General features: G+C 42.9%; 3 protein-coding genes, 2 long non-coding RNA genes and 1 other non-coding gene across 46 annotated transcripts; 3 read left to right on the forward strand and 3 right to left on the reverse strand.

The window, feature by feature from the left end:
* Nucleotides 1–5,497: 5,497 nt before the first annotated feature.
* On the reverse strand, nt 5,498–88,248 carry ZNF182 (zinc finger protein 182). Of its 34 annotated transcripts, none has more exons than XM_077988641.1 (9): nt 88,174–88,248; nt 72,162–72,269; nt 69,731–69,757; nt 35,900–36,094; nt 34,964–35,022; nt 19,215–19,349; nt 13,917–14,043; nt 13,580–13,669; nt 5,498–8,445 (listed from the first exon to the last, which is right to left on the reverse strand). In XM_077988641.1, exons 6-9 carry the CDS (start codon nt 19,284–19,286, stop codon nt 6,815–6,817), a joined length of 1,920 nt encoding a protein of 639 aa, XP_077844767.1. In that variant the 5' UTR covers nt 19,287–19,349; nt 34,964–35,022; nt 35,900–36,094; nt 69,731–69,757; nt 72,162–72,269; nt 88,174–88,248; the 3' UTR covers nt 5,498–6,814. The 34 variants fall into 34 exon arrangements, with proteins under 34 accessions (XP_077844767.1, XP_077844773.1, XP_077844775.1 ...); XM_077988647.1 differs by lacking the exon at nt 19,215–19,349 and adding an exon at nt 67,741–67,862; XM_077988649.1 differs by lacking the exon at nt 19,215–19,349.
* LOC144338591 (uncharacterized) lies at nt 28,132–29,960 on the reverse strand. The gene is made up of 2 exons (XR_013412836.1): nt 29,123–29,960; nt 28,132–28,324 (listed from the first exon to the last, which is right to left on the reverse strand). It is a non-coding gene; the product is annotated as an uncharacterized LOC144338591 (long non-coding RNA).
* SPACA5 (sperm acrosome associated 5) lies at nt 36,403–41,991 on the forward strand. Of its 3 annotated transcripts, none has more exons than XM_015127305.3 (5): nt 36,526–36,617; nt 39,997–40,255; nt 40,664–40,822; nt 41,622–41,700; nt 41,805–41,991. In XM_015127305.3, the coding sequence occupies exons 2-5, from the start codon at nt 40,111–40,113 to the stop codon at nt 41,899–41,901; spliced, it is 480 nt and encodes a 159-aa protein (XP_014982791.1). In that variant the 5' UTR covers nt 36,526–36,617; nt 39,997–40,110; the 3' UTR covers nt 41,902–41,991. The 3 variants fall into 3 exon arrangements, with proteins under 3 accessions (XP_077844799.1, XP_014982791.1, XP_028698005.1); XM_028842172.2 differs by having other exon boundaries at nt 40,025–40,255; XM_077988673.1 differs by lacking the exon at nt 39,997–40,255 and having other exon boundaries at nt 36,403–36,617.
* A 177-nt stretch (nt 88,249–88,425) lies between the features above and the next one.
* On the reverse strand, nt 88,426–102,133 carry ZNF630 (zinc finger protein 630). 6 transcript variants are annotated; one of them, XM_015127308.3, is made up of 5 exons: nt 101,740–102,133; nt 97,624–97,812; nt 91,690–91,816; nt 91,321–91,416; nt 88,426–91,084 (listed from the first exon to the last, which is right to left on the reverse strand). In XM_015127308.3, exons 2-5 carry the CDS (start codon nt 97,636–97,638, stop codon nt 89,424–89,426), a joined length of 1,899 nt encoding a protein of 632 aa, XP_014982794.1. In that variant the 5' UTR covers nt 97,639–97,812; nt 101,740–102,133; the 3' UTR covers nt 88,426–89,423. The 6 variants fall into 6 exon arrangements, with proteins under 6 accessions (XP_014982794.1, XP_028697783.1, XP_014982793.1 ...); XM_028841950.2 differs by having other exon boundaries at nt 101,532–101,943; XM_015127307.3 differs by lacking the exon at nt 101,740–102,133 and adding an exon at nt 101,330–101,436.
* On the forward strand, nt 101,704–107,254 carry LOC144338592 (uncharacterized). Its single transcript, XR_013412837.1, has 2 exons — nt 101,704–102,831; nt 106,057–107,254. It is a non-coding gene; the product is annotated as an uncharacterized LOC144338592 (long non-coding RNA).
* Nucleotides 107,255–110,478: 3,224 nt separating this feature from the next.
* Nucleotides 110,479–110,582, forward strand: LOC114675253 (small nucleolar RNA U13). Its single transcript, XR_003726338.1, has one exon. It is a non-coding gene; the product is annotated as a small nucleolar RNA U13 (small nucleolar RNA).
* The last annotated feature ends 22,911 nt before the right edge of the window (nt 110,583–133,493 follow it).

Here is a 133,493-nt window from a genome sequence, read left to right on the forward strand (position 1 = left end):
AAGAAGCATGGCTGGGGAAGCCTCAGGAAACTTACAATCATGGCAGAGGGTGAAGAGGAAAGAGGCACATCTTATATGGCTGGAGCAGGAGGAATAGAGAACAGGCAGAGGTGCTACACACTTTTAAACAACCAGATCTCACGAGACTTCACTCACTATCACAAGAACAGCAAGGGGAAAATCCACTCCCATGATCCAATCAGCTCCCACCAGGTCCCTCCTCCAACACTGGGGATCACAATTTGACATGAGATTTGGGTGGGGACATAAATCCAAACCATATCGGGTGTCTTTGTTTTCTAGTTGTTTGTTGCTGATGCAAAGAAAAACAATTTCTATAGTTTGAGCTTATATTTAGCAACTTTGCTAAATTCACTTATTAATTCTAACAATTTATCTATAGATACTTTGGATTTTTCTATGTACACATCATCTGCAGAAATTGAAAGTCTTATTTATTCACTTCCAGTCATTACTCCTTTTCTTTTTCTTGCGTTAATGCACTGCCTCCGACCTCCAGTACAATGTTGATTAGAAGTGAGCATACCAGGTGTCCTTGTCTCATTCCCAATCTCAGGAGGAAATATTTTCCATGTTACCATTAAGTTTTGCCATGCTTCTTTTAAACACACCCTTCATCAGGCTAAGGAAGTTCTCTTCTATTTCTAGTTTGCTAAGAATTTATACTGTGTTGAATTTTCTCAAATCCCTTTCTCTTTAGAGAAATTAGTAATAGATCATATAATTTATTATGAATATATGAATTCATATATTCATATACATTCAACACAATATCATCAAAATAATAGGTTATATGATCTCTAAGAAAGAACATATAACCTATTATTAATTACATTGACTTTTTAAATTTATTGGCATATTTTCCATAATTCCCTATCCTTTTAATGTTTGTAGAATCTGTAGTGATGGATATTTATCATGGACATTTGAAAATTTGTATTTTATTTGTTGATCAGTCTAGAGTTTCTTGCATATATTAATCTTTTCAGAGAACTAGCTTTGATTTTTGCTATTGTTTGTCCTCTAGAGGTCATGAAAACAAATGTGAAGGAGGAAATTCACAAGAAGTGCCAAGCATATATAGTAAGCTAGACACTTATGAGACATGAAGAAAATGCATAGGATGTGTAAAGTATAGATAAGTAAACAAGTAGCTTTTAGACAGGCAAAATTCGTAAGATGTGTTATAGTTACCAAGCAAGCAACTTGTAAGACGTACTAAAGATAAATGGAATACATAGAATATGATAGAACAAATGAGTATATTACTTATAGATAGAAAGGGACAGGAACACCAACTCATAAGGTATCCTACCACCTTGGTTATATTATACTTAAATTAACCACCAACTGGTGACACTCAGTACTGTTCCATTGAACACAGATAAAACCCATCACTGTTCAGGCTAATTGGTAAGCTATAAGCTGAGGTAAGCAAGGTATGTCATTGACCTTGAGCACCTTCAGTCTGATTGGGGCCCTTTTTCAAACCTCAACTCTGGTCCTTGTAACCAATAAGGCTGATGGAACAGAGACAGACAGAGGCAGAGGCAGGGTCTATGAACATTCCATAACACAGGACTCAGGAAATGTAATCCTTCACCCTGTTTATACCCTAAGTCTGTTAACTTACTCCATCTCTTTGCTTCTTCATGTGTATATATACACACATATCTGTCCTATACGTATATATACACATATATATGTATACATGTCCACATATATGTATACATATATGTGGATATGTGTATATATGGATATTTATATATGTATACATATTTGCATTTTTCAAAAAAATTGATTTAATAAGCCATGTGACTCAACAATTTTATTTTATTTTTTTTTAAGGCAGTCTCACTGTGTCACCCAGGCTGGGGGCAATCTCGGCTCACTGCAACCTCCACCTCCTGGGTTCAAGCAATTCTCCTGCCTCAGCCTCCCAAGTAGCTGGGACTACAGGCATGTGCCACCACGCCTAGCTAACTTTCGTATTTTTAGTAGAGACGGGGTTTCACCATGTTGGCCAGGCTGGTCTTGAACTCCTGACTTCAAGCAATCCACCTGCCTTGGCCTCCCAAAGTGCCAGGATTACAGGCGTGAGCCACCATGCCCGGCCTGACTCAAGCATTTTAATTTGGTCTGTGAGCCTTTCTATTCTGAGACTTCTAGGGTAGCTTGCCTGGTCACATATTGAACACTATCACTATATCAAGGGAATTTCTCACATTAACAGAGCCCAAAGGATAAAGTGGGAAGGGATCATAATTCACAGCTTGGAGTTTACCTAAAGAAACAGGACAATAATATGAAATAATTGGCTAAAATATTGGGGGCCCAGTATTGATCTGGGTGGTTATAGGGCCAATCAAGGGTCACGGGGCTGATCTTAGGAAACCAGGATAGTTTCGGGAGCCCTAAGAATAAGGTGAAGAAGGACCATAATTAATTTTATTTTATTTTATTTTTTTTTTTTTTTTTTCTTCTCACAGTTTTTAACCAGTGTTTTATTTATTTATTTTATTTATTTATTTATTTATTTATTTATTTATTTTTTAATTTATTTATTATTATTATACTTTAAGTTGTAGGGTACATGTGCATAACGTGCAGGTTTGTTACATATGTATACTTGTGCCATGTTGCTGTGCTGCACCCATCAACTCGTCATTTACATCAGGTATAACTCCCAATGCAATCCCTCCCCCCTCCCCCCTCACCATGATAGGCCCCGGTGTGTGATGTTCCCCTTCCTGAGTCCGAGTGATCTCATTGTTCAGTTCCCACCTATGAGTGAGAACATGCGGTGTTTGGTTTTCTGTTCTTGTGATAGTTTGCTAAGAATGATGGATTCCAGCTGCATCCATGTCCCTACAAAGGACTCAAACTCATCCTTTTTTATGGCTGCATAGTATTCCATGGTGTATATGTGCCACATTTTCTTAATCCAATCTGTCACTGATGGACATTTGGGTTGATTCCAAGTCTTTGCTATTGTGAATAGTGCTGCAATAAACATACGTGTGCATGTGTCTTTATAGCAGCATAATTTGTAATCCTTTGGGTATATACCCAGTAATGGGATGGCTGGGTCATATGGTACATCTAGTTCTAGATCCTTGAGGAATCGCCATACTGTTTTCCATAATGGTTGAACTAGTTTACAATCCCACCAACAGTGTAAAAGTGTTCCTATTTCTCCACATCCTCTCCAGCACCTGTTGTTTCCTGACTTTTTAATGATTGCCATTCTAACTGGTGTGAGATGGTATCTCATGATGGGGGAGATATCAGGGACACCTCTTGCAGTGGGTCCTCTCCCCCTCTGAGTATATATAAGTAACAATGGCAAGGAAATTGTATTAGTCTGTTCTCACACTGCTAAAATACCTGAGACTGGGTAATTTATAAAGAAAAAAGGTTAAGTTGGCTTACTGTCCTGCAGGCTGTACAGGAAGCATGGAAGCATCTGCTTCCAGGGAGGCCCGAGGGAGCTTTTACTCATGGCAGAAGGCAAAGAGGGAGCAGGCATCTTACATGGCAGGAGCAGGAGGAAGAAAGGAAGAAGGTGCTATACACGTTTACACAATCAGATCTCATCAGAAGTCACTAACTATATGGTACTAAGGCGGGATGGTGCTAAACCATACATGAGAACTCCACCCCCAACATCCAATCACCTTCCATCAGACCCCTCCTCCAACATAGGATTACAATTCGACATGAGATTTGGATGGGGACACAGATCCAAACGACATCAGGGATGGAACACAGAAGTGACATTCATTGAGCACTGTGTCCAGAACACAGGCTGATCCCATCCCATACACCTGTGGTCACTGCAGGGTCTTCAGCGCAGCTCCTCGTTGTGCAGAAACCCCAGGGATCACCTCCCACCTCCACCCAACTCCCCATCGCCAACAACGCAAGGTCATGCATCCCTAAGACCCCAAGACCCTATAACCTCTGACACCATAGATCCCCATCACTCACCCCAGAGTGCCTCCCATTCCAGCAGTCTTCCCACCTTGACTGCCCGGGGTTCTTCCCCTCTTCACTCATTAGTGTCATGCCATGCTTTGCCACTTTCCTGCACTGCTCTTCACCCAACACCATTAACCACTGTCATTTACACTGTGCCTCATATCACTCCCAATTTCCTCCACTCTCCACTCACTCACTGCCACTCTACTCCCTCCTTCTCTCCCCAACACTACTCATGTTTACTTACACTCAACTGTTTCTTCTCCAGTAACTCACACCACTGGATATTTCCCCCATTTCACCCTACTTTTCCCTGTTCACCACCCTTCTGCCCCTCTTTACTCCATTCACTTCCCACTTTGCCCTTCGTTACCCTCCTCTCTCTTCCTCCAATCCCAATCCTTTTATTCACATGCTGATGTTCATCTCCATCCATCCCCGTCTTTGCTTCACTCACCTCCATTCACCCACATGTGGCCCATCAGCTTGCCATTTGTGTTCCAGGAAGCAGGAGTCCAAGATCTACCGGAAATGGTGAGATATGACCCTCACTCCCACCCCACTACAGGATGACCTTCAATGGACCTGAAACCCTAGGAAGATTCTCTATAAGTAGAAAGGCAAAATAGCTTTATTTCCAGTGCCCTTGGGCATCTTTCAAGGAGACTGTACCAGGAGCAAGCCAGTCTGCCCCACATTTCCTCTCCCTGGAAAGGCACTGAATGTGACATGTTTACTTTACATAGTTCATAAAGTGAGCCCACGGCTTGTTTCCTTGCAGTATTACTCAGGGAAAAAAGAAGGCCTGGAAGGGCACAGGCAGGGTCTCAGGTCTAACTCACCCACCCGTTTTGATAAATCCAAACATTGCCCATCCCTAGTTTTTCATAGCTTAAGTTGTCCAGTTCCAGCAAAGAGATGGCCCCAGTGAAAAGCCACAGAACCATGAGGGCCACAAATACAGTAATTCACAAGCAGGACCGCTTGTTCTGAAGCAAACGTCCTGTTATGTGGTCTTTGGCTATGTCCATTCAGACCATCACTCTCAATCTGTCTCTCACCTTAGAAAATATGTATCACCAGCACTAGTGCCACCTTAGAGGAGCAAGTTATTCAACCTCTCTATGGATTAGTGTTTTGCAGCACTTGTAAAAACCGTTTGTATGAATGATGTAATAAAAATCATTTCGTTAAGATATGGAAAGTCCTCGGTGGGCTTTAGTACAGGATCTTTTCACAGATGTCACTGTACATACTAAATATGTTCCAGTCTCAATCATTTTAGTGGTCCCAGCTGACCTGAGAATCACTTGATTTGGCAATCTCAGGAAAATAATGCCTATGTGCCTCTGGAATTGATTGAATAACTGTTGTTCTATCTGCTTGGTTATTCAATTGATTCACTAAAAAATAAACTCTACATTGAGCATATCTATATTAAATATTATAAAATCCTGTACCTAGACTGTGACTTTACTATAACAGTAGAACAAAATAGCTTTTAAAATGTTTTATTTTTGAAAAGGTAGTACATCCACATAGTACATAGTACATCCACATTTTCAAAAGCTATGAAAGGATACAGTTGTCTCCCTCTCAATTCCATCCCCACAGCCACCACTGCTCCTTCCCCTTCCAGCGTAATCAGGGTTACCAGGTTCTCGTGTCTCTTTCCAGAGATAACTTATGAATTCACAATTATGTACTTACCATTTTTCTCCTTTTTATATACAAATGGCAGCATATTATACTCACTGTCCTTAACCTTGTTTTTCCTACCTAATAACATAAACTGAAGGTTATCCCACATCACTACATAAATGGTATCCTGGTTCTCCTTATTTATTCATTGTTGTCTACCCAGGAGTAGGCTGTATGAATATACCACAATTTAGGGAACCAGAACCCTGATACGGTATCATTTAGACAGCTTCCAATCTTTTGTTTTCACAAACAGTGCATTAATGAATACTTCTGTATGTTCATCATTTTGTACATGTGTGAGTATGTACATTCCTAGAAGTGGAATTGCTGGCCCCAAAACCAAATGCATTTGTGGTTTTGATTACTTTTGAATCATTCCTCTTTGAATGAGAAGAGTTTTTCCTGGACTTGCTATTTGCTGGAGGTTCATGTGGGAAAAGAAACCAGGGCCACATTCCAAGCAGATCAGTTTTTTTTGACAACTGAGATTTTTTCCCCCCACATTAGTTCTTTCTGACTTTACTTCTCCCAAGTCAGTAAACGGGCAGCTGTGGGGCTCTTCACAAGGAAAAGTCCCTTCTCTTCCCCCAGCACCCCCATAACTGTTTCTCCCATCAGTAGACTACTTTCTACAAATATGGCTTGTCTGAGTGACTCCTTCTCGAGGCCCCAGCCTGTTTCTCCTCGGACCCCAAATGGTCTAGGAAACATCCTACCTCCTACCTGCCCACGCACTATTACCACTGTTATATTTATGGTTCCACGCCTCGGTGTATATCCCGAACCTCAGCTAAGAGTCCTTACCAGTGCTGTCTCGCATCTGCAGCCTTGAGCACGCTCGCTCTGAAATCTCCTGCACCAGTGCTTCATTTCCTCTGCCTGTGGCAGCCCTCTTATCAGGGTTGCAGCTGTCTTCTAATTTTGTCAGATACAGAGATTACACTTCTGCTTTTTCTCCCGTAGCTTTTGGGTTATGACCGAGATGAAAAGAAGAAAGGCTGAGTTTACTCCCATATTTAAACCAGAAGTCGGAATATACTTTTCAAATGTGAATTAAATTGACACAACTTTCCTTCAATGTCCATAATATATACTGTTGATTAGCTCTCTAATGTGCCATGAACTTTGACTTCCGAGTGTGGCCTCTTCCATGGGCTTTCTTTCCTGTATGGGTTCGTTGATGTACAATAAGGTTTGATTTTTGGGTAAAGGCTTTCCCACATTCCGTACATTTATAGGGTTTCTCTCCAGTATGAGTTCTTTGATGCACAGTGAATGTTGACTTTTCTCGGAAGGCTTTGCCACACTCAGCGCATGCATAGGGTTTCTCTCCTGTGTGCGTTCTCTGATGTATTATGAGCTGTGACTTCTGGCTAAAAGCTTTCCAACACACAGGACATTCATAGGGTTTCTCTCCTGTATGGATTCTCTGATGTATAATGAGCTTTGACTTTTCTCTGAAGGCTTTGCCACATTCATTACATTTATAGGGTTTTTCTTCTGTATGAGTTCTTTGATGGATAATGAGATACGATTTCTGTGAAAATGCTTTTTCACATTCATTGCACTCATAAGGTTTCTCTCCTGTATGACCTCTCTGATGTAGCATGAGGTAGGACTTCTGAGAGAAGGCTTTCTCACATTCATTACATTCAAAGGGTTTCTCTCCTGAATGAGTTCTCTGATGTACACCAAGGTTTGACTTTTGCGTGAAGGTTTTCCCACACACATCACATTCATAGGGTTTCTCTCCTGTATGAGTTCTTTGATGCACAATGAGGGTTGACTTCTCATTGAAAGACTTCCCACATTCAGTACATTTATGAGGTTTCTCTCCCGTATGAGTTCTCTGGTGTATAATGAGAGTTGACTTATCACTGAAAGTTTTCTTACACTCATTACATTCATGGGGTTTCTTTCCTGTATGGGTACTATGATGTATAATTAGATCAAGCTTCTGTATGAAAGATTCTCCACATTTAGTGCATTCATAGGTTTTCTCTCCAGTGTGGGTTTTCTGATGGACAATGAGATTGGACTTCTGAGTGAAGGCTTTTCCACATTCATTACATTCATAAGGTTTCTCTCCTGTGTGAGTCCTGTAATGTATGATGACAGTTGACTTTTCTCTGAAAGCTTTTCCACATTCAGGACACTCAAAGGGTCTCTCTCCTGTATGAGTTCGCAAGTGTATAATGAGCTGAGATTTTTGGCTAAAGGCTTTTCCACATTCGGTACATCCAAAAGGTTTCTCTCCTGTATGAGTTCTCCAATGTACAATGAGGTGTGACTTCTTGCTGAAGGTTTTCCTACATGCAGTACATTCAAAGGGTTTCTCTCCATTTTTAATTCTCTGATGTAGACTAAGGCCTTTCTTTCGCCTAAGACCTTTCCCACACTCTTTATAGCCATAGGGCTTCACTCCAGGATTTGTTTTCTCATACTCAGTATGGAAGAATAATTTTGCACATCCATTATCATATTTATTTTCTGCAGAACGTCTACTAAATAAGTCTAAATTATCTACCATATTATTTCCAAATGATTCGTGTTTATCGGGTCTTTGTATTGAAGCAACAAGGTTTGTACTCAAATGAAGTATGTTTCCAAACTCATGACAGTCACGACCGCTCTTGGTGGTAATTGTTTTCTTGTCAGAAAATCCAACTTGCATCAGCAGACGTTTCTCTTGGTCATCCTGATGTTGCCTCTCAATCTGTTCATCAACTTGACAGACTTCTAGAAAGAAGTACAATAAACCACCTTTATGCTTTGACATTATGGAACGGACCTTCTTTAGAATTATTCTGCCATATGAAAGCTGACACTATCATCTCATTTTATCAGAGTTCCTGGAGACAGTTTTTACTAAACTCCCACCTGCTGGTCTTTTTGTTACCAAGAACAATCTTACCCTGACACCTCAGTCTTTCTTACCTGTATTTATACATCACACCTGACTTCCATTAACTCTGGGAAACTTATACCCTTAATCTTCAGTTATCATATAAACTTTTTTTTTTTTTTTTTTTTTTTAAGACAGGATCTCAGGTCTGTTGCCAGGCTGGAGTTTAGGGGCAAAATCACAGCTCACTGCAGCCTTGACCACCTGAGCTCAAGCAGTCCTCCCACCTCAGCCTCCTGAGTAGCTGGGACTGCAAGCACGAGCCACCACATCTGGCTAATTTTTGTATTTTTTGTAGAGACAAGGTCTCACTATGTTGCCCAGGCTGGTCTCAAACTCTTGGTCTCAAGCAATCCTCCCGCCTCAGCCTCCCAAAGTGCTGGGATTACAGGCACGAGCCACCACACCTGGCCAGTATTATATGAAGTCTTAACTGTACCTGACTTACAGAATTTCTGTCTAGGTGGAAATGCAACAGCATGATTCTCAGACTCATGTCTTACAATAGTAACACCAAATCCGCATTCTCAATGAATGAAAGAAAAATATAGAATGATTAGCTTGACAAAAACAAAAAGCTAAAAATATTTGCACAATCTGGGTTCACCTGTGTATCCATCAAAGCTTCCATTCACAGTTCTTCAACACCACCTTCTCTGCTCCTGTCTATACTATTTCCACTAAAACCTCTGCCTATTCTGTACTCCAAACCCTTCTTTATGTTCCATCACCCACATAGCCCTGTGTTCTGTATTTTGCTATATTCAGAATCTAGATAACTTTCAAGAGGCAGGTCAGTCTTTTCTAAAAAGCTTACTCTGATCTTCCTATATAACTTAAATTTTTTTATTAACTTCTAAAGTAGTCAGTCATCTGTATCACTCATTTAAACAGTTAAAATTGCAAAGCCTTGCCCTTAATTTCATTTCATCAATTGCAAGCAGCACATTATTTCACATTTTAACATCTCTGAATTCAGATGCACCTTACAATCAATGTCATAGGTTAATTGGTGGCAATTTTTCTTTCTTAGTGGTATGTCTTTAAATCTATGGCAAGTACTTTTTGTACATATGGTGAGTTTTTAATCTTTTTTTACAGTTTACTTTTCTTCTTACTTTTCCCCAAATTTTTATATGAAAATTTTCAAGCATAGAAAAAGTTGAAAGAGTACAATAACTACTCATATTACCACTTAGATTCAATAGTGTTAATGTTTTGCTCCAGTGATACTGAATTTTAACATGGATTGTGCAGCTGTGATTTTTCTTCCTGTGGCTTCCTTTCTTTGGCTAGCTAAGCATTAGTTCTTAGCCAGAGATGAACACAAAATCATATGAAGAACTTTTTACAAAATGCTCTCCATGGGACCCAAGCTCCACCAAAGATCTGCTGAATCTGAACCTTCTTAGGTGGTAAGAAGCAGTATGGCCCATGTGGTTAGGGTCCTGGGCTCTCTAGCCCAGGAGAAAATCCTGGCTCAACCTTTCACTTGGTCTGTGACCTCAGGCAAGTGATCTAAACTATTTGTATCTTACTTCCCCACCCATAAAGGAATTATAACAGTGCCCACCCAAATGGATGTTGACAGAATTAAATTACTTACAACAGGGCTTGCAGGGTACACAGGAAGTGCTTTAAATTGTTTACCACCACTGTTACTATTACAACTACTACTATTATGATTTTTAAGAATCACTACATTACTGTAAAAAGAAAGAGTATCTTTATATATTTAACATGTTATAGAATATTAAGTGAAAAATGGTGAATAAAACTGTGCATACACTGTTACCTGAGGCAGGAAACAAAGGGAAAAACTGGGTGATGCTGGAGGTTATTTTGAGCCATAGGACAGGGAAGCTGAAGGGTTTTTAAAGTGTGGTGTGTGGTGTATGTGTGTGTGTTTGTGTGCTATGATATGGTATTAGTTTCATCACTTTGCTTCTTTTACAGCAAGGAATGAGATGAGATCATTTGCTAAAAGAGGGAAAAACAACTTGGAGTGGAGGTTTGAAGGAAGCAAGAAAGGTGTTAGAAGACATGGAATCAAACCTAAGTGTCCATCAAGGAATATCAATGGATAAAGAAAATGTCATCTGTTTACACAGTGGAATACTGTTCAGCCATAAGAAGGAATTAAATATTGTTATTTGCAGCTACATGGATAAGCCTGGAGGACATTATGTTAAGTGAAATAAGCGAGGCACAGAAAGACAAACACTGCATGATCTCACTCATATATGGGAGCTAAAGGAGTTGATCTCATAGAAGTAGAGAGCAGAATAGTGACCAGACACTGGGAGGTGAAGAGGGGAAGAGAGGATAGGGAAAGGTTGGTAAATGGGTGCAAAGATACAGTTAGATAGGAGGAATAAGTTTCAGTGTTACATTGCACAGCAGGGTGTCTATAGTTAACAATAATATAGTGTATCTTTCAAAATAGCTAAAAGAAAAGATTTTGAATGTTCTCACCATAAAGAAACAAATGTTTGATGTGATGAATATACTAACTACCAAAATTTCATCATGACACACTGTATATATGTATCAAAACATCACACCATACTCCATAAATATGTACAATTATATGTCAACTAAAAGTAAAACTTTTAAAAATGTTTAAAACACTGTGCATAGTAGGAAATGAATAAATATACATTCCTACAGGCTCATGTTGTAAAAAATGATGGAAGAATAAACCTTTAAATTTTAATAAAGATTACCTATGAGGAAGGAAGGAAGGGAATGGAATGGAAAGGGAAAGAAGCTGGACTTTTCTGAATATACCTTGTTTTCTGTATTGATTTTGGAACCAAGTAAATCTTTTGTAACTATTTTATATAATCATAAAGCAAAACTGAACATAAAAGATTCCTTAATAATAGTAAATATTCTTTCTGCTGCATTTGCTAATGACCATGCTGAAAAGTCTTGATTCTCAATGGCACCAAAATGATTCCCTCAATTCATTCAACTCGCTATACACAAGCAACAGTCTCAAGAAGAATACTAACAATACTACTGTCAGATGTAAGATTAATAAATTAAAAACATTTAAGCCCAAAATTTGATTTGGAAATATTAATTTGAACACATGAGATATGTTTTCTGTAAAACATTTATACATAATAGTTCCTAGCTCTGTCAATGAAAAGGCCTCGAAACAATTCTCTAACCTCTAAATCATGGGCTTAAAACATTATTTTCCACTAAAAAGAGCCAGGGTCCCTTGGAGAAATCACCAATTCTAGGTCAGAGGCAGGAAATATACAAACGGAGCCTGGGACATGTTGTAACACCAGAAAGCAAGGAAGCTACCAAAGACTCAGGATCCAATTTGAAGGAGATTCCACCGGCCAAAGATGGGACAGTGTAATGTATAATACGGAAAATAAGACAATGGATTAAAACATAGAAATGTATACACCCATAAGTCCATAAATGATTCACAAAAAAGATATAACTTATTGGTCACCTTTGGATGATGCTACAAAATCAATTCATTATTTTGAAAACTAGTAAATAAATGGAAAAGCTCAATCACTGAGCCTGTCTTTTCTGTATGATATGTAACTCATGGTAGCCAAATAATAGATGAGAAGCAATTTCTCTTTATAGAATTATTCCAGTGGCGCCAGGTGCGGTGGCTCACGCCTGTAATCCCAGCATTTTGGGAGGCCAAGGCAGGCGGATCACAACATCAGGAGATTGAGACCATCCTGGCTAACACAGTGAAACCCCATCTCTACAAAAATTTAGCTTGGCGTGGTGACACACACCTGTAGTCCCAGCTACTCGGGAGGCTGATGCAGGAGAATTGCTTGAACCTGGGAGGCAGAGGCTGCAGTGAGCCAAGATTGCACCACTGCACTGCAGCCTGGGTGACAGAGCAAGACTCCGTCTCTAAAAAAAAAAAAAAAAAAAAGTTAAACATATAGTTCCTTTTATACCACCATATGGTATAATTCCAATCCTATGTATCTACCCAAAAGAAAGAAAAACATGTATCACCACAAAAATGTGTACATCAACGTACACAGCACCATCATCCATAATAACCAAAAAGTAGAAACAAGCAAAATGTCCATCAACTGATGAATGGACAAACAAAATGTGTTCTATCCTAACAATGGAATTTTATTCCTCCATAAAAAGGAATGAAGTACTGATACATGGTAGAATGTGGATGAACCTTGAAAACACACCAAGTGAAAGAAACCAGACATAAAAGGCCACATTTTGTCTGACTCCATTTAAATAAAATGTCCAGAATAGGCAAAACCATAGAGACAAAATAGATCAGTGGTTGCCAGGGAGTGAGGGGAAGAGGGAAGAGAGAGTGACTGCTAGGGAGTAGGGGCTTCTTTTCAGTGTGATGAACATGTTCTAGAATTAGGTAGTGGTGATGGTTGCACAACTCTGTGAATACACTAAAAACTACTGAATTGTATACTTTAAAAGGGTGAATTTTATGGTATGTGAATTTTATCTCAATAAAGCTACTTTTAAAAAATAGATAACCAAGATGTTTTAGGAGAGCAAATCTGACAAATATCTAAACTGAACGAGAAGACTGGACTCAGGTTGTTCAATCTGAAATTAGCACATTAGAGTCCAGGCCTGTGACTAACGTGGGCCTGGCTTCAGATAAGTCAGTGACAGGTGACAGTCGTGGAAGTGGCAGGGCCAGGAGGTTGTGGCATTTAAAAGACACTTCCATATGGGACAAAAGGAACTGTGCAGAAACTTGCAGGTAAGCACCAACTTACGGAGAGTGGCCTGGTGTATGGGGGACAGCGGGAGTGTCAGTTTTGTGTCTGAGGTGTTCATGTTCCTGTCCTCCAACAGTGCCAAGGGCCAGAACCTTTTCCTAAGATATTCCTGAAAGCCCTGTCAGAGGGCCTCACCTCTGACTAACAGGGTGGAACTTCATGTCCCCAGAGCCTGGGTCAAAATTCCACTTACCTGGAAAGTTCCAAAATGGGATTTTTCCTTCTGCCGGGTATTCTTCTACCTCCAACTTGAGGATGAGGTTTGGTTTGGTAACCTGCTGCCCTGTTGATGAGAAATGACAGTGATACCTCCTTGGCTTTCAGAGCCTCTGAGACAGAAGAAGTTACATATTAGGGGCAGCACAAGGAATCTATTGCTTGACATAATGGTAAAGTCAAACCATTTAACCTGCATTTTGAGCTTACAAACACTTTTTCAGGAGAGAAAAGGGGAAAACCAAGAAAGGAAATGCCTTCCATTGGATGCAATAATCATAAATAGCAAAATTACCTAAGGAAGCCATTCTTACCCACAAAGACCAAGTTGCTGTAGGTCTCCAGCATCACGTCTCTGTACAGGGTCCTCTGTGGCGGGTTAAGGTACTGCCACTCCTCCTGGGTGAAATCCACAGCCACATCTTCAAATGTCACTAGCCCCTGTAATGGTACATTCCTTTTATTTTAAAATGCTGACCACTAGGTGATGAGGATAAAATGCAGGGGAACTTCTGATTGGGTTCCTGGTTCATCATGACGACTCAATACTGGATGTCTATTTCATATCAAGTTAGTGATCTACTTTGTGGGAGAATCACAAATCAAGGTAAAAAAAAAAAAAAAAAGTAAGTAAGAGAATATTTGAGACAATGCCATATCAGCACAAGGATAGACAAACAGTCCAGTGGAACTAAAAAGGGAATCCAAACATGTATAGACACCTGATTTATGACAAAGTTGGCACAGTAAAGCAGTAGGGAGAAGATGACCTTTTTAATAGATGTGAATGGGTTATTAGATATCTATATGGAGAAAACGAAATTTAACCCCTCTAGCCATACATAAAAATCAGCTACAGGTAAATTGTAAATCTAATGTGAGAGGAAAGTGTCTATAAAATAATATGGGAAAATGTTTTCATAAGCTTTGGAGTAGGGAAATAATTCTATAACAAAACATGAAAAGCACCCCTCATAAAGGAAAAGACAAGTGTTACAAGATCAAAAGTACTACAATGAAAAGGCAAGCCACAGATAGGGAAATTACTGGCAATCTTCATGAGGGAGAAAGGTATCGTATCTAGAATATATAAAATAGCCCCTTCAAATCAATAAGAAAATCACACACAAAAGAATGGATAAGAGAAGTGAACAGGTACTTCAAATCATACACAAAAGAATGGATAAGAGAAGTGAACAGGTACTTCACTAAAAAGCAAAACCAAATGATCTATGAACATAAGATAATGTACTCAACCCCATTCGCAATCAGGTAAGTGAAAAATTAAGCCACATTGAGACAGCACTATACACCCACAAGAAAGGTTATAATTAAACAGACTAAAATCACATAATATTGTGTTGAAATGAGAACTCTTACACACTATTAGCAGGAATATAAACTGGTATAATCGCTTTGGTAACAGTTTGGCATTATTTACAAAGGTTAATGGTTTGCATACACCATGACCCAGCAATTCTACTCCTAGGAAAATCAGGCACATGTGCTCTAGAAAATAAATATAGGGATGTTCATAGCAGCACTATTTCTAACACTAGATCACAGATAAAATCCAAATGTCCATCAACAGTAGAATGGGTAAATTGTGGCACAATCATTCAATGGAATGCTGTGTAGTAATGAAAATGAATGAACTGCATGCTGTGAAGCAGGTTCACTGTGCACTCAAAAAAGAAGAAATTCTTTTTAACCTTGGGTTGGACAAGTATTTCTTAGATGTGACACCAAAATTCAAAAGACACTTGTTAAGAGATTAAAAAGACACAGAATGGAAGAAAATATCTGCAAATCAAATATCTGGCAAATAACTTGTATTGAGAATATATATTTAAAAAAACTTTCAAAATTAAAACAACTGGGCAAAAGAGATACTTCACCATGGAAGATAAACAGATGGCAAATAAGCACATAAAAAGATGCTCAACATCATTAGGCATGAGGGAACTGTAAATTAAAACCACAATGAGATACTATTACACACTTATTAGAATGGGGAAAAAACTGACAATACTAAGTGTTGGTGAGGATGTAGAGCAACTGCACCTCTCCTATCATAGGCAGGAATGCAAAATGGCACACGGCTACTTTGGAAAATGATTTTCCAGTTGTTTATGAAGTTAAGCATATACTACCATACAACCCTGTAATCCCACTCCCATGTTTATTTACCTCAGTGAAATGCAAACTTAGGTAAACCCAAAACCCTGTACATGAACATTTATATAGCAGCTACATTTTTAATTATCAAAACCTAGAAACATATCAAAGGCTTTCCAACTAGTGAATGGATAAACAACCTGGAATCCTCCATACAATATAATACCACTTGGCAATAAAAATGAGAGAACTAATGATTTATGCAACAACATGGATGAACCTCAAATGTATTATGCTAAGTGAAAGAAGCCAGACTCAAAAGGCTGCATACTGCATGATTACATTTATATATTACATTTATGGGAAATAAAAACTACAAAGACTGAAAATATATCTATATTTTCCTTGTCAACAATACTACTTCCCTGGTCAGCAATACTGTGCATACTGTCACATCTCAATGTGTTGGGAGGGTGACATGAAGGTGAACAACAGAAGCTTCATGGCTGGGACCCTCTGAGACCTCACCCTATGCATCTCTCCCTTTGTTCTACTTGTATCCTTTTGCTATAATAAAACTGTAATCATAAGTATTTACTTTCCTGAGTTCTATGAGTCATTTTACCAAATTATTAAACCTGAGTGTATACTGAGAACTCTTAAGTTGAATCAAGGTGTGGAAGTGGAAGTGGCACCATTCACCATCACCCCTAGTGACCCACTAGCAAAAGTTTTGCTTCCTGTTCCTGCAACATTATGTTCTGCCGGCCTAGAGATCTTAGTTCCAGAGGGAGGAATGCTGCCACCAGGAGACACAACAATGATTCCCTGAAACTGGAAGTTAAGATTGCCACCTGGCCACTTTGGGCTCCTCCTACCTGTAAGTCAACAGGCTACAAAGGGTGTTGGCTGGGGTGACTGACCCACACCATCAAGATGAAATCAGTCTAATACTCCACAATGAAGGTAAAGAAGAGTATGTGTGGAATACAGGAGATCCCTTAGGGCATCTCTTAGTATTACCATGCCCTGTGATTAAGGTCAATGGGAAACTACACCAACCCATTCCAGGCAGGACTACAAATGGCCCAGACTCTTCAGGAAAGAAGGTTTGGGTCATTCTACTGGGTAAAACACCACAACCCACTGAGGTGTTTGCTGAAGGCAAGGGGAATACAGAATGGATAGAAGAAGGCAGTTATCAATATCAGCTATGACCACATGAGCAGCTGCAGAAAGGAGGACTGTAATTGTCATGAGGATTTCCTCCTTATTTTGTTAAAAATATGTCTGTGCATGTTTACACCTGTATTAAGAAAATATCTTCATTTTATTTCCTTTTTTATCATGTGACATAAGATTTATTGACTTCATATCAGCACTTAATTGTTGTTAAATTTATGTAACAGCATTTAGGCTAAGAATTAGTGTGCTTCCAGTTGTGACAGGGATAGCTGTATCGTGTTAGAAGTAATTATGACCTTATTATTGTCTTTACTTGAAGATTTATGTGTGATTTCAGGAGATGTGTACAGTTTTAAGTTGCCAAGGGGTAGACTTATAATGGTTAATATTGAATGTCAACTTGATCGGATTGAAGGATGCAAAGTATTGTTCCTGGGTGTGTCTGTGAGGGTGTTGCCAGAGGAGATTAACATTTGAGTCAATGGAATGGGAAAGGCAGACCCACCCTCAGTCTGGGTGGGCACCAGGGCAGCCAGAATAAAGGGCAAAAGAAGGTGGGAGGAGCTGGCTTGCTGAGTCTTCCGGCCTTCATCTTTCTCCCATGCTAGATGCTTCCTGCCCTCAAACATCAGACTCCAAGTTCTTCAGCTTTTGGACTCTTAGACTTAGACCAGTAGTTTGCCAGGGTCTTTGGCCACAGACTGAAGGCTGCACTGTCGGCTTCCCTATTTTTGAGGTTTTGGAACTCAGACTGGCTCCTTGCTCCTCAGCTTGCAGAAAACCTACTGTGGGACTTCATCTTGTGATCGTGTGAGTCAATACTCCTTAATAAAACCCCCCTCATATATTCATCTATCCTATTAGTTCTGTCCCTCGAGAGAACCTTGACTAATACAGAAGTCATTGCAACATAATATACATAATGATTATAAAATAAAACAATATGTCAGTTTAGACCAAACATACCAGCCAAATCAATCAATGTGATTAGGCCTTAAGAAGGCTTATTAAAAAAAGATCTCCAGATTGACTCACAAGCAAGATCCGGCTGTATGTTGTATACAAGAAATACAACTAAAACAAAGTGATTCAAGAAGGCTAAAAGTAAAGGGATAGGCAATGGTCAACCAGACAAATAAATGGAAACAATAAGAAAGCAGAGGTTGAGATCCTGACATTATCCTTAGTCTAAAGATAAAAGGCATACAAACAAATTGTGTATTATATTCAGCAGGTTGGTTTTCCACAGTGATGTGGGTGCAGCAATTCTGACTCTACTTTATGTATACTGTAGACTGAACAAATGAGTGAATTATTGATGCTAGGAACCAGTGCTCTCACTGTTAAAGAAGGGAGATGCAAATATGCAATGAGGGATGACTAAGATTCCCAGGATGCTATATGAACTCAAAATATGTATGTATGTGTGTGTGGTGTATGTGTGTACACATACAGATGTAGACATATAGATGTAGATATATATGTCCATACACACATCTCTGTTCACTGAAAGGGCCTAGAAGTAACGATGCCCCAGCAGTAATGAGCACAGCTAGCACCCAGATTTTGGTTTCTAAATATAATTATCCATTAACAGGAACCAGAGCTCCTTGGAGAAATGGCTGATTCCAGGGCTAGGGCAAGTAAAGTTAAAGATGAAGGCTGGAACATCTTGTGCCAGAAAATAAGAAAACGCTCAGAGCTCAGAAATGGACCAAACCTACCAAAGCCTTAAAATTCCACTTTTAGGACTGATATAGTTTGGCTATCTCTCCCTTCAAATCTTATGTTAAAATGTGATCCCGGTTGGATGTGGTGACTCATGCCTGTAATCTCAGCACTTTGGGAGGCCAAGGTGGGTGGATGATTTGAGGTCAGGAGTTTGAGACCAGCCTGGCCAACATGGTGAAACCTCATCTCTACTAAAAATACAAAAATTAGCTGGCAGTGGTGGTGTATACCTGTAATCCCAGCTACTCGGGAGGCTGAGGCATGAGAATTGCTTGAACTCAGGAAGTGGAGGTTGCAGTGAGAGCTGAGATCACGCCACTGCACTCCAGCCTGGGCAACAGAGTGAGAGACTGTCTCAAAAAAAAAAAAAAAAAAAAAAAAATTTGATCCCCAGTGTTAAAGGGAGGGCACGGTGGGAGGTGCTTGGGTAATGGGGATGGATCCCTCATGAATGGCTTGGTGCCATTCCTTTGGTGATGAGTGACTTTTCACTCTATTTGTTCAGACAAGATCCGGTTGTTAAGGAGTCTGGTGCCTCCCTCCCCGACTCACGCTCCCACTCTTGCCATGTGACATACCTGTTCCCTCTTTGCCTTCTGCCATGAGTAGAAGCTTCCTGAGGCCTCACCAGATGCAGATGCTGGTATCATGCTTCTTGTACAGCTTGCAGAACTGTGAGCCAAATAAACCTCTTTTCTTTATAATTTTTTTTTCTAAAGAAAATGTTCAAAAAATTATAGGGATGTGTCAAAAGGACACAAAAGCCAGCTTAAAGGGACTCCCACAGGCCAACTCAGGGACAACTGAGCATAGAAATAATGACAGTAATATTCATTGAATAAAATAAAAACCCATAAAAATAAAAATTTTCTATTCCTGATTATAAATAAAGGAGATAAAGAAGGTTTGCCTCATAGTAAAATGACAATAAATACAGAAGAAATAATAAGAGTTAGAAAATTGTCATTTGGTACCCATCACAATAACTGATTCAGGCAAGATTCATCAATGGATATTAATACTAATAGGTGAAAAGTTTGATGAAAAATGGGACAATTATGTAGCCTCAAAGTATCATCCACACATTAGTTATTAATTACAAAGGAAAAATAGTAATGTTACAGCAGAAAAACGTGGCTAGTGTCAGAAACAAGTGATCAGTAAGTTAATATCATCAAAAAAGAGACAAATTGGGCTGGGTGTGGTGGCCTCACACCTGTAATCCCAGCACTTTGGGAGACCAAGATGGGCAGATCACTTGAGGCCAGGAGTTCAAGACCAGCCTGGCCAACATAGTGAAACCCCACCTCTACTAAAATTACAAAAATTAGCCAGGCGCAGTGGCGCACACCTGTAATCCCAGTTACTTGAGAGGCTAAGGCGCAAGAATCTCTTGAACCCGGGAGGCGGAGGTCACAGTGAGCCGAGATGGCGCCACTGCACTGCAGCCTAGGCAACAGAGTGAGACTCTCAAAAAAAAAAATAAATAAAATAAGACAAATTGACATCATTTGCCCCTGATGTGATACAACAAGGACACATCAGTTACACTGTTTTCCTGCCAGAAATGCACGAACTCAATCAAACCATGAGGAAACATCAGACAAATCCAAAGTGAGGGACGTTCTGCAATATGGATGGCCTATGTGCTTTAAAAATGTCACAGACATAAAAAACGAGGAAATGCTAAGGAAGTCTTCCAGATTAAAATATAAAGAATATATACTGCATAATAGTATTATATCAATGTTAACTTTCTGAGTGTGTTCAGTGTAATTTAATGATATAGGAGAATGTCCTTGCTCTTAGGAAATTGAGGAGTCCAGCTCCTGGCTAAAACTCTATGTGTGAAAAAGGTCTGACCAATGACAATTACAAAGACTTCAGCTGTCAGGCTTTGTAGGAGAAATCTGTCCCCACATCAGACTTGGAATATATAGCCAAGACATTATAGTCTCTAAAGAGACTTACAGTCCAGGACTCAGGCCCCTCTGGCCAGCCCCACTCTTACAAATATCTGTATTCCTAGGCCAGGCACCTTCATTGGAGAATGATGATCATTATTTCAAATTTCTAGGTTTGTTTATGCCACTCCTGCTGATTATTGAGCCAGAGTAGCGTTCATCAGGAGGTCAGGTCAATTAGTCCACAACAAAATCCGAATCATAGCTGACAAATTCTCAGGCATTAAAAAAAACAGCTACTGACAAAATAATAAAAATTAATCACCAACGTCTACAAATATATTTTTGTTGATATCTACAATATCCATAAAAATACAAATCAGGTACCCTTCCCTAAATCATCTGGGCAACAGCCTTCCTCCAAAAATCTGGGTCTGGTTACTCAATAACAGGGTCTCAAAATAAGAGACTGATGGGCTTCTCACTAAAAAATTAATGGACAGGTACTAGGTTGTACAGGGCTCAACATACAGCCCCACTAGGGTCTGCACAGTGATGACTAACATAAAGACTATCTGAAGTGGCTAGCAGGAGTAAACTGTCATTATGCTATTGCGTCTGCCATTAACTATCAAACTGTCACCCCCAAAATAAATGCATACATATGTGTGTATGCAGACACACACATACGCATATGTATACAGAAATAAAGTAAAAATAAATGTGGGAAAAGGTCAAAAACTGGTGAATCTAGATAAAAGCTATACAATTATTCATTGAACCATTCTCGCAACTTCTCTACAGGAAATGGCTAGCACATGTGGAAATTTGGTCAAGCTCATTAATAAATAAATGAAAGTGAGCAATCATCCATCAATTATATGATTGGCAAGGTATAAAAACACTGATAATACATGCTTGTGGGGAAAATATTCAGAAACAAGCATTCTGTTGCACTCTTAGTGACAGCATGACCTTGTTAGGCCTTTTTAGAAGATAATTTGGCAAGTCCTCTTAAAAATTAAAACAATTTCTTTATTTCAGAAATTCCAGTTATAGGAATCTATCCTACAGAAATGTCTCCACAAGAATACAGACATACACATTCATTCCCTTCCTAACTCTCTTTGTTAAAACAAAAATGGAAGCAACCCAAAATTCTATCAATAAGGGAACAAAAGAAAAATGATGGTTTACGCTTGAATTATAATTGTTATGGGTTGAATTATGTCCCCCCAAAATCTGTATGTTGAAATCCTAACTCCCAATGTGACTATATGTAGAGGGAGAGCCTTTAAGGAGGTAATTAAGGTTAAATAAGGCCATAAGGGTAGGTTCCTCATCCAAGAGGACTGGTGTCCTTATAAGAAGAGAAAAAGACACCAGAGCTCCCTCTCTCTCTCCCTGCACCCAAAGAAGAAAGGCCACGTGAGGCCACAGCGAGAAGACAGCCCTCAGCAAGTCAGGAAGAGCAGCCTCACCAGAAGCCAACCCTACTGGTGCCTTGATCCTGGACTTCCAGCCTCCACAGCTGTAAGAACACACTCTCTGTCCCCACTCACTGGCTAAGCATGTATGTCGTGGACAGCTCTCTGCATCCCATTGTCCCTGCGAGGTGTGCTGCCCTCTTCCATCTGGACCTGTAAGGAATGTGCTGCCTCTGTGACTTCCTGTGTTCTTTTGAGTTGCCTCCTCTGCATCTCACTTGCCCCACACACCCAAACCTAACTTCTCTCCCAGTCAGGGCTCTCCTAGAGAGTGGCTATCTTGGTAGGAATAAGCTGTACCCAGGTCAGACAAGAGCCACAAGGGTGTCTGCCAGAATAAACAGGTTTCCTGGGAGAGGAACACCTGGTCATGGGTCAGACACAGGCACTAAGCCGCTCACCAGGATAAAGAAGAATTCTCTGAAAGGCACATGTGTCAACACGCACAACCACATTCCCTGGAGCCCCACCAGGATGGGGTTAGAATTTAAAGCCAAGCATATTATTAGAAGGTTAGAACTTTCAGGCCAACCCCCAGATCTCTAGGGAGGGGACAGGGGCTACAGACTGAGTTAATCACTAATGCCCAGTGATTTAATCAATCATGCCCATGTTATGGAACTGCCATAGAAACCCCTCAATGGCAGGGTTAGGGAGCTTCTGGTTTAGCGAACACACTGTGTTGGGAGGGCGGCACACCCAGAGAGGGCATGGAAGGAAACTCTGTACTCTTCCATCCCTTGCTCTATAGAACTCTTCCATTTGATTGTTCCTGAGTTGTATCCATCATAATAAACTAATAATCATAAGTGCTTTCCTGAGTTCTGTGAGTTGTTCTAACAAATAACTGAACCTGAAGGGTACATGGGAATCTCTGAATTTGTAGTCAACCAGGCAGAAACGCAGGTAGCCTGGGCACCCCACTCATGGCTGGCATCTGAAATGGAGGTAGTCTTGCGGGAATAAGCCCTTAACTTGGACGTTCTGCACTAATTCTGGTACTTATGTAGGAATTTGAGGAGGACACAATTCAGCCCAATAACAATTTACAAAGATTTGTAGCAGCCAACACAAAAATGCTCCCATGATTACAAGTTCTTCTGACACAAAATCTCAGCAAAGAAACAGAAGTTATGAAACAGAGAACAAAATGGAGATTATAGAACCAAAAAATACAAGCAAATAAAAACTCACTGAATGAGATCAATAGTTTAGTGGTGATGACAAAGGACAGAATCAGTGAACCTGAGAAAAGATCAATAGAATTTACTCAATCTGAAAAACAAGTGAAAAAAAACTGAAAAAAAAAAATGAAAAGAATCTCAGGGACACATGGGACTATAACAGAAGATCAAACTTCATATCATTGCCATTCCAGAAGGAGATGAGGAGAAACAGAAGGCGGTTACAAGAGTATTTGAAGAAATAATACCTGAAAACGTCCCAAATTTGGCAAAAGACATAAACCTGCAGATTCAAGAAGCTGACCAAATCCATAATTCATGCCAAGACATGACAAAATTAAGCTTCTGAAAACTACAGAAACAGAAAAAATTTTGAAAGCAACCAGAGAAAAACAATGCATTACTTATAGGTAAAAAATCAAAACAAAAAATAACAACAAAAAAAAACATTTGAATGACAGCACATTTCTCATCAGAAACCATGGAGGCTAGAAACAAGTGGCATATTTTTCAAGTGCTAACAAAAAGGGACTGTCTACCACCAATTCTATATCTGGCAAAGTTATCCTTCAGGAATGAAGGGGAAATTAAGACATTCTCAGGTGAAGGAAAACTAAAAGAATTTGTCTCTGGCAGACCTACTCTTAAGAAAATGCCTAAAGGAAGTTCTTCTAACACAAGGGAAGTGATAAAAGAATGAATCTCAAAGCATCAAGAAAGAACCAGGAACAACAGAGCAGAAAAATGACCAATTCTATATAAATACATAGGGAGGAGAAAGGGAATCAGAGGAAGGGGTGGAAAGAAAGAGAGACAAACTTCCCTAGGGACTTTTAGCAAACTGTGAAGATGAGTCCCCTCCTCTCCAGAGGGTGATTTAACCAATCATACTTTTTATGTGTGTAAGATGGAGTCTTGCTCTGTTGCCCAGGCTGGAATGCAGTGGTGCGATCTCTGCGCACTGCAACCTCCGCCTCCCGGGTTCAAGCAATTCTCCTGCCTCAGCCTTCTGAGTAGCTGGGATTACAGGCACCCGCCATCACACCTAGCTAATTTTTGTATTCTTAGTAGAGACAAGGTTTCGCCATGTTGGCCAGGCTGGTCTTGAACTCCTGACCTCAGGTGATCCACCTGCCTCGGCCTCCCAAAGTGCTGGGATTACAGGCGTGAGCCACCGTGCCTGGCCAATTGTGCCTTTTTATATTCACATCTTTTTTAGATTCCTGAGTAGTTTTTGTGCAACCGTTCCATCTGCAATGAGAGAGTTCCATTTCTTTTGTAAGACCAGCAGAAGAGGCCGGGCGCAGTGGCTCACGCCTGTAATCCTGGCACTTTGGGAGGCTGAGGCGGGCGGATCATGAGGTCAAGAGATCAAGACCATCCTGGCCAACATGGTGAAACCCCTTCTCTACTAAAAGTAAAAAAAAAATTAGCTGGGTGTGGTGGCACGCGCCTGTAGTCCCAGCTACTCGGGAGGCTGAGGAAGGAGAACTGCCTGAACCCGGGAGGTGGAGGTTGCAGTGAGCCAAGATCATGCCACTGCACTCCAGCCTGGCAACAGAGCAAGACTCCATCTCAAAAAAAAAAAAAAAAAAAAAAAGACCAGCAAAGGAGAAAAAAATCCCACAATGAAACAACAATAAAAAGATATGTGAGTGCACAGCCAACCTTCCCATTGCTTGCAGAATCTGCCTGGCAGTTCAGCAGCATGGCAACTATGGTTTGTCAAAGGCCCACAGTGATGGTGGTAAAACGCAGCTGAGATGGCAGACAGGTTTGGGGCAGTGCCTTCTGGCTAGTGCGAGGCAACTGGAGCACACAAGTACATACCCAAGATCTTGGTCCTGTGGGCAGTGCAGTATGGCACAAGCAAGATGGAGGAAGCACATTCTACCCTGTCTTTCCCAATGAATACAAGTATAGAACTTGGACAAAGGCCAGGCGTGGTGGCTCACACCTGTATTCTCAGCACTTTGGATGGCCGAGGTGGGCAGATCACCTGAGGTCAGGAGTTGGAGACCAGCCTGCCCAACATGGTGAAACCCTGTCTCTACTGAAAATACAAAAATTAGCCAGGTGTGGTGGTGGACACCTGTAATCCCAGCTAACTGGGAGGCTGAGGTAGGAGAATCACTTGAACCTGGGAGGCTGAGGTTGCAGTGAGCTGAGACTGTGCCACTGCACTCCAGCCTGGGCGACAGAGCAAGACTCCGTCTCAAAACAAAACAAAACAGAACAAAAACTTGGACAGAACACATGAACTAGCAGTTTCATGACTCTGAAAATTTAAAAAAAAAAAAAAAAAAAAAGGAGCAAGTAGATTATGGGAAAACATCAGAATTTAAAGTACCACTAAATGGACTGTGAGTTTGCCACTTATTCTCTGGTATCTCCCGGCCCAGGATCAAGGCATTATCAAACCAAGAAGAGAGCACTGAGATGCAGAGAGAGAGAGAACTCAAGAAGCAGCCCTCTGGATCTGGCTTGAAGAGTGGTAAAAAGAACCAGGCACAGTTGGGGAAGTGTGTAGCATAGCACAGTAAGTAGAGTCTCAGTTTTCTGTCAGGAGGATGGACAAGGAGGGCCACAGGGAACCAAAAAGTACACAGGAAATCATGGAGAGGAGGAGTTCACCCCATACAATCATTTATCCACTCCCGGGCTCACCCTCAAGCTGTGCATGGATGGATCTAATCCTAAACAGAAAAGCGAACACTTTGAGAACTGAACTAAGGGACAAACCACTGCCCGCCTCTGTCCCAGAATGGCCACAGGGTCACACACAGACAGGACAGGTCTGAATGGCACTGCATAGGTTTGAAAACTGAACTGACACTGAAACCACAAACCACAGAAGGCTGATTAGAACGTGCAGCTGGAACTCAACCAGGCTGACTGACTATCACAAACAAAAACATCAACTTTCTCCTCAGGATTTAAACATAACCCCAACTTATAACAGCATCTTCAAAATGTCCAGGACACGATACAAAATTACATGGTACACAAAGAACCAAACAAATCTCAACTTGCATGACAGAAAACAATCAATAGACACCATCACTGAGATTACACAGATGTTGGAATTATTTGAGAAAGTATTTAAAATAGCTATTATAAAAACACCCCAAGAAGAAAGGGCAAACACTCCAGGAACCAAAAAAAAAAATAGAAAGTTTCACCAAAGAAACAGAAGATATAAAGAAGAACCAGGCGGGTGCGGTGGTTCACACCCGCAATCCCAGCACTTTGGGTGGCTGAAGTGGGAGGATCATGAGGTCAGGAGTTCAAGACCAGCCTGGGCAATATGGTGAAACCCCGTCTCTACTAAAAATATAAAAATTAGCCAGGCACGGTGGCAGGCGCCTGTAGTCTCAGCTACTTGGGAGGCTGAGGCAGAAGAATCACTTGGACCCAGGAGGCAGAGGTTGCAGTGAGCCGAGATCGTACCACTGCACTCCAGCCTGGGCAACAGAGCGAGACTCTGTCTCAAAAATAAAATAAAAAAAAGAACTAAATGAAAATTTTGAAACTGAAAAAGATAATAACTGAAATAAACTCTCAATTGATGGACTCAACACAACAGAGATAACAGAGAAAAGAGCAAGTAAGCTTCAAGGTAAACCAATAAAGATTACCTAATCCCAAAAATAGAAAAAACACTGCAGAAACATGAACAGATTCTGAGACCTGTGGGACAATACCAAAAGGTCCAAAATTCACGCCATCAGAGTTCCAAAAGGAGAGGAGAAAGAGGATAGTACAGAAAAATATCTGGAAGAAATAATTCCTGAACACTTTCCCAAATTTGGCAAAAGACAAAAATCTGTATGTTCAAGAGGCTCAGCAAGTTCAAAACAGGATAACCCCAAAGAAATCCACACTCAGACACATCATCACCAAACTGCTGAAAACTAAGGACAAGTGAAAAACAACATATCATTTACAGGAGAACAACTATTTAAATGACTGTGGATTTCTCATGAGAAACCAGGGCATGCAGAAGAAGTGGAACAGCATTGTGAAAGTTCCAAAAGAAAACAACAGTCCACTGAAAAATCTACAGGCAGTAAACATCTCCTTCAGAAATGAAGGTGAAATGAAGACATTCTCAAGGAAGGAAAACCAAGACTATGTTGCCAGCAGACTTGCTCTGAAACAACTGCCAAAGGCAGTTCTTCATAACAGGCAAATGATATCAGAAGGAAACTTAGGTTATGAACAATGAAGGAAGAACATCAAAGTGGTAAAAATCTGGATAAATAGAATAGATTATCCTTGAGTTCTTTAAAATACATTTGACAGTTGGAAGAGAAATAACATTTTATGGTAGAACTTTCAGTATATATGAAAGTAATATTAATACATAAGACAACAAAAACATAAAGGGGAGAGGGAAAAGGGGCTTATAAGATGGTAAGGTTCACACACTCCACTTAAAGAGGTAAAATATTGATTCTAAGCATGTTGTGTAAACTTAAATATACACAGTAATTTGCAGGGCAACCACCAAAAAAAAATATGTAACTCTGTAAACAGATATAGTAAAAAACACAACAGACAAATAAAAATGCAATCTAAGAAAATGTTCAAATAACCCAAAAGAAGGCAGAAAATGAGAAACAGAGGAACAAAAAAGGGAGAAAAACCAGAAAACAAGTAATAAAGTGGTAAATACCTAAATCCAAGAGCATCAATAATTACATTAAATGTCAATGGACTGAATGTACCAATTAAAAGGAAGAAATTTTTAAAATGGATTAAAAAAATATTACCCAACTGTTATGGACTGAATTGTACTCCCACCTACAAATTCATACATTGAAGCCCCAACCTGCAATGTGACTGTATTTAGAGACTGAGCCTTTATAAAGGTAATTAAGGTTAAATGAGGTCATAAGGGTGGGGGCCAAACCCAGCAGAACTGGTATACATATAAGAGAAATGGACATCAGAGCTTGCTGTGTGTGTGTGAGCAGAGGAAAGGCCATATGAGGACACAGCAACAAGGTGGCCAGCTGCAAGCCAGAAAGAGTGCCTGAGGCTAAAACCAAATCAGTCAGTACCTTAATCTGGGACTTCCCAGCTTCTGGAACTGTGAGAAAATTGACTTCTGTTGTTTTTTTTTTTTTTTTTTTTTTTTTTTTGGAATGATGAATTCATTTTATTCTCCCTCTTTAGTATAGCATTGACAACAAGGAGAGTAAAAAGAGGTTAACCTCAGTGAAAGAACGTTAGAGGAAGCCACCATTTTTATTGACATCTGGGACAGACGTGTCTCAAACTCAGACTTCTGATTATAAATCCATTTCCTTTTTCATATGTTGCTCTTCAGATTCTGCCCAATGCACCCTTTATAAACTGTTCCAGATTTGATCACTTCATGCCTGCATTTCTATGTAGCTTCCTTTTTATTTCCTGCCTCTTGTCTTTCTTTTTTTTATTTATTTATTTATTTATTTATTTATTTATTTATTTATTTATTACAATAGCAAAGACTTGGAATCAACCCAAATGTCCATCAGTGACAGATTGGATTAAGAAAATGTGGCACATATACACCATGGAATACTATGCAGCCATAAAAAAGGATGAGTTTGAGTCCTTTGTAGGGACTTGGATGCAGCTGGAATCCATCATTCTTAGCAAACTATCACAAGAACAGAAAACCAAACACCGCATGTTCTCACTCATAGGTGGGAACTGAACAATGAGATCACTCGGACTCAGGAAGGGGAACATCACACACCGGGGCCTATCATGGGGAGGGGGGAGGGGGGAGGGATTGCATTGGGAGTTATACCTGATGTAAATGACGAGTTGATGGGTGCAGCACAGCAACATGGCACAAGTATACATATGTAACAAACCTGCACGTTATGCACATGTACCCTACAACTTAAAGTATGACTTCTGTTGTTTAACCCACCCAATCTGTGGTACTTTGTTATGGCAGCCCGAGCAGACTAATATACCTAGCTACATGCTGTCTAAAAGAATATCCTGGTGGGGCGCGGTGGCTCACGCCTGTAATCCCAGCACTTTAGGAGGTCGAGGTAGGCGGATCACCTGAGCTCAGGAGTTCGAGACCAGCCTGGGAGACATGGCAAAACCTCATCTCTACAAAAAATTAGCCAATTGTGGTGGTGTGTGCCTGTGGTCCCAGCTACTTGGGAGGTTGAGGTGGGAGGATCACTTAAGCCCGGGAGGTCAAGGCTGCAGTGAGCCGAGATCATGCCACTGCATTCCAGCCTGGGTGAGAGGGAGACCCTGCTAAAACACACACACACACACACAACATACTTCAAATATAATAATACAGGTAGGATAAGAGAAAGAATGGGAAAAAGTATACCACTGAAATACTACCAAAGGAAAACTGGAGTGACCATATTTAATAACAGCCAAAGTAGACTTCAGAGCCAAAACTCATCCAGGATAATGAATGACATAAGGATAAAAAAACTCACCAGCCAAGCACAGTGGCTCACACCTGTAATCCCAGCACTTTGGGAGGCTGAGGCGGGTGGATCACCTGAGGTCAGGCGTTCAAGACCAGCCTGGCCAACATGGCAAAACCCCGTCTCTACTAAAATACAAAAATTAACTGGGCGTGGTGGCGGGCGCATGTAATCCCAGCTACTTAGGAGGCTGAGGCAGGAGAATCACTTGAAACCAGGAGGGGGAAGTTGCCATGAATCGAGATCGCACCACTGCACTCTAGCCTGGGTGACAGAGCAAGACTCCATCTCAAAAAAAAAAAAAAAAAATTAATTAATTCACCAAAAAGACATAACACTCCTAAAAGTGTATGCATCTAACAACAGAGCTTCAAAATATATGAAGGGATACTGATACAACTGACAGGAGAAACAGGCAAATCTGCAATAATAACTGTATACTCAATACTTTTTTCTCAGTAACTGATAGAACCAGTAGACAGAAAATCAGCAAGAATATAGAACTAAACACCATCAACCAACTGTATGCAATTGAGATATACAAAACACTCCTGTAAAACAAACAAAACACTCCTGTAAAACACTCCTGTAAAACAACAGCTGGGACTACAGGCACGTGCCACCACGCCTGGCTAATTTTGTATATACATTCTTTTCAAGTGCACATGGAACATTCACCAAGAAAGACCATGAGTCAGAAAACCAAATTTAACAAGTGTAAAAGACCTGAAATCATACAAAGTATAATATGTTCTCAGACCATAATGAATTTTTTATAGTAATAGATAACAGGAAAATCTCTAGGTACTTGAAAATTAAACATCATTCTTCTAAATAATATATTGGTCAAAAAGGAAGTCTCAAAGAAAATTAGAAAATACTTCAAACTGAACAAAAATGAAAATACAACATATGAAAATTTGTGGGATGCAGCTAAAGAAGTGCTTAGAGGAGGCCGGATGTGGTGGCTCACACCTGTGATCCCAGCACTTTGGGAAGCCGAGGCAGGTGGATCACCTGAGATCAGGAGTTTGGGACCAGCCTGCCCAACATGGCGAAACCCTGTCTCCACTAAAAATACAAAAAAATTAGCTGGGCGTGGTGGTGGGCGCCTGTAGTCCCAACTACTCAGGAGGCTGAGGCAGGAGAATCTCTTGAACCCCGGAGGCAGAGGTTGCAGTGAGCCGAGATCGCACCACTACACTCCTGCCTAAGTGACAGAGCAAGACTCCATCTCAAAAAAAAAAAAAAAAAAAAAAAAAAAATCACCATATGATCCAGTAATGTCACTCCTGGGTATATATCCAAAGGACCTGAAATTAGTATGTCAAGGAGATATCTACAATCCCATGTTTACTGCAGCATTATTCGCAACAGCCAAGTTATGGAATCAACCTCAGTTTCCATCAGTGGATGAACAGATAAAGAAAATGTGGCATATATACACAATGGAATATCATTCAGCCTTTAAAAAGAAGGAAATTCAGGCCAGGAGCAGTGGCTCACGCCTGTAGTCCCAGCACATAGGGAGGCCAAGGCAGGCAGATCACCTGAGGTCAGGAGTTCAAGACCAGTTTGGTCAACATGGTGAAACCCCATCTCTACTAAAAATAGAAAAATTAACCGGGCATGGTGGCAGGTGCCTGTAATCCCAGCTACTCAGGAGGCTGGGGCAGGAGAATCACTTGAACCTGGGAGGCGGAAGTTGCAGTGAGCCAAGCAGCCTGGGCGACAAAGCAAGACTCCATCTCAAAAAAAGAAAAAAGAAGGAAATTCTGCCGTTTGCAACAATGGATGAACCTGGGGAACATTATCCTAAGTAAAATAAGCCAGGCACAGAAAGATAAATACTGCATGTGCTCACTCATATGTAGAAGCTTAAAAAGTTCTCATAGAAGTAGAGTTGTTCTCATAGAAGAACAGTGGTTACTAGAGGCAGGGAAGGGTTGGGGGGTGGGTAGCCAAAGGTTGGTTAACAGATACATAAGTAGAGCTGGATAGGAGGAATAAGTTCTAGCATTCTACAGCACTGTAGGGTGACCATAATTAACAACAATTTAGTGTATATTTTCAAATAGCCAGAAGAGAGGCTTTTCAATGTTCTCAATACTAAGAAATAAATGTTTGATATGGATATGCTAATTATCTTGATTTGATCATTACACATTGTAGACATTTACCAAAACATCCCAGTATACCCCATAAATACGTATAATTATTATGTGTCAATTTAAAATAATAAGGCCGGGCACAGTGGCTCACGCCTGTAATCCCAGCACTTTGGGAGGCCGAGGCAGGCGATCACCTGAGGTCAGCGGTTTGAGACCAGCCTGCCCAACATGGTGAAACCCCATCTCTACTAAAAATACAAAAATTAGCCAGGCATGGTGGTGCATGCCTGTAGTCCCAGCTACTCAGGAGGAAGGCAGGGGAATTGCTTGAACCTGGGAGCCGGAGGTTGCAGTGAGCCGAGATCACACCACTGCACTCCAGCCTGGGCGACAGAGCAAGACTCCATCTCAAAAAAAAATTTAAGGCCGGGAGCAGTGGCTCATGCCTGTAATCCCAGCACTTTGGGAGGCTGAGGCGGGTGGATCACAAGGTCAGGAGATGGAGACCATCTGGGCTAACACGGTGAAACCCCGTCTCTACTAAAAATACAAAAAATGAGCCGGGCGTGGTGGTGGGCGCCTATAGTCCCAGCTACTCGGAAGGCTGAGGCAGGAGAATGGTGTGAACCCAGGAGGCGGAGCTTGCAGCGAGCTGAGATCGCACCACTGCACTCCAGCCTGGGTGACAGAGCGAGACTCCGTCTCAAAAAAATAAAATAAAATAAAATAAAAATTAAATAAAAAAATAATAAAAGCAAAAAAAAATTATTAACAATTGGGGTTAGAACAATTGGAAATCCATATGCAAAATGAACCCTGACCTAATCCTCACACCTTACACAAAAATTAATGCAAAAGGGCCAGGCGCAGTGGCTCATGCCTGTAATCCCACCACTTTGGGAGGCCAAGGTGGGTGGATCACCTGAGGTCAGGAGTTCGAGACCAGCCTGGCCAACATGGTGAAACCCCAACTCTACTAAGAATATAAAAATTAGCCAGGTGTGGTGGTGCATGCCTGTAGTCCCAGCTACTCGGGAGGCTGAGGCAAGTGATTCTTATCACTTGAACCCAGGAGGTGGAGGTTGCAGTGAGCCGAGATGGCGCCGCTGCACTCTAGCCTGGGCAATACAGTGAGACTCCATCTCAAAAAAAAAAAAAAAAATTAATGCAAAAGGAATCATCTATCTAAATGTAAAATCTAAAACTATAAAATTATAGAATAGGAGAAAATCTTCATGACCTAGTGTTAGGCAAAGTTCTTAGACATGACACCAAGGGCATGATCCATAAATAAATGATTCATAAATTGGAAATTTTCCAAATTAAAAAGTTTTGCTCTGCAAACAACAATGTACGAGAAGAAAAGGACAAGCAATACACTTGGAGAAAGCATTTGCGAACCGTGTATCTGACAAAGGACCTGTATAAAGGATATATAAAGAACTCTCAAAACTCAACAGCAAGAAAATCCAGTTGAAAAATGGGCACAAACTTTTGAACAGACATTCATCAAGAGGATAGACCAAAAGTAAATAAGCATATATAAAGATGCTTAACATCTTTAACCATTAAGGAAATGCAAATTAAAATCATTATGAGATAAACGACTACATAAAAGATACTGACAATACCAAGTACTGACAAAAATATGAAACAATTGGAACTCATACATTGCTGGGAGAAATGAAAAATGGTTCAACCGCTCTAGAAAATAATTTGGCAGATTCCTAAAAAGTTAAACATACACTTACCATATGACCCAGTAATCCAATATTTACTCCGCAGAAATGAAAACCTATGTTCACACAAAGCCCTGTGCATGATTGTTTAAAGTAGCTCTACTCAATTGCCAAAAACTGGAAATAACCCAAATGTCAACAGGAGAATGGATAAATACACTGAGGAACATTTATACCATGGACTACTATTCAGCAATAACAAAGAAACAACTACTGACACACACAACTTTGATGAATCTCCAGGGAATTGTGCTGAGTGGAAACAAACACAAAAAAATCCCAAAAGGTCACATACCATACGATCCACTTCTATTACATTCTTGAAACGACAAAATTCCCAAAACGGAAAACAGATTTGTAGCTGCCAAGAGTTTAGGAATGGGTATGGTGGAGGAAGGGTAGTGGCTATGGCCGTAAGGGACAACTTGAGGGATTCTTGCGATGATGGGGCTTGACCATATCAGTGTCAACATCCTGACTTTGATATTGTACTATGGTTTTTGCAGGATGTTATCATTGGGGGAATCTAGGAAAAGAGTACACAGGATTTCTCTGTATTATTCTTTCAATTGCATGTAAATCAATCATCTCAGAAAGAAAAGGTTACATAATACATGACACCCCACTTATATGACATTCTTGAAAAGACAAAACTATAGTGACACAGAACAGACCTGCCACTGCCTGAGGTTACAGGTTGGGGAAGATATGACTATTAACAGAGTAGCATGAAGGAGTTTTTTGGGGTGATGAAACTATTATCTGTCCTATAGATTAGTTACACCAATCTAACAGAAAAATCAATTTCACTGTATGTTAATTTAAAAAATAAAAATGTTTAAAGTGAAAGAAAAAATATGGTGGGTTGCAGGTATCTGAAAAATTTTTGTCTCTTGGACAGAAGATAATTCAAAGTCCAACTAAGAAAACTGCTTCAGGAAAATCATTGGAAAGACAAGCAGGTTCCCTAAGAGATTTCATTCCCAAGTTACATTTTGATGTGGTATCTCCAGTTCACTGAGGAAAGCTATAGGATATATCTGCAGGAAAGCATTTGTCACCAGGCTGTGGTTGAGGGCAACTGCACTATCCACATGAAGACCCAGCAAAGAAATACCTTTAAACACAATTCCAGGCAACCTTGACTTCCCATGAAGGCTGTGTGCTCTCTCCTGATGAGTAAGGTGAGCCAAGGTACTGCTTATGTTTCCTTTGGCTACCAGAAGGCTCAAAGAGAAACTGACAACCCAACATCAATATCTGTTACACCCTGAGTCCTGCACACCTCTACATTCTAACTTGGCCTTGATCTGTTGTCTCTTATTTTGTCTAATCCTAATCCTTATTTACAAATACTTTCCTATTTTATGGCAGGGATTTCCACATATTTTGCTACATCCACAGTAAAATAGAGGAATGAAGAAACAGACAACATACTTACCTGGGGTTTGGCCATTTCCTGCTCTTCTTGGGAAAAAGCAGATATGTGTAACGGCTGAGCTGGAACAAGTGGAGAAGAGTAGAGCAGATGAGGAGACCCCATCAGACTTTCAGTGCCCAGAATTAGCTGCCTAGCAATCCCCTCACATCAGCTGGCCATCAGACTGCTCTCTGGAACCAGAGTCTGGGCAACCATGTGATTTTAACAATCTATGTATTATTCACTCTTCATGCGAACATTGAACACAAAAGGTTTTATACACACATATCTTAAATTGTGTACTGACCTATAAAGTGTATTTCTAGGTATTTTCCTTAAGGAAATAATTTATCATAATGTATCATAATTTCTCTGTACGTACCCATGTCTCAGCATTGATTTTAATAATGCCAAACTTAAACGATCCTCTATGACACATAAGGGATTAATAATAACAAAATATAAAAGATAAAATGCTACAAAGCTGTTAAAAGCGTTATATGGAATTGTACAGTATCTATGCACTTTGTGGTACATATATCTCAACTAAACGTTTTTTAAAGGTGTACAAAAAAATCTTAAGCTGAATTACATTAAACTTTTATATGAAAACAAAGTAGGTTTTAAAACTGTGGGAATCCATTTTAAAGCTATATGTTAAATGTTTAAAAGGCATACCCCTATACACACCAAAAATGTCTAAAAATGGACATTTAAATGCGTGGGGGAAGAATTAGTTCCTTTTGATTTTCTTTTCCTCTATTTCTGAATTAATCTATACTTCAAATGTTATTTATTAAATGCCAAAAAAACCACACTCTAAAACTATTGTCCCAATTACATTTTACCCCCATCTCCCTCAGACCCCGCACCTACCCCTCCTCCCAGGTCCCCAACTCTGGGCGAGGCCCGGGGTCAGGTGAGACCTCGCAGGTGCCTCTCCTTCCTTCTGCTCACCTCACCGGGGCCGCCTTGCCCAGGAGCCGGAAAGAGGCCTTCGGGTGCGGGGGTGCAGGTTCACTTCGGCCGGAGCATTCACACCAGGTCCCCACCTCGGGGCTTGGGCAAGGGGATAGAGCAGAGGGAGGAGCGGGGCGCGTCTAAAGAGGGGCCTGAGGGATGGGCATGAACCCTTAGGGGCAGGTCACTGTGCTGGAAAATGTGTAAAAGTCAAAGTTTAATAAGCCCCATTCAATCCTGCTTAGCCCCCATAACTTTGTTCACCAGCGAGCCCCTAGAACCTCGTCCACTGACCTCTCGGTCCCCCATCACTCAACCCCCAGCTCCCTCTTTACTCATCCCGCAGAACTCCCCATCACTCGGCCCACGACCCCTAGCATTTGCCCCCTCAACCTCACTCTCTCTGGATAACAGATTTTCTGCTCGCTGCTCAGGAGACCGTTACAAAGCCCGGCCCCAACAAGCACTTCCGCTTCGGGACCGACTCTTTGGCACCGCAGCCTAAAGGGCTGCAGCGGTCGGTTCTGCGCACGCTCAGTGGCGCCTTTGAGACCCCGTCCGCCAATAGTCAACATGGTGCCGCAGCGCAGGCGCAGAGGGAAGGTAGTCTTGCCGGTGACGTCACTCCTCCAGGCGAGAGGGCCGCGGTCACCGTGTCTTTTTGCTTCTGGGGCTGCGTCGCAGAGCGGGTGTTTACTTAGTTCTGCAGAGGCCGGTACTCCTAAGACTTCAGACACCAATTTTCTTACGGCAAGGCGGGGAGGGGAAGTGCCCAACTAAGGAAAAGATTCTAGCAGGCGGCAGTTTCGCACTTTGAACTTTGAGGGCAGCAACAGGGTTGCAAGTGTAAAAGAACGGGATGGCGGGGTCTGTGGCTAAATTGCTCTGCGTGCACAAAGAGTAGGAGGTAGGGAAAAGCCACTGGCTTCATCCAGTGGCCAGGACTGGGAGTTTACGTTGTAGCATTTGAAGGACGGTAGGTCGGTATGCAGACAAGCTGAAAAATAAACGGCGATATGGGACACACACACCAGGGGTGAAGGGGTGTATTAAGTGGTGGCTAACAGGTTGCTTTTTCTGGATGAGTAGACAGTGTCAGTGTGTTGGGAGTGTAGGAGGTGTAGGCTGGGGCCAGGTGCTGTAGGGCCTCCTTGGCCAGGGAGCTCATATTTCATTCTGGACATATAGGAAACCATAAAAAGGATCCGATTTGTAAAGACCAGTCTGAAGCAATCTAACATTATATAGTAACGTTAAAAATACACATATATTGGGCTGGGCGTGGTGGCTCATGCTTATAATCTCAGCACTTTGGGAGGCCGAGGTAGGCGGATCACCTGAGGTCAGGAGTTCAAGACCAGCCTGGCCAACATGGTGAAACCCTGTCTCTACTAAAAATACCAAAAATTAGCCGGGCTTGGTAGCGCGCCTGTGATCCCATCTACTCGGGAGGCTGAGGCAGGAGAATCACTTGAACTCGGGAGGAAGAGGTTGCAGTGAGCCATGATCACACCACTGCACTCCAGCCTGGGCAACACAGTGAGACTCCATCTCAGAAACAAAAAAACAAACAACAACAAAAAGGAATGGAGCTTCCCAGCAGACAAGACAAAGAAAGAAAGTAAAAAAGGAACTCACATCTCTTGCTCCCTGACACAGCAGCACCTCCTGGGTATACAAGTTATCCACTCTCTCAATGCATTAGGAGGTAGAAAATAGAAAGGGCTGGTCCTTTAGGGCTCATCACAGTGTCGCCCCTTCTAGCACCTAAACGTCATCTCCAACCACCTTGTACACACACACCTACACAAAGGAGGAAATCCTTTAGGGTTGGTGGGAGTTGGGGGGCAGAGGAGCCAGTGATACAGCGCCTCAGAAACTATCCCAGGGCCCACGGAGTGCATGCACAAGCTATGTGAGGCTAACTTTGCTGCTGCAGAGCGAGGACCCCCACTGTCTGTCCTGGGTAACCTCTACCATCAGTCCCTACAGGTATGACCTCCTCATACAGTAACCTAAGCAGCAGGTAGCTAGGTGAAGGAGAGTGAGAAGCTGATAGGTGGCTGGTCCCACCACAGAGTCTGCATGATATGACATTCCCATTGAAAGACAATGAGAGAAGCCCCCACCTGGCTGGCGAGTTATCATTACAATTGCTCTTAAGATACATTTTATCAAGACCACAAAAGCCTTGCCAATTGTGAGCAGTCATTTTGGACCAGAGGCAGCAGGTGAGGTTGACAGAACAACAGCACAAAAGGAGCCAGGTCTCTGGTGACCTTGGAGCCACCACACTAGGCCTGGATTACCTGCCTCCAAAAGAGGAGTCTGCTTCCCTCCTCTTGAAGCCACTGGTGTTTGTGGTGGGATTGGTGCGTGCAGCCAAATCAAATCCTGTGCAATCCATCAGACTTTTCTGTGTTGGTCAATGTGAGTGTCAGCGAACAGGAGACACATGGGACTGGTGGGTGAGGAGCATGAATAATGGTGACTGAAGGGCAAATTGGGAGTAAATGAGAGCAAGGAGAGGCAAAGGGCAATGGAATGGAGGTGAATGAACACCAGAGTGGAGTGGATGTGGGCCAAAGTGAGGGAATGACTATGCATACATCAATTATGAATGAATATGAGATTATGATGAGATTAAGTAAATGCTGGGAAATAAGGCACAGTCTCAGTGGAAAAAAGGTGAAAGTGGGAACAGACTCTGAATGGGGCAACTGAAAGGGGTGAATGTGAGTGGAGTTTATATGAGTACTAAGGATTAGAGTGTGAATGAATGGTGGTTTTATGAGGCACAAGATGAATGAAGAGAGGGGAATTTAGGGAGACAATAGGAGTGAATGTGGGTAATGTGGGATGGAAAGGGAAGAATGGGGTGCGGGAAGGACAGAATAAAAGAGTGGAGATAGAGACATGGTAGAATGTGAAGCAGGCCGAGTTTGAGTGCGGGTGCTATGAGGGAGAAGGGTGACTAGAGATGACTGGGATTAGATGGGCGTAATACAGGGTAGTAGCCCAGGAACGTGGGTGTACAGGGATCCCAGTGGGAATCGGCAAATATGAATGAGCTGAAGAGTGCGCATGAATGGAGATGATGTTGGGCAGAGTGAGAGGGAATGAAAGTGAAGAGCAGAGGATGGGTGAAGGTGGGTATTGCGAGGCAGAGAGTGGAACTCACCTTTACTTGGGTGAGTAAAGCGAGGAAACATGGGGAGCCCGATGTGAGCAAAAGTAACGAATTTGAGGCACAGTGTGACAGAATGTGGGTACTGGGAGGCAGAATATGAGCAAGAAGAGGGTGATAGGGGTTACAATGGGAATAGATTTAAATGAATGAGGCAGTGAGAGGCAGAGTAAGAGTAAATGGAGGCAATGAAGAGAAAACTGAGAAAGAACAGTGACCAAGCATAGGCTAAGTATATGTGGGTAACTTCACCTAGTGTTTGGGAGTAATAGGGACAGAGCTCCAGGAAATGGGGGTGTTCCTGGGACAGCATCTGAGAGAATAGAGGTGAAGGAGGGGCAGAAAGGGAATGAATGGGGGAAATAATGAGGCCCCGGGTCAATGAAAGAAGCTGAAGGCTGGGCCACGTGCGAGTAAGCCAGAGTCATTTGATGCAGGGGTGGGAAATAGAGATAAATATAGGAAAGGAAATGAGTCTGAGCGAGAGTGAGTGGGGTGAAGAAGGAATATGACATGAGAGAATTTGGGTAATGCTAAGTAGACTGTGGGGAATTGTGATAATATGAGGCCCAGTATGGGTGAATATAAGTGGCTGAAAGGCAGTGTAAGTGAATGGAGGAACAAAAGGCAGAATGAGAATGAAGTTGAAAAAGCAGGCATAAGAATGTATATGTAATATGCCATTTGTAATATGAAACGTGGGGCACATTCCAGTAAATTAGGATGGAACAGCACTTTAAGTGCAGAGAGGTGAACCAAGGATGAGTGCTATGGTTTGAATATGTCCCTTCCAAAATTCAGATGTCAGAAACTTAATCCCCAATGCAACAGTGTTGGGAGGTAGGGCCTTTAATCCCCAATGCAACAGTGTTGGGAGGTGTTTAGGCTTCTGTGCTCTGTGTTCCAGAATCTACCACTTAGACCTTTGCTCATAGAGCCCAGAGTTCCAGAATGCCCCTAATTCCGAACACCACAGGGTGAGTCTGGAGCAAGTCACCTGGGAGGGCTTACAGGTGCCATAATGCAGGCCTGGGGCACTGTGGTAGTGACCTTGGCCACACTGATGGTTGTCACTGTGGATGCCAAGATCTATGAACGCTGCGAGCTGGCGGCAAGACTGGAGAGAGCAGGGCTGAACGGCTACAAGGGCTACGGCATTGGAGACTGTGAGAATCCCAGTTGCCCCTGAGCCACCCACCACATTCAGACCCAGACCCCCCTTGTCCTTTATCACCTCTCCAGGCCAGGGCATGAGCCCTTGAGTCACTCCCTGACTGACTATGCTGAGTAGTTTAACTAACTCTAACACCACCACCATTATGGCCTTCACAACCATCACCTCCATCTCTGCCATCAACACTATCACTACAATCAATATCACTGCTGTTACCATCATGAATACCATCGCTACCACCATCACTGACGTCTCACCAGAATCACCAACATCACCACCACTAAACCAAGATCACCACCCTCACAACTGAGATGACAACCATCCCTGTCCTCCCCCCATCCTATCCTTCCCTATTCCCAGGCTCTATACCTACTCCTTGCCTCCCTTCTCCCTGCCCCAGGGCTGTGCATGGCTCATTATGAGAGTGGCTTTGACACCGCCTTCGTGGACCACAATCCTGATGGCAGCAGTGAATATGGCATTTTCCAACTGAATTCTGCCTGGTGGTGTGACAACGGCATTACACCTACCAAGAACCTCTGCCACATGGATTGTCATGGTAAGTCAGCACTGGGGACACACTGAAGCCCTGCTGGGCCCTACTCTCCCACACTTGGAGGGCAAGGTTGTTTAAGCCATAATCTCCTGCAACAAGAGAAAAGTGATGGGAAAAGGAGAAAAGTTGCCTGAGCAACTTTTGGTTGTTTAGGACAGAAGAGCTCAGAGCTCAGAGCTCCCAATCCTCACCCAGAAAGGACACTGCAGTTTTCTTAGACTCAGGAAACAGGAAACTTACCTCCATGTGGAATAGAGATAGAGACTGTCCTGATTTGGGGTTGAAGTTACCCAGGCCCCGAGGAAAGAAGCAAATGTCTGATTCTAGAAACAGAAACAGATAACCTCCATGCAGAAATGACAGAACTTTCCAGATAAGACTGGTGTTGTTGAGGACAAAATAGAATAGCAGTTAAAGTTGTTCAGTGTTGGCCAAAATGGCGGTTGAGGTTGTCCAAGACAGGAAAAAATGGAGACTGAGGTTATTTGGGGCCAGCCCAAATGGAAATTGAGGTTGTCCAGGACCAGATAGTATGGGGGTTGGGATTATTCATAACTAGCCAACATGACCATCCAGATAATCCAGGATCAGTCAACATGAGTTAAGGTTGTACAGAACCAGCTAACATGGTGATTAAGATCATTTATAACCAACTGACAAGAGAATCAAGGTCATCCAGAATCAGCCAACATAGTGGTTGAGGTTCTTCAGGCCCCAAAGAACCCAAAACCCCTGGGCCCTCCATTCACTGTTACCCTATCCCCAATGCACTAGATCAGCATGTCCCTCTCTTCCCCCTCAGACCTGCTCAATCGCCATATTCTGGATGACATCATGTGTGCCAAGCAGATTGTGTCCTCACAGAATGGGCTGTCTGCCTGGTAAGTTCATGGGGATGACCCGGACTGTGGGCAGCCAGGGATAGTGTCACTGCCACCCCATCAACCTGTCCACTTCATGCTCTCTCTTTTCCTTCATTTCCCAGGACTTCTTGGAGGCGGCACTGTTCTGGCCATGATTTATCTGAATGGCTCAAGGGGTGTGATATGAACGTGAAAATTGATCCGAAAATTCATCCATGACTCAGATTCGAAGAGACAGATTTTATTTTCCTTTCATTTCTTTCTCTTGTGCATTTAATAAAGGATGGTATTGATAAACAATGCAAAAAATGCTGTGATGTCTGACTCTCTTCATTTATTCAATGCCCGGAAGTACCCTTCCGTCACAGTATTCTGTCACTTCCTCCATATATTCAAAGCTCTAATTAAGAAATACCAGATCACTCAGGGTGGGGAAGGAAGGGAGGATAGTGTTGTGAATCAAGAGCATGTGTTCTCCTGGGTTCAAAAACCATCTCTACCGGCCGGGCGCGGTGGCTCAAGCCTGTAATCCCAGCACTTTGGGAGGCCGAGACGGGCGGATCACGAGGTCAGGAGATTGAGACCATCCTGGCTAACACGGTGAAACCCCGTCTCTACTAAAAAATACAAAAAACTAGCCGGGCGAGGTGGCGGGCGCCTGTAGTCCCAGCTACTCGGGAGGCTGAGGCAGGAGAATGGCATGAACCCGGGAGGCGGAGCTTGCAGTGAGCTGAGATCCGGCCACTGCACTCCAGCCTGGGCGACAGAGTGAGACTCCGTCTCAAAAAAAAACAAAAAAAAACAAAAAAAAAAACCCAAAAACCATCTCTACCACCTACTAGCTGTGTTGCCTTGGAAGAGATACTTAATTTCTCTGTGCCTCAGTTTCCTCATCTGTTAAATAAGGATGATAATAATAGTAACTACTTGATGGGGTTATTGGGAGGATTAAATGAATTAGTATTTGTAAAACGCATAAAGTGCTTGGTACATAAGACAGTTATACGTTTGGAGATAGAGGAGTGGGATGGGAGAGATGAAAATTGGCTTCCCTTAAAAAGAATCAGTCTCTTAAAAAGAATCAGGGTGCGGTGGCTCACGCCTGTAATCCCAGTACTTTGGGAGGCCAAGCCAGGCGGATCATGAGGTCAGGAGTTCGAGACCAGCCTGGCAAATATGGTGAAACCCCATCTCTACTAAAAATACAAAAAAAATTTAGCCGGGTGTGGTGACACGGACCTGTAGTCCCAGCTACTCAAGAGGCTGAGGCAGAAGAATTGCTTGAACCCAGGAGGCGGAGGTTGCAGTGAGCCGAGATCGTGCCACTGCACTCCAACCAGGGTAACAGAGCGAGACTCTGTCTCAAAAAAAAAAAAAAAAAAAAAAAAAAAATCACTCTCAGTTCAGGTCACTACAGGGTCTTTATTTAAGGCAGATACCGTCTCTTCAGGGGAGAATGAATTCAAAAGGATTGTGCTTACACAGGAAGCTCAGTGGGAATTAGGAGTTAAAGGTACATTTTCCTGCATCCTGCCACACAACACCATTCTTCCAGCCCCCCAGGCCCTCTTTCATGATCGAAGCCTGAAGTTTCAAATGACAGAGCGGGAATGTAGGCAAAACATTCAATGGACATGCATGGTAATAATTTCTTCTTACAGAATGCCTGAGTTTCACTTTGTGTCTTGAGCAGAGAATTTAGGAATTTCAATTTGCCATTCTTTGCAACGACCAGCACCTTTGGAAGCAGCCACTCCCATAAGGAAGCAGTCCCTCATGTTCTTTGTACTCTTTGGTTGGGGTGGATACTCAAGTACCTGAGGCCTTGAAGTGTTCACTTCAACCAAGATAATCACAGATGATCATGAAAACAGCTAGCTGTCACTGCATGCCAAGGAATGCCAGAGCCCCCTTCCTTAATGCCAACTGGATTTCCCCTGCCTTGTGCCCCAACGAGCCTAGGTAATCAAATCTCACATCTCCCTATGGGTCCATAAAGGGTGCCAACGCTTTGGATACTGATTTCTTGTTTTTTTCTTCTTTTCTTTCTTTCTTTTTCTTTTCTTTCTTTTTTTTCTTTTTCTTTTTTTTTTGAAATGGAATCTTGCTCTGTTACCCAGGCTGGAGTGCAGTGGCTCATTGCAATCTCCACCTCCCGGGTTTAAGCGATTCTCCTGCCTCAGCTTCCTGAGTAGCTGGGATTACAGGCACCCACTACCACACCCAGGTAATTTTTGTATTTTTAGTAGAGACGGAGTTTCACCATGTTGGGCAGGCTGGTCTTGAACTTCTGACCTCAGGTGATCCACCCGCCTTAGCCTCTCAAAGTGCTGGGATTACATGGCCTAAAGTATATTTTTAATTGCTGTTCTTTAGTGGCTATTTTTAAATCTGTAGCTACCTATCATTTGATAAACCCTTTTGTTCTTGTATCGCACTTATTCTCCATTATGACAAAACAGCGATTCTTAATAATAGTAGATTTTATTAATTTTTCTGTGAGAGTTTGTTATTAAATCTGGAGACATTTTTCCTAAGTATCATTTCCAAGGACTATGCTTATTTAATTAATTAAATTGGGTTTCCCTTAATACCTGCGGCTAGATTTATGGTGAGGTTTGGCTTCCAACTGACAGCCCTCATATCTTCAAGGCCTCAAGATGTGCCTCTCTAGCTGGTCATCAGCTTGCCAGGCTTCTAGAAAGAATAATAATAATCCACACTCTAGCCTGTGAATACAACTTTGTCAGAAGCAGGTCTCTGGTGGGACTGACTTTTCTTTCAAGCCTATATACCAGTCAGAAAGAAATTCCAAGTACATTTCTTTCCTACACTCTGAGCTTGAGAAAAAACAAACAAACAAACAAACAAACAAAAACCCAAGTTGCTGTAATAGAAATTGGAATGGGAAAGTGATGATAAATATAAGCGAATTTTATTGTTTAAGAAAAATACTTTAAAACTGGGGAGAGGCTAGGCACGGTGGCTCATGCCTCTAAGCACTTTGGGAGGCCAAGGCGGGTGAATCACTTGAAGTCAGGAGTTCGAGACCAGCCTGGCCAACATGACAAAAACCCGTCTCTACTAATAACACAAACACACACACACGCGCGCATACGTGCACACACACACACACACAAATAGTCATGCGTGGTGGCATGCACCTGTAATTCCAGGTACACAGGAGGCTGAGGCATGAGAATCACTTTAACCCAAGAGGCGGAGGTTGCAGTGATCTGAGATTACGCCACTACACTCCAGCCTGGGTGACAGAGTGAAATTGTGCTTCAAAAATACATAAATAAATAAAACTAAAATAAGGGAGAGAAGGTAAAAATAGGTTTAGGGAGCCATGAGCAGGGGAAAGGGAGATTAGAAGGATACCACATCCAGGATTTGTGGGGAGAAGGACTCAAACAGAATGCAAAGAGCCTTTTAGGAAAGCTGGAAGCAATTGAGGTGAACAAGAGAATAAGCAGAAGGACGAGGCCAGATTGTGGTGAGGCTAGCTCTTCACCATCTCACTCCAACATTACTGTGACACAATAGCTCACAAAACTAACAATTTGCAGTTAGCAATATCCTTTAAGAAGATATTTCTGAGCTTTCAAAGATGTCCAGCCCTCACTGACCCACTGCAGTATCCTTCTCATCACTTCCCTTCTTTCTTTCTTTTCTCTCTCTCTCTCTCTCTTTCTTTCTTCCTCTCTCTCTCTCTCTCTCTCTTTTTCTTTCTTTCTTTCTGACAAGGTTTCATTCTGTCACCTAGGCTGGAGTGCAGAGGTGCGATCTCAGCTCACTGCAACCTCCGCCTCCTGGGTTCAAGCGATTCTTGTGCCTCACCCTCCCAGGAAGCTGGGACTACAGGTGTGGCCACGACACCCAGCTAATTTTTGCATTTTTAGTAGAGAAGGGGTTTCACCATGTTGGCCTAGCTGGTCTCAAACTCCTGACCTCAAGTGATTCGCCTGCCTCAGCTTTCCGAAGTGCTAGGATTATAGGCGTGAGCCACTGTGCCTGGCCTGCTCATTTCTTTCTTATCTGTACAACTCAAACTTGGGACTTCTCTGTCTGTGATCCAAAGTCCTCCCTCCTCCAAAGAGGCAATCACATCTGGTTTGGTCACAGGATACCCTGTAACAGAAAATGATACAAGACTTGGGCACGTCTGTGTGGGCTTTGGGATCTCAAAAAGTTAGAAAGGTACATATTCACGAGGGTAAATTTCACATGGGAGATGAAAATAGAAACACATTGTTCAGACTAGGAGGGATTAAGAATCTTTAATCCCTAGAACCTGAGGTCAAAATATTGAAGCACTTCAGAGATGGAAAGTTATTCTACTAGATATACCATGAATTACTCAGGGAAGCCATCCTCACCCACAGAGACCAAATGGCTAAAGTTCCATAGTATCACATCTCTATATCTCTCTATAGTTCTCTAGCATCACAGGGTCCTCTGAGGAGGACCAATCAGTTCCACTGCTCCTGGGTGAAATCCACAGCCACATTGTCAAATGACATGATCCCTGTAATTGAATGCTTCTATTCAATAGGTCGGATAAAAATCAAAATGATAATACTTTCAAAAATAAAGAACATATTCTTCAGAGAGAATATTTCATTTCAAAAAGGACTTTTTCATTTGAAATGAAATATTTCATTTCAAAAAGGGCTTTTCTGAGATATTTGCAATACCTATCTACAGCAAAGGACTTTTATACTATAGAAACTATAAAGAACTCCTACAAACAATAAGATAAATATAGATAGATAATCCAATAGAAAAACCAGAAAAAAAGATTTGAACAGGTAATTCACAAAAGAGAATACCCAAATGGCCAATATATATGTAAAAAGGTGCTCACCATCACTAGTCATCAGAGAAAGGCAAACTTAAACCACAATGAGATACCACTATATGCCAACAGAAAACTAAAATTAAGACCAACAATCTTCAGCTTTCCTGAAAGGCTTTTTGAATCCTTTCTTCCTTCCTTCCCTCCTTCCTTCCTTCCTTCCTTCCTTCCTTCCTTCCTTCCTTCCTTCCCTCCCTCCCTCCCTCCCTCCCTCCCTCCCTCCCTCCTTCCTTCCTTCCTTCCTTCCTTCCTTCCTTTCTTTCTTTCTTTCTTGAGACGGAGTTTTGCTCCTATCACGCAGGCTAGAGTACAGTGGCACGATCTCGGCTCACTGCAACCTCCGCCTTCCGGTTTCAAGTGATTCTCCTACCTCAGCCTCCGAAGTAGCTGGGATTACAGGCGCCTGACACCACGCCTGGCTAATTTTTGTATTTTTAGTAGAGATGGTGTTTCACCATGTTGGTCAGGCTGGTCTCAAACTCCTGACCTCGTGATCCGCCCACCTTGGCCTCCCAAAGTACTGGGATTACAGGCGTGAGCCACCCCACCAGGCCCAGCTATCTGCATTCTATTTGAGTCTTTCTCCCCCTAAATCCTGGATCTGTTCAACCCTTCCAATTTCCCTCCAAATGTTGGCTGGAGGTAGAGCAACTGAAGCTCTCATACATTGTCGGTGGAAGTAAAATGGTGTAGGCACTTAACAGATTGGTAGAATCTAATAAAGCTGAACATCTAAATTAACATCTAAGTTAGTTTATCTAACTTATCTGCAAGAGGTAGATGATACACCTAACCTAGGATTCAGCAACTCCACTCTTAGGTATATACCCAGTGGAAATGCACACGTATATTCACCAAGACATGCACAAGAATACTCACAGAAGCATTATTTGTAATAGCTAAAATGGAATATCCAACAGCAGGAGAATGGATTAACAATTGTGATATGTTTATACAAAAGGAATAGTGAATAGTATGGAAAAAGAACAGACTACTGACACATAAAGTAACAAGGATGGATCTCAAAAACATTATGGTAAGTAAAAGAAGCCAGATCCAAAAGAATAATAATGTGTGATTCCATTTATACGACATTCAAGAACTGGCAAAAATAATCTATGGTGGTAGAAATCAGAAAGTCGTTAGCCGTGAATCAAGCGATAGTGATTGGAAGTGGCATGATGGAGGCTTCTGGGTGGCTTGTCATTTCCTGCTTTTTGATCCAGCTATGGGTTACAAAGGTGTTTTCACTTGGCAGAAGTTCATTAAACCGTATACTTTATACGCTTTTCTCTGTATGTTCTGCTTCAATAAAAGGTCTGACCCAAAACATTTTCATCTAAGTTAGTTTTCCCTAAAAGGTTTTAAAAAACAGTAAGAGGGTCGGGCACAGTGGCTCACACCTGTAATCCCAGCACTTTGGGAGTTCGAAATCAGACTGGCCAACATGGTGAAACCTTGTCTCTACTAAAAATACTAAAAATACAAAAATTAGCAGGGCATGATGGCACGCGCCTATAATCCCAGCTACTCAGGAGTCTGAGGCAGGAGAATGGCTTGAACCCGGAGGCAAAGGTTGCAGTGAGCCAAGATTGCGCCACTGCACTCCAGCCTGGGCAACAGAGTGAGACTCTGCCTGAAAAAAAAAAAAAAAAAAAAAAAAAGCAAAGCAAAGAAAAGAAAAAGGCTGGGCGTGGTGGCTCATGCTTATAATCTCAGCACTTTGGGAGGCCAAGGGAGGTGGATCACCCGAGGTCAGAAGTTCAAGACCAGCTTGGCCAACGTGGTGAAACCCCGTCTCTACTAAAAATCCAAAAAATATTAGCTGGGCGTGGTGGCGCATGCCTGTAATCCCATCTACTTCGTAGGCTGAGGCAGGAGAATCACTCGAACCTGGGAGGGGGAGGTTGTAGTGAGCTGAGATCGTGCCCTTGCACTCCAGCCTGACCAACAAGAGCTAAACTCCGTCTCAAAACAAAAAAAAAAAAAAAAAAGTAAGAGAAAGATTTAAAACTCCCACAGAAAAAAAAGTAGCATTTGTCAACTTCATTGACAAACACACACAAAAGAAATGAGATATTTTCAACTATCAAATGGCAAGGATTAAAACCATGACAAGAAGATTAGAAAGGGTATTTTCATTAATTATTAGTGGGGGGTGTCAACTTGAACTAACTTTTCAAAAGGCAATTTGGCAATGTCTATGAAAGTTCAAAACGTGCCCACCTTATGAACCAGACATTCTAGAAATGCTCACCACTGTGTACAAAGATAGATGACAAGATAAAAAAATAACAGATACTGCTGAGGTTGTAGACAAAAGGGAATGCTTATACACTGTTGGTGGGAATGTAAATTAACTCAACCACTGTGAAAAGCAGCGTGGCAATTCTTCAAAGAGCTAAAGAGAGAATTACCATTCAACCTAGCAATCTCATTACTGGGTATATAGCCAAAGGAATATAAATTGTTCTACCACAAAGATGCATGCATGCATATGTTCATTGCAGCACTATTCACAATAGCAAAGACATGGAATCAGCCTAAATGCCCATCAATGGTAGACTGTACAAAGAAAATGTGGTGCATATGCACCGTGGAATACTATGCAGCCATCAAAAAGAATGAGATCAGGCCAGGTGCACTGGCTCTTGCCTGTAATCCCAGCACTTTAAGAGGCCAAGGTGGGAGGATCATGTGAGCCCAGGAGTTCAAGACCAGCCTGGATGACATAGCAAGACCTCATCTCTAGACTTCGTCTCTACAAAAAACAATAATAACAATTTTGAAAAGAACAAGATCATGTCCTTTGCAGCAACATGAATAGAGCTGGAGGCCATTATCCTTGACAAACTAACACAGGAACAGAAAACTAAATACGGCATGTTCTCACTTATAAGTGGGAACTAAATGATGAGAACTGATGGACACAAAGAGGGGAACAACAGACACTGGGGCCTACTTGAAGGTGGAGGGTGGGAGGAGGGAGAGGATTAAAAACATAACCATTGGGTTTAGTACCTTGGCAATGAAATAACCTGTACAACAAATCCCCGTAACATGAGTTTACCTATATAACAAACTTGCACATGTACTCCTGAACCTAAAATAGAAGTTAAAGAAAAAGACAAGAGAGATCACTGCCGCACTGTAGCAGAAATTACACAGAAGTCCTTCAATATGGGGCTGATTAATAAATCATGATACATGCATACAAGAAAAAAAAAGCATCTCTTAAAAACATCACTATGTCCTGATACTGAAATACCTTCCATTAACAAGTGTTCATTAAGTCGGGGCTATTCCAGCTCTAAGTTCCAGTGAGCAGCTGTGCAAGCCCATGCCATCTGCTTATCCACTCTGGTACTCAGCTTCCTTATCTGTAAGAGGTAGATAACAATGGTACCTACTTCCTAAGGTCATTATGAGAACTAAAAGTGATCACGCATATATAATGCTTAGTAAGGTGTCAGGTGCAGTGTAAGTTCACTACATGTTGGCTCCTGTTGTGTCACTTCTATTATCATTATCATTACTACTGTGACCATTATTAATATTATTCTGGAAAGGGCAAATGGAATGACAAAACAGTTTTACCTAATGAGCAGATTTTAGCAAAAGGAAGACATTTACATACATATATATTTATATGTGTATGTAAATATAAAGAGAAAGAACAAGGGGGAGAGAGAGGTGTATAGGTGGAAATTAACCAAATTCATCAGAAATTGGTTATTTGGAATGAGTGGTGATATGGGATTATAAGTGAATTTCCCCTTTTAGATTGTATATTCCTCAAGAGTTTGGATTTTTGGTGTGCCACTTCTAAATCACTTCTGTAGCAAGAGAAAAAAATGACAAAATAATATAGACTTTCTTAAAAAGGGCAGAAGGGAAAGTACTGAACATGCTTAGGGACATCATGAATTCTGAGCCTAAAAAGGAAAAGGGCAGACCTTCGGGTTGCTCAGGCTGTACTGAAACCCCAGATGTGGAAAAACTACATATAGATTAGAAAAGAATTTGAAGGGCATGGGGTTTACTGATTCTTCCTGATGATCAAGGTTTTATCCATATATTGAGCCAGAACATAAGAGGTATTTATGCAGACATGACTTTGATTTCCTGAAGAGTCACATCTTTTTAGTTCTGCTTTAGCAGGACACCTTTGGTTCACATGAAGACATATTTTAAGTCATAGCAGAGCAATCCTATCCCTGTATTTATCACAAGATTGCTGATAAGGGACTTGGCTGATGCATCAGAGAACTGTCTTATCAAGGAAATCTTTGCTTCTGAGGAAGTGGCTTACTTTCTCTGTATGGGTGAGATAAAGAAAGCAAATGAGCTTTTTCCCCCTCTACGTTGTGGCTTCTAGGAAGCTCAGAAAAATAACTGTAGCTCAACATAATTATGTAGAATCCTATGATATATATATAGACATTTCAGCCTGGCCCTGGTTTTGCTCTACTTCCGTATTCCTTTTTATGTGTTTATATGTATCCATTTTATGGTATTAATAATAATATAATAATATTAAACTCATGTATGTGCTAGGCATTGTTGTAAACACTTATATTGACTCAATTGATATACACAACAACCATACAAGGCAGGCATTATTATTATTATCATTAACATCATCATCCCCATTTTACAGTTAGGGAAACTAAGGCACAAAGAGGTTAAATGACGGCTCTGCCCACAGACCACCAGCCCTCTCACTTCCGTTCTATGTGAACTCTGCCCTGCCTCATACCCTGCTCTGATGTTAAGATCTGAATTCCTATTCGGGCAAGGTCCCCTTGTGTTTCCACAATCAGTCACGACTTCCTCTGACAGCCACCTTTTTCCGACCTTTACCCAGGATTAGGTACTGCCAGTCACTATATTTGCTCATGCACAGTACCGTTCCCAAAGCCATTGGCACTAGCAGCCAAAGTTGTTTTGTGGTTTTCTTTAATTTAAGGATTAAATTTTTAAAAATTGTACATATTTGTGGGGTGTAGAGTGGTTATTTCAATATATGCATACAATGTGTAATGATCAAATCAGGGTAATTAGCATGTGCATCGCCTCAAATATTTATCATTTCTTTGCGTTGGGAATATTCAAAATCTTCTCTTCTAGGTATTTAAAAATGTACAATAAATTATTGCTAACTATAGTTATCGAACAGTGCTATAGAACACCAAAACTTTTTTGTTCCTTAACTGCAATGATTGTACGTCTTTGGCTGGCAAGAAAAATGGCCGTGCCAGTAAACCAGCTTGTCAAGGGAGCAGGCATCTTTAGAGCCCTTACCATTCCGTACAGGAGAGTAATATGCCTCTTAAGGTTTGGAAAAGATAGAACTCCGAGAGGACTTTGAAGACTTGGCGATAAAAGTGGGGCCCTTTGTGCAAAGTTAGTGACGGGCAAATTATGGGCGTGTATGGGGTGTTTCAAGAGAACGGGTGTGTAAAAATGTAGAGTTCAGGACCACAGACCCCTCCGCTGGGAGATACCACTGAGGAGATGGGGGAGGCCTGAAATGGTACGGACCTCCCCGGTACCTATCGCCGGGGAGAAAGGATGCAGAGTCGGTGAAAATACATTCCTCCCTCCACAGGTCAGTATCACTGGGCAGACAGGGAGAACGTGTGGAGCTGGTAGTTCTTTCAAGAAAACAACAGTAGGGAGATAAATACTATTAACCTAGCGGTGGCGAAGGCTCAGGTTGGTACAGTCCGTTGTGGAAGATACCACTGGTGCAAATAGGGAGGTGTGGTACAATCTGTCCTCGGAAAAAGAAACGTGAAGAAAGTGACATTGGTAAACATAGGCGCAGGGAGAGTTGGAGACAGAAGCCTAGGGATAAAGGAGCCCGGGTGAGGTGGAATCTTAGTCGGAGACTAGGTGAGAAGACAGATCTGATTGTGACCCCGCCAGGCCTCCTGGGAACCTGTTGCAGAGAGATTTGAGAGGGCGGAGATTCCAGAGTCCCAGTCCTATGGGGCCTTCCTGAGGCCTAGGGGAATAACCGGGAGACAGACAGTGATCAGGTTCCGGACCTCAAACACTCTGCCCTATTAATCACATTCTACCAATTGATCACCTGAAAGAAAATGCACAGGTGAGCCCTTTCAGGCTATTGCAATAGGGAAAACTTTCCTTAATGAGGAACATCCCAAAGACAAGGAAGGAGACCTCGGGTTGTATAGAGGCAGGTAAGGAAAGGAGTCATCCTTGAGTCATCAGGACAGATAGAGATAGGTCTTATCTCAGAATATGCAGATACATTAGGGACTACTATAGACTGAATTGCGCCCCTCCCCCATCCCCCAAATTCGTATGTTGAAGCCCAAACTCTCAATGTGATGGTATTTGAGGATGGGGCCTTTGGGAGGTAATTAAGGCTATATGAGGTCATGAGGGTGGGGCCTTGGTGTAATGGGATTAGTGCTCTTTTAAAAACAGACGTCCAAGAGTTTGCTCACTCTCTCTCCATTTGCACAAAAAAGAGGTGATGTGAGAACAGAGTAAGAAGGCAATTGTCTGCAAGCCTTATGGCTTTCTTTTTAGAGAACCCTCACCAGGAACCAAATCAGCTGGCCTCTTCATCTTGGACTTCTCCCAGCCTCCAGAACTATGCCAAATAAACCTCTGGTTTAACCCATCCAGTCTGTGGCATTTTATTATGGTAGCCTGAGCAGGCAATCCAGAGACTTTTAAAGTTAGCCCTTTGCTGGAACCCCAAAGGGAGCTGGGAGCTGTGAGAATTTTGTAACCATGACTGCTTTCCAGGAGCACAGGACCCATTCAGATATAAAGTAACACCGTCACTCCCCTTCCAGCTCACTCTGCCCTCATGGCTCCTACTCCTTCCCACTCTACCAATCATTCACATCTATTCTCTCCCACGGTGCCCCCAGTTTCCCCCCATTCAGTCACACTGCCATTTGCTTTCATTCATTCTGCTTCATGGCCACCGTTCACACATCTTGTACCTCATATAAACACCTTTTTTTTTATTGTGGTAAAATACACATAACGTGAAACTTAGCTATTTTAACTATTTTACATTGTACAATTCAGTGCCATTTAGGACATTCACAGTATTGTGCAACTATTACCACTATTTAATTCTAGACCGTCTTCACCACCCCAAAAGGAAACCCCATCCCCATTAAACAATCATTCTCTATTCCTCTTTCCCCCCAGTCCCTGGCTACCACTTAATCTGCTTTCTGGTGCTATAGATTTGCCTATTATGGCTATTTCATATAAGTAGAATCATACACTATGTGGTCTTTTGTGTCTGGCTTCTTTCACGTGGCATAACGTCTTCAAGGTTAATCAGTAACAGTACTTCATTCCTTTCTGTGGCTGAATAATATTCCATTGTATGGATATACTATACTCTATTTGGTTTACCCACTTATCAGTTGATAGATATTTGAGCTGTTCTACCTTTTGGCTATTATGAATAGTGCTGCTATGAACATTGGTGGATAAGTTTTTGTTTGAATGCCTACCTGTTTCCCATTTTATTACATATATAACTAGGAGTGGAATTGCTGGATCATATAGTATTTCTATGTTTAACTTTTTGAGGAACCACCAAACTGTTTCCTACAGTGGCTGTACCATTTTACTTTCCAACCAGCAGTGTATTAGGGTTCCAATTTCTCCACATCCTCTCTAACACTTGTTGTTTTGTTGGTTTTTATTGTAGTCATCCTAGCAGATGTAAAGTGGTATCTAATTGTGGTTTTGATTTGAATTTCCCTGATGACTAATAACAAATCTTTTCATGAGCTTATTGGCCATGTGTATATCATGTATATCTTATTTGGAAAAATATATATTCAAGTCCTTTGCCCAGTGTTAACTGGGTATTTTTTGGTTATTAGATTGTAAGAGTTCTTTATATATTCTGGATACCCTTATCAGATTATAATTTTCCCATTCTCTGGGTTGTCTTTTCATTCTCCTGATAATGTCATTTGATACACAAAAGTTTTCATTTTTATTAAGTCAAATTATTCATTTTTTTATTTTGTTCCTTATGCTTTTGGTATCATATCTAAGAAACAATTGCCAAGTCCAAAGTCATGAAGATTTATTCCTTCATTTTCTTCTAGTTATTTTACAGTTTTAGTTCTTATATTTAGGTCTTTGATCCATTTTGAGTTAACTTTTATATATGGTATGGGGTTATGGTACAACTTCATTCTTTTACATGTGGATATCTATTTTTTCCAGTGCCATCTGTTGAAGGGACTATTCTTTCCCCATTAAATGATCTTGGCATCCTAATCAAAAATCATTTGAGCTGCATGGGTTTTTTTCTGGACTTTCAATTCTATTCCATTGATCTATATGTTTATCCTGGTGCCAGCACCACACTGTTTTGATTACTGTACCTTTGCAGTAAGTTTTGAAATAGGGAAGTGTGAGTCTTCCAACTTTGTTCTTCTTTTTCAAGATGATTTTGGCTATCCAGGGACTCTTGCAACTCCATATAAATTTTAGGATTAACTTTCCCCTTATGCACAAAAGGGATTTGGGATTTTGCTAGAGATTACATTGAATATGTAGGTTGCTTTGGGGAGTATTGCCATCTTAAAAATGTTAAGTTTTCCTTAACTATCCACGAACACTTTCCTTTTATTTAGTTTTATTTTTTATTTAGTTTTTCCTTTTATTTAGTTTTCCTTACTTTTTTTTTTTTTTTTTTTTTTTTTTTGAAGTCTCGCTCTGTCACCCAGGCTGGAGTGCAATGGTGTGATCTTGGCTTACTGTAACCTCCACCTCCCAGGTTCAAGCAATTCCCCTGCCTTAGAACCTCCTGAGTAGCTGGGATTACAGGCGCCCACCACTACACCTGGATAATTTTTTTTGTATTTTTAGTAGAGACAGAGTTTCACCATGTTGGCCAGGATGGTCTTGAACTCCTGACCTCAGATCTTGAACACCTGCCTCGGCCTCACAAAGTGCTGGGATTACAGGCGTGAGCCACCGCACCCGGCCTTCTTTACTTTCTTTCAGCAATGTTTTGTACAGGTCTTGCATCTGCTTGGATAACTTTATTTCTCAGTATTTTATTCTTTTTATCCTATCGTAAACAAAATTGTTATCTTAATTTACGTTTTGGATTTTTCATCGATAGTGTATAGAAAAGCAATTGATAGCTGTGTGTTGATCTTGTATTCTGCCATTTTGCAAGATTTGTTTATGAGTTCTAATAGTTTTTTTTTGTGGATTCTTTAGGATTTTCTATATATATAAAAATCATATCATCTGGGAATATAAATAGTTTTACTTTCTTTCTAATTTGGGCACCTTTTCTTTCTTTCTTTTGCCTGAAAATTTATCTGGCTAGAACTTTGAGTACAATCTTTAATAGAAGTGACGAAAGCAGGCATCCTTATCTTGTTCCTATAACTCTCTACCCTTAAACTTTTATACCAGAATTTCTAAGGACCAGTTAGGATGAATTACACCTTCACTGTTATATAAATGAGCCAAACATGGTCTACGTATTGACCCCCAGGTTGTTTATTTCTTCACTGCAGGCTGAGACCCCTTAACTCAAAAGTTTGCTGGCACCAAACAAATTTTTACACACCCAATTATTTTATAATTAGCCCAAACAAATAGACTTTTATCCATTGAGAGCCTATTGAGAGCCTTCCTGCTTTACATACCCCAGAAAACCTGGCACTACATCTTTCATCTTTGGAGAATAGATAAGTTAGGCCCCAGGCCATAAAATACCCAAAGCTGCTGCTGCCACCCTTCAGAGTTCTCTGACCCAGAGACTTTTCTCTTTGCTGCTGAGTGACATCACCTCGACAAATAAAACCCCGTCTTGATGCCCAAGCAGTTCCCTTGTCGTTCTGCCCTTCCGAATAGCTGACCAGTGTCCATAACCTCTGTACAGACTCCTCCTGTGAGGGACTTCATGCAAACCTGTCACAGAATCACCCCATAACCCTTATTATGCTATGCCACCTTGTGGTCATATATTTCCTTCATCAACGCCCTAAATTGCTCAAAATCCCTGTAAGTGACAAGGAGGAAAAGGGAAGGATTTCTGGTAATCATGAAATAGATAGGAGAGAGTAGGACAATTAATTGGTAAAACAATCCTGGATGGTATCAAGCGGTGGAACTCAAAACTTGGAATGCCATTACATCCATCAGTTTGGCATGGGATTGCTCTGTGCTGTGTCCCATACTCTACATTTGTGGGTTTTCTCTGTGCCTCACTAGCCTGGCTAAGCAGTAACACCAGTATTTGAATGAATCTACTTCATTAGAACTGACTTTTGGGATCAGGTGTGGAACTGCCTGGGGAAGGAGGTCACCCTACCCGCCTGGGGCCCCACTAGGCAGGGAACTGCTGGGGCACCCACAGGACACTACAAGGCCTGTGGATCTGAACACAAAAGGAGGGGGGAGTACACATCTCTGGACTGAGGGTGGGCTATCCTGACCCCATGACTGGCTAGAGTGGGAGGAGCCCCGTGAATTGGCCCTGTGATTTGGGGTACTCTGAGACGCATATGACACGTGAACATGGCTCTAAGGCAGCAACGTCGGGCTGACGTGGATTCCCTAAGCACAGCTGGGGGAGGCGCTTTTGTAAACAGCTAGCATGCCTCTGCTCTTGTCACATTTGAATTTGCTATTACAGACGACGTCACTTCTGTTCCTTTCCGGAGCAATATCAGGACCACAGATTTGTTGAGGTGGGGCAAAACTGTTACTTCACGTGACTAAAGACAAGATGTTTATATTGTTGTCCCAACCAGGACTCCAAAGGAGGTGGCTGTCCTCTTGAATCCAAACCGGGGACCCATGTTGGGCTTGCTCGCTTCTCGCCAGGACACGGCCCAGAGGGTAGGTCTCATTCATACTAGCCACATCAAGCCTGGCTGTCTATTCTATGATTGGGGCATAGAATAATAATAACCCTTATTGTGCTACGCCACCTTGTGGTCATATAATCTTTCATCAGAGGAGACTAGAAGGCAGAGAAGACCCCGGAGAAGAGAACCGGCGCCCTCTAGAGGATGACGTAGCACAATACCACCATGAGAGAGTGAGGAACTTGACCCTCTCCTTTGCCAGCGACCACCAGCAAAGTCAAAAAGACTTTGAATCCACTTCAAAGCCCCCGTCTTGATGCCACAACAGTTCCCTTGTCGTTCTGCCCTTCCGAATAGCTGACCAGTGGTCATAACCTCTGTACAGACTCCTGTTGTGAGGGACAACAGGGAAGGGTCAAGAAGGAGAGGCCATTTCTCATTTGGAGGAGGAGACACCCTCTGTCTCACCCTACCTGTCCTTAAGGACCTAGCCAGGGAACCAAATGAAAAAGCTACAGACGGCTGGGGGCGGTAGCTCACGCCTGTAATCCCAGCACTTTGGGAGGCCGAGGCAGGCAGATCACGAGGTCAGGAGATGGAGACCATCCTGGCTAACACAGTGAAATCCCGTCTCTACTAAAATACAAAAAATTAGCCGGGCGAGGTAGCGGGCTCCGGTAGTCCCAGCTACTCGAGAGGCTGAGGCAGGAGAATGGCGTGAACCCGGGAGGCGGAGCTTGCAGTGAGCCGAGATCGTGCCACTGCACTCCAGCCTGGGTGACAGAGTGAGACTCCATCTCAAAAAAAAAAAAAAAAGAAAAAAAAGAAAAAAAGCTACAGACACAGCAAGCTCCACCTGACAGGGGCTGAAGTGAAGCACTTGGCTGCCCCAGGACGGGATGGAAAAGTGGCTTCCCTACTAAAGGATTCTGCACAGTTAGTGCAGAAGCTGGGCATGACCCCCAGGAGGTTTTGCACCACAGTCCACATACACCTGGTTGATGTGGATTTTGCATTTTTGTGAATTGTGGTGGCTTGGAAAGCTGCCCACACTACACGAAGCCTCACAACCCCCTGGGCAGACTGGCGATGGAAAACGTTAGCTGAGGCCAAAAATGTCCTCCATCAGCTCTGCACCTTCCAGTGGGATTATCTGGTGACAGATGGCGCGGCATGAGGACTCTGTAGTCTGAGGAGGCTGAATGGAATGCTGAGTCCACACAGTAGTTTCTGTCAGTGACGGCTAAGGCTAAACAATCCACCAGGCCATGGCTGCCCTGGATGGAACAGAAATTCATGGAGGACAAACTCACAGCCCAGTGTTGCCTGCAGTTATGAAGACAACGCCCCACCTGGCCTAAATCACAAGGAACATCACCGGTGAGGCTGCACCCTCGTAGTGCAAATAAACCACCACCAGCCAGGCCCCCAGTTGAGTGGGAGCCCTGAGATGCACGGAAGAGGTCATCTATTAGTCAGGGTTCTGCAGAGCAACAGAACCAACAGGAGGCGATACGTCTATGTCTATGTGGAGATATGCAGGATTTATTACAAGGAATTGGCCCACATGGATCCAGAGGCCCACAAGTCCCAAGACCTGTAGTTGGCAAGCTGGGGACCCAGGAGAGTGGGTGGTGCAGGTCCAGTGTGACAGCCAGCAGGCTTGAGGCCGAGGAAGAGCTGACGTTTTAGTTCATGCTCCAGGGTGGGAAAAAACTGATGTCCCAGCCCCAGCACTCAGGCAGGAGGAGTCCCCTCTGACTCACGGAAGGTCAGCAGTCTTTTTCGCCTCAGGCTTTGAACTGGCTGGGTGGGGCCCCCCACATCGGGGAGGGAGGTCAGCTTCACTCAGTTTTCCGGGGAAAGGTTAATCTCACCCAGAAACACACTCAGAGCCACACCCAGAACAGTTTGACCCAATGTCTGGGCACCCCTGTGGCCTAGGCAAGTTGACACGTACAGTTCACCATCACGGGTGGTATGGAGCCCTAAGGGACAAGAGGATCCCAAATCAGACGTGCTCTGATAAATCAGTGGAACAATACAATACGAGCCAGGGTGGGAGGACAGCCGTGGCAGGCCTCCACTTCCGAGGCAGCCTCACCTTCAGCACCTGCCTTGATCTCTGCCAGGGACAGGGACCCGCCCCACACGGATCCTGTGGTCATGGAAGCAGGTCCCTCTGGCAGACAATCAGCCTTTACCACATCAACTGTGGTTTGCCCTCCAGCAAGTCAACACCTACAGGAGGACTCCAGCAAATCAATGCCACAGGCTGGCTCTCAACAGGAGTGCTGGAATCTCCCTCACCTCAGGTAACATTCCAGCTTTAAAGGGCCCTCCCCAGGAGGTGGCCTGCTTGGGAGGAGGAACCAGGAAAGCATCATCACCCTCTTCCCTATTCAGGTTGGCTCAGGGTTGCTAAAAGACGTTTCTGTCCTGGTTGTTGTCCCCAATCCGCCCCTTTTCCCATCGCTGGAACAGGTCCTCTCAGTCAGCGGGTGTCCTCAGAGAACCCCCTAAGGGCCCTGCACTATTGCTGCCATTGCCAGGTGGGAGCCGGTTAACCAAGCCCCTTCCCCTGCCAGTGTGGGGGTCCACACGCCCCATAGTAGCCCCCATAGTAGCGGAGGCAAGTCCTGCCATGCTCACTTGGTTAGGGAAGGAGAACGAACTCTACCATCTCACCTTCTCACCTTCCAGCTCCCCAGTACGAGCTGTGCTGAAAGCCACTACTAAGGTGTGAGGCTAACTCCAGACTACGGAGCCTTAAACAAGGCTGTCCCCTTGCTTAGAGCGCTTCTACCAGACATCTTTGCCTTAGGACGACATTCAAAACAACCTGGCTAAATAGTTTGGAGTTGAAGAGGCTGCTGACATGTTCTGTTCTGTGAAAATGTCCCAGGAGACTCACCACAATCATCTTCCACTTTGGGGGCCAACAGGACACCTTATACTGATCGCCTCTGTGGTTGTTCAGTACCCCGGCCCCCAGTAGCACACAGGCTTTGCACACAGGACCTGAGTGCTGCCTGCACACCCAGCAGAGCTCGGCTTTGCCATCACATCCGCAACATCCTCCTCACTGAAAGGAACCAAGACAGTGTCCCACAGGCAGTCGCAGTCCTGAGTGTGTACCTTACTGCAAGGGGATGGGCAACTGCCCCTCCAAAAGGTCCACGGCCCCTCCCGGTCTGTTGAATTCGGGAGCTACGTGTAGAACTCAGAAGGGCAAACTGTCCCCGATCCTGTAAAAGACAAGTTCCCAGAGCTGCAGCCTCCCACACTGGCAAGGAAGCCCAACTGTGGCAGGCGTGTTTGGATTCTGGCACCAGCACATCCCCCACTTCCAATATTTGCTGGGCGCTATCTGTGGAGTCTCCCTTACCTCTTCCACTCTCCAGCAGGGACCTGAGCAACAGACACCACATAAACGCATGGAGGCTGTTATGTCAGCTCCCTGACCTTCCCTGAGGGCAGGACTCACAAAGTGAGAAGGTCCAGCCGCCTCCAAATTTACTTCCCAGAGTGTCTGTCCCAAATGCACAGGCAAGCACCTACCCATGGGCTTCTGCTGTAGGCGGCTCCCAGCCTCAGCCCAAAGGTATTTGCCACAAGAGAGGCATCACCTGGCAGCACCCTGGGTACTTCTGGAAACGGAAGCCCTTCCTGGGACACAGTCCATCACCCTGTATGCTGAGATTCCTAGTATGCCCTGCACAGTGGGAGAAGCTCCCCCTAAAACCGAATCTGCAACAGAGGACCCCAGATCAAAATAGAAACGGGCTCCACAGGCTCCATGGGCTCCATGGGCTCCACAGGCTCTGGCTGAACTCGGCCCTCCTGGAGTGCCACAAGCCCATGAGCAAATTGCCACATGCCCTGCTGGTGAGGTAAACTTGCCAAACCCTAGAAATGCTTCCACCCCTTGCTCGGGGAGGACCAGAGGCAGGAAAGCCACAGCACTCTCAAAACAAGAAAAGCAACACTCTTTCTTTACGGATGGAGCGAACACAGGAAATACGAGAGTCAGGCAATGACACCCACAGCCCTGCACCCCAGGCCACCAGTCTACTTTCCATGTGGGGGAGGGGCCCCAGTGCCAGCGGGCTGAGCTGCGCGCAATACTCCTAGCAACAGACCGTGCTCTTGGCAAATATTTTCCCAAGATATTTCACTGGCACCAGGTCAGAGGCTAATGGGCTGACTACATAGTTGGGGCGTTAGCAGAATCAAGGCTGAAAATACAAGGCCCAGACATTTGGGATAAAAAGATGGGGCGGGGGGCGGGGTGGAAATTGCCCGATTCACCCTGCTGTGCCCATGGTTGTGTACCATACCTCTGCTCACATTAAACAAGACACGGAGGAGGCGCGACACCATGCCAAACATGAGCTAACCCAACCAGCCAAGCAGGCAGGGCTGCGAAGGAGGGCGAGTCCTCAGACCCTGGAGACAAGCCACCTGACCCCTTCTACCAATGGGCACATGAGGTCAAGGCACTTGGGCACCACGAGGTTGTGAAAATATGTTGTTAAGAGAGGAGCTGACCCAGCAGAGGGACATTTAAACAAAGTCACTAGGGACCGTACCAGGTGCCAGCAATCCAGACATTGGGACCACCAGTGGGAGGAAACATTTAGAGAGAAGAAGGGCTACATCAAAACTGGCAAATCGATTCCATTGGGCATCTCCCTGCAGCAGCTGGAACGTGAAATATACCTGAAGAGCGGGTGGATACCTACAGAGGCATCTATCGGCTTACCCATGCAAGGTAGCAGCCTCTATTTACGTTATTGCGGGGTTAGCACATTAACTTTTACAGCATTTGGATTTGCCACAAGGTGTATGATCAGATCAAGGCTCCTACTTCACTGCAAACAAATGCAGCAGTGGATGTTAGAAAATCACATTGCTTGGGTTTTCCACCTACCCCATTACCCTACAGAGGCAGGTATCATAGAGAGACATGATGGGATTTTTCTTTTTTTTCTTTTTAGGATTGGAGGCTGGGCACGGTGGCTCACGTCTGTAATCCCAGCCCTTTGGGAGGCCGATGCAGGTGGATCACCTGAGGTCAGGAGTTCACAACCAGCCTGGCCAACATGGTGGAACCCATCTCTACTAAAAATCCAAAAATTAGCCGGGTGTGGTGGCGCATGCCTGTAGTCTCAGCTACTTGGGAGGCTGAGGCAGGAGAATTGCTTGATCCCGGGAGACGGAGGTTGCAGTGAGCCGAGATCACACCACTGTACTCTAGCCTGGGGGACAGGGCAAGACTCCGTCTCAAAAAAAAAAAAAAAAAAAAAATTGGAGATGAGGTCTTGCTATGTTGCCCAGGCTGGTCTTGACCTCCTAGGCTCAAGTGATCCTCCCACTTCAGCCTTCCAAAGTTCTGGGATTACAAGCACGAGTCAACGTGCCCTGCCCACAGTGGGCTTTTAAAACAAGGACTATTGAGAGAACCTGTAGGAATATGGCCCCCCAAGTGGCTCGGCCCTGCACTCTCCAGGAGGGAGGAGGTAAAAAGGAAAGTACCAGCTGAAAGTTTCTTTGCTGTGGGAACTACGTCAGCACTCTCAAGTCTTGTGAAAGCCGGTAACTCTCTCTGATGTGGGCGTGTACACCAGCAGGGGTGGCAGTGTCCTGTTGGTGGTGGTCTCTTCATTTATTGTGAATTTCCATATGGTGTAGTTATGGCATAAGCATATGAAATAATGATCAGGCCTATGGGCAGTATTTTATTTTTTGCCACTTACTAACCACCTTAGAATCACTAATTTTAGGAGCAGTAGGAACAGCATATGTGCAGGACACTATAATTTAAAAAGAAATGCAGATAGCTATGTCCAAGGAGTTATCTACGTGAATTAGACAATGGCCCAAGAACCAGAGCTCTTGGTCAAATCCTGTTGTACTGTCCAACCATGGGGGCCGTGGTGTTAGATAACTGCATATTCCTAGATTACCCACTGGCTGCTGAAGGGGAGGTCTGTGCACTTATTAATACATCTTGCTGTATGTGAGTTGTCAAAGAAAAACAAATCAGGGCTTATTAAGGAGAAACTTTTGTTCAAAAAGATTATTGTGGGGAAGGAGAAGAGACTATTGCAACAGGGAGAGGGGGATGATTGCAGTAGGGAGAATGCTGTGACCATAAGGTCTCCAAGGCAATAAAAACCAGGGAGAAAAAAAGGCTTTTCTTGTAGAGGGTAAGGAGGCAGGCAGGGATAAGCAGAATCTGTGGAGAGGAAGCTGCACAGACAAGGGGGAATGCCCAGTGGGGCCTGCCAGGAAAGTGTCTCACCGTGATTGGCCCATTCCCGGGAAAGGCAGAGAAGCAGAGGCACACTCCTCCTTTTCGTGTGTTTGCACAGGTTTAGGGGCAGGCAGAGTTTGGGGGCCTGTAGGAGAGAGAGAAGCCTGGCTCAAGTTTGGTCGGGACTAAGTAGACAGCAAGCAATGCACGACTGTGAACCCTTGATCTGTTTCCCCTGTTGTTTCAAGTATTTTTCTTTGACAACTCACATAAAGCAAGATGTATTAATAAGTGCAAAGTCTATCCTGAAATTCTATTAAGGATGGAATAAGAGGCATTGTGAGGTTGAATTTTCTCCAAATAGTGTCCATGAGTGTGTTAGCCTTCACATTCTTGTTACTGAAGGACGACTGTATTATCTGTTGAGTATGCTATCAGACTGACAGCTGTCAGAAGGACTTTGAGACTAGGCGCTCAATGAGAGGTATACATAGGAATAAAATAAAAATAATAGTTTTTAAAAGTTGAATAAGGCTGGGCGTGGTGGTTCATGCCTGTAATCCCAACACTTTGGGAGGCCGAGGCAGGCAGATTGCTTGAACCTACTAGTTCAAGACCAGTCTGGGCAACATGGTGAGGCCTCACGTCTACAAAACAAAATCCAAAAAAAAAGGCCAGGCACAGTGACTCACACCTGTAATCCCAGCACTTTGGGAGGCCAAGGTGGCAGATCGCTTGAGGCCAGGAGTTCAAGACCAACCTGGCTAACATGGCAAAACCCCGGTCTCTACTAAAAATACAAAAATTAGCTGGGCATGGTGGCACATGCCTGTAATTCCAGCTACTTGGGAGGCTGAGGTACGAAAATCACTTGAACCTGGGAGGTGGAGGTTGCAGTGAGTTGAGATCGTGCCACTGCACTCCAGCCTAGGCAACAGTGAGAGACTCCGTCTCATTAAAAAAAAAAAAAAAAAAAAAAAAAAAAAAAAAAAAAAAAGTAGAATAAAGGAGTAAAGCCAAAATTTGAGATTTGAGGTTTGGAAGTCAGTCAAGAAGATTCCTAGCCCTTGGTCTACAGTGTATTCATAGAGTGGAATGAGGATGACAGTAGCAATCTGATGAATTTCCAAGTTTGCAGCCTGTTTTTGGTGATGGCAGAGACATCAAAGAGGTTTCTGGGAACATATGTACAGGAGTTGCTTCTGATCATTTCACAGGTGCCCCCTCGAGAAGCCAAGATCATGTCCTATGCCAGTTGATTATGAAGGATCACTCTGCTTGCAGAAGTACTTATCATCCTCTGGCAATGATGGTGGTGGTTTTGGTAAGATTGTCCATAGTTATGGTTATTTCATCTAGCAGAACATGGAACATGCAGGAGTTCCAGTGAACTGAGTGGCCCACACAGCAGCGGCTCTATGCATAAAAGTTGCCCATATATGATGTTGCAGCAATCAAGATTTTTTTGGTTTATTCCCAATCTCTTAGCCTCTTGTTCTAAGGCTTCTTGAAAACCTGATGAGAAAGGAAGGTCACAGCCTCCCTCTGGGGCTGGGATTCTTTCTGCCTAAACTTGTAACAAGTTTCCATGGACCCTGTGGCTCATCTAGTGTCTGGAAAACTTTAGATATAATAGAGTAGTTGAGGTGAAAGAATAAGCCAGTCAGTCTGGTTAAGCATAGATTGTCCTTTTCGAAAAGTTTTGAAGTTGAAAAAAGCTTCCTTTAGAAGACTTGGAAACAACCAGATGCCCATCAGTGATAGACTGGATAAAGAAAATGTGGCACATATACACCATGGAATACTATGCAGCCATAAAAAAGAATGAGTTCATGTCCTTTGCAGGGACATGGATGAAGCTGGAAACCATAATTCTCAGCAAACTAACACAGGAACAGAAAACCAAACACTGCATGTTCTCACTCATAAGTAGGAGTTGAACAATCAGAACACGTGGATGCAGGGAAGGGAACATCACACACCAGGGCCTATCCGGGGGTGAGAGGCAAGGGGAGGGAGAGCATTAGGCCAAATACCTAATGCATGCAGGCCTTAAAACCTAGATGACGGGTTGATAGGTGCAGCAAACCACCATGGCACACATATACCTATGTAACAAACCTGCACATTCTGCACATGTATCCCAGAACTTTAAGTAAAATAAAAAAAAAATTTTAAAAGGTGCTGTGGAGAAAAGCTAAAGGAACTTGACTGATAGCAAAAGGATGCCTTTAAATCTGAGACAGGTATAGGAACTTAGGGAAAACTGCAGGCTGCCAAAGGGAAGGAAACACACAGCAAGCAATGAAAAGCAGGGTTGTGAGACTGAGATTGAGATGAGTTGAATGAATGAATGCCTTAGATTCTGGGGTCTTTGCAGAGATGGTGGAATTGTTAAGAGGGAGAATAATTTGGGTGAAGGGGAAGAGGGTATAATACAAAGCAACCCTCATCACAGAAAACTGGAAGTCGCAATGGAGGAAGTTATACAGAGAGTGAAGGTGATGCTGGAGGGGATGGAGAAAAAAGAGAGCATAGCAAAGGACAGTAAAAAGGTTAAGAATAGGGCGTTGGCAAAGGAATCCTGCAGGGTAATGTTCCAGCATCTTGGGTGGAAATTGACCACCTCATGATGTCACCTACTTGGTCTGAAGTTCTTGGGAGAGCTGTCTACTTCGAGACACTGTTTCTTGGGGACTCTCGAGAGAGTCTCAGTTTAAAGTCTCTGGTTGGGGCAGATTTCCACTTAGAGTAGCTTTTAATATATTTTCAGTTGAGAAACATCAATCCAGGGTTAGACCTCCCAGGTTTTGGCAGCAGTGTTAGTGATGTACAGAGGACAATGCAGACGCCCTTTTAACAGGGTTTAAGATTAGTTTTCTGGTGATGTTGACTTTAGAGAACGAGGTCTCCAATTTCTAGGTTGTACAATGGTTTGGATAGGAAAATTGGAGGAAAATCAGCCTCAACCTATTGAAGGTAAGTTTGAGTATAATTGATAAATATTTTGAAGTAATTTAGAATGTCTGAATTGACCAGGTAAGGATATTTGAAAGCCTAAATAGAATAGGGAATTCTCAAGGGGCTTGCCAGTTATTATTGTATATAGGTATAGTTGGTGTGATCTGGCAGGAGAGGATCAGAAGGCAATCAGGGCTAAGGGTAAAACTTTAGGCCATTGCATATTGAGTCTTTCCATCAGTTTAGTAAGCTTAATTGTTTGTTTTGTTTTGGTTTGGTTTTGTTTTTTACAGATAGGATCTCACTATGTTGCTCAGGCAGGTCTCAAATTCCTGGACTCAAGCAATCCTCCCACCTCAGCCTCCCAAGTAGCTGGGACCATAGGCGTGTGCCACCACACCCAGCTATTTAAAAAAATTTTTTTGTAGAGTTAGGATCTTGCTTTGTTGCCCAGGCTGGTCTTGAACTCCTGGCCTCAAGTGATCCTCCTGCCTTGGCCTCCCAAAGTGCTAGGATTACAGGCGTGAGCCACCATACTCACTTTAGGAAGTTTTAATTTTAATAGTCCATTAGGTCTGTCTATCATTACAGGAGAGAGAGATGACAAAGGATGATCTGGAGAGATAACAAGGACAACATATTTTTGTGATACAGGAAGAACGACTTGGATTTCTTAGATTACTTTACTGGTGAAATGGGTCCCTCAGCCACTTAAAAAGAGCTGATGGAATTGTCCATGTGCAAAACACTTGCCCTGTTAATCTAGGGAAGGCTAAGTGTTTTTTTTTTTTTTTATAACACTTCCCATATACTTTATATAATATTAACTAAATCTAATTATTTTAGTACCTCCTTTTAAAAAGTGAAAGAACAAATCCTTTTGTGATTTCCTTGGGACTCTCTGGAAAATCTCAAAGGCAGGTTTAGGTATAAAACATATCATTTCATGTTAGATTTGGAGCTGGGTGCAGTGGCTCATGTCTATAACCCCAGCACTTTGGGAGGCCGAAGCTAGTGGACCACTTGAGGTCAGGAGTTTGAGACCAGACTGGCCAACATGGTGAAAACCCATCTCTACTTAAAACATACAAAAATTAACCAGGCATGGTGACACATACCTATAATCCCAGCTACTCGGGAGGCTGAGGCACGAGAATCGCTTGAACCCGGGAGGCAGAGGTTGCAGTGACCCGAGATGGAGCCACTGCACTCCAGCCTGGGTGACAGATCGAGACTCCGTCTCAAAAAAAAAAAAAAAAAAAAAAAAAAAAAAAAAAAAAAGAGAAAAGAAAAAAGATTAGATTTGGGGAAGGCAAACTGTCAAAAATCGTCAGGATACTTGAAAATGTGGTTAAATAGGATCATAGGTCACTGATAAACAATACTGGGCTACCATTTAACTAAAGTGATTTTAAAGTAAATATAGGACGTAACATGGTTGTCAAAAAATATCTTAGCTCTTTAAAAAGTGGAAAAACTTGATTCTTTTAAATAACTAAGGATATGAAAAAGTCAACATAAAGCACAGGTATGAAGAGTTGGGTGTCCTCTAATTCAATTCACTACTGACTACCTACCTGGAGATAGAGTGAACTCCCACAAGTTGAGGACTCAGTCTCACAAGACTGTCTCCCACTTGAGATGCCAGTCACGATCACATATTGAGACCTGTACTTCTGACTAACTGGCTATAAGTCAGGATTCCCACAATCCCCTTGAGGTTCAATTAATTTGCTAGAGCAGCTCACAGAACCCAGGCAAGCACTTTACTTATGTTTACTGGCTTATTAATAAGGGACATAATGAAGGATGAAGATGAACAGCCAGATGGTGAAGATGCATAGAGCAAGGCATGAGGGAAGGGGCATGGAGTTCCCATGCCGCCTCCAGGGCACCACGCTCCAAGAACCTACACATTTCCAGCTATCTGGAAGCTCCCCAAACCCTGTCCTTTTGGGTTTTTATAGAGGCTTCATTACCTAGATGTGATTGATTATGTCATTAGCCATTGATGATCAATTCAACCTTCAACCCCAGAGTTGAGGGATGGGGCTGGAGGTCCCAACCTTCTAATCACATGATTGATTCCCCTGGCAACCAGCTCCCATCCTGAGGCTATCCAGGAGGCCATTAAGAGGTCACCTCATTAGAGCAAAAGATGCTTCTTCACCCAGGAAATTCCAAGGGATTTAGAGGCTCTGTGTCAGACACTTCTATCACACGAGAAACTACAACGGTCTTAAGAGCCTTGTATCAGAAACTGGGGTCAAAGACCAAATATTAGAACAGAATATTCTTATCATCTATCGCCCCTGTAATGATAGACCGACCTAATGGACTATTAAAATTAAAGCTTGCTAAACTGGGCATAGTGGCTTATGCCTGTAATCCCAGCACTTTGGGAGGTCAAAGCGCCAGGAGTTTAAGACCAGCTTGAGCAATATAGTGAGACCCTATCTGTAAAAGACAAAACGAAACCTAAAACAAACAAACAATAAAGCTTAAACTGATGGAAAAACTCAATCTCCAATGACCTAAAGTTTTACCCTCTCTGGGACTCTCCTTCACCATCTGTAAAATGAGGCCAGGGCTCATTTACATGAGATTCCTATGAGGATCAAGTAAAACTGTGTTGGAAGACTTTAGCACAACACATTCCTGTCTGGCAGCAGAAGGGGATCAGCCTTGAAGTACAAAATCCTGGGTTGCAATCAGTGGTGTGCTGGTAACAGCTGGCCCCAGCGAACTGGCACAAGCCAGCTCAGCACGGCTCAATTTATGTGAAGTTTCTAGAAGAGGCTAAACTAATCTATGGTGAGAAAAGTCAGGACAATGCTTGCCTCTGGAGGGGGTGGCAGCAGGGATTGATAAGGAAAGAGCATGAAGGAACTGTCTGGGGTGATGGTCATGTTTAATGTTTTGATAGGGGTTTACATTTGTCAAAATTCTTTGAATGATACACTTGAGATTTGTACATTTCACTGTATAAAATTTTACTTAAAACTGTAAATGGATTGATGGACAGATACATGGATAGATGAAAAAAGATGAGATAAAGCAAGGTTAACAACATGTCACAGTCTGGGTGTAGGGTATATGGGTGCTTACCGAATAATTCTTTGTATCTTCTGTGTGCTTGAAGATTTAATTGTAAAAAATGTTGAGAAAACATACTTAGCATATCTTACATACAAAGTTGTTTATCTTTGCCCCATTGCTTCTAGTAGTTTCACTTACATATATTGATTATAATTTTAACCACAAATGACTTTTGCTTTGCAGAGAAAACTAGGAAGTAGATAACTGTGAATAGTCTATCATAGAGCAGGCTAGCAAAGCTTATGAATATATATCTCATAATCTAGTAGATACAATATTGGCTTATTTGACTAGTAAACCTGTATACATTTAGGAAGAACATACCAAGTAGAATAAAAGTGTATACTTCTGTTATACTTAATGGTAATAACTCATAAAACATAGCTATTTTTATTAAACCAACAATATTAAGCTAATTTTGTTTGCCAAAGATTTACCTAAATTATGTAACTTGAATTTTTTTTTTCTTTGAGATGAACTTCATTCTTATTGCCCAGGCTGGAGTGCAATGGTGTGCTCTTGGCTCACCACCACTTCTGCCTCCTGGGTTCAAGCGATTCTCCTGCCTCAGCCTCCAGAGTACCTGGGATTATAGGCATGCACCACCATGCCTGGCTAATTTTGTATTTTTAGTAAAGACAGAGTTTCACCATGTTGACCAGGCTGGTCTTGAACACCTGACCTCAGGTGATCCGCCCGCCTCAGCCTCCCAAAGTGCTGGGATTGCAGGTGTGAGGCACCAAGCCCAGCTGTAACTTGAATTTTTAAAACATTTATGTTAGGTTTTAGAGAATACTTTTTCTCCTACACTGGAAGTATTAGATGTTCAGATTTTTTTTCTGAGAGTTTTAGGGTTTTTAAGGAATTCTACAAATTTATTTGACAGTATCATCCAGAGGTAGAGAAATATCACATATGCATAAAATAAATACATAAACATACAGACAGATGCAAACAAAGATCTTACAGTTTTCATTCTAAAATTTTAGCCACGATTCAGGCATAAACACAGAAATACAAAACTCACTAGTCAATACAACAGAGTTGGCTCTTGTCTTTGCCCCACTTTGTATTTTTATCAGAATTCTGTTTCTGGCAGATGGGACAAGTTGAGGTTTACCTATTCAATATGAGGGCTAAAGCTTCCCATCAATATTTGTGGAGGAGACTTTTTTTTTTTTTTTTTTTTTTGAGACGGAGTCTCGCTCTGTCGCCCAGGCTGGAGTGCTGGAGTGCAGTGGCGCGATCTCGGCTCACTGCAAGCTCCGCCTCCCGGATTCACGCCATTCTCCTGCCTCAGCCTCCAGAGTAGCTGAGGCTACAGGTGCCCGCCACTACGCCTGGCTAATTTTTTGTATTTTTTGGTAGAGACAGGGTTTCACTGTGTTAGCCAGGATGGTCTCAATCTCCTGACCTCATGATCTGCCCGCCTCGGCCTCCCAGAGTGCTGGGATTACAGGTGTGAGACACCGCGCCCAGCCTGGAGGAGACTTTTAAGATTTTCTTTGCACTGATGTGTAATCTGATGGATGTTGTGGACCAAATGTTTGGTGAGGGACTGAACAGACACCTGGCAGCCATCTGGGTATCTCCAAAGACCATCTGAGTAGCTAAAATATCCAGTATGTTTCCAGTTAGCTTTTTCAGTCTTTGATGCTTGCTTTTGGAGTCCCTGAGTCCCTCAGTGGTGGCAGAAGGACTAAAGCTCTAATGCCTATAGGGAGTTGAGGTACTGGTTTGAGAAGGGAAAGGTCTGGCAGGGGTAGACAGAGATATGGAGGAGGTAGGTGTATGAATGGGGACACATCAAAGGATCCAAGGAAACTGAAGGGAAGATCAAAGGTGTTAAGGCAAGAAAGGAGGAGTAGAGGCCATGGAAAGGGAAAGGTCTTAGATGAGCTAATTTGGGGAGATCTCAAGTTCCCTAAATAGGCTACTGAAGTTCCAAATTCCCTCTGGTAATTTTTTGGCCATTTATGAATACATTAGACTGAATCAGTGCCCCAGCGGCAAGGCATGTAGTAAACAGGAAAGAAGAGGAGGGAAGGCATCTGAGAGAATGAGTTCCCCGCGGGATTAACAGATAGTTAAGCCAAGATTGAAGAGCCAAGGGAACACTTCATATAATCTCCACGGCAGAAATCCCAGAGAACTCCCACGGACAATTTCTGGGGTGGAGTCAAGTGGACCCCCTGCCCCATGCAATCACCAGTGATTGAGGAGATGAGGAAATTCCCACACACAATCCCCATGTTTGAGATGCCAAGAAAATTCTTATGCATAATCCCCCAGTTTAGAAAGCCAATAAAAAAACAGCAGAGGCTTCACAGAAAGGGATAAAGAAGTCACTTTGCCAGGAAGAATAAACGTAACTCCTGATTACCACATTACAAAAGATAAACGTCCAAAGCACTGGATTAGATTAGGAAGTATGACTCACCACCATGGATTCCTACTTTTCCAGGCAGAAAAAGACACAAAGGGTCCAGGAAGCCAGCATGAATACCTGGGTGAAGACACAGGTTCCGAGGGACAGCCAGCACTCCGTCTGAGTCACGGCACCATTAGTACTCAAAGAAACACAAATCAGGATTTAGTAAGGAGAGACTTTTATTTAAAAGGGTTATTACAAGGGAGAGAAAAAGACTATTGAAATATGGAGAGGAGGATGATTGCAGTAGGGAGAATGCTGTAACTATAAGGTCTGCAAGATTCTCAAAGCCAAACAGAAAAAGGTTTTTCTTTTATAGAGGAAGGAGGAGGCAAGCAGAGATAAACAATCTATGCAATGGAAGCTGGACAAGCAAGGGGGGCATGCTCTGGTTCTTTGTGTTCGGGTTTAAGGACAAGCAGAGGGTAAGCAATAGACAACTGTGAACCCTTGATCAGGGTAGATGACACTCTCCAAGGCTTACAGCTAGCCACGTGCACCAAAGGGACAAACAAATCACAGTCTTCTCCCTTTCTGATCTTTTCTCCTGGCTTTCCCCAACTGAAAGGGCGGACTGGCTGCAAACGGGCTTTGAAATCTTAGTTTGTGGACTGTAAGACCAAGAATCTTATATGAGTCTCATAGGTTGCTTTATCACTGACACAAAAATCAGGTATTATGAAATAACATGCAACTAAGATTATAAAGCCATCTGGGTCCAGGGCATGGATTTTTATTTTTATGTATTTAGTTATTTATTGAGACATGGTCTCTCTGTCACCCAGGCTGGAGTGCAGTGGCACAATCGTAGTTCACTGCACCTATGTCACTGAAGCTGGTCTCAAATTCCTGGCCTCAAGCAATGCTCTCAAAGTGCTGGGATTACAGGTATGAGCCACCGCGCCGGCCCAGGATGGTTTTCTCATATATAAATGAGCCAAACATGGCCTCTATGTGTTGGAAAAAGGGCTAAGGTGCCTGTACAAACAGATACACAATGGCCAGTTTATGCAGGCAACCCACAAGTCCTTTTCCCAACATCTATGTATTAACGCCCAGGTTATTTCTTCCCTGCAGGCTGAGTTCAAAGGCCCACCAGTGCCAAACTTAAATATTTGCACATCCAATTATTTTTATTTTATTGTTTTTTCTTTGAGACAGAGTCTTGCTCTGTCACCAGGCTGGAGTGCAGTAGCTCGATCTCGGCTTACTGCAACCTCTGCCTCCCGGGTTCAAGCGATTCTCCTGCTTCAGCCTCCCGAGTAGCTGGGACTACAGGCACTCACCACCATGCCCAGCTAATTTTTGTATTTTTAGTAGAGATGAGGTTTCACCATGTTGGCCGGGATGGTCTTGATCTCTTGACCTCGTGATCCGCCCTCCTCCGCCTCCCAAAGTGCTGGGATTACAGACGTGAGCCGCTGTGCCCAGCCTCAATTATTTTTTAAACTAGACCAAAGAGGCAGATTTTTAAGCAATTTACATCCTGCCTGTTTTGCATACTCCACAAAATCTCACCCCACATCTGTTGACAATAGGTAAACCCTGGGCCATAAAGACCCCAAGCCTCTGCTGCCCTTCTGAGCTCTCTGACCCAAGAACTCCACATTGCGGGCTGAGCAACATCATCTAGACATGTATGTCCCCTCTCTGACCCCCATCTCCCCTAAGAATGCCTTGCCTTCCTTCCCTTCTCAGTAACCTCTGTACATATTCCTGCTGTGAGGGACTTCTGCCACATACGAGCCTGTTGATGCACCACCCACTAAAGCTGTGTATGCTACCGCCACCTCATGATAATATCATGCCTCCATCGGCCCCCAAATCCCTCAAATCTCCTACATCTCTGGCAAAATTGGAGTTGACAGTGAATACGGCTGTATTACCTAGTGGCAAAATATTAATAGCTCAGTAGTTCTGTACCTATGTAACCCTACCCCCATATGAATGGGAATGGACTGAGGGGGAGGCACTTGCTAGACTGGCATTACTGACAGAAATCCGAGTCAGTACAGTGACTGAACCTAACATCCCTTCCAAAGGCAAAAAAGTTTGGATATAAATAATTGACAAATGGAGAGAAGAAGAAATGGTAGTTGAGAGGAAATGAATGAATAAATGGTTTATGCAATGGGGAAATCCAGTATTACACCGGTGCCTCAAGAGAGGCTCAGATCAAGAGAATGATATTGTCTCCTAGCACAATTATGCCAGATCCCTGAAAGGTGAGGCCATATGTCTGCTGAAACTACCTCTCCTTTTGGAACCTGACAAGGTTGAATGGAAGCCTGCAAACCTGGGTAACATCATTCTGGGAGACATTTTGGGTACATCATTTGATGATGAACTGGATCAATTGTTGATGACTGAGTGAAACTATACATGACATTATCTTTAGACTCTTGTCAAAAGTATATCATTTGGGGCCAGGCACGGTGGCTCACGCCTGTAGTCCCAGCACTTTGGGAGGCTGACAGGGGTGGATCACTTGAAGTCAGGAGTTCAAGACCAGCCTGGCTAACATGGAGAAACCCTGTCTCTACTAAAAATACAAAAATTAGCCTGGCATCTGGCAGGTGCCTGTAATCCCAGCTACTCAGGAGTGTTGAGGCAGGAGAATCACTTGAACCCGGGAGGTGGAGGTTGCAGTGAGCTGAGATCACCACCACTGCACTCCAGCCTGGGCAACAGAGCGAGATTCTGTCTCAAAAAAAAAAAAAAAAAAAAAAAAGAGAGATATCATTTGGGAAGTAGTTTCTAGGAGCTACACCCTGCCAGGCCATCAGACTGTGTGGTGTAAAATTCCCAGCGGACTGATTATTGTGTAACTACAGACCTTAATGATAGAGTGCTTAGAAAGGTCCCTGGTTTTAAGAGGCAAAATATAGCGGCAGCATGTCTGACATGCTACAGTTAGCCATGCACAAATGTATATCACCCTTGTTTTGTGGACAGAAAGTTATCAGGTTGATGCAAAAGTAATTGCAGTTTTACATTACATTAAAAGTAATGGTAAAAACCGCAGTTACTTTTGCACCAACCTAATATTAACCAGAATAGAAAAAACAATGGGTTTCAGATGGGATTAAAGCAGTAAACATCAGGTGGTAGGCTCAGATTCCCTAGGGAAATGCCCCACCCTGAGATGAGGAAGGTTATGTGAGACTTTATGTCATACTCAGACTAAATTACCTCTAGATTTACCACTCATCTAACCCTGTTATGGGGGTCCCAACATTTTGGGATACACAATATGTGTCCTAACTGCACTCAGGTCAGCAGTGCACAATGGCAACAACATGCATAGTGGATTAAACAACATTGACCATGGAACAGAAAAGGGCTTTAGGGGAGATAGGTGCTGGTCTAGGCATCGTGGGACAAGTTGAATTTGCTTTTAAGGAGAAGCAGCATTCAGCGGAAAAGATGTATTAACTAGCATAAGTAGACTAGAGAGATTCTCTTCCAGGCGAAAGACAAAGGATGGGTGTCAGCCTGGAAAGATAACAAGGCCTTAGTGAAGTGGGGCAGGCAGACTCAACAAACAATGCTGGGTAATGCTAGGATCCAGTATTGGGAAAGGGTTTGTACCCAGACCCAGCAAGGCTTCTTGACTGTTTTAATACAGATGGAGGCTGAAATGGCCATAAGGACACCTGTGTCTTCCCCATAGAAGGGAGATGGGCCCTAATTTATAACAGCACATAATGGAAATCAGTCTCAGTACAAGCCTGTGGATTGAGATAGATGATGGGTTTTGTCCTCAATTGTCTTAGAACTCAGAAATAACCCATAATCGAGTTATAGTTAATTGTAATAATACTCGTCAGGAATAATATCTGGTATATGCACAAGTGCTGATTCTGTTAGGAAGGCAGCAAATACCTCTATAATTCTTACTGACATGAAATGAACCATACTCTGACCATACTGTGATAAGGTGTAACACTGACATTGTTAGCAAGATTAATTTGCCTTATATAAATAACTCATGTGATAATACAGATATTAATAATCAAATTTATTGGAAGATTGAGTTAAAGCTTATTAAGAATGCGATACTGATGGGGGATCACTAGTCCGAGGAAGAATTAGATTTACCTAGCCATTAGCTAATGTTTATCCTAAATAGTTCTGTACTAATTTATCATAAGGTACAAATAGCAGTAGATCAAGAGGGTAAATGAATAATCAAATTTGGCCGGGCACAGTGGCTCACGCCTGTAACCCCAGCACTTTGGGAGGCTGAGGCGGATGGATCACTTGAGTCCAGGACGCAGAGGTTGCAGTGAACCAAGATCGTGCCACTGCACTCCAGTTTGGGTAATAGAGCAAGACTGTGTCTCAAAATAAATAAATAAATAATCAAATTACTATGAAATGTAATGGTTTTGTAAGGTGGATTGGTTGTTTCTTTAAATCTACCCCTACCCTACACTGGTTTTTTCAAATGTTAGGAATATGCAAACTGATATTACCGCTGTGCCTGGTATATGCTGTGTTAAATACTATACTAAATGTAGATGCTCAAACAAATTTTATCATTTTGCTGTAAGGAAGCCTAGGCCAAGGGCCAGAAGAGTGGACTATGCAGTAAAGTGTTAACTCAGCAGGCCTGGGCTGCCCAAACCCTACACATTCCAAATGTCCTTAGAGTTGAGCCTGGATCAACTCCTAAGAAATAATCTCTGAGCCCTTGGAATATCTTGCCTGATTAGAGTGTCTTTGTATACCTGAAGCCTTGGGGCAAGATAAATAGTTTATGCTAACAATGTGATCTGTGTGAATGCCTATTTTTGTATGCTTGGACTTTGGGTCACACTGTATCAGTCTGACCTCTGGCGAGCTGGGGTTTAAATGGCTAAGGTCAAGTCATATGCATTCCATGCCTACAGAACTGGTTCTCAATAGAAAACCCTAGACATCAAGACTCAGGTGAGTTTCCCTGGTTGGCTATACTTTATATGTGTTGTCACATACCATTGCTGGGAAAATTAAGTGCTATTCACGTGACTCTACTCAGAAAGGATAACCTGAAGCTTCTACCTGGTTTCTCCTGAACTCTGCTCTATGCACATTTTTTCTTTGCTGGTTTAACCTGTATCTTTATCTATAATAAACCATAACCATGAATAGAACCATTCTTCTGAGTTCTGTGAGTTCTTCTAGTGAAATATCAAGTCTGAGAGTGGTTTAGGGGACCCCCAACATAGTATTCCCCACTAGGTTTTCCACACAACAAACAAAATAGAAAAAGAAAAATAATTGAATAACCGGCATCAGAGAAATTTAGAGAGAATAGAGATTAGTAAGTTCGAGACCAGCCCAGCCAACAAGTTCAAGACCAGCCTGGCCAACATGGTGAAGCCCTGTGTCTACTAAAAATATAAAAGTTAGCTGAGCATGGTAGTAGGCACCTATAAACCCAGCTACTCAGGAGGCTGAGACAGGACAATTGCTTGAACTTGGGAGGTGGAAGTTGCAGTGAGCTGAGATTATACCACTGCACTCCAGTCTGGGTGACAGAGTGAGACCTTGTCTCAAAAAAAAAAAAAAAAAAAAAAAAAGAAAAAAGAAAAAAGAAAAAAAAACAGAGAGAAATTCATAGCTCATATGACCTTACTTCTGTATAAACTGCACATTTGTCTGCGAAAAGGGCACACATCATCAGCTACATGATTTCATTCTCCATAAAGAAAAAATAGATCAACTTCTTAGGAAGTAAAAATTTCCAGGCCGAGTGTGGTGACTCACACCTGTAATCCCAGCACTTTGGGAGACTGAGGCAGGCAGATCACCTGAGGTCAGGAGCTTGAGACCAGCCTGGCCTACATGGTGAAACCCCATCTCTATTAAAAATACAAAAAATTAGCCGGGTGTGGTGGCGTGTGCTTGTAATACCAGCTACTCAGGAGGCTGAGGTAGGAGAATCACTTGAACCTGGGAGGTGGAGGTTGCAGTGAGCCAAGGTTGAGTCATGAGCCAAGGTTGAGTCACTGCACTCCAGTCTGGGCAACAGAGCGAGGCTCCATCTCAAAAAACAAAACAAAAAAACCCAGACACTTAGGCCTAAGAAATGTTATTGTTGGTTCTTTCTAAAGGTCAGTAGTGATTTTCAGCTCAGGATTCTCCCGATGAAACTGTTTTAAAATTTTTCTGGTAGATGCTTGCAGAGCAGAGAGTGGGATTTCCTGGTTTTCTATGGCTTCTTTGCTGTTGTCTCTCTTTGTGAGTTTATGCCCAACTCAAGGCAAATTCCTTCTCCTACACTCTTCTACTAGAAAAGTCTTTATTGTTTTTTCTCCCTACAAATATGATCTACATGTGGAGCAAAATATGTAAACAGCATAAATATGTAAACATCAGGAAAGGAAAAGCCTCTATAAATGGACAAGGAAAATCCTCTATAATCTAACTTTTGACTCCCAACTCAACCTGACCACGATTATCTGGTTTGAAATAGACCCTAACAGACTTTATTTACTAAACATATAATCCCGTCTATCTGTGAGTCATTTTGTGTAAAATGAGCGTGCTGTTCATTATATTCTGTATTTTCCTTGACAAAAAAAAAATTCTGCTATATATTGTGTCCTGCAATTTGCTTTGTTCATGGTAGATTTCAGCATAATTTGAAAAAAAGTTTATAAAGCAAAACCTACCAATCTTCTCTCTTACGAAACCTAGATTTTCTGTAATGCTTTAAAAGGGTTTCCCCACAAAGAATTTATAAGCAAAAAATTATCTTGTTTATCTTGTGTTTCTCTTATTACTTTTACAATTTCAATATGTTAGGTTTAAATTTTTGTCATGTGGAACTTTTTATGTAAGGTTTCTTCTTTTACTAAGGAAGGAGACCATCACTTCTCCTACTGCCTTCCTCTCCCCTTGTCTTGCCTAGTTTATAAGACAAAAGGAAAGGGAGAAAACAAGAAGTTGGAAAGAAACAGAAGATAAATGGCCAGACAACCTTGGCACCACCACCTGGCCTTGGTGGTTAAAAAAAATAATGATCACATCTGCACGCTTGCCTGATCTATCACGACCCTTTCACATGGACCCTTTAGAGTTGTAAGCCCTTAAAAGGGCCAATAATTTCTTTTTTGAGGAGCTCAGCTCTTAAGACGTAAGTCTGCTGAAGCTCCCAGCCAAATAAAGCCTCCTTACTTCTTTAACCTGGTGTATGAGGAGTTTTGTCTGTGGTTCGTCCTGCTACATTTCTTGGTTCCCTGACCGGGAATCGAGGTGATTAACGGATGGTCGAGGCAGCCAACTTAGGCCTGCCCTGTGGAGCATCCCTGTGGGGGACTCTGGCCAGCACGAGTGAGGCGGATCCTAAGAGCACTCCTGGGTAGGCATTTGCCCCAGTGGAACGCCTCATTACAGCAGTGCACGGCAGGCCCCCCGCGGAAGATCAACGCAGTGGTTGAACACCAGGAAAGAACTGGCGCTTGAAGTCCAGACATCTGGAATATGGTAAGACCGGTCCTAGGAACTTGCACACTCCATAGAGTAGAAGCCTGGCCTGATCACCCACAGCGTGCCTTTATCAGCACTTTAGTTTCCGTTTTGATTTTGACTTGACTTGAATTGCTTGACGAACAGTCGTGCCTTTAACGACACTTTAGCTTTAGTTTTAATTTTAATTCAGTGTAAATTAGACAAGTAAGTGACCTTTTACCCTCTCCTTCTTGTAGTGTAAATGTTGTTTTGTCTCAAGGGAAAATGGGTCAGACACAAAGTAAGCCCACTCCACTAAGGACTATGCTAAAAATTTTCAAGAAAAGATTTGATAAAGACTATAAAGTTACTATGACACCAAAAAAAAACTTAGAACTTTGTGTAAGATAAATTGGCCAGCATTAGGAGCAGGTTAGCAGTCAGAAAGAAGCCTAGATATGTCTCTTGTTTCAAAGGCATGGCACAAAGTAACTAGAAAGCCAGGACACATAGACCAGTTCCGGTATATAGACACTTAGTTACAGTTAGTACTAGACCCCCCACAGTGGCTAAGAAGGCAGGCAGCAGCAGTGCTAGTAGTATAGAGACAGATAGCCAAGGAAAGATCCGACTCCACCTGACGAAATAAATCAATTCCTAAAGTTCTGTCTGACCCAACACCAGAAGACCCATGGCAGGAGATGGCACCAGTGATCTCGGTGGTGCCTTCTCCTCGCCAGAGAGCGAGCCTCCCCACTCCTGAGACCACAGCATTTGCATCTCTGCAAGATGCACACACCTCTAGGCCACCCGAGGTAGACAAGAGAGGATGTGAAGCCTCAGAAGAAACCCCTCCCTCGGCAGCTCATTTATGACCCTCATAATGATAATAATAATAATAATAATAATATCAACCTCTAACCTAAACTACTTGTGTCATCTGTAAATTCCAGACATTGTATAAGAAAGCACTGGAAAACTTTCTGTTCTGTTAGCTGATGCATGTAGCCTCCAGTCATGTTCTCCATGCTTGCCTGATCTATCATGACCCTTTCACGTGGACCCTTTAGAGTTGTAAACCCTTAAAAGGGCCAGTAACTTCTTTTTTGAGGAGCTCGGCTCTTAAGACATAAGTCTGCCAAAGCTCCTGGCCAATAAAGCCTCCTTACTTCTTTAACCCGGTGTCTTAAGAGTTTTGTCTGCGGTTCGTCCTGCTACATTACAACTTCTGTAGTTTCTGGATTTTTTAAATGTTTACATTTTTGTTACATCTGGAATTTATTTCATGTATGGTATGAAATAGGTAGAAGGTCCAGTGGATAAGGGTCCAACTATATATTTTTTTCTGATGACTACTCAGTATTGAATAATCTATCTTTCTTCCAGCTACATGAAATGTCACTGTATTAGTCCGTTCTCACACTGCTATGAAGAAATACCCAAGATTGGGTCATTTATAAAGGAAAGAGGTTCAGTTGACTCTGCAGTGCTGGGAAGGCCTCAGGAAACTTACAATCATGGCAGAAGGGAAAGCAAACACATCCTTCTTCGCATGGCAGCAGCAAGGAGGAGTGCAGTGTGAAGGAGGGGAAAGCCCCTTATAAAACCATCAGATCTCATGAGAACTCACTATCATGAGAACAGCATGGAGGTAACCAGCCCCATGATTCAATTACCTCCCACCAGGTCCCTCCCACGACACATGGGAATTATGTGAACTACACTTAAAGATGAGATTTGGGTGGGAACACAGCCAAATCATATCATCACTTATGTTAGTAAATTCTCACTTGTGTTTGGTTCTCTTTCTGGTCTCTATTCTCTTTCAATGACTACTCTGCTAGTGGCAGAGTGGTCATTCCCTAAAAGCCTCAGAAAAAGCTAACCCTTCCAACACCTTGATTTAGGACTTCTGGCTTCCAGAACTGTGAGATAATACATTTCTATCTTTTAAACAACTCAGTCTATGGTACTTTATTATGGCAGCCCTAGCAAACAAGCACACCTTCTTTTGTTACTTTAAATGTGTAATTTTTTTTTGAGACATAGTCTTACTCTGTCACCCAGGCTGGAGTGCAATGGTGCAACCATGGCTCACTGCAGCCTTAACTTCCCAGGTTCAAGCAATCCTCCCACCTCAGCCTCCTGAGTAGCTAGGACTACAGGTGCATACCACCAGGCCTGGCTAACTTTTCTATTTTTCATAGAGATGGGGTCTCATTATGTTATCCAATCTGGTCTTGAACTCTTGGCCTCCCACCTTGGCCTCCCAAATTGCTGGGATTACAGGTGTGAGCCACCACACCCAGCCTATACTAAACAATCTATGTCTAATAACTTCAGTATCTAATAACAACAGTTTGACTGTTGTTTCTTATGAGTCTTGCTAATAGTGTTTTGTGTCTTGTTTTCTTGTGTGCGCTATGATTTTTTCCACTGTGGGTTCCTATATTTTGAAATTTTATCTGTGGGTTGAAAGGTGGCTTACACCAAAAGTAGATTTATGTTTACTTCTCTCAGGCATCTTGGGTCACTACAACCTGGGACCATTTCAAGTAAATCCTTGAGGTGTTTTGCTGATACACTGGAGATGTGACTTCAGGCTGCGAAGAAGCATGACGGCAGCTATTCCTCTGGCTCAAGGCTTTTGTACTTGCTATTCCCTCTGCCTGGCATGCCCTACTTCAAATCCTCCCTCACTTCCTTCGGATCTCTGCTCAAATGGCACCCTATCATTGAGACCTTCCCTACCCACCCCATATCCACAAGTGATTCCTTGTTCTCCTATCTTGATTTACTTTCATCCATACCATCATCAGAGGATGAATACTTATACACACAGACACACACACGCACACAACAAAAACGTATAACTATCTATATATCACCTTTTTATTACCTATGTCCCCACAAAGCAGGAGCTATTTTTTCTGCTTTGTTCACTGTAGAATACTCAAAATAGGCTGGGCGCGGTGGCCCATGTCTGTAATCCCAGCACTTTGGGAGGCAGAGGTGGGCGGATCATGAGGTCAGGAGATCGAGACCATCCTGGCCAACATGGTGAAACCCCCGTCTCTACTAAAATACAAAAAAATTTACCAGGCATGGTGGCGTGCATCCGTAGTCCCAGCTACGCCAGAGGCTGAGGCAGGAGAATCGCTTGAACCCGGAAGGCAGAGGTTGTGATGAGCCGAGATCTTTCCAGCCTGGCAACAGAGCGAGACTCCATCTTAAAAACAAACAAACAAACAAACAAAAAACAAAAACAAAACACAAACAAACTTCAAAATAGTGTCTGCCATGCAGTACATGCTCAGCAAAGGTTTGCTGAACATGAAAAAACAACATCTGGCTGGGTGCAGTGGCTCACGCCTGTAATCCCAACACTTTGGGAGGCCGAGGCGGGTGGATCACGAGGTCAGGAGATCGAGACCATCCTGACTAACATGGTGAAATCCCGTCTCTACTAAAAATACAAAAAGAAATTAGCCAGGTGTGGTGGCGGGCACCTGTAGTCTCAGCTACTCAGGAGGCTGAGGCAGGAGTATGGCGTGAACCCAAGACGCAGACCTTGCAGTGAGCCAAGATCGTGCCACTGCACTCCAGCCTAGGCGACAGAGCGAGACTCCATCTCAAAAACAAAAAAGCAAACAAAAAAACAATGCCCATCCACACCATGGGAGATTTTTAGGAAATTCTTCACTGTTCCTGTGGTTTGCTGCAAAGCACTGACTTCACAGGAAATCAGACAGCAGAAGCTCAGCCACAGCAACCTCAACAAAACAGACACTCCACTGTCTGAGTCTACTCAGGCTGCTATAACAAAGATACCATAAATTGGGCAACTTATAAACAACAGAAATTTCTTTATTACAACTCTAGAGGCTGACAAGTCCAATATCAAAGTGCCAGCACATTTGGTGTCTGGTGAGGGCCCATTTATCATTGATGGCATCTCCTTGCTGTATCCTCACATGGTGGAAGAGGCAAACGAGCTCCGTCAGGCTTCTATTATTAGGTCACTAATCTCATTCATGAGGGCAGAACCCATGAGATCAAATCACCTCCCAAAGGCCCCACCTTCTAATATCATCACTTTGGTAATTAGGTTTCAGAATATGAATTTGGGGAGTACACAAACGCATCCACTATTGCTACCCCTTCACTTGGAGAGTATCTGCCAAACCAAGATTACTGAAGTTGCAATTCTCAAGAACATGGACTGCTCAAAGTGAGTAAAGACTGTTGACATAAATCTGGGAACAAAAATGGCTTCAATTTCAGTGAAAGAATGAGCTTGAAATAAAACCACCTCTGCCCGACCTAATAGACATCTACAGAACTCTCCACCCCAAATCAACAGAATATACATTCTTTTCAGCGCCACATAGCACTTATTCCAAAATTGACCACATAGTTGGAAGTAAAGCACTCCTCAGCAAATTTAAAAGAACAGAAATTATAACAAACTGTCTCTCAGACCACAGTGCAATCAAACTAGAGCTCAGGACTAAGAAACTCACTCAAAACCGCTCAACTACATGGAAACTGAACAACCTGCTCCTGAATGACTACTGGGTACATAACGAAATGAAGGCAGAAATAAAGATGTTCTTTGAATCCAATGAGAACAAAGATACAACATACCAGAATCTCTGGGACACATTTAAAGCAGTGTGTAGAGGGAAATTTATAGCACTAAATGCCCACAAGAGAAAGCAAGAAAGATCTAAAATTGACACCCTAACATCACAACTAAAAGAACGAGAGAAGCAAGAGCAAACACATTCAAAAGCTAGCAGAAGGCAAGAAATAACTAAGATCAGAGCAGAACTGAAGGAGATAGGGACGCAAAAAAAACCTTCAAAAAATCAATGAATCCAGGACCTGGTTTTTTGAAAAGATCAACAAAATTGATAGACCGCAAGACTAACAAAGAAGAAAAGAGAGAAGAATCAAATAGACACAATAAAAAATGATAAAGGGGATATCACCACCAACTACACAGAAATACAAACTACCATCAGAGAATACTATAAACACCTCTATGCAAAGAAACCAGAAAATCTAGAAGAAATGGATAAATTCCTGGACACATACACTCTCCCAAGACTAAACCAGGAAGAAGTTGAATCCCTGAATAGACCAATAACAGGCTCTGAAATTGAGGCAATAATTAATAGCCTAGCAACCAAAAAAAGTCCAGGACCAGACGGATTCACAGCTGAATTCTACCAGAGGTACAAGGAGGAGCTGGTACCATTCCTTCTGAAACCATTCCAATCAATAGAAAAAGAGGGAATCCTCCCTAACTCATTTTATGAGGCCAACATCATCCTGATACCAAAGCCCGGCAGAGATACAACAAAAAAAGAGAATTTTAGACCAATATCCCTGATGAACATCGATGCAAAAATCCTCAGTAAAATACTGGCAAACCGAATCCAGCAGCACATCAAAAAGCTTATCCACCATGGTCAAGTGAGCTTCATCCCTGGGATACAAGGCTGGTTCAACATATGCAAATCAATAAACGTAATCCATCATATAAACAGAACCAAAGACAAAAACCACATGATTATCTCCATAGATGCAGAAAAGGCCTTTGACAAAATTCAACAGCCTTTCATGCTAAAAACTCTCAATAAATTCGGTATTGATGGAACGTATCTCAAAATAATAAGTGCTATTTATGACAAACCCACAGCCAATATCATACTGAATGGGCAAAACCTGGAAGCATTCCCTTTGAAAACTGGCACAAAACAGGGATGCTCTCTTTCGCCATTCCTATTCAACATAGTGTTGGAAGTTCTGGCTAGGGCAATCAGGCAAGAGAAAGAAATCAAGGGTATTCAGTTAGGAAAAGAAGAAGTCAAATTGTCCCTGTTTGCAGATGACATGATTGTATATTTAGAAAACCCCATCATCTCAGCCCAAAATCTCCTTAAGCTGATAAGCAACTTCAGCAAAGTCTCAGGATACAAAATCAATGTGCAAAAATTACAAGCATGTTTATACACCAATAACTGACAAACGGCCAAATCATGAGTGAACTCCCACTCACAATTGCTTCAAAGAGAATAAAATTCCTAGGAATCCAGCTTACAAGGGACGTAAAGGACCTCTTCAAGGAGAACTACAAACCACTGCTCAGTGAAATAAAAGAGGACACACAAATGGAAGAACATTCCATGCTCATGTTTAGGAAGAATCAATATCGTGAAAATGGCCATACTGCCTAAGGTAATTTATAGATTCAATGCCATCTCCATTAAGCTACCAATGACTTTCTTCACAGAATTGGAAAAAGCTACTTTAAAGTTCATATGGAACCAAAAAAGAGCCCGCATTGCCATGACAATCCTAAGCCAAAAGAACAAAACTGGAGGCATCACACTACCTGACTTCAAACTATACTACAAGGCTACTGTAACCAAAACAGCATGGTACTGGTACCAAAGCAGAGATACAGACCAATGGAACAGAATAGAGCCCTCAGAAATAATACCATGCATGTACAACCATCTGATCTTTGACAAACCTGACAAAAACAAGAAATGGGGAAAGGATTCCCTATTTAATAAATGGTGCTGGGAAAATTTGCCATATGTAGAAAGCTGAAACTGGATCCCTTCCTTACACCTTATATGAAAATTAATTCAAGATGGATTAAAGACTTAAATGTTAGACCTAAAACCATAAAAACCCTAGAAAAAAACCTAGGCAATACCATTCAGGACATAGGCATGGGCAAGGACTTCTTGTCTAAAACACCAAAAGCAATGGCAACAAAAGCCAAAATTGACAAATGGGATCTAATTAAACTAAAGAGCTTCTGTACAGCAAAAGAAACTACCATCAGAGTGAACAGGCAACCTACACAATGGGAGAAAATTTTTGCAATCTACTCATCTGACAAAGGGCTAATATCCAGAATCTACAAAGAACTCAAACAAATTTACAAGAAAAAAACAACCCCATCAAAAAGTGGGTGAAGGATATGAACAGACACTTCTTAAAAGAAGACATTTATGCAGCCAACAGACACATGCAAAAATGCTCATCATCACTGGCCATCAGAGAAATGCCACAATGAGATACCATCTCACACCAGTTAGAATGGCGATCATTAAAAAGTCAGGAAACAACAGGTGCTGGAGAGGATGTGGAGAAATAGGAACACTTTTACACTGTTGGTGGGATTGTAAACTAGTTCAACCATTGTTGAAGACAGTGGGGCAATTCCTCAAGGATCTAGAACTAGAAATACCATTTGACCCAGCCATCCCGTTACTGGGTATATACCCAAAGGATTATAAATCATGCTGCTATAAAGACACATGCATACATATGTTTATTGCAACACTATTCACAACAGCAAAGACTTGGAACCAACCCCAATGTCCATCAATGATAGACTGGATTAAGAAAATGTGGCACATACACACCATGGAATACTATGCAGCCATAAAAAAAGATGAGTTCATGTCCTTTGTAGGGACATGGATGCAGCTGGAAACCATCATTCTCAGCAAACTATTGCAAGAACAGAAAACCAAACACCACATGTTCTCATTCATAGGTGAGAATTGAACGATGAGAACACTTGGACACAGGAAGGGGCACACCACACACTGGGGCCTGTTGTGGGGTGGGGGGAGGGGGGAGGGGGGAGGGATAGCATTAGGAGATATACCTAATGTAAATGACGAGTTAATGGGTGCAGCACACCAACATGGCACATGTGTACATATGTAACAAACCTGCACGTTGTGCACATGTACCCTAGAACTTAAAGTATATAAAAAAAAAACCCACCTCTGCCCAAGGGACAGTGCTATGGTTTGAATGTGTCCCTTCCAAATTTCAGATGTTGCCAATGTGCTAGTATTAAGATGTGGGGTCTTTAAGAGGTGGTTAGGTCACAAGGGCTGCTCCCTCATTAATGGATTAATGCCCTTTTAAAAGAAGATTCAGGAAGTGTTCAGTTAGCTCATTAGCTTATTAGCTTGCCCTTCTGCCTTCTGCTATGTGAGGACATGGCAAGAAGGCCCTCACCATTCCAAATACTAGTGTCTTGATCTTGGACTTCCTAGCCTCCAGAATAGTAAGAAATAAACTTCTATGCTTCATAAATTACCAGTCTCAGGTATTCTGTTGTAGAGGTACAAAGTGAACTGAGATAAACGATAAGGGAATCATCCATCTAAAATCTTGGCACTAAGTGGAAAGGTAAAAACGTCCTCTGAACATTTATAGCCACTGGCCTGCCATCATGCTTCTTTGCAGCTTAAACTCTCACCTTCCAGGTATTATGGACTATCAAGATTAAGAATATCAGGATTATCCTTAGCTTCCTGAAAACCCTTTGGGAGACTCCCTCCCTTTGTTACACTCTGGAACAAAAGTAACACATCTAAAACGGTACAAATGAAATCAGGACCACATGATGAAGGGTCAAAAGACAATAAAGCAACAAAAACAGGATGCACAACAGGAAATATGCTGGGAGTCCTAAGACCAAATAGATTCGTTATACCAACAAACAAAATTGGGCTGAACAATAGGATTTACCTACTGAAAAACAGTGCTCTCAGATTGGACCACAATGTCTAAAGTAGTTCTCAGATTAAGATACATAATCCAAATATACCTATAATAAATCAGAAAGGGTGAGATTAATTGAATTACACATTAAAGAAGTTAGAAAAAGAAAAAAAATTTAAAAGCAGATGGAAGGATTTTAGTGAAATAAAAGCATAAATGAATAATTAGAAAATAGAAAAATGGCAAAATGCATGAACTGCAATACAGGTGAGGAAGAGTAAAATAAATAAAATATTAGCATTTATTTACCTAATTGAGGGAAAAATCACAAATACACTCTATGAGAACTATGTTGGAGAAATAACCCCAGATATAAAGGAAATTAATCATGAGACTACTTTACCCAAAATTATACAAATATATTAAGAACCTTGAGGAAATACATGATTTTTAAAAATTACAAAGAGTCCATATTTCTACATCTATATATTGATATATCAATATCTCAATCTAAATGCATATATAGGCCGGGTGCTGTGGCTCATGCCTGTAATCCCAGCACTTTGGAAAGCCGAGGTGGGCAGATCACCTGAGGTCAGTAGTTGGAGACCAGCCTTGCCAACATGGTGAAACCCCATCTTTACTAAAAATACAAAAATTAGCCAGGCCTGGTGTTGCATGCCGATAATTCCAGCTACTCAAGAAGGTGAGGCAGGACAATTGCTCGAACCTAGGAGGTGGAGGTTGCAGTGAGCCAAGATCGCACCACTGCACTCCAACCTGGGTAAGAGTGAGACTCCATCTCAAAATAAATAAATACATAAATGCATATATAATCTAAACAGAAAAATATGATGGAAGAAATAGAGAAAGATGACAAAGAGATACCCTTCAAATAATGCGCCATGCCCAAATAAATTCACAAGAGAATTCTATAAAGCATTTTAGGACCAGACAACATCAAAGTAGTGCTAATTCTTCCAGATACATTTATCCTGTGAAGGGGGCCAAGATAGTTTTGAGGGTGAGCAAATCGATTCCATATTTGTGGTGTTGAAAATATTCTGAGGGCCTAACCAGATCATTCTGTGGAAGGGTAATCATATATACTGGGGAACATATGAGTCTATTCTACAGCTGAGAAGTTGTCACTATTTCTGTTCAATGTGAGTTTTCCCATGCACAGTGAGGACTGACTTCTGGGAATAGACCTTCCCACAATCAGCACATATACAAGGTGTCTTTACTATATGGATTCTGATGCCCAGTGAAGTATACATGCTAGCAGAAGGCCTTCCCACAGTCACTGCATCTGGAGGGTTTCTCCCCAGTGTGTCTTCTCTGATATGTAATCATCTGTGATTTCCGGAAAAAAGTCATCCCAGACTCAGCACATTCAGGGGGTTTCTCCCTAGGATGGGTTTTCTGATGTATGAGTGGAGACTTCCCACAGAAGGCCTTTCCACATTCACTACATTCATAGGGTTTCTCTCCAGTATGACCTCTCTGATGTAGAATGAGATGTGACTTCAGGGAAAAGGCCCTCCCACACTCGGTACACTCATAGGGTTTCTCCCCTGTGTGAACTCGCTGATGAATAATGAGGGGTGATTTCTGGGAGAAGGTTTTGCCACATTCACCACACTCATAAGGTTTCTCCCCTGTATGAATTCTCTGGTGTATGATAAGAGGTGATTTCTGAGAGAAGGATTTTCCACATTCAGTACACATGTAAGGTTTCTCTCCAGTATGAAGTCTTTGATGACCAGTGAGGTGTGACTTCTGGGAAAAGGCCTTCCCACAGTCAGTACACACATAAGGTTTTTCTCCTGTATGAATTCTTTGATGTCCTATGAGGTGGGACTGTTGGCAGAAAGTTTTCCCACATTCATTACACTTGTAGGGCTTCTCTCCAGTATGCGTTCTCTGATGTATAATGAGCTGTGTTTTCCGAGGGAAGGTCTTCCCACATTCGGTACATTCATAGGGCTTCTCCCCAGTATGAGCTATCCGGTGTATAAAAAGATGAGACATTGCACAGAAGGCTTTCCCACATTCACTGCATTCAAAGGACTTCTCTCTGGTATGAACTCTCTGATGTATAATTAGATGTGACTTCTGGGAGAAAGCTTTTGGACACTCAAAACATTCATAGGGTTTCTCTCCAGTATGGACTCTCTGATGAACAATGAAAGGTGACTTCTGGGAGAATGCTCTTCCACACTCAGTACATTCATAGGGTTTCTCCCCAGTGTGAATTCTCTGATGCACAATGAGGTGTGATTTCTCACTGAATGCTTTCCTGCAATCTCCACATATATATGGTTTCTCTCCCGTATGAATTCTTTGATGTATAATGAGCTGTGACTTCTTGATAAAACCTTTCCCACACATACTACAAACATTGGGTTTCTCTCTGGCTTGAACTTTCTTATACTGAACATGGGCTTGCTTATGACTGAGAACTTTTTCACTTTGACTGTCTCCATAGGGCTCCATTCCAGTATGAATGAAGCCTTCCTTCTCAGGCACAGAACAGGAAACATTATACCTAGGTGGTCTCCCACATCCAAATCTCTCAATGGGATTCTTTCTTGCATAGCTCCTATTATAATTTAGTAAGTCTGAATTGGACTTTAAGCTATTTTCACATGAATCAAGCTTATGGAATTTTTGACTTGAAGGAGCAAGGTCTGTGCACTGATTGAACATTTTCCCAAATGCACTATACTTGGAACCCGTCTCATCAGTCAATGTTTCATGACTGATGACTGTGACTTGCCTCAAAACTCTGTCTTGATTTCCTTGATATCTATCTATCTGCCAGATTTTTAAAACAGAGTACAATGAATTATCCTTTGGGGCTCTTTCTAGTATCTCCCTTTGAAATAAAAGTTCTCCAGAAATGATCTGCTGGGAAGATTCAAGGCCTTTCACTCTGTCTGAAGGAAGAAGAAAGAGGCAAAATCAAATACACACACACACACACACACACACACACACACACACACACACACAACATTTGGCAATGAACAGAGGTACTAGGAAGGTGGCTGTTGTAGAATGAATGTTATAAAGGAGGCCTGATAAATTTTAAGGAAGAAAAAAGGTAACAGATGTCAGAGATGTCAAGGAAGAAGAAGATGCCCTCTTGACCATCTACCCACTTCTCACTTACCTGAGTAGATCCACCTTGACAACTCACTCTCTATGATCCATGGGTCCTTTCCATGTTCCAACTTAAATATTACATCTGGTTTTATACCTGAACACCCTGTTAAGAGAAAATTGTAGTGGCTTTGGACTTGGCAGCTCAGAAATTCATGAAGAGAAGCACTTGCAGGGGCCTCCCAGCAAAGTTGAATCCTTAACTCACACCATAACATAAAAATTAATTCTAGATATAACAAAAGTATAAACATGAAAAATCAAAACTATAAAAGAACACACTCTATTAAAGGAATATCATAAAGGTCATGGTATTGACAGCTCTAAAAGAAGGATGAGGAGGATTTGATTCATTGGTACACAGGGAATCTGCCCTTACCCACGGAGACCAGGTGACTATAGGTCTCCAGCATCACATCCCTATGTAGGGTCTTCTGAGCAGGATTCAACTGCTGCCACTCTTCCTTGGTGAAGTCCACAGCCACATCCTCAAATGTCACTGGTTCCTATAACAGCACATTCTTGTACAATCTGCTTATTCTGGTCATTTTTACCATAGCAATACATGTAGGATGCCTACTTTGCACTTTGCCCAGCATACTTTATGAGAGAAACAATGTAAAACCCTGCCATTAGCAAGCATAGTTAATGGAACAGAACAGATAGTCTAGAAATAGATACAAATAAAAATATGAAATTTAATATATAATAAAAGTAGCATTTTAAACAGGTATGGAAAAACAGATTATTCAAAACTAGAGAGCTATCAGAAAAAAAATGTAACTGAATCCCCTACCTCACACTACAAACAAAAATAAATTCAGGACAAAAATTTAAATGAAAAAGAGAAACTATAAAATAAAGACAGGACAGGTTTTAAAAAATAATCTTTGAGTGGAGAAGACTCTTCTAAGCATGCCCCAAAGCCCAGATGCCACAAATGAAGACACTGATAAATGTGACTACTTTATGTATTACGTGGCAAAATATATCAAACAAACCCAAAGGATATGACTAACTAGGGAAAAAATATACACAAAACAGATAGGATGGACAAGGAGTTAATTTATTCCATGTATAGAGAGAACTCCTGCAAAGCAAGAAGAAAACAACCAACAACTTTTTAAAAAATGGTTGATATGGTTTGGCTCTGTGTCCCCACCCAAATCTCATCTTGAATTGCAATCCCCACTTGTCAAGTGAAGGAGGTGATTGAATCATGGAGGCACTTTCCCCCATGCTGTTCTCGTAATAATGAGTGAGTTCTCACAGGATCTAATGGTTTTATAAGTGTCTGGCATTTCCCTTGCTGGCATTTCTCTCTCCTGCCACCATGTGAAGAAGGTCCTTGCTTCCTTGCTTCCTTTCTTCCCCTTCCACCATGATTGTAAGTTTCCTGAGGCTTCCCCAGCCCTGTGGAACTGTGAGTCAATTAAACTTCTTTCCTTTATAAATTACCCAGTCTTGGGTATTTCCTTATAGTGGCATGAGAACAGACTAATACAGTGGTCAAGGGACATGGCCATCATTTCACAGAAAGGAAAATGCAAATGTTTTTTAAACACGTAAAAAGATGCTCAATTTCACTCACATGAAGATAAATGCAAGCTAAAACAAGACACAATTTTTCCCTTACATATTATCAAAGATGGGCATTTGATTAGTCACTGGTCAAATGCTATGACTGGGGATAAGTCACAGTGACTTAGTGTAAGTTAGTAAAGATGTCAAAAAACAGGCATACTCAAATTGTCTGTGGTGTATGTTATATTTTGAAGGCAATTAATTTGGCAATATCTTTCAAAATTTGTAATGTACACATCCTCTGACTTGCAATTTGGTTTCTAGAAGTTATTCTACATAAACATAAACATTCACATATGTGAGCAAATGACATGTGTGAAGACACTGCTTTATAGTACTATTTATAATAGCAAAAGAATGGAAACCATCTCATGGGAGATTGGATGAATAAATTATGCTACGATCTCCATAAGGGAATACTATATGCAATTATAAATAGTAACAAGGAAGGGGCCAGATGTGGTGGCTCACACCTGTAATCCCAGCCCTTTGGGAGGCAGGGGCAGGTGGATCACTTGAGGTCAGGAGTTCGAGACCAGCCTGGCCAAAATGGCGAAATCCCGTCTCTACTAAAAATACAAAAATTAGCCAGGCATGGTGGTGCATGCCTGTAGTCCCAGCTACTCAGGCGGCTGAGGCAGGAGAATTGCTTGAACCTGGGAGGCAGAGGATGCAGTGAGTCGAGACTGTGCCACTGCACTCGAGCCTGGGTGACAGACTGAGCCTCTGTCTCAAACAAAACAAAACAAAACAACAAACAAACAAAAAACCAGCCTGGGCAACATGGCAAAACCCTGTCTCTACAAAAAATACAAAAAATTAGCCGGGTGTGGTGGCACACACCTATAGGCCCAGCTACTAGGGAGGCTGAGGTGAGAGGATCACCTGAGCCTGGGAGGTCAAGGCTGCAGTAAGCCAAGATAGTGCCACTGCACTTTAGCCTGGGCAACTGAAGTGAAACCCTGAAAAAAAAAAGGAAAGCAAACAAGCAAGCAAGCAACAAGGAAGCTCTACATTAATTGATATGCTACAATATCTAAGATATACTGTTAAGTGAAAATAAGCATTCATTCACTCAGCAAGCAGTTATTGAGTACCTAGTGAATACCAAGCACTATTCTAGGAACTGGGGATACAGCAGGAAAAAAAACCTGGCAAAAATGCCTTCCCTGAAGGAGTTTATATTCTAGTGAGGGGGGACAGACAAAAAGATTGAGAGAAAAATCACTACCTGGCAAAAAAAAAAAAAAAAAAGTTTGCAATGTGCACTTCAAAATCACTCGTATACAAAAAGCTTCTGGGAAACCATAAGCAAAGACAAAGAAAGAGGGATTCACAGAGAAATACAAAATGGAAAATAAATATGTGAAAAGATGCTGAAGCTTATTTAATCCCTACAGAAAAGCAAATGAAAATGAAATATAATGCTTAATCATAAAAACAACAAGAATGAAAAATACAGATGATGGCTAATGGTGGCAGGAGGGAAGGGGAACCTTGGGAAACAGGTGGACTTTCTTGTAAACAATTTGTGGCCACATGTGTCAGCTGATTACACAGGATCGAAATACAATTTGGACCAGGCAGGGTGGCTCACGCCTGTAATCCCAGCACTTTGGGAGGCTGAGGTGGGCAGATCACCCGAGGTCAGGAGTTCGAGATCAGTTTGCCCAACATGGTGAAACCCAGTATCTGCTAAAAATGCAAAAATTAGCCAGGCCTGGTGGCAGGCACCTGTAATCCCAGCTACTCGGGAGGCTGAGGCAGGAGAATCGCTTGAACCTGGGAGGTGGAGGTTGCAGTGAGCTGAGATCACACCACTGCACTCCAACCTGGGGGACAGAGTGAGACTCTGTCTCAAAAAATATATATGTACGATTTGAAAAATATTCTTTAAATTTTAAGCATGTGTGCCTCTGACCTAGCACACTCATGTCTAAGAATGTGGCCTACACAAATACTTCACAAATATAAAAAGATGTCTTTATAAAGTTGTTTTATTTGTGACTTCACTGCTTGAGAGGTCTGGTTAGGTCATGTACTAGCTGTGTGATCTCTGTGCCTCGTTTTCTTCATCTGAAAAATGGGACTAACAATGATACCTAGCACAGAGGGTTCCTGGGTAAATTAAATGAGTTAATTCCATGGTATTTTATAATAGCAGTGCCTGGCACATGATAAGCACTGGGTAAACAGTAGCTATGATTATTCTTATTATTATAACTATTGTATATAAAAGAAAAACTAGAAATAACTTTTTTACAGCCCATCAACAAGGTTCTGGTATCCTGCAAACATTAAATGGACATTTAATGGACATTAATTTGACAATGTAGATCAGTGGACAATGTAGATCAGGACATAGCAAACTATGGCCTGCAGGCCAAATTTAGCCCATAATGTGTTTTTCAATGGTCCACAAGCTGAAGTGGTTTTACACGTTTTCTTTTGAGACAGTCTTGCTCTACCACCCAAGCTGGAGTACAGTGAAACAATCTTGACTCACTGCAACCTCCTCCTCCCAGGCTCAAGTGATTCTCCTGCATCAGCCTCCTGAGTAGCTGGCACCACAGGCGCATGCCACCATGCCTGGCTAATTTTTGTATGTTTTTGTAGAGATGGGGTTTCGCCATGTTGCCCAGGCTGGCCTAGAACTCCTGAGCTCAAGCAATCCGCCCACCTTGGCCTCCCAAAGTGCTGGGATTATAGGCGTGAACAGCTGCACCTGGCCTGGTTTTTACATTTTTAATGATTAAAAATAAAGTCAAAAGAAGAATAATATTTTGTGACACATGAAAATTATATGAAATTCAACCTTCAGCGTCCATAAATAAACTGTTATTGAATCATGGCCAGACTCATTGGTTTACATATTGTCGATAGCTGCTTTCTACCTAAAACAGCAGATTTGAATAGTTGCAACAGGGACCGTATGGCCCACAAAGCCTCAGATATTTCGATCTGTACCTCTACAGAAAAAAATTTGCTGAGCCTTGACTTAGAGGAACTGAACAAATTGAAAATTACAATTTACCAAATCGGACATAAAAAGAAATAGAAAATTTGAATGGTAGTATATCTTTTAAATAAATTGAATATATAATTTAAAACCTTCCCACAAAGAAAACTCCATACCCTGATGGCTTCACTGGGGAGCTCCTCTAAACATTTAAGAAGGAAATAGGCTGGGTGCGGTGGCTCATGCCTGTAATCCCAACACTTTGGGAGGCCGAGGTGGGTGGATCACCTGAGGCCAGGAATTTGAGACCAGCCTGCCCAACATGGTGAAACCCCATCTGTACTAAAAACACAAAAGTTAGCTAGGCGTGGTGGTGGGCACTTGTAATCTCAGGTACTTGGGAGACTGAGGCAGGAGAATCTCTTGAACCTGGGAGGCAGAGGTTGCAATGAGCCGAGATCGTGCCACTGCACTCCAGCTTGGGCGACAAGAATGAAACTCCATCTCAAAAAAAAAAAAAAAAAAAAAAAAAAAAAAAAAAAAAAAAAAAAAAAATTAAGGAGGAAATAATACCAATATTACCCCAATTTTCCCAGAGAATATAAAGAGAATACTTTCCAACATGAGGCCAACGTAACATGATGCCAAAATGTGGCAGAAACAATACCAGAAAGTAAAATTACAGGCCCTTATGTCTTATGAACATAGTAGTATAAACCCTAAACAAAATATTAACAAGGGATTGGCTAGATCATGATGATGATAATAGGAGTAGGTGGGGATAAAAGATAGATAAAACAAGCTTGGCTATCAGTTGATAATATTTGCAGATGGATAATTACAAAAGGGTTCACTAAAATCTCTACTTTCGTATATGTTCAAAATTAACATTTTCCAAATAAAAGGTATTAAAACTACATTTATTGAGTATATTTTATATTAGGCAAGAAAAAAAAGTAGCAGAATAGAACAGAAACAGTGTGTGTATTTTTTTGTGTGGTAAAGAAAAAATACGTGACAATAATGAGATCATTTTCACACATTTACACATCCATCTACACATATAGATGGAGTTATAAATGCATGAAGAAAAGAGATACTCCTCAAACCAGATAATCCTAGTTATGTCAGGGAAGGAGGAAGAAGTGAGATTGGAGATATTTCACTTCTTTTTTTTTTTAAACTATATTGTTTATATTCTTTGCCCCATGTATAGGTTACCTTTTCAGGGAGGCGGAAAAAAAAACCAGACTAAAATTGGAAGAGCAGAGAAGGAACTGGTCTTGAGTTGGGTTGAGACCCCACAAACTCTGAGATGACAGCAAAGGAGCCATGGAAAACAAGGAAACTATCCCACTCTCCAAGCCCCTGCCCGAGAACTTTAACTAAAAACATTCTCTTTAGAACAACTACTGACAATACCACCCTGAACTGAAAACCACTGGCCTTCAGGAAAACTCAGTAACAAAATTCCTTAGGTTAAAGTCCCAGAAATCTTGACTTGCTAAGGAGCTGGACTGATTTCTTTTTGTGGAGAATGCAAATCACATAATTGATCATGCTATGTTACCCTTTTCACTGGAGCTGCCAGGAGGCTCATAGTCAAAATGCTTAGTTACGTTTCTATGAAGGCCAGATGATCTGTGTATCTTCACAGCAATTTTGCCTGTTGATCATCTATTCTTTCTAAATTTCTCTAATCCTTATTTTCAACGAACTGCCCTTTCCCATTTTGTTGTGGGAAAACCAAGTGGCAAACAAATAACTTACCTGGGACTCAATCATTTTCTGTTTCTCTTTGGAAAGCAATTGGGGGCGGGGTGGGGTGCAGAAGAGTCTAGGAGATCAAGCTGAATTAACCACTCTTCAATAGCTGGATGTGACAATGTGTTGCTTGTTAATTCATTGATGACTTGTGTTTCTCATCTGACTTGGTAATTCCATTTCCAGAACTTTGTCCTAAGGTAATAATCATGGATACGTGCAGATATTTAACCACAGAAACCTTCAACACAGTTTTGTCTTTAACACCATATTATTGAAAATAATACAAATGAGCAGCACTAAAGACTGGGAAAATAAATTATAGAACCTCCAAAGGCTTGAAAGGCAGGCAGCCCTTAAAAGCAACACTCTAGATGATTAAAAGAGGCTCAGGAAACACCGCCAGCAAATGTAAAATATGGTCTTGTCTGGGTCTTTACTTGAATAGACAAAAGAAATTTTTGAGATAATCGTGAAAGTTTGAACCCTGACTAGATATTTGATAACATTAAGGAATTTAACCATTGATTATCTGAAGATATTATTGTTAATTATTTTACCTTAAGGTAACAGCATCGACCTTTAAGGCCTTATCTTTTACATAATGAAGCGTGTATGGATGAAAAGATATGTCTGGGATTTGTTTCAAAATAATAAAGACTACACATGTAAAAAGTCATTGAATTACATACAGGCTGGGTGCGGTGGGCCAGCACTTTGGGAGGCCAAGGCGGGTGGATTGCCTGAGCTCAGGAATTGGAGACCAGCCTGGGCAACATAGCGAAAACCCGTCTCTACTAAAAAATACAAAAATCAGCCAGGCATGGTGGTGCGTGCTTGTAATCCCAGCATGCTGGGAGGTGGAGGAGGGCAAATTGCTTGAGACCAGGCGTTCGAGACTAGCCTGGGTAACATAGGGAGACCCATCTCTACAAAAAATTAGCCTGGCATGGTGGCGCACACCTGTAATCCCAGCACTTTTGGAGGCTGAAGCAGGCAGATGGCTTGAGCCCAGGAGTTCGAGACCAACCTGGCCAACATGGCAAAATTCCCCTCTACTAAAAATTAGCCAGGCATAGTGGTGGGTGCCTGTAATCTCAGCTACTAGGGAGACTGAGACATGAGAATCACTTGAACCCAGGAGATGGAGTTTGCAGTGAGCCGAGATTGAGCCACTGCACTTCAGCCTGGACTACGACTGAGTGAGGAAAGAAAGGCAAGAAAGGCAGGAAGGAAGGCAGGAGGGAAGGCAGGAAGGAAGGCAGGAAGGGAGGGAGGGAGGGAGGGAGGGAGGGAGGAAGAAAGAAGAAAGGAAGGGCATTCTGGGAGGAAGAAGTGAGAGGGTGGCCTAGATGAGGACTTGGCGAACTTTTTCTGTAAAAGGGTCATATGGTAAATGTTTTCGATTTTGTGGGGTCTGTGGTTTCTGCTGTAACTACTCAGCCCTGCCATTGCAGGTTGAAAATAGCCCTACACAATACATAAACTAAAGGTGCTCACTGACTGTGTTCCAATTAAACATCATTTTTGGGCACAGATATTTGAGTTTTATATCATTTTCATGGGTCACAAAATATTCTCCATTTGATTTTTTTCCAAGGATAAAAAGTGTGAAAAAACTATTCTTAATTCCTGGCTGTATTTTTTTAAAAAAGCAGCATGTCAGATTTGGCCCACTGCCCAGTTTTCTAGCCCCTGGTCTAGATAAAACAAGATTGGCCATGAGTTGATGACTGATGAGACTGGGTGGTGGGCATAATGGGGGTCCATTATACAATTCCCTCTATTTTTGTGGATGCTTGAAAATTTCCATAAGAAAGGTTTATATTTAAGTATTACCATAGAAATAATCTAAGTAGTACTATGGAAATTAAGTTAATGGCATGGAAACATCACTGCAAAATGAAGAAGAGGCAGAACACAAGAATGTGTTCCTAATTGTTTAATAACAGAATAATAGGCCAGGGTGGTGACTCACACCTGTCATCCCAGTACTTTGGGAGGCCAAGGCAGGAGGACTGCTTGAGTCCAGAAGTTCGAGGTCAGCCTGAGCAACATAGTGAGACCTCATTTCTACAAAAAATAAACAAAATTAGCCGGGCGTGGTGGTGCACACCTGTATTCCCGACTACTTGGCAGGCTGAGGCAAGAGAGTCACTTGAACCTGAGAGGCGGAGGTTGCAGTGAGCTGAGATCACACCACTGCACTCCAGCCTGGGCAACAGAGCGAGACTCTGTCAAAGAAAAAAAAAAAAAGGAAAAGAAAAACAACCATGTAGATCACACATTCTCATTGGGGGTGATACTGCCCCCAAGGAGGCAAAAATTAGTTCTTGGTGGTCAAAAAAAAGAAAGAAAAATTCTTAGATATTACAATGGTTTGTGACCCTCCAAAGCAACCCTAGCTGACAAAACCTTATTCCTTGGTATTTAATTTCCTTCACCAGATTTTGGTATTACATGAGCAGCAGTAACCTTGAGTTCAAGGAAGATCCATGAAATATATACAAAATCAGTGCTGCAAAACTACGGTGAATAGGTAACATTCAGGTATTAACTCACTTCTCATCCCAAGCCTCACAGGGTAGGCCCTGCTATTATCCTCATTTCGCAGTGGGGAAACTGAGGCCTGGAGAGGTTTAATGAGTTGTCTAAGATCACACTGCCAGTGATTTAGAACAAGGTGATAGAAGAACAAAAAGTAAAGAACTCCTCCCAAGCTGTCCTGGCACTAAAATTTTCAGAGATTCAACACCATTTGCTTCTGGGTGCCCTAAAAAATTAGTTATCCTCCTAAATTCCACAGGACATTGTCTGTTTTTTAACTGAGAATGTGCTTTACAGTTCGAAATTAGCTTAAAATCTTCATATTTAAAGCCATAAAATGAAAAGAGAAGCCAAAAATTGGAAGATTTGCAAAACACATACCACTACTAAAGGAGTGGTATCAGAATATATAAAAACAATTCCTGGCTGGGCACAGTAGCTCACGCCTGTAATCCCAGCACTTTGGGAGGCCGAGATGGGTGTATCACCTGAGGTCAAGAGTTTGGGACCAGCTTGGCCAACATGGGGAAACCCCGTCTCTACTACAAATACAAAAAAATTAGCCAGGCGTGGTGGCGGGCACCTGTAATTCCAGCTACTAGGGAGGCTGAGGTAGGATAATTGCTAAAACCCGGGAGGCAGAGGTTGCAGGGAACCATGATTGCTCCACGCACTCCAGCCTGGGCGACAGAGCGAGACTTCGTCTCAAAAAAAAAAAAAAAAAAAAAAAAAAAAAATTCCTACAAATCATTAAGAAAAAAGCAGAGAGTCTAACAGAAAAATGAACAAAAGACAGGCCCCTCACAAAAGAGGATCTCCCAGTGATCAATCCTTATAAGAAAATGTGCTCAAACTTATTGGTCATGAGGGAAATACGAATCAAACCACCGAGTCGGACTCCTCCATGAGAATGTGGACACCACAAGGGCAGAGATTTTTGTTTATTCATGGACATATTATTGATCTGAAAGAGTCACCCATCATGGACCCCACAGAACGTCAACACTGACCCCACACACTCCCATTCTTGTCCCCATAGACCCTCATCCCTCACCCCAGATCCCCCTATCCATTCACCCCACGGACCAGCATCCCTCACCCTACAGACCAACCATCACTCACCCCAGACTCCCTTCACCCATCCCATAGAAGCCCCATCACTCACCCTTACAGACATCATCAAGCACTGCACAGATCCCCCGTCACCCCACAAACTCCCATTCGCGTAACCCACATACTGTTACCCCTGGTCCCACAGACTCCCCTATCACTGTTCTCCACGTCACTCAATCCCCTCCTTAGGCCCTCCACTTGTCCCCATCCGTCACTGATCACATAGACCCGCAGCGTTCAGCCAGGCCCCTCACCCCGGCTCTGCTCTCAAGCCGGGCTTGGCTTCCCGCCTGCCCAAATGCGTTCAACATCCCCCAAAAGGCCATTTCCCCTTCCAGTCCTCCCGGGGAGATGTCAGGGTGACGCGGGAGCTTATCTTTCGCTGGCTCCGAAACAGCCGCGAAGCCGCGAAGCCGAGCTCTACCAGTAATAAAAATGGCGTCATTCCGCCAGCGCCAGGACCTCTGTCGCTGGCCGTGGTCTCGCACTGCTTCCGGAGGCTCCCATTCCAGCCAGAGGAGAGGTGCGTTTGGGGGCCCGGGGGAGTCCTCATGATATCTCCGAGTTTGGGTATTCGAAATTGATCCTACGAAAGCAGTGTGAGGCTTGGAAGGGCCGCGACTGTCCCGGGCGGGTGAGTGGGCGTTCCCGGCCACCAGAAGAGGCACGGCCTGAGCATAGGCGTGGCGATATGGCAGAGTGGGAAGGGGGGAAAGTGGGAAGGCCGGACAGAGCACCCCTCGGGAGATTCCTCTGCAGAAGCGGATTCCTAAAACGTCTGGAGAAAGGGAAGAGACCTTTGACATCATACAGCCATTCAGGGGACTCACACATACTCGCCCACCTCTCCCCACCTGGCCTCGGCGCCCTCCCGCCTTCCTATTGTTCCTCCTAGGCGTCAGGACCCGTCCCCGTCTGTCACTCACTGCCCACCGGTCCTCCATTGGCTCCTTTGAACACGGAAGGGCCTGCCTTCACCTGTCATTTACAGCCTGGACTTCTGCTCACCTTAGTTCAAGTAGGCTTATATGGCCTTTTGCAGCCCATATCAAAACTAAAAGAGTTCATAGAGTCAGAGGTTCGAGGTAAAACCTAAGGGACATTGGTTTTAGGAGAGTTTAACAAAGGGCTGGATTGGAAGTCAGCCTGGAACAGGATTGCAGAGTTAACAAAGGTTCATGTTCTATACAAAACAGGAACTCTGATGGTTGCAATAGTTAAGAAAGTCCTAAGATTCAATACTTCTATCAGGGTGTATGGATGGAGAAAACATGAACAAATACCCTGCCTAAAGATCAAATCAGAGGGGCACTGGTGGTGGAATAGTAACCCAATTCCGAAGTTATTTCAGAGAGGACTTGAATGGAAGGTTAACTTAGACTCAAGTCTGAACCACAGACCAGAGACCCATTAAAGGTGATGTGGTTAACAGAGGCCCAGAATTCACAGCCTATACCAAAGGGATAATGATGGTGGAAGAATTAATCAAGGTCTGACTTCAAAGTCAAACCAAATGACATTCATGATAAAAATGTTAACTGAGGGCCGGGCACAGTGGCTCACACCTGTAATCCCAGCACTTTGGCGGCTGAGGCCGGAGGATCATGTGAGCCCAGGAGATCAAGACCAGCCTGGGCAACATAGTGAGACTCCATCTCTATAAAAATAAATGTTAACTGAGGGCTGGGGTTGGCGGATACAGGAGAAGGGGCACAAGTAGCTAAAAAGTTAGTACAGCTTTGATTTTCTGTACATACCAAATATCATAGATGGAGAGGACTTAACTGAAGTCTGCAGTCAGTATAAAGATCTGAGGGATGCAGAGTGTAGTGGCTCACTCCTGTAATCCCAGCACTTTGGGAGTTCGAGGCGGGCAGATCACTTGAAGCCAGGACTTTGATACCAGCATGGCCAACATGGTGAAACCCTGTCTCTACTAAAAATACGAAAATTACCCAGACGCAGTGGCACATGCCTGTAATCCCAGCTGCTTGGATGGCAGAGCCATGAGAATCACTAGAACCTGGGAGGCGGAGGTTGCAGTGAGCAAGACCTGAGGCACAGTAATGGGGAAGGAGTTAACAGACATGCAAAACGATTCACATGTAAATTGCCCTGGTAATGGAAAAGTGAACAGACCCTCAAGCTTAATACACAGACCCGGGATTATTAATTTTCCACCCTCAAAGCCCTGAATTCTGTCTCTAGATCCAAACCCAGTAATAGTGGAATGGATAACAGATTCCCAGTTCAAGGCAAAATCAAGGGTTGATTTAGATTGGAAGAATTAATAGAAGCCCAAGTTGGAGAGCACAGATAAGAGACTTTGATGGTGGAATTGCTAACAATGGCTGGGGTTTGAGGTGAGGTCAGAGGGATAGGGATGGTGGAAGAGTTAAGAAGGACTTGGTTTGAGTATAGGCAAGATGGGCATCAATGGTGGAATATTTCAAAGATGCCTGTATTCATTTCCTATTGCTGCTCTAGCAAATTATCACAGACTTACTTGATCAAAACAACACAAATTTATTATCTTACAGTCCTGCAGGTCAGAAATATGATATGTGTTTCACTGGGCACTCCCTGTATTCCTTGACTCGTGGTCCTTTCCTCCATCTTCAAAGCTGACAGTGTAGCATCTTCACATCGCTCTCTGACAGTAACCTTCTGCTTCCATCATCACATCATCACATCTCCTTCTCTCTCCTTCTCTAACTCAAACCCTCTCCTTCCCTGTTTTTTTGTTTTTTTAAATAATAGAGACAGGATCTTGCTCTGTCACCCAGGCTGGAGTGCTGTGGTGTGATCAGAGCTTACTGTAACCTTTAACTTCAGGGCTCAAGTGATCCTCTCACCTCCGCCTCTGGAGTAGCTAGGACTACAGGCAGACACCACCATGCCCAGCTAATTTTTAAACTTTTTTTTTTTTTTTTAAATGGAGTCTCGCTCTGTCACCCAGGCTGGAGTGCAGTGGTGCGATCTCGGCTCACTGCAAGCTCCGCCTCCTGGGTTCACGCCATTCTCCTGCCTCAGCCTCCCGAGTAGCTGGGACTACAGGCACCCACCTGAATGCCCGGATAATTTTTTGTGTTTTTAGTAGAGATGGGGTTTCACCATGTTAGCCAGGATGGTCTCGATCTCCTGACCTTATGATCAGCCCACCTCGGCCTCCCAGAATGCTGGGATTACAGGCGTGAGCCACTGCACCCAGCCGTTTTTTAACCTTTTGTAGAGACAGGGTCTTGCTAGGTTGACCAGGCTGGATTCCATCTGCTGGCCTCAAGCAATCCTCCCAACTCAGCCTCCCAAAGTGCTCCCTCCCTCTTGTAAGGACCCTTGATTACATTGGGCTCATCTAGATAATCCAGGAAAATCTCATCTTAAAATTCTTAATCACATCTGCAAAGTTCCTTTTGCCATGTAAGGTAACATATTCACAGGTTCTAGGGGTTGGGAGAGGGACATCTTTTGGGGACTATTAACCTGTCTACCACAATGCTCAATGTTTAAGTCAAACCAGAGGGCCAATGGGGGTGGAAGATTTGGTTAAAGCATGGGGTATTAACAAGAGAAAGCTATCAATGGTTCGAATCAGCTTTAAATTCACATAAGATGGGCATAGATGAGGGGTCCAGGCTGTTATGTCAGAATTGCATCACGGGCCTGAGTTCAAAGTTAAAACAAAGGAAATTGATGGAATCTCAACAGAGACCCTGAACCCTGGATCAAAGCCCCAGGAGCACTGGTGGTTAAAAAAAAAAATGTTAACAGAGACCCACGTTTAAGATCTAGAATATAGACACATTGATGGTGGAATAATTAACAGGTTTGAGGTTAAAACTGAGGGTCGGTTGGCTGTGGTGGCTCATGCCTGTAATCCCAACACTTTGGAAGGCCAAGGTGGGTGGAACACAAGGTCAAGAGATCAAGAACATCCTGGCCAACATGCTGAAATCCTGTCTCTACTAAAAATACAAAAATTAGCTGGGCATGGTGGTGCATGCCTGTAGTCCCAGCTACTCAGGAGGCTGAGGCAGGAGAATTGGAGGCAGAGGTTGCAGTGAGCCGAGATCGTGCCACTGCACTCCTGCCTGGTGACAGAGCGAGACTCCATCTCAAAAAACAAAACAAAAAATCTGAGGGTCATTGATGATTAAAGACTTAACAGGGCTGGGTGCAGTGGCTCACACCTATAATCCCAGCACTTTGGGAGGCTGAAGCAGGAGGATCACTTGAGCCCAGGAGTTCAAGACCAGCCTGGGCAACACAGCAAGAACCCATCTCTACAAATAAAAAAATAAATAATTAGCTGGGTGTGGTGGTACATGCCTGTAGTCTCAGCTACTCCAGAAGCTGAGGCAGAAGGATCGCTTGAGCCCAGGAGTTCGAGGCTGCAGTGGGCTATGATTGTGCTGCTGCACTTCAGCCTGGGTGACAGAGCAAGACCCCTAAAAAAAGAAATTTAACAGCCAGCCAGATTCAATGTCAAAAAATGGGAACATTAATGCTAAAATCTATAACTGAGCTCTAGGTTTAATGTATCAATCAGAGTGGGAAAACTAATGGTGTTAAGAAACCTGGATTTAATTCACAGATCAGAAGAGGCATTGACGGAGGAAAAAATAAAAAGAAGTCAGGTTTGGTTTTCATGATAGAAATGAGTTGATGATGAAAATAGTTAACAAAGACCTCAGTTAGATGCCCCAACAAGTAGGGCATTAGGGCCGGAAGCATTAACAGAAGTAGGCATAAAGAGAAAACTGAACAGGCTGGGCACAGTGGCTCAAGCCTGTAATCCCAGCACTTTGGGAGGCCGAGACAGGTCACTTGAGGTCAGGAGTTCAAGACCAGCTTGGCCAACATGATGAAACCCTATCTCTATTAAAAATACAAAAATTAGCCAGGCGTGGTGGCACATCCCTGTAATGCTAGGTACTCAGGAGGCTGAGGCATAAGAATCACTTGTACCCTGGAGGGGGAGGTTGCAGTGAGCTGAGATCATACCACTGCACTCCAGCCTGGGTGACAGAGTGAAATTCCATCTCAAAAAAAAAAAAAAAAAAGAGAGAGAGAGAGAGAAAACTGAACAGAGAACCAGGTGCTGAGTGGCAGTGAAGGTGGAAGAGTTAACAGAGGACCAAGACCAAGGCTCAGATCTGAAGGCCGTAGATGGCAGAAATGTGACCCAAGGCCCAGATTCAATGTGGAGAAGAGAGGACACATAATCTGCTGTGTAGTCCTAACTAAAGCCACAATCATGTCTAGACTTAATTAGTGTTATACAGTAGCTGCTGTGGACTGAATTGTGTTCCCTCAAAATTTGTATGTTGAAGTCCTAACACCCTACATGACTGCATGGGAGATACGGCCTATAAGGAGATGATTAAGGTTAACGATGTCAGAAGGTGGAACCCTGATGGGAGACAAGTGTAAGAGACACAAGAGATTTTCTCTCTGCCATGTGACTACACAGCATGAAGGCAGCCATTGGCAAGCCAGAAAGAAAGGCTTCACCAGAAACCAAACCTTTCTGGAACCTTGATCTTGGACTTTCCAGCCTCCAGAACTGTGAGAAAATAAATTTCTATTGTTTAAGCCATCTAGTCTACGGCATTTTGTTATTGCAACCTGAGCAGACTAATACAGTAGCTATGTACATCTTTAAGATTTCTCTCAAATATGTGGGAAACCATGTATGACAGGACCCCTGGAAGTTAAGAATGTTCATGATGATCAAAGCCCTTCTCAATAATTTTTTGATGCTTCTCTCTAGACACATCCACAGGAATTTTTTAAAATAAAATGTTTAGGCAGAGCACAGTGGCTCAGGCCCATAATTCCAACACTTTGAGATCCCAAGGCAGGAGGATAGCGTGAGCCCAGGAATTGGAGACCAGCCTGGGCAACATAGCGAGGTCCCATCTCTACAAAAAATGTAAAAAAAAAATAATAAAAAATAAAATAATCTTTACAAAAATGTTTGATGCAGTAAGTAATGCCCTTCATGCATACTCCTGGACTCTAGGCCCAGAGCTTCTGATCCAATAAGTCAAGGATGAGGTCCAATAATCTGCATTTATTTTAATGCTTTATTTGGAAATAATTTCGAACTTACAGAAAAAGTTGCAAAAATAGTACCAAGAACTCTCATGTACCCTTCATCCAGATTCTCCAAATGTGATTATTTTATCCCATTTTCTTTACATATATATAACATATATGTACATATATATGTGTGTATATTATGTGTGTATGTGTGTGTGTGTGTATATATACACACATACATAATTTTTTTCTGAGGGAAGGATGGTGGGTAACCTATCCAGTCAGCCTGGCAAGGTGGCTTAGGCCTATAATTGCAGCACTTTGGGAGGTCAGGGTGGGATGATCACTTAAACTAAGGAATTCGAGACCAGCCTGGGCAACATGGCAAAATCCCATCTCTATCAAAAATACAAAAAATTAACCAGGTGTGGTGGCACACACCTGTGGTCCCAGCTACTCAGGAGACTGAGGCAGGGGGATTGCTTGAACCTGGGAGGTGGAGGATGCAGTAAGCCGAGATCACGCCTCTGTACTCCAGTCCGGGCAACAGAGTGATACTCTGTCTCAAAAAACAAACAAACAAACGAAAAAAAAAAAAAAAACAGTAAATGTCCCTAAATACTAGTGTGTTTTTGCTAAAGAAAAACAGAGAAAACAGGACATTGCCTTATATAACCACAATATAATAATCAAAATCAAGAAATTAACATTGGTACAGCACAATTATCTAATCTTTAAACCTTTTCAGGCCGGGTGCAGTGGTTTGTGCCTGTAATCCCAGCACTATGAGAGGCCGAGGCGGGTGGATCACTTGAGGTCGGAGTTCGAGACCAGCCTGGCCAACATGGTGAAATCCCATCTCTACTAAAAATGCAAAAATTAGCTGGGTGTGGTGGTGGGTGCCTGTGATCCCAGCTGCTCGGGAGGCTGAGGCAGGAGAATCGCTTGAACCTGGGAAGCAGAGTGGTTGCAGTGAGCTGAGATCACGCCATTGCACTCCAGCCTGGGTGACAAGAGTGAAACTGTCTCAACAAAACAAAACAAAAACAAAATCAAAACCTTTTCAAAATGTGCCAATAGTCCCAATAATGCTCTTTACAGCAAAAGAGAACTTTTTTTCTGTTCCTGGATCCAGTCCAGATTATGCTTTGCATTTACCTGTCTCATCTCTTCAGTCTCCCTTAATCTGTCCTTTCTTCATCTTTTATGACATTGGCCTTTTTTGAAGGACATAGGCAGGTTGTTTCACAGAATGTACCTTGGGTTCATACTGACATCTCTGATTCCAGTCCAAGGTCTCAGGATTATTCTAGCCCTACCTCCTTTCCAGATTTGTAAGGCCTTTCTCAGGCAGTGAGAAACATGGCTCTCATTATCTCTATTTTACTCAGTTGCTCAATCCTCATATACACATAAAGTAGTCTCAGAATTCCTAACCATAACCCTGTGTAAAAAAAAAAAAAAATCACTAACTAAATTACAACATTTGCCTGGGCATGGTGGCTCATGCCTGTAATCCGAGCACTTTGGGAGGCCGAGGGGGGAGGATCACTTGAGCCCAGGAGTTCAAGATTAGCCTGGGCAACACAGGGAGACCCCATCTCTATTTAAAAAATAAAAATATTTGTGTACAGTCATTTTTGCTTTTTGTCTTATAGTATCCAGTGAAAATAACTGTTTCCCAAAGTTACTTAGATTAGTTATTTTCTTCCTCATGCCCGTTAGCATGGTTATGTTATTCATTTGTAATATGCTTAGGTTCCTTTGTTTCTATTTATGTTCCATTCTGGGTTCCCCCAAGCCTAGTTTATTTTAATGTATTTATTTTGTCACCCACTTCCTCACTTTTCCATATCTATTTTTGGAATATGTGAAACATTACTATGCTTCTAAAAGAGGCAAAACTATACCAAAAGAATAAAAGTGTTCCTCCCTGCTCATCCCTACTTCCTGTCCCCTCCTTTCCACCACGTGCCTACCCATTCCCTTTAGGTAACAAATCTCGTTCATTATTGTTTCATGTGCAAGCTCAGGATGAAAGTGTTGGGCCCTGGGAGGTGGATTCCCATGATTCCATGCTCTGGTTCCCTTCTGCAGTAAATGTATCCAAAGTCCTGACCGTGCTTCTTAAATTTTCTGGGTGTAATGTATTGAAGAGGGTCGGGGAATTCACCTGAGCGCTTGGTTGTGGGATCATCCAGAAATTGAGGAGTTTCACTATTTTATTTAATTTAGCATTTAAAAAGGTAAGGTGTGTTCTATATACCTGTAAGAAAACAGCCAGTTTATGGCAAAAACGGTGCCATCTTGAAGCAAGCCCACCATCATGATCAATGTTTGACTCCTGCATACCGAGGTGTTTTGCAGCAAGATTTTTAAACAGTTCCTGTAGTATAGGTAACCTTAATAATAATGCTTATTTAACCTGCCCAGTTTTCTTTCTTTCTTTCTCTTTTTTCTTTCTTTCTTTCTTTCTTTCTTTCTTTCTCTCTTTCTTTCTTTCTTTCTTTCTTTCTTTCTTTCTTTCTTTCTTTCTTTTTCTCTCTCTCTCTCTCTCTTTTTCTTTCTTTCAGAGTCTCTCTCTGTCACCCAGGCTGGAGTGCAGTGGTATGATCTTGGCTCACTGCAACCTCTGCCTCCCGGGTTCAAGCAATTCTCCTGCCGCAGCCTCCAGAGTAGCTGGGATTACAGGTGCCTGCCATCCACACCTGGCTAATTTTTGCATTTTTAGTAGAGACAGGGTTTCACCATGTTGGCCAGGCTGGTTTCAAACTCTTGACCTCAAGTGATTTGCCCGCCTTGGCCTCCCAAAGTGTTGGGATTACAGGTGTGAGCCACTGTGCCCAGCCTCCCCAGTTTTCCAGAGTTTTGGCAAGAAAGTCTAAGACCAGACTGGCTGGACATGCCTTTACTCTAAAAGCATGCTATAGAAAGAATACTTTCTGATGGGCGGGTGCGGGTTTCCACCCTCTTAGAACTCCCTGAGACATGGCTTCCATTCCTAAGTCCCTATTAAATATTTCTTTCTGAGAAACTGGGCTTGTCAGCCTTGCTCTTCTGCTTTTCAGTTCTCTTGACCTTTAGGGGTGGGTTGCATATACCAGCTACTGTGGAACATTTGCTGAGCCAGGCAGGAGCTGAAGAACCAAGAAATTGATCCTTTTGTAGTTCCTAAGCATGATGATTGGGTGTTCATGTGCTTATGTGAGATGTGCCTTTCTCAAACCTTGTTATGACATCAGCACATTATTCAACTGATATGAAAAAAAAAAATGGGTTAGGGGAATGAAGCATCTGTGTGTGAAACTCTAGGGTGATCAGCAACATCTATGTGGCGTGGTGTGACACCTCTGCTAGATTCTTGTGGACCTCCGCATGAGTAACGGCACATCCCGAAAACTCAAAAGGAGTTATTAACTGAAAGCCATATAGTGCACTGCGATAGGGAAGGATGGTGGGTAACCTATCCAGTGGGCTGCCCACTTCTCTGAGCTGTTCATTTGGCTTTGGAGGCCCAGTTAGCAGCAGAGGCGAAAATTAAATGGCTAGGGAAGGAATTGCAATGAGAAAAAGACACGTGACTTTTGACTTCTCTCCTTGCATCCAACATAATGAAGAAAATTGACGACCAAGAGAACAAAAATTGAAACCTTAGCATGTAGACAGATTGGTCCGCCTGGGGGGAATGAAATGGAAATGACCAGAAATCAAAGCTATCATAACTAAGCCCGATTGGGATGTGAAAATTTGGAATACCTGGGAATGTTGTGGAGAGGAATATTTCAATGACATAGAAGTCATAGCTGAAGAGGGGAATGAAGATCATTGGCAAGCTCACCCCTCATGCACAGGAAAGTGAAAGCTGAACAACTCCAGCAATGTGGGAGTCGATGGATCCAGGAGACTCTCACTATCGGGGTATATCACTTTCACTATCACTATCTCACTGCTACAGAACTCTTAAAGATTGCAAAGACGTTTAAAAATCCACCTAAGTAACCACTGACCTCTTAGATCGTCCGATTGTGGGACACAGGGTTTTTCTTTAGCTGGGAATCAAGCAGAGAAAAATGATTAACATCATCACCCATCTGGTCCTGTGGCAATGCCTTCATAACCCAGGAAGAATAGCCTTATGGAATGGATTATTCTAGCTATGAGAGAGGCTTGACCTAATGGAAAAGATTTACCAGGAGGGATAACCTGCTGGTGGTCAATCAAAGAGGCCCAGAGGCTTCTCTGGGAATTAGGAATTAGGCAAGCCATCTGTACCTGGGTTTTCACAGGAACTGATATAGCAGTTTTTACTGCCGGGGTGAAAAATAAATTGCTACAGCATGCACCAAGAAAATGGCATGGCCCTTTTCTATCTTTGTTGAGGCCTGGAGTGGAACAAGATTATACACATGATGTGGGAAAAGCCATTGCAAATTTGGAAAAAACTGAGCAAACCAGGGACAGGGTAAGCTTGGGAACCCAATGAGGGTTAGCAAAAGGGAAAAAGAAAATCCCACAGAAAGAAGGAGGAAAAAAAAGGGAAAGGGATAGATAAGAGGCACATGTAAGTAAATGTGGCATGATTTATTGGGAGCATAAATATCCCAATAAAAAATAGACAAACAACCTAATGCTGTATTAGCCGCCACACAGAGGGAACTACAGCCTGAACAGCAATTTTGTTGCTTCCTTTCTGCCCCTCCCACAGAAGAGGAATACTCGACCCCTTCTTGCAACGCCTATCAGGGTGGATCCCACCCCAGCTCCGAAATTAGTAGGGCCGAGGTTAATCCCATATTTGGGCAATAGAGGGTGACCAGAGGCCCCATATTGAGCTCATCACTTACTGGTCCTGAGAAATAAGAAGACTATTGCCTTACTAGGGACGGGATGTACTTTAATCCATGGACACATTCAGAAGGACCCCTTGGTCAGTGGTCTACCATTGATGGTTATGGCGGACAAATGATCCCAGTAAAAAGGACTTTAATACATCTCGGTTTGGAGAAAGTGTCCCCTGCCCCGTATATGGTGCTTATTTCCTCTATTCCATAAAGTATTTTAGGCATGAATATTCTATTAGGAAAGACTGTAAACTTCAGTGGAAGAATTCAGATTAAAGGTGATTAGAGTACAGATATTCTTAGGAAAGATGGAAACCCATACAATTCTCTAGCCCTAGGTGGGTTGTCAACGTTAAACAATACAAATTGCCTGAGGGGCATGCTGTAATAAGTGCAGTTACTGAGGAATTTAAAAGGCGCATATTATCCGACCAATTCAAAGCAAGATTATCAGTTCCATCTGGCCTGCATGTAAACCAGACCGGGCCTGGCTGATGACTGCAGGTTACCAGAAATTGAACAAGGTAACCCTGGCCATGCAAGCTGCAGTTTCTTAAATTACTCAGGTAGTCAACCACATCGTGTCTGTCCTGGGTACACATCATGCTGTCTTAGGTTTGGCTAATACCTTTTTCTGCATTCTACTGTCCAAATAATCACAAAACCAACTTGCTTCTACCTGGCAAGGTTTCCAGTGGACCTTTCAAGTGTTGCCCTTGGGCTATTTCACATTCTTACAATTTGTTACCCAATGATAGCTAGAGATGTGTCTTTGCTCTCACTCCTGACTTCTCTTTTTTGATCTTCTTATATGTATAATATGATGTTAACCTCTGAGATGTTTATGTGTATTATGAAAGTCTCAGGGCATTGTTAATCATCTTCTGGATCAAGGATGGGAAATCAATCCTTCAGAAGATCCAGGGCCCAGGGCCTGCAGTGAAGTTTTAGGAGTTACATGGTGGGGTAAGATTCCTTTTATATTGGGTACATTAATGGACAAAGTCCAGTAACATTCAACTCTGAAAACAGAAAAGAAATCCAAACATTTGTGGGTCTTTTAGGATATTAGCATTTATCCCACACTTAGCCCAGTGTTTGAGGCCACTATATGGACTTATTAGAGAAAGAACACATTGAAACTGGGACACATCACAGCAGGGAGCTTTGAACAGGCTAAAGTGCTAGTATAGCAGGCACAAGCCTCAGGCACCCCTTTAGAGGGAGTAGCAATGACTTTGGATGTTACTGCTACTCCTGTGGGCAGGAGTTGGGTCTTATGGCAACCACGGCATGGTAAATCAATCCCTTTAAGATTTTGGTCACAATTATGGAAAGGAGCAAAGCCAGATACTGAAACAGGAAATTTTCCCTGATCCCTTCACAGGCCTCATGACAGGGGTGCCTCGCTTACTCAGCCCACAGCTCTCAACCCCCTGTGGGATGGGAAGCATGCAGGTGAGCAGGTGTAAGAGCCAGGGAAAGTGCTTTTGGGCACTGGCAGGAGCAAACTCTGTGCGTGCCCCAAGGCAGCATCTAAGGGGGATAAAAATCCCGTGGCCCCCAAAGCCCCAGAGGGCGTGTGTTGCAGTGAGGTCTTTTAGCTTTGCTGTCGGAGGATGGCTTAAGTAAGTGTTTAACAGCTCAGCGGACCCTCTGCCTTTTCGTGAGAGCAGAGGGTCTGTGTGACAGCCTTTTTGTATTCCGAGCTCTTGTCCAGCATCCAGGAAAAAGCAGATTGCATGAATGAATTGAAGGGTAACAAATGCAGAGGATTTTATTGCCGATGGAAGTGGCTCTCAGCAGGAAAGGGAGATGGAAAGAGGAAGGAGCAGGAGAGTATTCTTCCCCTGAAGTCTGGCCATATTCAGCCAGACTCTTCTCCAAAGTCCTGCCGTCAAGCCATCCCTCTGAAGTCAAACTGCATCTCTCCAGTGTTCAACTGCTGCTTTTCTTCTCCCCTTCTCTGCTCTCTGCCAGTGGAGCCTGGGGTTTTTATGGGTACAGGATGGAGAGCATGGTGGGCCAGGGGTGGTGTTGAAAAAGGCAACATTTGAGCAGGAAAACGGGGATGTAAAGTTCTCACTTTGGGCTGTGGTTCCAGGCTTGAAGGTGGGGCCCTCGTCAGGGACTCCACTTTTTCTGCCTGGAATTTCTCTCCCTCCTGTCCCTATCAATACTCTCCCATTGAACAAGTGCTAGCAGTGTATGCTTTACGGCAGGTGGAATCATTAGCAAAGACCCTTCCCATGACTGTGAGAACTGGTCTACCAATCAAGGGATGGATAGAAGGATTATTTAAATCACCCACCTCCGTTTAAATCCCAAACACCTACCTTGAATAAATGGCATGCCTATTTGCAACAATGAAGTGTCCTGGTAACCAATCCCTTAAGCCCAGAATTGCATGCTGTGTTAGGCCTTGTTATATGTGAGCAACCAAAAGACATCCCTTTGCCCCTTCCTACTCCAGTGCCTGACACAATAAGCAAAGGAGTGTTATGCATCCCTGACCATTCTTGGTATACAGATGGCTCCAGCAAGGGAAACCCCTGTACTTGGACCACTGTTGCTATATGACCACAAACTGAAACAATCTGGCTTGATATAAGTACCCATCACAGTAGACAGTGGGCTGAGTTGCAAGCTGCTTGGTTAATAATCACACATAAGCCCTGGCCCCTGGCTCTTTGTGCTGATAGCTGGGCTACATTCAAAGGCCTAATTGTGTGGCTAACCCAGTGGCAACAAGAAAAATGGATGTTTATGCACAAACCCATATAAGGCATGAACATGTGGCAAGACATATAGAGAAGCTGCAACACCCTGCAGCTGATGAAATAGTTGGCATTTCATGTAGTGGTACACAGTAAGACTCAGTTCCAGGAAATATAGAAGCTGACACCCTAAGAACAATTAGAAGCGTTGTGCTCTGTCCCAGGCCAATGAATAGAGACCTGGGTACATAACAAAAGTAGTCATAGAAGTGCAAGAGTAGGCTAGGAGATAGCCAAGAAGGCAGGATTGCCCTTAAAATATAGTGACCTCCCAATAGCTGTTAAAAATGTTGATACAGTTTGGCTCTGTGTCCCCACCCAAATCTCACGTTGATTTGCAATTCACACATGTCAGGGGAGGTGGCTGGATCATGAGGGTGGTTCCCCCATGCTGTTCTCATGATAGTGAGTGAGTTCTCAAGAGATCTGATGGTTTAAAGGTGTTTGGCAGTTCCGTCTTTGCTCTCTTTCTCTTCTGCCGCCATGTGAAGAAGGCCCTTGCTTCCCCTTCACCTTCTGCCATGACTGTAAGTTTGTTGAGGCCTCCCCAGCCACGTGGAGCTGTGAGTCAATTAAACTTCTTTCCTTTATACATTACGCAGTCTCAGGCAGTTCTTTATAGCAGTGTAGAAGCGGACTAATACAAATGTATACCACATTCTTTATTGCATCCACACTATATACCATCTCATGCAGGGCACACTCATAGGGCTGTCCACCCTATAATAGATCAGCAAATGAATTATATAGGGCTTCTTTTTGTAAGTCAAGACAAAAAGTATGTATTGGCCTGTGTAGATACTGCTACTGAACTGCTGTAAGTTTGTCTTTGTAAGTGAGCTAATCAAGCCAGTACTATTAAAGGTTTAGAGGCTCTCAGTACTATGTATGGATATCCTTGACACATTGACAGTAACCAAAAGACCCATTTTGCTGGACATGATGTGCAGGACTGGGCCAGGGAACACAACAGATCATGGCACTTTCATCTCCCATGTAACCTCCAAACAGCAGGGTTAACTAAAAGGAAAACTGGTCTTCTGAAAGTACAAATTCAGTTTCCTGGGGAGGCTGGGCATGGTGGCTCATGCTTGTAATCCCAGCACTTTGGGAGGCCAAGGTGGGAGGATCACTTGAGGTCAGGAGTTCGAGACTAGCCTGGCCAACATGGCAGAACCCCGTCTCTATTTAAAAAACTACAAAACTTAGTCAGGCATGGTAGCATGCACCTGTAATCCCAGCTACTCTGGAGGCTGAGGCAGGAGAATTACTTGAACCTGAGAGGTAGAAGTTGCAGTGAGCCTAGAGCATACCACTGTACTCCAGCCTGGGCAACAGAGTGAGACTCTGTCTCAAAAAAATAAAAAAGTTTCCTAGGGAAACCTACAGTATTAATCTGTTCTCACATTGCTCTAAAGAAATACCTGAGACTGGGTAACTGGAAAAGAGGATTAATTGGCTCACCGTTCTGCAGGCTACACAGGAAGCATAGCAGCTTCTGATTTGGAGAGGACTCTGGAAGCTTCTGATCATGGTGGAAGGCAAAGGGGAAATAAGCAGCTCACACGGCAGGAGCAGGAGCAAGAGAGAGTGAGGGAGGAAGTGCTACACACTTTTAAACAAACAGATCTCACAAGAACTCACGCACTATTGTGAGGATAGTATGAAGGGGGTGGTGCTAAACCATTCATGAGCAATCCACCCCCTTGATCCAATCACCTCCCACCAGGCCCCACCTCCAACACTGGGGATTACAATTTGACATGAGATTCGGTAGAGATACAGATCCAAACCATATCACCTATCACCTACCTTGCTAGAGTGGATGAATGTACTATCTGCAGGGCTTATTTATTTAACTTCAGCCAAAGCAGGATGCTTGCTCTATATGACTGGTTGGGACCACCATGCCCCAAGCCTACCACTGTTTGCATATGGGTAACTGAGAAGACTGCTGCTTTGCTCCCAGACCTGATTGACAACCAGCATATTTTGTGCATGACAACACTGACAGATACACTCTCAAGGGAGAGGACACTGCACTGGGACTTAGAATGGCAAATACCCCCAGGCTGGATAGGCTATTTCCTGCCAGAGAGGGGGAAATATCCTCAACAGTTAGAGTGGTTCCCATTGCTCCTATTGAATACTGGACCCATGATCACCCACTATAAATGGTTAGGGGAAGCAGTATCATAAGCGAACTAACACAGGAACAGAAAACCAAATACCGCACGTCCTCACTTGTAAATGGGAGCAAAACATTGAGTACACATGGACACAAAGAAGGGAACAACAGACACCAGGGCCTACTTGAGGGTGGAGGGAGGGAGGATCAAAACACTACTTATAGGATACTAAGCTTATTGCCCGGGTGATGAAAGAATCCGTATGCCAAACCCCTGTGACATGCAATTTACCTATATAAGAAACCTGCACATGTACCCCTGAACCTAAAATAAAAGTTTTTTTTTTTTTTTTTTTTTTTTTTTTTTTTTTTTAAAGAAGCACAAATTCAAACTTTCCTGGAGAAACGTACCTTGCAAAGGTGGATGAATATGTGATCTGAAGCCCTTATTTCTTTAACTTCAGCCAAAGGGATGAGGTGCCTGCCCCATATGACAGGTTGGGACCACTATTCCCCAAGCCTACTATTGTTCACATACAGGTAACTGAGAAGACTGCTTTGCTTTCAGACCTGGTTGACACCCACCATATTTTCTGCATGAAGATAGTGGCAGACATTCTACCAGGGGAGGGGAGACTGCACTGGGGCTTAGAATGGCAAATACACCCAGGCTGGATAGGCTATTTCCTGCCAGAGAGGGGGGAATATCCTCAACAGTTAGAGTGGTTCCCATTGATTTGATTGAATACTGGTCCCCGATCACTCGTTATAAATGGTCAGGGGGCAACACATATACCCCATGGCACGGTGGTGAGCTCTCTAATATGGTGTACTCTCAACCAAATTACTTTGACCACAGCCGCTGACACTTCATCCCTGGGCAACATGGATGGTATACGGCCCCTTTCCCTTTACAAAAGCCAAGAGCTGACTCTATACTAACTACTCTAAATGAAAGGACTGGTGTATTCTAACAGATGGAAAACAACTTTCCTTGCAAATACCCACTAAATTTGTTTCCTTTCATCCTTAGTTGTCATGTTCTGCCAGTACTATCACTAGCTTCCACCGATGAAGCAAACCTTTTCCTACAATGGGCCAAAGAGTATGCTGTTGGCTTACAGAAAAACATCTGTTGGGGCCGGGCACAGTGGCTCATGCCTGTAATCCCAGCACTTTGGGAGGCTGAGGTGGGTGGATCACTGGAGCTCAGGAGTTCGAGACCAGCCTGGCCAACATGGTGAAACCCCATCTCTACTAAAAATACAAAAATTAGTCGGGTGTGGTGGTGGGTGCCTGTAATCCCAGCTACTCGGGAGGCTGAGGCAGGAGAATCGCTTGAGCCTGGGAGGTGGAGGTTGCAGTGAGCTGAGATCACGCCACTGCACTCCAGCCTGGGCAACAGAGCAAGACTCAATCTCAAAAAAAGGAAAAACATTGGTTGGGTATGCGGCTTCATGCCACGCTCCCATGCTTCTGGCTTGCTGTGGTGGGTATCTCTTTTCCAAGGACAAGATTGGAGAGAATATATAACACAAATGACCAGCTTCTCAGACAACCCCTGCGTTGAATGCCCTAGTTGTTATTGGCTTCATAGCTGGCTTTGGTCCTGGGGCACCTGGTGGCAGAAGCTGCTTCTTCGTGTAGGTGTTGTGCTCCTATGTTGGTTACTGTCCTGGTTTTGCCTTTATTGTTGCTGCAGCATCTTCCTCCAATAAAGCCAATGAGCTGCTGCTATAGCCATACGATATCAAGCATCCTCCCCCTAGACCCAGGGACTGCACCCTCCCTCTAGACCCAGGGACTATCAAGGAACAGATGGGGGTGTGAGATTTTAAGGACCAGTACTGAGGAATGGAGTGTAGGTACACAGCCTGCTGTGTGGCCAGAGTGATTTCATCTTGAAGGGAAAACATCATGATGACAGATGTTTGACTCCCGCATACCAAGGTATTCGGCAACAAGGTCTTTAAACATTGGCCGTAGCATAGATAATGTCTCATAAAGATGCTTATCTAACCTCTCCAGTGGTCAGGAATTTCCACAAGAAAGTGTGAGGCATGGCCAGGTGCTCATGTTTTAGCATAAAAATTTGCTACAGAAAGTAAACTTTCTGGAGGACGGGTGTGGGTTCCACCCTCTTGCAGCCACTGGACACATAGCTTCTGTTCAAAGGTCCCCATTAATTGTTTATTTCTGAGAAACTCGGTTTGTCAACCTCTTTCTTTGGCCTCTCAGTGCCCTCGGCCTTTGAGGGTAAGTTTATATAAACCTGCTCACCATGGAACAATACCAATGTGCCCAGTATATTGTCTGTCTTTCTAGAGCAATTACTAGGAAATAAAACAGTAGGAAATAAAAGGTTACAAGGTGTTGTCTTTCTTTCTTTCCTCCCTTCTTCCTTCTTTCCTTTCTTCCTTCCTTCCTTCTTCCTTTCTTCCTTTCTTCCTTTCTTTTGAGAGAGTCTCACTTTATCGCTTAGGCTGGAGTGCAGTGCTGTGATCTTGGCTCACTGCAATCTCTGCCTCCCGGGTTCAAGTCATTCTCCTGCCTCAGCTTCCCGAGTAGCTGGGATTATAGGTGCCCGCCACCATGCCTGGCCAATTTTTGTATTTTTAGTAGAGATGGCATTTCACCATGTTGGCCAGGGTGGTCAGGAACTCCTGACCTTAGGTGATCCGCCCACCTTGGCCTCCCGAAGTGTTGGGATTATAGGCGTGACCCACCACGTCCGGCCTGCTGATCTCTTTTTGATGCATTCTCTCCATCCGCATCTCTCTAAACCTTCTCTAACAGACTGTCAGACTTTCCTCTCCCTCCTACACTCTCTTCCTTTTGTCTCTTTCTGCTCCTCACCTCTTGACTAAAGATGTTGGCTGCTGCATCTCTGGCCAATGTCCAAATCCTAATACAACAACAAGCATGGTCAGTACATCTGCCTTTAAGCACTTGCCACAGAGGTCACCTGTGCATCGTCCACTTCCAGCCTCCAAAGAAACAATTCACTACAAACCACTTCTGGAGACATGGCACCAACTACCAGGGAGGCAGCCAGGGAAAGATGAGGAACTCTCATCATCACCTTTCTGCTCGGGACCAAGGTTCCTGAACTGGAAAGGGCCTATCTGCTCAGCGCTCTCCATCACCCCTAATCCCTGCAATGCTGTAGGTTTTCTCTATTGACACCTACAAGCTTCTCACTTTTGGGAAACAAAGATTGTAAAGGTTTTTTGTTTTTTTTTTTTCCAGAATTAACTCAATTTGATTTAGAGGAATTTCTTTTTAACTCATGTATTTTAGTTAGAAAAACACCATCTTGGGCCGGACATGGTGGCTGTAATCCCAGCACTTTGGGAGGCTGAAGCAGGCGGATCACCTGAGGTCAGGAGTTCAAGACTAGGTTGGCCAACATGGTAAAACCCCGTCTCTACTAAAAATACAAAATTTAGCCAGGCGTGGTGGCACACATGTGTAATCCCAGCTACTCGGGAGGCTGAGGCAGGATAATTGCTTGAACCTGGGAGGCGGAATTCAGTGAGCCGAGTGCAGTGAGTCAAGATCACACCACTGGACTCCGGCTTGGGTGACAGAGCGAGACTGTCAATAAAACAAAAAAAAAGAAGAAAGAGAAAAAGAAAGAAAGAAAGAATGAAAGAAAGAAAGAAAGAAAGAAAGAAAGAAAGAAAGAAAGAAAAGAAAGAAAGAAAGCAGATAAAAGGCAGAGAGAGAGTGGGCCACTTGGTGAGACAGGGATGGAGAGTCGCCTGCCTGAGGCACACCCACCCAACTCACAGGTGAAACTGGAGTGGAATCAATGAGGATCTAAGTCAGGGATCTGGCTACTCTTGCCTCTCTCTAGATGACCCCTTGCCCTGCCATCAGTCCCACTGAGACCCCTCACTGTCCTTCCTCCAGGACAAATTCACATGCCTAGTGGAATCCATGGAGAGCCCTCACAAGGCAAAAAGTCAGGAACTGCAGGCTAATGCTTCCCTCCCACTGGACAGGCCTCGGGAAGACTGGGAAGGGGCTAAGGGAAGCAGAGAAACTGCCTTCTCTGCCCAAGAGCAACAGACATATCTGCAGGGCAGGAATGAGGGACCCACATCTGATACACTTGGGACCGGGCTTCAGAAAGTGACCCCTCCCTATGCTGTTTGTGTCTCAGCAGGTGGTTTTGTCCAACCCTCTTCCCCCAGGTACCAGGAGGTACCAGCTGCATTAGCAGGTTCAAAGGCCTCAGGGGACGACCCTGTGTCCCAGATTTCTGAGCAGATGGCCTAAGCTACTTTGCTTTGCAGCTCTGCAGCCTGAAAGGAATTAGCCCCAGAGGCCAAGGACCAATGGGGCTGTGGGAACTTCTGGGCCAAAGGAGGAAGAGCACTTGATGAATTATTCAAGATTTGATAGATAGTGGCATCTGAATTTCGCTACCAGCAGGCAGTGCAGATCTCAACATCCACCTGGAAAAGATGCTGAGCCTGGGCACCAGTGCCACCACCTTTCAAGGGTGCTATGCTTGGTGGTCTGGCTGGGTTGGGCTGCTGTCGTGGAACCCAAATTACACAGCCCCACTAACACATCAGTTTTGCCAGAAGGTTCAGGCCACAGGGCTGGGCCATCATCTGGACATTAATCCCCCAGATGCTGAGGAAGTTGCTGAGGCAAAGAAAGGAGCAGCAAGATCACTGCAAGTAGAGAGTGTTTCAGCCAAGGATGCTCGTAAATTCGGTCCTTCACTCAGCTCACCCTGCCTATCCTTGAGAAGCTCAGCTGAGAAGCTATTCTCCTCCACTCCCATTCCTCCAGAGTCTCTGGACTAGCCCAGTTTCACAGAAACGCCCCTTAAAATGGAGAATCTGATTCTACACCATGAATTTAGCCTAGCTTGATAAATCAGCTAGAGAGCCTGATTTATCAACCTAAGAGCACCCGGAACAAACCTGTAATCTGACAATGTCAAGTTTATTAACCCTTTGCAATGAGGGAGGCTGCACACCAGAAGGACTTTAGAATGTCTCACCAAACAAGGAAAGGATAGAGATTTTATAGGATCTGAGGAAAGGCTGAAACTTATGTGAAATGACACAAACCCTGCCATATCTGTCCATGTCATGTTGTCTATCAAGTATATTAATTGTGAGGAGCACATCTGTGTATCTACTTCTAACGCAGAGTTTCTCAATCTCAATGCTATTGACATTTTATGCTGGATAATTCTTTGTTGTGGGGGTTGTCTTGTGCATGGTTGGATGTTTAGCAGCAACCCTGACCTCTAGCCACTAGATGCCAGTGTACCCCCAGTACCAGCTGTGACAAATGAAAATTTCCTAGACATTTCCAAATGTCCCTTGGAAAGCAAAATTACCTCTGGTTGAGAACCACTGCTCTAATAATTTATTGATAGTGGTAGTGAATACTAAGTAAAAGGTTTTGTGGAATGGCTTCTATTTTTAGGAAAAAAGGTATTAAATGAGGGGCACATTAAAATGACAAATCTGTGATTAATGCTAAGCTCATTGTTAAAATTAAAAAATAATGGCAGAGGCCAGGTGCAGTGACTCACTCCTACAATCCTAGAACTTTGGGAGGCCAAGATGGGAGGCCAAGATGGATGGATCGCCTGAGGTCAGGAGTTCGAGACCAGCCTGGGCAACATGGGGGAACCCCCCCCATCTCTACTAAAATACAAAAAATTAGCCAGGTGTGACAGCACACACATGTAGTCCCAGTTACTCAGGAGGCTGAGGCACAAGAATTGCTTGAACCCAGGAGGTAGAAGTTGCAGTGAGCCGAGATCGTGCCACTGCCCTCCAGCTTGGGTGACAGAAAGACCCTGCCTCAAAAAACAAAACAAAACAAAACAAACAAACAAACAAACAAATAAACGTAGTCAGCTCAGCACAGTGGCTCATGCCTATAATCCCAATACTTTGGGAGGCCAAGACAGGTGGATAACTTGAGGTCAGGAATTTGAGACCAGCCTGGGCAACATGGTAAAACGCTGTCTCTACTAAAAATACAAAAATAAGTCAGACGTGGTGGCACTCACCTGTAGTCCCAGCTACTTGAGAGGCTGAGGCACTAGAATCACTTGAACCTGGGGGCGGAGGTTGCAGTGAGCCGAGATCACGCCACTGCACTCCAGCCTGGGCCACAGAGCTAGACCCTATCTCGGAAAAAAAAAAATAACATTTACTAAATCATAAAAAATGTTAAATATTTAAGGGTAAATTTGACAAAGGATGTGAAAGATCTGTACACTGAAAATTATAGAATTGCTGGGAGAAACTAAGATGTAAATAAATGAAGAGATATACCTTGTTCATAGACTGGAAGAGTCAATATTGTTTAGATGTCAATTCTCCCCAGATTTAATCTATAGGTTTAACACAATATCAAACAGAACTCTAGCAAGAGTTTTGGTTAAAAAAAAAATGGCAAGCTGATGCTGAAATTCATATGGAAATAGAAAGGATATAGAATAGACAAAACAACTCTTAAAAAAAGAAAAACAAAGCTAGAGTGCTTAACACTATCTGACTCAATAATTATTATAAAGCAGCAAAGCTAAGTAGCTTAGGCCATCTGCTCAGAAATCTGGGACACAGGGTCGTCCCCTGAGGCCTTTGAACCTGCTAATGCAGCTGGTACCTCCTGGTACCTGGGGGAAGAGGGTTGGACAAAACCACCTGCTGAGACACAAACAGCATAGGGAGGGGTCACTTTCTGAAGCCCGGTCCCAAGTGTATCAGATGTGGGTCCCTCATTCCTGCCCTGCAGATATGTCTGTTGCTCTTGGGCAGAGAAGGCAGTTTCTCTGCTTCCCTTAGCCCCTTCCCAGTCTTCCCGAGGCCTGTCCAGTGGGAGGGAAGCATTAGCCTGCAGTTCCTGACTTTTTGCCTTGTGAGGGCTCTCCATGGATTCCACTAGGCATGTGAATTTGTCCTGGAGGAAGGACAGTGAGGGGTCTCAGTGGGACTGATGGCAGGGCAAGGGGTCATCTAGAGAGAGGCAAGAGTAGCCAGATCCCTGACTTAGATCCTCATTGATTCCACTCCAGTTTCACCTGTGAGTTGGGTGGGTGTGCCTCAGGCAGGCGACTCTCCATCCCTGTCTCACCAAGTGGCCCACTCTCTCTCTGCCTTTTATCTGCTTCTTTCTTTCTTTCTTTCTTTCTTTCTTTCTTTCTTTCTTTCTTTCTTTCTTTCTTTCTTTCTTTCTTTCTTTCTTTTCTTCTTCTTCTTCTTCTTCTTCTTCTTCTTCTTCTTCTTCTTCTTCTTCTTCTTCTTCTTCTTCTTCTTCTTCTTCTTTTTTTTGACAGTGTCTCACTCTGTCACCCAGGCTGGAGTCCAGTGGCGTGATCTTGACTCACTGCACTCGGCTCACTGAATTCCGCCTCCCAGGTTCAAGCAATTCTCCTGCCTCAGCCTCCCGAGTAGCTGGGATTACACATGTGTGCCACCACGCCTGGCTAAATTTTGTATTTTTAGTAGAGATGGGGTTTTACCATGTTGGCCAACCTGGTCTTGAACTCCTGACCTCAGGTGATCCGCCTGCTTCAGCCTCCCAAAGTGCTGGGATTACAGCCACCATGTCCGGTCCAGATGGTGTTTTTTTAACTAAAATACATGAGTTTAAAAAATTTTCCTCTAAATTAAATTTAGTTAATTATGGAAAAAAAAAAACACCTTTACAATCTTTGTTTCCCAAAAGTGAAAAGCTTGTAGGTGTCAGTAGAGAAACATCTTTATGAAAACCTGCAGCATTGCAGGGGTTAGGAGTGATGGAGAGGGCTGAGCAGATGGGCCCTTTCCAGTTCAGGAACCTTGGTCCAGAGCAGAAATACATACAAGAAAGTATAAGTTGGCCAGGCGTGGTGGCTCACACCTGTATTCCCAACACTTTCAGAGGCCGAGAAGGGAAGATTCCTTGAGGCCAGCAGTTGAGACCTGCATGGGCAACATAGCAAGACCCTGTCTCTACAAAAAATAAAAATGTATGTAAAAAAAGGATGAAAGTCTAAGTTATTGAACCTTAAAACTGACAGATATATTTTTCTTTTACTTTTATTTTATTTTTTTCTGTGAGATGGAGGCTTGCTCTGTCACCCAAGCTGGAGTGCAGTGGCGTGATCTTGGCTCACTGCAACCTCCGCCTCCCAGGTTCAAGCAATTCTCCTACCTCAGCCTCCCGAGCAGCTGAGATTACAGGCGCCCTCCACCACACCCGGCTAATTTTTGTATTTTTAGTAGAGACGGGGTTTCAACATGTTGGCCAGGCTGGTCTCAAACTCCTGGCCTCAGGGGATCTGCCTGCCTCAGTCTCCCAAAGTGCTGGGATTACTGGTGTGAACCACTGTGCCCGGCATGACAGAGATATTTTGCTGATGTCATATTCAACAGCAATGGTTTACTTGAGGAAGATAACACCATCTCCCACTTCTTGGGTTTTCCCACTCTTTTTAGGTGATATAGTTGTGATTTGTGCAATATTTCATCAATGTAAAGTTTACTTTTTTTTGTTTTTGAGACAGGATCTTGCTCTGTTGCCTAGGCTGGCGTGTAGTGGTGCAATCTTGGCTCACTGCAGCCTTTGCTTTCCGGGTTCAAGCGATTCTCCTGCCTCAGCCTCCCGAGTAGCTGGGATTACAGGCGTGTGCCACCACACCTGGCTAATTTTTGTATTTTTAGTAGAGACAGTGTTTCACCATGTTGGCCAGGCTGGTCTTGAACTCCTGACTTCAGGTGATCCGCCTGCCTCGACCTCCCAAAGTGCTGGGATTACAGGCTTGAGCCACTGTGCCTGGCCGAAGTTTACTTCTTAAAAAAAAATAACTGAAAATACACTATGGAGTGAAATAATTTGGGACTCAATAAACAATATTCTTGGGTAATCATGAGGAACCCCAGGAACCACATTATGCTGGCCTTTCTTTTGTTTTTTAAAGATGGGGTCTCGCCATGTTGGCCAAGCTGGTCTCGAACTCCTGGGCTCAAGTGATCTGCCCACCTCGGCCTCTCAAAGTGCTGGGGGATTACAAGTATGAGCCACCATGCCCAGCTAATGCTAGCCTTTCCAACCACCCATCCTTGGGTCAGAAGGTCCACAGCATCCCAGGGTAGGCCCTGCCCTCACACAGAGGTTTGTTGCCACCACCAGTGCAGAGGGTCTCTGATGTTCTCTGTGGAAAAGTGCTGCACACACAGACCTCCAACATTCTGGTTTCTCACACCACAGTCTGCAGCTCTGACAGTCAGCAAGTCCCTCCACACAGCTGGCCGCAGACTTTCCTGCCTGCAGATGTGTCCCTGTCATTTACACATGCTCTCTGTAGGCACTGGCATTTAGAATCTCCTATGGTGGAGAGCAGAGCTGTGGGGAAGGATCAGCCAGACAGGGTCTTTGTCCTTCCTCTATTATTTGTTGACTGTCTAAGTTTGGACAAATCTTAGCCTCTGAGTCTACATCTGTGGCATGGGGCAATAAGGCCATCTACATTGCATGTTTCTGGGGAGTATGTTTTACGACTCCCTGTGAACCTGGAACAGAGCAGACACAGAGTAAATGCATAGCATTATTCTCATCATGTTTGTGGTTTAATAACAACAGCTAATTGTTTTTTGATCACTCACAATGTGCCCAGCCCTATGCTAAGTTCTTTGCAAGCACACCTTAGAATAGCCCTGTGTGGGAAGTGCAATCATTACCTCATTTCAGAGGAGGGACTGGAGGGCCTGGGAGGTCAGGTGACCTGTCCAAGGTCATCAAGTGTTGGGGCTGGGAAGTGAACTCAAGTCTGTGTGACTACAGAGCTCATATCCCTCCGGTATTAGTCTGTTCTCACACTGCTATAAGGACATACCTGAGATTGGATAATTTATAAAGGAAAGAGGTTTAATTGACTCACAGTTCCTCAGGGCTGGGGAGGCCTCACAATCATGGTGGAAGGGGAAGGAGAAGCAAAGTCACATCTTATATGGTGGCAGGCAAGAGAGCAAGTGCAGGGGAACTCCCCTGTATAAAACCATCAGAACTTGTGAGACTTATTCACTATCATGAGAACAGCACAGGAAAAACCCGCCCCCCTTGATTCAATTACCTCCCACCGGGTCCCTCCCATGACACATGGGGATTATGGGAGCTACAATTCAAGATGAGATTTGGGTGAGGACACAGCCAAACCATATCATTTCTCAATAGGCTGGACTGCTTACCACCCCATGTGATCTCAAAGAGCTCCAGTCACTCCTTTACAAATCCAATCACCCTAGAACTTTGGAACAAAGTTTCTGACTTGCTCCTTGTAATAGGCTAAATAATGATTCCCAAAGATATTAGGGTTTAATCCCCAGAACCTATAAATATTACCTTATTTGGAAAATTATTCTTAGCAGATGTGATTAAGTTAAGGATATTGAGATGCAGAGATTATCCTAGATTATCTAGACTATCTGGGTGGATGTATTGGCCAGGGTTCTTCAGAGGACAGTGCCAATAGGATATGTGTATATATAAAAGGAAGTTAATTAGGGAGAATTGGCTCACATGATTACAAGGTGAAGTCCCACGATAGGCCGTCTGCAAACTGGGGAAAGAGAGAAGCTAGTTGCGTGGCTCAGTCCAAATCCGAAAGCCTCAAAACTAGAGAAGCTGACAGTACAAGCCCTAGTCTGAGACCAAAGTTCCAAGAGCCCCTGAGAGGCTGCTGGTGCAAGTCGCAGAGTCCAAAGGTCAACAAACCTGAAGTCTGGTGTCCAGAGGCAGAAGGAGAGGAAGCAGAGAGGAAGAGAGAGAGCAAACAGACTCAGCAAGAAAGCTGCTGTTCTTCCACCTGTTTTGTTCTAACCATGCTGGCAGCCAATTGCATGGTGCCCATCCACACTGAGGGTGGATCTTCCTCTAACAAACAGTCAAACACTGACTCAAATGTCAATCTCCTCTGGCAACACCCTCACAGACACACCCAGGAACAATGCTTCACCAGCCATCTATGCAACCCTCAATCCAGTCAAGGTGACACTTAATATTAACCATGACAGTGGGCTCTAAATGTAATCACATGTATCCTTATAAAAAAAAAGAGGCAGAGGGAGATTTGAAGAACTATACAGAGGAGAAGACAATGTGAAGATGGAGGAGAGTGAAATTTGGCCATCAAGACTGGAGTCATTGATATAGTTTGGATGTTTATCCCCTCCAAATCTCAGGCTGAAATGTGATTCTTGATGCTGGAGGTGGGACTTGGTGGGAGGTGATTGGGTCATGGAGGCAGATCCCTCATGACTGGCTTCATGCCCTCCCCACGGTAATGAGTGAGTTCTCACTCTGTTAGTTCACATGAGAGCTGGTTGTTTAAAACAGCATGGCATCTCTCTTGCTCCCTCTCTTTGCCATGTGACATGCCTCCTCCCCTTCACCTTTTACCATGATTGGAAGCTTCCTGAAGCCCTCACTAGAAGCAGATGCTGGTGCTATGCTTGCACAGTCTGCAGAACGGTGAGCATCAATAAACTTCTTTTCTTTATAAATTAACCAGTCTCAGTATTCCTTTATAACAATGCAAAACGGACTGATATAGTAATGCCGCCAGAAGCCAAGGAATGCCAACAGCCATCAAAAGCTGGAAAAGGCAAGAAAGGATTCTCACCAGGCATATGGTGGCTCACACTTGTAATCCCAGCACTTTGTGAGGCCGAGGCAGGTATATTGCCTGAGCTCAAGAGTTTGAGCAAATAATATTAAATAATATTAACCATGACAGTGGGCTCTAAATGTAATCACATGTATCCTTATATTAATAAGGATTAATATTGCCTGAGCTCAAGAGTTTGAGACCAGCCTGGGAAACATACCAAAAATACAAAAAAAATTAGCCTTGTGTATTTGTGCAAGTCTGCGGTCCCAGGTACTCAGGAGGCTGAGGTGGGAAAATCACTTCAGCCTGGGAGGCAGAGGTTGCAGTGAACCGAGATTGTGCCATTGCACTCCAACCTGGGTGACAGAGTGAGACCCCCATCTCAAAAAAAAAAAAAAAAAAAAGAAGAAGAAGAAGAAGAAGAAAGGATTCTTCCTAGAGCCTGAGAAGGGAGCATGGCCCTTCTGACATCTTGGTTTTGGCCTAGTAACACTGTTTTCAGACCTCTGACCTCGAGAACTCTGAGAAAATAAATGTGTGTTGTTTTCTGCCACCAAATTTGCAGCAATTTGTTACAGCAGCCACCAGAAGTTCATACCAATTTTGGCACCTAGAGGGGAAATGCTACTGTAACAAATACCTAAAAATGTGAAAGTGACTTTAAAATTGAATAATAGGTAGGTAGGGACCAGAAGAATGTTGAAGAACTTGCTAGAAAAAGCCTCCATTTACATGAACAGACTGTTAGGAGAAATGTAAACATTGAAGGCAGTTCTGATGAGGACTCAGAAAGAAGTGAGGAACATGGGAGAGAAAGCCAATATCATCTTTGAGAATACATAGATCATCGTAAGCAGAATGCTGGTAGAAATATAAATATTAAAGGTGCCGTTAGTGGCTGGATGCGGTGGCTCACGCCTATAATCCCAGCACTTTGGGAGGCCGAGGCGGGCGGATCACCTGAGATCGGGAGCTCAGGACCAGCCTGACTAACATGGAGAAACCCCGCCTCTACTAAAAATACAAAAAATTAGCCGGGTGTGGTGGTGCATGCCTGTAATCCCAGCTACTTAGGAGGCTGAGGCAGGAGAATCTCTTGAACCTGGGAGGCAGAGGTTGCGGTGAGCCAAGATCACGCCATTGAACTCCAGCCTGGGCAACAAGAGTGAAACTCCATCCCCCTCCCAAAAAAGGTGCCATTAGTAAAGGCTCAGAAGGAAATGAGGAGTATGTTATTGGAAACTAGAGGAAAGGCAATTCTAGTTACATACTGGTAGAAAACTTAATTGATTTATGTCCTCCAGTTATGTGGAAAGTAGAAATTGCAAGCAATGTGTGTTATTTATCTAAAACCCAAACAAACAAACAAAAAAAGACAGATTGTAAGCAATGTACTTGGATATTTACCTAAAGAGGTATTGCAAGCAAAGTGTTAAGGGTATGGCCTGATTTCATCTTGCTGCTTTTAATAAAATGGGAGAGTAAAGAGATAAACGGAGGAAAGGACTGTTAAGCAAAAAGGATCCAGGACTTGATGATTTGGGAAATTCTCAGCCTATCAAGATTGCAAAAGACTCTAAAATTAGGAGAGGCACTGTCAGGAAGGTATGCTCTAGAGAGAAAGTCAAGAATGGGGCCATGTTTGCTAGTGCTGAAGAGATTGGGCACGTGACTCAAGGAGCTCTTCCACTATGCTCAGCCATAGCTGGTAATAGAAATGATATTACCTGGGAAAGATCCACAAAGGACCTGCTGGTCTAAAGGTGTAAATCACTATGACATACATTCTGAGAGGAGGGCTATGGGACCAGAGGAGAGAGCTTCAAGCTACAGAGGAATTTTCTGAGTCCTTGAAGCCAAATGGAATTTGTCCTGCTAGATTTCAAAATGGTTGGAAGCAGCGACTCCTTCCTTTCTTCCATTTTCTCCCATTTGAAAAGGAAACATCTGTAACTATTATCCTACACCTGTCCTGCCACTGTATTTTTGGAACAGATAACTTGTTTTCTAGTGTCACGAATTCACAGCAGGAGAATTTTGCCCCAGGATATTTCATAACCAGAGTCTCATCCATATCTGTTTTAGATGAGGAGACTTGGTACTTCTGAGCTGATCTTATTTGGATAAGATGTCGGACTTCAGCGAATGTTGCAGGGTTTGAGACATTTGAGGATTTGGGGACGGGGTGCATGTATTTTGCATGTGGGAGAGATGTGAATCCTTGGGGGCCAGAGGGCAAACTGTGGTAGACTGAACAATGTCCCTCCAAAAGATAGCCACATGGTAACCCCTGGAACCCGTGAGTGTTAACTTACAACAAAAAAAGTGATTATGTTGGTCAGGTGTGGTGGCTCACACCTGTAATCCCAGCACTTTGGGAGGCCGAGGTGGGTGGGTCACGCGGTCAGGAGTTCAAGACCAGCCTGGCCGAGATGGTGAAACCCCATCTCTACTAAAAATACAAAAATTAGCTGGGCATGGTGGTGGGCATCTGTAATCCCAGCTACTCAGGAGGCTGAGGCAGAGAATTGCTTGAACTCGGGAGGCAGAGGTTGCAGTGAGCCGAGATCACACCACTGCACTCCAGCCTGGGTGACACAGTGAGACTCCGTCTCAAAAAAAAAAAAAAAAAAAAAAAGTAATTATGTTAAAGATCCTGAGATGGGGGAGATTCTCCTGGATTATCTGGGTGGGCCCTAAATGTAATAATGAGTGTCCTTATCAGATTGAGGCAGGGAGATCTGACACAGACAGAAGAGAAGAAGGCAGTATGACTGCCATGGTTTGAATGTCCCCACCAAAACTTGTGCTGAAATGTAATTGCCATTGTAACACTATTAAGAGGTGGGGCTGTCGGGAAGTGATTAATGCCATTGTCATAAGAGTGGATTAGTTATCATGAGACTGGGTTTGTTATAAAAGGGAGTTTAGCCACATTTTCTCTGTCTGTCTCCTGCACTTGCTTTTACCTTTCATCCTTCCACCGTGGCACAACCCTCACCAGATGCCAGCGCCATGCTCTTGGACTCCTAGCCTCTAGAACTGTATACCAAATAAACGTCTCTCCTTTATAAATTACCCAGTTTGTGGTATTCCATTATAGTAACAGAAAACAAATGAAGGCAATGACCATGGAAATAGAGATTAGAGTGATGCAGCCATGTATTAGTCTGTTCTCACACTGCTATAAAGAACTGCCCGAGACTGGGCAATTTATAAAGGAAAGAGATTTAGTTGACTCACAGTTCTGCATGGCCTCATTGAAATTTTTCCTTCTTTCTTTGGCCTCAGGAAACAATCATGGCCAAAGGTGAAGAGGAAGCAAAGACTTTCTTCACATGGTGGCTGGAGACAGAAGTGCAAGCAGGGGAAATGCCAGATGCTTATAAAACCATCAGATCTCCTGAGAACTCACTGTCACAAGAACAGCATGGGGAAAACCGCTCCCATGGGGATTTTTAATCCGTGGGGATTGCAATTCGAGATGAGATTTGGGTGGAGACACAGAGCCAAACCATATCAAGCCACAAGCCAAGAAATGCTGGCAATCACCGGAAGCTGGAAGAGGCAAGGAACAGATTCTCTCCTAGAGCCTCTAGAAGAGTACAGCCCTGCTGACACCAACTTGATTTCAACTCAGTGAAACTGATTTCAAATTTCTGGCCTCCAGACTTGTGAGAGAATAAATTTATGTCGTTTATGCTACAAAGTTTGTGGTAACTTGTTACAGCAGCCAGAGGGAATTTGGGGTGATTGTAAGGAGTGATGTAAATTATGTTAAAGAACCTTTGCAGTTGTAAGGTACATTCATTCATTCAACAAATAGTCGAGGCAATATAGAAGAGTAATTAAAAGCCCAGACTTTGAGGCTGGGCGTGGGGTGGTTCACACCTGTAATCCCAGTGTTTTGGGAAGCCAAGGCAGGAGGATTGCTTGAGGCCAGGAGTTACTTCCAGATCAGCGGGGCAACACAGCAAGACCCCATCTCTTAAAAAAATTGTTTTAATTAAAAATAAATACATACATTTAAAAATGTATACATTTTAATGTATACATTAAAAATACATACATCCAAAGCACAGACTTTGGACTCAATTCACCTTGGGGGTGAATCTCAGCTCTGTCACCCACTGACTATGTGACCTTGAGCAGACTGCTTAATTCTCTGAGCCTCAGTCTCAACATCTGCACACTGGGGATGATAATAGTATTTAACTCAAGAGAAGGTTGTGAAAATTAATGGGAAGATGCACATAAAGGGCTTTGTGCTGGGCTCAAGGGCCATTGCCCTGTCCCTGCCTTAATAGAGCTCACTGTCATTTTGGGAGGATCTTAGAGAGATCAGGGCTGTAGATGGAAAGCCCAGAGAGGAACGGGGACATGTTGGAGGTACCAGAGATGGGGGTAGGGGAAACTTCTTAGAGAAATTGACTTATGAGCTCCCTGAAGAACACAGTGGGCCCTAATTACATACTCTTTTTACTACTATTATTGCAAATATTATTAATATCAATAGGTAAAACATATTTCTCATTCTTTGGTCTTCTAGAAAAAATATATAGAAGTGTTTTTTTAGTTTAAATTTATTTTTAAAAACTTTTTTTTATAGAGGTGGGGGTCTCACTACGTAGCCCAGATTGTTCTGGAACTCCTGGCCTCAAGTGATCCTACTACCTCCTGCCTCAGCCCCTCAAAGTGTTGGGATTACAGGCGTGAGCCACTGGGACTGGTTCATTGAAATTTTTCCTTTTCTTTCTTTCTCTCTCTCTCTCTCTCTCTCTCTCTCT

Source organism: Macaca mulatta, chromosome X, assembly GCF_049350105.2.
Source record: "Macaca mulatta isolate MMU2019108-1 chromosome X, T2T-MMU8v2.0, whole genome shotgun sequence".
In the NCBI taxonomy this organism is placed as follows: Eukaryota; Metazoa; Chordata; class Mammalia; order Primates; family Cercopithecidae; genus Macaca; species Macaca mulatta.

Excerpts from the sequence above, each read along its gene's own strand:
- ZNF182 (XM_077988641.1), bottom strand. The coding sequence starts at position 19,286 with ATGATACCAGCATCTGCATCTGGTGAGGCCTCAGGAAGCTTCTACTCA. Across the intron at positions 13,670-13,916 it reads CAGCAACTTGGTCTTTGTGG|GGCAGCAGGTTACCAAACCA; the intron begins GTAAGAATGGCT and ends TCTCATCAACAG. Across the intron at positions 8,446-13,579 it reads CCCATTTTGGAACTTTCCAG|AAGTCTGTCAAGTTGATGAA; the intron begins GTAAGTGGAATT and ends ACTTCTTTCTAG.
- SPACA5 (XM_015127305.3), top strand. The coding sequence starts at position 40,111 with ATGCAGGCCTGGGGCACTGTGGTAGTGACCTTGGCCACACTGATGGTT. Across the intron at positions 40,823-41,621 it reads CTGCCACATGGATTGTCATG|ACCTGCTCAATCGCCATATT; the intron begins GTAAGTCAGCAC and ends CTTCCCCCTCAG. Across the intron at positions 41,701-41,804 it reads CAGAATGGGCTGTCTGCCTG|GACTTCTTGGAGGCGGCACT; the intron begins GTAAGTTCATGG and ends TTCATTTCCCAG.
- ZNF630 (XM_015127308.3), bottom strand. Across the intron at positions 91,417-91,689 it reads TAGTCACCTGGTCTCCGTGG|GGTGTTCAGGTATAAAACCA; the intron begins GTAAGGGCAGAT and ends TTCTCTTAACAG. Across the intron at positions 91,085-91,320 it reads GTCAAGGTGGATCTACTCAG|ACAGAGTGAAAGGCCTTGAA; the intron begins GTAAGTGAGAAG and ends TTCTTCCTTCAG.